This window comes from Oryctolagus cuniculus, chromosome 11, assembly GCF_051225735.1.
Source record: "Oryctolagus cuniculus isolate XC-2025 breed Fujian yellow rabbit chromosome 11, ASM5122573v1, whole genome shotgun sequence".
Lineage (NCBI taxonomy): Eukaryota > Metazoa > Chordata > Mammalia > Lagomorpha > Leporidae > Oryctolagus > Oryctolagus cuniculus.
Genome location: NC_142877.1, coordinates 114,104,463 through 114,235,708, shown reverse-complemented (window position 1 = coordinate 114,235,708; position 131,246 = coordinate 114,104,463). Strand labels below are relative to the sequence as shown.

Here is a 131,246-nt window from a genome sequence, read left to right as displayed (position 1 = left end):
GCTCATTAGCAGGGAGCTAGATTGGAAGTAGCGCGCCTGGGACTTGAACCCATGCTCATTCAGGAGGCTGGAGACACAGGCGGCAGCTTAACCGGCTGCACCGCCATGCCGGCCCCCGGGGCAGCATCCCTTTAGTCTCCTTTGACCTGTCCCTTTAGTCTCTGCGGTTCGCTTGTGAAGGGCGTGGGGGCTCATTTGTAGAATGACCCTCGCCGGGGGCCTCCTGTCTCCTCTTCCCTGCAGTCATCGCATGCGCATTTGGCAGAGCGTGCACGGAGGGGAGGCCGCGTTCTCCGTGCGTCCTATCAGGAGGTCCCTGAGCGTTTCCCCATTGCTGCTCAGGGCAGCCGTGATCAGCTTGTGGAGGTGGCGTCTGCCAGGCTTCTTAGCCACGCAACTCTCCTTTCATCTCAAGTCAAATGGTGTCTCGTGGGGGGATACACGGAGAGACCATGCTAACACTGCTTCTCGTCAAAGAGCTCATCATCAATTTTAGTGTTCATTGATTACTTCTGCCTGGAATAATTACCACGAGAATTGCTGCATTGTCTTTCTAGTTCTGCATTCCTTGTACGTTTATTTGGTGGCATCTTATCAAAGAGAATTTCCCTCTGCATTCATTTAACATGGCCTGTTGACATCTGTGGCTATTTATCCTGATGCTGGAATCAGCTAGAATCTGATCAACGGGAGCCCTTCCAACTGGCTTCTGAATCCTTTTGCAAAAGTAGGTTCTTTTCTAAAGAATCTATTTTTAAATTTGCTTTGACAGGTCTGGAGACAGAGGGAAAGAAATACAGGCAGAGAGCTCCCACTCGCTGGTTTGCTCCCCAAATTCCTGCAGCAGCTGGGGCTGGGCCAGGCCAAGGCTGGGAGCCAAGACCTCCACCTGAGTTTTGCACGTGGGTGGAAGGAATCCAACTGCTTGAGCCATCACCTGCTGCGTCCCAGGGTGCACAGTGGCAGGAAGCTGGAATAGGAGAAGAGCTGGGACTGGAACCCAGGCCCTTGGATGTAGGATGTGGGCATCCCAAGCAGTGCCCTAACCACTGTGCCTAAACCCGCACCTCACAATAGGTTCTTAGAGACACTTTGTAAAAGCCGTAACATTACTATGTTCCATGTTACAATGTGACATTACTTGTTACAGTGTTGCCATGTAACATGTTGCCATTGTAGCCATTTGTTAATGCTGCCTTTTGAACAGTTCAGCTGTGCTGAGGACATTCACGCTGCTGTGGTCTGGTCATCACTCATCCGCGGGGCTTTTTCTGTCTCGGGAAAACAGAACTCCGCACCTGAAAACAGGAGCTCCGCCTCCACATCCCAGCAGGTGTCCCGGGTCATGGCCCCACAGTCTTTGAGCATTTCCTGACTTTCTCATCACGGCCGAACGCTCGGGGCTCCTACTCTACTGTCCCTGCCCCCGCAGAGGCCGAAAGCAAGACCCCGAATCTAGGAATGCTCATGGCAGAGCCAGGATTGCCCCCCACCCACACTGGGGATCAGTCTCACTTTCTGGTCTACTCCTGGGTGTTTCTTTTTGCAGGAATTAATAAATCCATGTAGGTTTTCCTAATCATCCCTTTCTTCGTACACAAATGCATAGTCTGACCACTCTGGCATTTTGCTTTTTTCCACTTAACATCTTGAAGTCACCCCTCCCGTCATCGCACAGAGCTCGCCCCACCTTTTTCACAGCTGCATAATACTCCACAGTACAGCTTATCCTGCCATTTCACACTTACACACACACACACACACACACACACACTGTTTCCAATATTTTAGGATTTCATGTAATGCTGTAACAACTTATTCAACCATGCCCCAGTGTTTTCGTGTCGTTGAGGTGGGCCCTTGGGGCAGGTGTAGAGAAGCAGGTGGCTGGGTCAGAGGCGAGCACTTGCGCTGCTCACCAGCTGGCGCCAAGCCTCCTTCCCAAGGCCTGAGCCGGCTTCCCCGGCAGGAAGCAGCAGGTACCTGTTTCCCCAAAGCCTCGCCATCCCGACAGCGAGCAGACGGCATCTCTCGGGAGCCTCTCTGTGCTGTTCTCTGGCTCCGAGGGAGCTGGGCATGTGTTCCAACACTCAGGGGCCATTTCAACAATCTCTGTGTGCATGTGGAAGTGCGGATTGTCCGTTCATGAGTAAGAGAAGCCGTGTTTCCATCAGATTGCTGGTGTCTTGCTACCTAAGTTTTTTTTTTTTTTTTTTTTTTTTTGACAGGCAGAGTGGACAGTGAGAGAGAGAGAGACAGAGAGAAAGGTCTTCCATTGCCATTGGTTCACCCTCCAATGGCCGCCGTGGCCGGCGCACTGCGCTGATCCAATGTCAGGAGCCAGGAGCCAGGTGCTTCCTCCTGGTCTCCCATGCCAATGCAGGGCTCAAGCACTTGGGCCATCCTCCACTGCACTCCCGGGCCACAGCAGAGAGCTGGACTGGAAGAGGGGCAACCGGGACAGAACCCCGACCGGGACTAGAACCCGGTGTGCTGGCGCCACAAGGTGGAGGATTAGCCTATTGAGCCACGGCGCCGGCCACTACCTAAGTTTTTGAAGGCTGTTCTTGTATGAGGGATATTATTCCTGTCTGCGAGATCTGTGGCAAATATTTTCTCCAGATGTTTGGTTTGCTTTGACTTTGTAATTTCTGCTTCCTGCTGTTTGTTATGCAGTGGATGACCCAGCACTTGCTGGATGGGGTTTGGATCTGAGTGAGGGAGAAGCCGTTTCTGCACACCCGGGGTACAGAGGCGCCCACCCACGCTCCCCGGCAGTACTTGGGCATGCGCTTTTTCACAGGATCCGTTCAGGGATTTTTCCTGTGCTCCGGATGCAATGTGGGTCCAGAATTATCATCTCCGGATGCTCCCATGCTAGCAAGCCCCTCTCTGTCCCAGCGGCGTGAGATGCCACCTTTATCGGACACCAAGTTTCCCTGTGCACTGGGGCTATTTCTGGAGCCACTTCTTCTTTGAAAGATTTGTTTAGTTATTTGAAAGGCAGAGTTACAGGGAGAGAGGGAGAGACACACACGCAGAGGTCTTCCATCTGCTGGTTCACTCCCCAAATGGCCACAACATCTGGGACTGGGCCAAGCCTAAGCCAGGAGCCAGGAGCTTCATCTGGGTCTCCCACATGGTTTTTGCAGGAGCCCAAGGACTTGTGCCATCCTCTGCTGCTTTCCCAGGTGCATTGGTGGCAACTTAACCCGTCTCACCACACGCCGGCCCCTGGAATCTCTTCTATTCTGCCAGTCTGTCTACTCACGCCCACGTCCCCCATTAAACAAAGAGAAGTACCCCCCCAACACACATACGTGTGCACAGGCACATACACATATGCACACACACACACACGCAAAAGTTACTTTATCCTATGCACACGTCATCTGTGCACGGAACACAGGGCACTTAACAGGGACTGCTGGGGGAAGAGAACTGGCTGCCCAGCTGGCTTTGGGTCGGGGACTCCCCACCAATCCGTTGAGAGCTTTCCAAGTGTATTCAGGGTCCGGGTGTTTCCTCAAACAGTAGCTCAACTCTTCAAAAGCTAATTGTTTGCAGGGGGGGATTTGGCCTGGCAGTTAAGCTACCAGCTAGGATGCTCACATCCGTGTGTGGAGGGCCCAGGTCCAAGTCCCAGCGAGTGCACACCCTGGGAGGCAGCGGTGATGGCTCATGGAGCTGTGCCCTTGACACTCATGGGGGGCCTGGATGGAGCTCTCTGGCTTCTGGCGTTGGCCTGCTCCAGCCACAGCTACTGTGGGCATTTGGGGAGTGAACCAGCAGAGGGGCGATCTCTCTCCAAATAAAAACTTTTTAAAAGAGAACGTCTTTAGCTGGTTATAGTGAATCCACAAGTTCCTTCGGTTGCCTATTGTGCTGTTGTGTTTTGGAGTCTCTCATAAGTATTTCTTAGGGCAGCAGAATGAGCTAGTGGGGTAAGGGAGGGGTTGTGATGACCTGAGACCCAGATCCTGCAGCTACGGTTTGCACACTGCTGCCCTCTACTGGCAATCAGGTGACTTGCTGGGAGGACTAGGTCTCACCCAGTTGCCATCAGTGGCAGCTTACCAGACACCACCCCCACCCCCAGCCCCTGGCACCCATGGCCAGACCAGCTGAGCCACAGCCCTGCGCGTGCCCCCTGCTCCCCCGGCTCTTGGCTGCCCCCCACCTCATCCCTGCTCTCAGCTTCTGTCTGCCCCATTCTCCTCCAGACCTGAGTTTGGAAGGCTGCAGGGCCCACACCTGCTCTTTCTGCTCCAGTTCCCCTTAGGCTGACAATCCTGCCTGACCTCCCACCATGCCTGGTGCGGCTCCCAGCTGACCACTGAGCATGCGCTGGTCAAGCCTCCACGGGGGGGGGTGTCTCTGGGGTCCTCCCTGCCCAGTCATACCTGCTGTTGTCTCTCACCCCTGGTCCCTCTCCCCACCCCCCTGCTGCAGCCAGGCTCCTGCCAGGGCCCATGGTCCAGGAAAGGAGGCCAAGGACAGACTGCGAGGGCCTGGTTGGCTGCAGAGAAGTGTGGAGCCATGACACGGGCCTTCAGGGGCACGCAGCCCTGCCCAGGTGGGCGGGGCCAGCAGGTGTGCACCAGGACCCTGGTGTGGGGAGCAATCCAGACTGGACTAAGTTACTGAAATTAAGACTTATTCTATGCATCTGCTCTCCCACAATATGGCGCTGGGAGAGAAGTAAACAGCTTCCACACAGCTGCCTCCAGTTCAGCTAATAAACAGTAGGACTTGCTCCTGATTGGAGAGCAGCGTACTTGGCGTGTGGGCAGCCGAGTTAGGATTGGCGGAGGAGGACTATAAAGGAGGAGAGAGACGGCATGCACCAGGAACATCTATGGGGAACATCTAGCTGAGGGAACACCTGTGCAGCCCCCGAGAAGAGCCGGCCGACGGTGTGCCGCTCCCCTGCGGAAGTGGGGAATGCGGCCAGGGGGAACTGCCCTTCCACGGAGGTGGAAGGGATAGTAGCCAACCCGGGAAGAACCAGCAGCAAACCCGGAGAGGGCCGAGCAGACGAAAGAACAGCGCAGGGTCCTGTGTCGTTCCTCCACGAAGAGGGGGAGCGACATAATGGTGCCGTGACTCGGATATGAAGCCTAGGCAGGGCTTAGTGTTGCTCCTCCACGAAGAGGGGGAGCGACACCTGGGAATGAAAAACACACACTTCACACTTCCACTTAGAGCCCGCCGAGCCGGCGTCCGCTCTGGGTGGTAATCACAGCAATGCAATCCCAAAGCAGCCCTACAACACAGATTGCCCCCATGTCACAGATGGGCATGTGGAGGCCCTGCCCACCTCACAGTCAGGGAGCAGGAGGCTGGGGCCCTGCAGAGGCTGCACCGTGCACCCCCCAGCTCCTGCCGCAGCTCTCCTTGGAGCGAGGGGCAGAGCCATTCGGATCCACAACCGCCCCTCCCCTTCTGTTTCAGAATTTCAGATGGGGTCTGTTTGTGCCCACCCCTCCCTGCTAGGCAGTGCCTCTCTCAGGCTCTGTCTTCAACCTCTGCGCCCCAGCTGCTGGTGTAGAGCCTGTCCCCGAGGACGCGTCCTGGGCATGGGGAATGTGGGGGCCTCGCCCAAGGTGGCAGGGCAGAGGCAGGAAGCCACAGGCCTCGGAGCCGACTGCACAGGGGTAAGGGAAGCAGAGTCTCCCGTAAGCACCAGGTCTGGGCGCAGGGGACCCAGGGCGGTGGCCACGCCCACTGAGACAGGGGTCACAGGTCGAGGTGGGCAGGGCTGGGGGCCAAGCAAGCAGTGGGTGCACGGGTGTGAGTTCCGCAGACAGCAAGTTGCAGAGGGCAGAGTGGAGCCACTGCCCAGAGCCACGGGTTATGCACCGGCTGGAGTTGCAACTCCGGGTGCGGGCCCACCCCGAGGCAGGTCAGCACTCGAGGGACAGCCAAGAGGAGGGGCAGTCAGCGAGGGCGTTCCAGTAAGGAGGACCTGAGGCTGACGGGTCCTGACAGCTGGGGACATTTCCGTGTAGTGACGAGAGCCCCGAGGCCATCACCAGGCAATAAGGGAGACACGAGGCTTCCGGAGCTCAGCACCTTCCGTCTTCTCTTTGGTTATTTGGTTTGAAGTTTGGAACTGGGGCCCGCGCTGTGGCGCAGCGGTAAAGCCGCTGCGCACGACGCCAGCATCCCACGCAGGTGCCTGTTCGAGTCCCGGCTGCACTGCTTCCAGGACTGCTGCTTGCTGATGGCCTGGGCAAAGCAGCAGAGGACGGCCCGAGTGCTTGGGCCCCTGCACCCATGTGGGAGACCCGGATGAAGCTCCTGGCTCCTGGCTTTGGCCTAGCTGTTGTGGCCATTTGGGGAGTGAACCAGTGGAGGAAGACCTCTCTCTCTCCCTCTCTCTGCAACTCTTTCAAATAAATAAATAAATAAATCTTAAAAAAAAATTTGGTATTGACCCAGCTACCAGTTCACCTGAAAATGTCTTCTTCCCCCACAAGACTTCTCTGTGAGCTGAGACCGCCCCCATGCTAACAGCATGGAGCGCGTGCCGCCGGGGCCGTCGCGGTGGGAGGGACCCCCGCCACCGCTCCCGTATGAGTTTTAGCTTAGCTGACCTCACACCCACCCGGGGTGGGGCAGGACTGAGCTGCACCCACTTCTCAGAAGAGGAAACTGAGGCAGAAAGGCCCTGGAAGGCAGGTGCGAAGCTGATTCCACAGCGCTAGGACCGAATGACCGCGCCGATCAGTACGCAGTGCACTGTGTAGAGTGGGGCTTGGGACTGCGCCCCCTCCTGGCCACGGTCCAGACCGAGGAACTGTCCCAGAGCAGCTGGTCAGACAGATTGGGCAGCGCACTTCCACCCGCCGCGGCGCACAGGGGCTGCTCGGCAAATATTTGCCAGGTGGACAGAAATTCCGTTGTCCCCGTTGTCTTGTGTTGCAAGGTGCTGCCCGGAATACCCGGGGTGGGGGTGGGGCGGGCGCCCGCAGAAGCAGGGACCTCGTGGTGTGTTGTTATTCTGGGAGCTGAGGCTGGCGGGAGGCGGTGCCCTGGGTCACTCGTGAGGGTCACAACACAGCCCGAGGCTCCAGGCGTCCCCGGAAAGCACAGCCACGCCCATTCCCCCAGCACCGGGCAGGTCTACATGTACGCGCAGACCCACTGGGAACCTTCTGGGGAAAAGCCCAGTGTGGATCGGCCTTGGTTCTCGCTGGAACCTGGACAGGGCAAGGGGAAGGGGCCGGTCCCACAGGCCTTGCTCAAGACCGCTGCGGAGCTGCAGAGACACGGCCCATCTTCCATGGGCTCCTGTCACGTGTTTCTGTCCTTGCCCCTTTGATCCTGAACCTGCAAAGCCTTGCAGGCAAGATCCACGGGACAGGCTCCTGTCAGACTAGCTGTGTGTCCTGGGGCACATCACACAACCTCTCTGAGCCTTCCATTTGATTGGTAAAATCAGTCTGTTTTAAAATAGCTCAGCACAGGGCCGGCACTGTGGTGTAGTGGGTAAAGCCGCCGCCTGCAGTGCCGGCATCCCATATGGGTGCCTGTTTGAGTCCCGGCTGCTCCACTTCAGATCCAGCTCTCCCTGCTGATGGCCTGGGAAAGCAGTGGAAGGTGGGCCAAGTCCTTGGGCCCCTGCACCTGTGCAGGAGACCTGGAAGAAGCTCCAGGCTCCTGGCTTCGGATCAGCCCAGCTCTGGCCAGTGCGGCCATTTGGGGAGTGAACCAGCAGATGGAAGACCTCTCTCTCTGTCTCTCCCTCTCTCTGTCTGTGACTATGCCTCTCAAGTAAATAAATAAATTTAAAAAGATAAAAGAAAAAGAAACTGGAGCTACAGAGGGCACCCTTGTCTGGAGGAACTGGGACAGAAAGCCAGATCCGAACTCCCAGGCATTTGCACACAAACCCATCTCCTGGAAGAGGCAGGGAGAGAGAACCAGGCTTGTCTGAGACCGGACGACAGGCGGTGTCTAAACTGCTGAGTTCAGCCTCAGGGACTGAGGATGGAGAGTGGGGCTCCCTTTCCAGGTGGGGGTTCCCTGCCTGCACCGTGGTCAGCTCTCATTTCCCTGGGAGCAGGGGCTCACCACTGCAGGAGGTTGGACATTGGACTCTCGTGGAGAGAGGCCAGACACACATCCCGCAGTGCGCTTAGGCAGCCCCGCCCCGGGGAGCCCCCCAGTCCACATGTCGGCAGTGCTGAGGTGGGGGACCCCGGCTGGGACACAGGGGCCTTTGCAATGGGCTCCTGACTGAGTTCCCCTTCTTCCCAAGTACTTGCCATTCCCATTTCACGGATGTGGAAGCTGAGGCTCAGAGAGCTTGGGACTTGTCCGTGGACTTGGGAAGTGACCGGGCATCAGGAAGGTCGATGGGGCGTAGGCTGAGGTGCAGAAAGAGTGAAGCAGAGTCAGGAGAGCCAGACCTGGCCCTGGCCCAGTTGCTGTGAACTTGGTGAGGCCCTGGCCCTCTCTGTTTCTAGAGGGGCCAGACCAGGTGGCGTCGAGGGCTCTCCCCAGTGACCAACAAGGAACTGGCGCTGCCTGGAGAGGCGGGGAGGGTGACCCAGCCCAGCGAGGCATCTGGAGCCCTCTCAGCCAGCCACGTGCAGCCTCCCCCGGACAATTACAGTGCGGGGGCGGGGGGGAGGGTGGAGCCTTCAGCAGGTGGTGCGGGGGGGGGGCAGGGAGGGATCGGTGCCCTGGGCCCACTCAGCCCTGCTACGTGCAGAGACCCAGCCTCCTGGTGTGAGCTCCCAGAGCCCAGACCCAGGTTCTCCAAGTCAGGCATAAACTCAGCCGTGCCCTGGCGCCCCCAGCTGGGCCAGCCTCCTCTTGAGCTGCGGACCAGGGTTGTCCTGCAAGAAGACGCACCTGCCTACCTGTGAGGCTGTGGGGACCCTGCAGGCGTCACAGCAAAACTGGTCTCAAGCAGCCCACAGCCAGAGGGAGGCCCCCGGGGTTAGGGGTGCTGGGGGTGCTCGGATTGTGGGAACAGAGCTCCCCAGGCCGCGGCACTGCTCAGAAGCCAGGGACCGGTTCCCCAAGACCTTGAGGCACCCCAAGCACCCTCGGCTGCGTGCTCAGGAAACCGGGGTGGCCCCACGGGTGCACGGATTTGGCACTTGGCTGTTTTATTTCCTCAACAGGGAAACAAGGCAGGCGGGGCGCCCCCTCAGCACCATGTGGGGCAGCCCAGGTGTGGACCTGGGTCCCCTGCCCCCCGCTGTCTTCTCCCCAGCCTCTGCGGGGAGCCCGAGAGTCAGTGGAAGTTCTGGGCCTGGGATGTGGCCTCAGTGGACACTGGAGCCGGATGGAGATGTGCTGTCAGTGCAGTCAGCGTAGCCGGGCTGGGCACGGCTGGTGGCCGGGCATCGCCGGAGCCGGCCTGCGTCCTGCCCGGCCTCAGTGCGTCTTCCCCCGGCCCTCCGAGATGATGTCCTCGGGTCGGGCACGCATGAACCACTCCACCCAGGAGCCGTCATAGATGGGCACATCGGGCTTGCCACATAGGTAGGCCCCCAGGGCCACGTGGCAGGCGGTGACGCCCGAGCCACAGGTGGCCACGAGCGGCCGGGACAGGTCCACCTTCTTCTCCTGGAACAGGTGCTGGATCTCCTCCGGGCTCTTCTCCAGGCCCTCTGGGGTCATGAACTCTGTAAAGGGGATGTTCACGGTGCCGGGGATGTGGCCGGGTTCGATGCCTGCAGCAGGGGAGCAGGAAAGAAGAGAGAGAGGCGTGGCATGAGCGGCGGCCCATGACTGTGGCACCTGCCACACAGAGAGCCCCCCTCCCCCAGACAGGCAGAGTGCCAGTCCTGCCACAGGCACCCCCACATTCTGTCCTCCCCAGCACAAAGCTCGGGCACTACTGAGACATGTTCCCATTCCACAGACGGTGATGCTGAGGCTGTGGACGAGCTCAGGAGAGAGCACCTAGCACACGACTGGCTGGAGTTGGAACCCAGAACCCAACCCCACTAGAACCACTCTTGGCCCCACAGAACAGTCAACAGGAGCCCTGCCGGGCGGGGTCTGTGGCCCTGGCAGGCATGGAGCTGGGATCCCACAGGGTTCAGGTAATCACTGGACAATTACAAGTTCATGGCTGTTACCAATGGCCCTACTGGGTGCCATGAGGGCCTGTCGTAGGCCATGAGCAGTCATCACCCACGGAACCCTGCAGTGCGTGCCGTGCGCTGGGCACTGCTGGACCTCCCCCCGGCCCCTCGGGGTGCCTTCTCCATGAGAAGAAAGGACCACCCTCCCTTGTGTACAGACAGCAGCCTGAGAGGCACTGATTTGCTCCAGCTAGGAGTGGGGAGAGGGACTCAAACCCAGGCCATCCTGGAGCCGCCGGCTGCAATGCCACGCTGCCTGAGGGGTGAGCAGGAGTCAGCCAGGTGCAGGGGCTGGGGCTACGGGGGCTGCAGTGTCTACTCTCAGAGCACAGCACAGAGGGGCCACTCCTCCCCGCATGTGCAGACACTGGGATGGTGCAGGCAGAACCTGGGCTGGGTCACAGGCGACCCACAGAGCCCCGCCCAGAGCAGAAGAGCAGCTGCCCCTCCAGGTGGAGACTACGAAGACAGGGCTGCTCCTCCCCCCTCCAGAGAAGCAGGCCTCCCCTCCCTGCGGGACTGCTGTGACCGAATACAGGTGCACTCAGCCTCTGGGGTGGGCAGATGACGGCAGCAAGGGCTGGGAGTGCTCCCCACCGCCTGAGATGGCACCGACCCCCAGGCCGTTGCACCTGCCAGCTTCGTCCACCCTGGCACCACCTGCTGGGCGTGTGTCATCACCATCCATTTTCCAGGTGAGTGAGCATGATTGAGGCAAGCGTTCAGAACCCCCCAAGAGCCAGAGAGCCACACACGAGTGACATCACGTCCGCATCCCCCTGCGCAGCATCCCCACGTGTGCACACGCGGAGCCGGGTGCTCTACACGCTCCCTCTCATCCTCTGTGCCCCGTGTGCCAGCTCCCATTTCACACCTGAGGAGCTGAGGCTCAGAGGCCAGGCGAGCTCCCTGGTCACACAGGCAGTGCAGCCTGGGGCGCAGCTCTGAGCCCAGGTCTGGCACCAGCCAGCTCCCCGTGTTGCTCCATCCCCTGGAGCTCAGCTGGGGGAGCCAACAAGATCAAGGTGGTGCCTGGATTAGGCTGGGCGTGGCTGAATCACCACCCATGCGGCCTCACCGTGGGCTGGCTCTTAGCTATTTATCACCATTGCACTGCCAGTCTAGGGCCCGAAGCCAGCACACAGTGCTTGCCCTTAAGCCATCCAAGGCAGTGTGGGGATAGCCTGAGCCCAAGGGGCTTGGGAAACACGGAACAGGAACTCTAGCCCTGGGGACAAGGGACATCACCCAGGGAGAGCTTCCCCAGAGGCAGTGGCCCCGGGCTCTTGCAGCCTTGCGCTGGGGATCACTGGCTGCTCTCTGCAGTTTAACGTGTGGGCTCCTTGCTGAGCAGGGCAAGGCGGGCTGCTGCTCTTTCCCTCTCTGCACAGGGACAGCGCAGTGGCCCCGCGGTGCGGATGAGCGGCCGGTTCCAGGACCAAGTCCCTTAGACAAAAACGGCGGCGTCTGTACCCATTCTCAAGCAGACTCTAGACGTCTCCTGGTTACTTACAGAACCTCATGCCAGGTAAACGCTGAGTGCTAGTGCTAGTGTCGCACGGTGTTGTCTGGGGGCTAGTAAGGGACACGTACAGGTACATGTCCCGTGCAATTCTTTTTTTTTTCAAGCATTTCCCATCTGAAGTCGGGTGAGTCCCCCAGACAGGGAGGCTGTGGTTTAGGGTGGACTGACGGCGCCTGCCTCCTGGGGATTTTGGAAAACTCCCACCCAAGGGGTCTTTGAGGCCCCTGCCTGAGGGGTCCCCTTCCATACAAGGCTTTCCCCTACACCCGGGAAGCCCCGCCCCCAGGCAGAAGGCCCTGCCCCCTCCCCAGGGAGCAGTCACCCTGGGCTCACTGCTCCCAAGATCCTGGCTTCCCTCTGCACCCAGCGCCTCCTCCTGCAGCCGGCATCCCCTGAGCCCCTGGGTCCACCAGATCCGGGCCTGTCACAGGGATTGTCCCAAACTGCGCCCCACCCGCCACCATTCTGCAGAGAGCCACACACCCGTGGAGCCGGGACGAGAGCTGCCTGGGTTCTCACACTGAGATAGGCGCCGACTCCGGGCAGTCGCTGTGCAAAACGCGGTGGGCCGGGATGCGGTGGCAAGATCCACCTTGTAGGCACGGAACACAGGTCCGGCTTCTCATCCCTGGCAGTGGCCTTTACAGGTGAGAGCAAGGCCAGCGCAGTGCCCCCCACCCCCCCACCCCCAGCGCTGTTACCGTCTCGGGGCTCAGGCTCCGTGCCCTGGAAGCGGCCAGCGGCGCGGGCGTCCACCACTTGGAAGCGCCGGGCTTCCAGGTTCTCCTTGATGTCCTCGTAGGTCTTGACGAAGGTGGGGTCGAGCTGCGCGTGGAACTCAGCGGGCGCGGGGTGGCTCTTGCCTGAGCCGAGCGGGAGGCCTTGGCGCAGCCAGTGGCGCAGGCCGCCGTCGAGCAGCGACACGGTGCGGTGGCCGAAGGCGCGGAACATCCACCAGACCCGCGGCGCCGCGTACAGGCCTTGCTCGCTGGCGTCGTAGACCACGACGTGCGTGGCCGCGCCCACGCCCAGGCGGCCCGCGTACTCCGCGAACTGCTCGGCGCCGGGCAGCATGTGGTCGTAGGGCGACGTGCGGTCGCTGCACTGGTCGATGTCGAAGAAGGCGGCGCCCGGGATGTGGCGCTCCTCGAACTCGCGGCGCGCGTCGCGGCCCAGCTTGGGCAGGTACCAGGAGGCGTCGAGTAGCTGCAGCGGCTGCCCGGCGCGCGGGGCCCGCAGCGCCTCGGCCACCCACTGCGCCGACACGAGTGCGCGGAAGAGCTGCGGGGCGGCCATGGTGTCACTCGGGCTGCAGGCCTGCACGACAGGGAGGCTGTCAGTTGGGCCCTGGGCCGGCGCCCTGGGACTGGGGCAGGGGTGAGGGCTGGAGAGGCAGGTGGAGCCCGCCTAGGGCAGAGTCCAGGGATGGAGAAATCACTTTGAGGGGACTTTGGTCCCTGGGGGCCTCGGCTGCCAGGCCTTGGAGCTACAGAGCTCCAAGTGACCACACGTGATGAGTCCCAGGAGAGGGACCTGCGGGAGGGGGAGGGGGGCCTCACTGCTATTAAGAACAGGTGCAGAGCAGGTGCGGTCTGGCCCCTCCCTGAAATTCAACTCAGGTTCATTCACAGCTAACCAGGTCCCCCAGTGCGTGTATTTATACACAGCCTGGGTGGCTGGGATTTGCAGAGTCCTAGCTGTGTGCCATTCTCTCATACCTCACTGCACCTTGCAAATAGCGCCTGGCACAGCAGTCAGTTATTTGTTGAACAAACAGTCTTGAGAGGTTTGGTCTGTCGGGACCATTTTGCAGAGGGGAACACTGAGGCTCACACACACTGACTCCCCTGGGGCATCCCACTGGGCAGTCTGACTGCAGACACCAGGCTCCTCAGCCACAGGGGCTGCTGTGCTGGCCCTGGGGGTCCAGCCTGAGCTGTCACCGGGTCCTTCTGTAAGCAGCAGCAACAGGGACTCGGCTCCTCACACCTCCTCCCTCCACTGCTGCCGTGGTGGACAGGGCACCAGCGCACAGCCCGCTGTCCCTAGCCAGCCCGTGACCGTGGGTTCTGGTGCCGGGTGCCCACAGTGCACAGCTGCCCTTGTGCAGGTTAGAGGAACAAGTCCTTTCTGTTAAGCAGGGGCAGAGGCCCTGCCAGGGCCTCTGGCTGGGCACCCTGTGGAGTGCACAGGCTCACATTCGCGCCAGCAGCTCTGCCGGCCACGTGGAGGGGTGGGCAGAGAGCAGGGTCAATGGAGCGTCGTGGGGAGCAGGTGCCAAGCCCCGCAGCTTTATGAATGAGGCAGTGGCACTGGCAGTGCCTTGTGCTCAGCCACAGAGCTGTTCAGTGGGGGCACACTGGGGTCCCCGAGCAGGTTCTGTTTCTGATAACGGTGCTCCCAGCCCCCATCTCTAATAGAGAAGATTAAGAAATGAACATAGGAGCCAGTGCTGTGGCATAGCGGGTAAAGCCGCCACCTGCAGTGCCAGCATCCCACATGGGCACTGATTCGAGTCCTGGCTGCTCCACTTCAGATCCAGCTCTCTGCTATGGCCTGGGAAAGCAGTGGAAAATGGCCCAAGTCCTTGGGCCCCTGCTCCCATGTGAAAGACCTGGAAGAAGTTGCTTGCTCCTAGCCTCAGATCGGTGCAGCTCTGGCTGTTGCGGCCAACTGGGGAGTGAACCAGTGGATGGAAGACCTCTCTCTCTCTCTCTCTGCCTCTCTTTCTCTCTCTGTGTAACTCTCACTTTCAAATTAATTAAAATAAAAAAAGAAATGAACACAGAGGGGCCACCATACGGCTGGTTCCATTAGTAATCACCTTGAAAGGTTTAGTGAAACCCCGTGATTTCTTCCATAACTCTCGCGGATGACCCTGGAACCTACAGCAGTAAATTTAGAACCTGAGAATTTCAGGACTGGGTGTGACCCGGCCCAGCCCTCTCAGCTGAACTGCTGGCCATGGAGGCGGCTCTGAGAGGGCAAGTTCATGTGGCTGAAGGCAAGGGCGGAGAGGAGAAGAGGCATCAGGTCCTGGTGGGTGGGTGGGGGGGTGAGGCACCCTGGGACATACAGGACAGCCCCTGGCCCATATTGGGGAGGGGGATGTCCACAGGGGCGATCAGGGCTGGGCCGACTGCTGCAGGGTGTCCCCTACCCATCTGGTTCCTCCTGGCACCTGCTCTCTGCCCCTGCCCGGACCCCCCCCCCCCCCCCCCGACCTCAGAAGACTCCCTAGGTAAATACTAGTCCAAGGATGAAATGCAGCAATTTGCCGTGCGAAGCATTTCCGGGCAAAACCAACTTTTCTGACAAGGAGCCGAGAACAGCATGGGAGGCAGGAGCCTGCGGGGAACTGTCAGGAATTCTGCGCTCTGACGCCGCGGCCAGCGAGGCTCAGGGGAGCAGGTAAACAAAGGCAGAGCTGCCGCGTGGACCTCTGCGCAGGGGTTCGGCCGGCCTCCGCCGCACCTGCTCCGAGCTCCCCCTCCCTCCCTCTCTCGCGTCTCTAAATAAAGTGTCGGGCCTGGCCTGCCCCGTGAGGCTGGCGCGAGCAGCGCGACACCGTGGGAGAGCTCGCGAGGTGCGCGCACGCAGGCGCGGGCGCCTGTTGGTTTCACTTCACCAAGTTCTCTGCCAGCTCCTCCCCGCCGGGGGCTCTGCTCCGCGGGACCTCCTTTCTCGGCCTCTCGCCCTCCCCTCTACCCTCGCCGGAGGCACCAGGCCACCCCGCCCCCACCCGCTGCTCCCCACCCGCCACTCATCCCGCCCCACCCTGCGGGCCGCCCCCAGCGGCCCGGGACTGTCCCCCTTCTTAGGGAGGACCGAGGGGCGCCCTGGACGTCCTTCCCGCCTAAACGGCGCCCTCTCCTCCCCTCGGGCCGGGCGAAGGAGCTCCGCGGGGCAGCCTTCGCCGCGCACCCCAAGGAGCGGCCTCCCCCTAGGACAGGCGGGGGCGACGCCGCAGCAGTTACCCGGATCTCGGGCTCCAGGCCTCCCGGCTCCGCCATGGCGCCCCCTCCCCGCGCCCACAGCCCTCTCCCCCCTCCCGCCACCAACCTGCGGCCGGCCAAAGGGAGGAGACTCGGGCACAGCCCACCGCCGCGGCCACTCCGAGCCGCCGCCACCAGCGCCTTCCACTGGCCTGGCGGGTGGGGGGGGGACGCCCGCGCCTCCGCGCCGCCCCGTGCCGCGCTCCCGCAGCCCGGCGCCCCCCGGCAGCTGCCCGCGGGTCTGTGCGGCGCCGAGCGCAGAGGGGCGGCCGGAGTGCTGCGCGGCGGCGCGGGGTCCGCGCGGAGCCGGCCGCGGCGGGCGGGCAGGATCCCCCTCTGGGGCGGCGCGCGATGGTGCGCGCCGCCGGGGCAGCTGCGGGCTCCGGGTTTGAACCGCCCAACTTCTGCGGAGGGCAGGGGCGAGCGCCAGGCGGCGAAGAGGGCGAGTGAGTGCGGCGGCCACCCCGGGTCCGGCCGCTGGCCGGGCTGCCTGCGGCTCGGGGGAGGGTCCCGGTGGCGAGCGCGGGGCGGGGCGCCCCGGGATCCCCGGCCCAGTTGGGGACAGTAGGCACCGAGCTGGGGCCGGACTCGGGCATTCTGGAGGCGAGCGAGTCTTTCGGGGGAGGGCTGCGAAGGCGTGCGCGGGGCTCCTGCGGAACGCTCCCCGGGCGTCCATCCCCTGCCCTCCCGGGGAGGGCCGTTCCGATCCTGAGTGTGCCCTGGCCCCTCACCCACCCCACTACGCTGGGCATGTCTCCCCGGCCCTTCTAGGCAGGATCCCGAGAGCCAGTGCCGTAGCTTTCTCGCCGGATCCCCCCAGGGGAGGTCCGCCTCGGGCAGCAGCTCGGGCCCCACCCCTTCTGCGCTGAGCAGGGCAAGAGGCGGGGCGGGCCCTCCCCTCCCGGGCGGGCCCTCCCCTCCCGCGGGACTCTGCGCTCCCCTGGCCCGCCGGGGTGCTGTTGGCTCCAGTCGTCAGGGAGCGCAGCGGGAAAAACAGCGCCTCCGCCCAGCCCCACCCCAGTGCGCACCCAGGCCCCTCACACGCGTCTCTTTCCCGGTTCCCCTTGGCGCCAGGTGACTCGCGGAGCCGAAGCCATGGTTCAGCAGGTGCTCTACCGGGCGCTGGTCTCCACCAAGTGGCTGGCGGAGTCGGTCCGGGCCGGCAAGGTGGGGCCTGGCCTGCGAGTACTGGACGCGTCTTGGTACTCCCCGGGCACCCGCCAGGCCCGCCAGGAGTACCAGGAGCGGCATGTGCCCGGTGCCTCCTTCTTTGACATCGAGGAGTGCCGGGACACGGCGTCGCCCTACGAGATGATGCTGCCCAGTGAGGCGGGCTTTGCTGACTACGTGGGCCGGCTGGGCATCAGCAACGACACCCACGTGGTGGTCTACGATGGCGACCACCTGGGCAGCTTCTACGCCCCGCGGGTCTGGTGGATGTTCCGCGTGTTCGGCCACCGCATGGTGTCAGTGCTCAATGGTGGCTTCCGGAACTGGCTGAAGGAGGGCCACCCGGTGACCTCAGAGCCCTCCCGGCCTGAGCCGGCTGTTTTCAAAGCCACCCTGGACCGCTCCCTGCTCAAGACGTATGAGCAGGTGCTGGAGAACCTGCAGTCTAAGAGGTTCCAGCTGGTGGATTCCCGGGCCCAGGGGCGGTACCTGGGCACCGAACCGGAGCCGGATGCAGTAGGTGGGTGTCCGCGGGCTGGGGTGGTCCCTGGGGATGGCCCATTGGAAATGGGGGAGGGGCAATAAGGGTGGCTGGGACCCTCTCCAAGCTTAGCCCTCAGTTCCCCCAGGGAGGCGTCAGTCTGTGTTTGTAAAAGTAGAGGGTGCAAACTGGAAGGGCTTTGCAGGGTGTGCGTGTGCCCATGGCCGTGTACTAACCAGCAACCTGGCATCGGCAGGACTGACTGGGGCACGTCCACCAGCTCCCTCACATGGACCAAAGGGCATTGTGCCCACGCTCCAGCATTGGCATCATGGTGCAGAAGCCACCCAGGGACCTCCCCCCCCCCAGCTTCCCAGGGCCTCACTGGCTGCCCAGAAACCCCCATAGACAAACAGTGCCCTTCCCCCGGTGCCCCCTTGTCTGCCCGCTCCCCAGGGTTCCCCTGACTGGTGTTTGCAGAAGGCACCAGGCCTGCCGGCTGTTGAGCTGGGACAGCGCGGCCATTGCACACCAGACCCTTGCCTTGGGTTGTACTCTCCCGCCCATCAAGGTTTAAGATCCCCGTACTCCCAATTTAGGGTGGGGGGCCTGTTATTTGTTCAGTTCAGTAGCAGAGTCAGGATCTGAACCCAGCACCACCTTATTCAAATCGGTGCTCTCAACCAGGATCCTCCCCGTTAGGGACCACTCCCATTCCCCAGGGCTGGGGGGACCCCCTCTGCGAGGTGACCCAGGGAGATGGCTCCCCTGTCTTCTTTCCTGGGGGTTCTGTGTGGGTTGAAGGGTGGGGGGCTGAGTTCCAGAAGCTCCCAACCAGAGAGCAGCTGGCACATCTCGCCTTTCCCAGGCACAGGGCTTCGGTCTTGCTGCCATGGCCCCAGCCTCCCTTGTCTCCTGGTCTCCAAGGCCCAGGCTGGCCTGAGCCCTCAGGGTGGCCAGCCTCTCCTTGGAGGTTCTTTCTTGGCCGCAGCCCCTCCTTCAGGCTCCTACTCGTGTGCAACATTTTGTCTAACTTGTTGACAAATGTATCCTTTCTGAGGCCGGATTGGGAGAGAACACCAAGAAAGCCTGTTTGCAAGGTCACCACAGCACACAGGGGAGACTGAGGCACCCCGGGCAGAGGCAGGTGGCGACGGCCCCACAGCTGGCGAGGGCAGGGTCAGGGAGTGGCCCCAGCGGGGCTTTTCCCAGGGTCCCTGTTTTTCTTGCCTGGCTGGTTCTCTGAGGTCTGCAGTTGAAGATTCAAGTTCATTTGGCACCTTGCAGCGACTCCTGGCACGGAACGCCTGCAGGCCCCTCCCGGCCTTGGTTCATGGCACCGCCTCCTCTTGGGACTTCAGCTGCCACTGGGGGAGGGCAGGTGCAGTGGGTTCTCTGGCTGCTTCCCAGCCTGCCCTGCAGCACACTGGGAAATAAGAGAAAGCCGGCGCTTGGAGGTGTGCCTGGCCCCGTCTCCTCACTCCCATTTTATCTTATTTTATTTTACTTTTAAGATGTATTTATCTATTTAAAAGTCAGAGTTACACAGAGAGAGGAGAGGCAGAGAGAGAGAGAGGTCTTCCATCCACTGGTTCACTCCCCAGTTGGCCACAACAGCCAGAGCTGCACCGATCTGACGCTAGGAGCAAGCAACTTCTTCCAGGTCTTTCACATGGGTGCAGGGGCCCAAGGACTTGGACCATCTTCCACTGCTTTCCCAGGCTATAGCAGAGAGCTGGATCGGAAGTGGAGCAGCCGAGTCTCGAACCGGCACCCATGTGGGATGCTGGCACTGCAGGCGGTAGCTTTACCTGCTACGCCACAGCGCCGGCCCCACCCCCATTTTACAGATGAAGGAACTGAGGCTCTGAGGGGGACTCAGCCTGCTGCTACTGGGCAGTGCCTTCTGGAAGCTGTGACTTCTAAAGCCCCTTCGCCCTTCTGCCCGAGCCCAGCCCACACCCCTCCAGGTCTCCCCCGGAGTACCCGGGGGCACGGATTCGCATTGAGCTCGGCTGCTCCTTCCTACTGTGATCCCAGGCAGGGCCTGCAGGGGAGGGGGGAGGTGAGGCTCAGTCCCACCTTGCGGGGGTTGGGGGGAGGTACCGGAGGAGAAGCCTCTGTCACAGGCGGAGTGGCCACGATTTGACCCCTGTCGGCGTCAAAGTCAGGCCACTTCCCAAGGCCACTCTCATGGGTGGGGTGAGCTGAAAGCAAACATGTGGGCTAGGGGGAAGGTCACGGCACCAGCTGGGGTTTGGTGGTGGCGCCGTGGGACCCGGAGCCCCTGTGCCTGTGTCTCTTCCTCCCAGGGTTGGGGTGAGGTGGAGAGGGAAGCCAGAAAACCCTGGCAGTGAGCATCCACATCTGTCCTTGACCTGGGGATGTTGTCTCGCCCACCCGGCCCAAACCAGGCTACAAAATCTCAGATCTCGGAGCTGTTAAAGAACAGGAGTGGTCGCCTCTTCCTTTCCCCACTCTCGGCTTCCTTTCCCAGGGAGGCTCAGGGTGGCCAAAGAACCCTGACTTCGCTTTCTGTGGGCTGTGTGCCCTGGAGCAGGTTCCCTCCCCCCTCTGAACCTGGGCAGATGGGTGGCGAGCTGCGAGCCAGCCCTGACGCTGGACTGGGCAGACGGTGCCTTTGCTCCACTTGGCTGCTGTCCAGAGCTCTCTGGTCAGGCTCTTCCTGCACACGGGCAGGCAGTCCCTGCTGGTTTAGATCCCCCAGGCCAGCAGATAGGAGGAGGAGCCCCCCGGGCTGGCCTCCCACAAGCAGGGAGGGTACTCTTTGTTGATGATGCAGGAGAACACAGCAAAGCGCTTTCCTCGGGGCTGGGATTGGAACAGCCTGCTCAGGTCTGCAGTCCCAGCCCCACTGCATGAGGGCTGGGGCACACAAGCCCCTGGGAGTGGCAGATCTGCTGGTCCTGGCTGGCGGGGCTGGCGGGGCTGGCAGGGCGGGCACACAGCTGCTCGCGGAACCAAGTTTCCAGATAAAAAGGTGAACTCATATCAGGAAGGAATGGCTGTCCCCTGGAAGTGGGGACTTCTTCGCTGGCAAGAGCTCCTGGCTCGTGCTAGTGAGTTTGGGGACCTTCTTGGCCTTGGGGCGAGGGGACCAGGACCTGTTGCCATGAGTATGTGCCTGCTGTATTCTCAGGGCCGCGAGGGGTTGTTACCTAAGGCACCTGAACTTTTACATGTGCTTGTAAAGCAGGTGGGTTATCTCCCATTCCACAGAAGGGAAAATTGAGACCCAGTTGCACACGGCCCTGGTAGTCTGGTCCCTCCCCTCCCACTCCTACCACTCCAATCCCATGCTGCTCTGAGCTCCAGGTGTAATGGGGTGGTGGAGACTTTTGGAGGTAGGGGAGCCCAAAGAGATGGCGACAAGCCGGCACTGGGCCCCAGTCAACTCCCAGTCCCTGGAGTCTGCACACAGCATTGGTGTGTATTTGTCTCATTGGCTCTTAACATCCCTGTGAGCTAGAGATGGACAGGTGAGCCCATTATATGGGTGAGAAAACTGAGGGTCAGAGAAGAGAAGGGATTGTGGTGACGGAGCCGAGACGCAGGCGCTTGTCCTCTCCAGCTGGTGCGATGTTGGACATCGCCACTCTAAGACAGGTTTTGGGGGAGGGGTTGGGGATAAATCCTGCTCCAGGAAGGTCAAAGGTGGGCTCTGGTGGCAGTGGCTCCTCTCACCTGTGCCCCTGCCCCCTCCGCAGGCCTGGGCTCGGGCCACATCCGCGGCTCACTCAACATGCCCTTCATGGACTTCCTGACGCCTGAAGGCTTCGAGAAGAGCCCGGAAGAGCTGCGCGCCATGTTCCAGGCCAAGCAGGTGGACCTCTCGCAGCCCCTCATCGCCACCTGCCGCAAGGGGGTCACTGCCTGCCACATCGCCCTGGCCGCCTACCTCTGCGGCAAGCCCGATGTGGCCGTCTATGATGGCTCCTGGTCCGAGTGGTTCCGCCGGGCGCCCCCAGACACCCGGGTGTCTCAGGGCGAGGGTGGGAAGGCCTGAGCCAAGGCCTTGGCTCTGCTCTGCTCAGCGGCACTCGGCCGGCGCAGTGAGCCCGGCCCCAGCCGCCGCTGGCTCAGACCCTGTAGGCAAAGGAGATCGGCACCTTCTTAGCATTGCTATGCGTAGCTCCCCCTCCCCACACCAGCACTGGAATAAACGTGGTCTTTTCCGAGTCACTTGTCTGCCCACTGCTCCCTGGCCCCTGTGCGTTTCCCCCTCCTGCGGGCTCCTTAGGACGCCAAGGACAGAAGCCACCATCGCGGCCTCCCACTGGGAGAGCCCCCTGAACGCAGCACCTCACTACTCAGTTTGGGCAAAGGGAAGTGGGCTCTGCCCCGGGCACGCTGGCGTCTACCCAGAAGAAGGAGGCCAAAGAGGTGTTATCAGGAGCTACCCTGGGGGGGGGGCAGGGCCCTTCAGAGGGGTCCCCGAGGAAGAGTCACACAGGCAGATCCCCTTGCGGGGAGGTCTGAGGGCCCAGCAGTGAGAATCAGGAGGCTGCAGCAGGTGCGAGCAACCTGCAGACATCTGAGCTCCTCTTTGGGATGGCAAGGGGGAGCCCAGGCCGCACCTGTTGGCAAATCCCTGCCACCTGGTCTCTCCCTGGGTTAGGACAGGGTCCTGGAGGGCAGGAGGCCACATCTGCCCGCGGAGCATCCTGGCCCCAGCCCTGCTCTGGGGGGAGTAGGTGCCCACCGAATATGGAGGAGACAGGCTCAGGGCCTGAATGCTGAGACCTGGGGTGGGCACCGAAGGCAGTCTGGACAGCTGGCTCGTCTTCTTATTTTGTTTATTTGTTTGAAAGGCAGGTGAGAGAGAGAGAGAGAGGGAGAGAATCTTCCATCCTTTGCTGGTTCACTCAACAAAAGATGGCAACAGCCAGGGCTGGGCCAGGAGCCTAGAACTCCAGCCTGGTCTCCAGCCTGGTGGGTGGCAAGGGCTTTTCCAGGCACATCAGCAGGAAACTGAATCAGAAGTGGAGCAGCCAGGACTCGAACCAGCGCTCTGAGATGCCACTGCTGCACACGGCGGCTTCACCTGCTGCACCACAGTGCTGGCCCCTCGCCCTTGCCTGGTCCTTCTCACGCCAGCTCTAGGTCCCCTACGGAGCCTTACTGGGCAGGGGAGCAGCTGCCGGGACAGTCGTTCAGTCCATGCATGCACGGAGCACCTGCTGGGCGTCAGGCATGGCCCGGGTGCCGGGGGCCCTGAAGGGAATGGACAGTCCGTTTCCCACCACCTGAGTGGGCTGCAGCACACTTGGGAGTGGGGGAAGAAGCAAGGAACACACACCACATGCAGGCGGTGCTAAGGTGCAGAGGAAGAAAAGGGCTTAGGGAGCAGGGCTGGGCTGGGGAGGTGAGCAGAGTCCTGATGGAGGTGAGAAGTGAGTCCTGTGGACCCCTGGGGGCAGGAAGCTGCAGCAGAGGGAGCTGCCAGTGCAAAGGCCCTGAGGCAGGACTGTTCAGGAAACCTTGTGTAGGAGTGTGGGAGGAGCCAAGGTCAGAGGGCAAGACACAGTTCTGGTAGAGCCTTCCAGCTAAATGAAAGGACCTTCCACTTTTATTTTTATTTATTTATTTATTTTTTTATTTTTTGACAGGCAGAGTGGACTGTGAGAGAGAGAGACAGAGAGAAAGGTCTTCCTTTGCCGTTAGTTCACCCTCCAATGGCCGCCGTGGCCAGTGCACTGCTGCCAGCGCACCGCGCTGATCCGATGGCAGGAGCCCAGGGTACTTATTCTGGTCTCCCATGGGGTGCAGGGCCCAAGCACTTGGGCCATCCTCCACTGCACTCCCTGGCCACAGCAGAGAGCTGGCCTGGAAGAGGGGCAACCGGGACAGAATCCGGTGCCCCGACCAGGACTAGAACCCAGTGTGCCAGCGCTGCAAGGTGGAGGATTAGCCTAGTATGCTGCGGCGCCGGCCTAGGACCTTCCACTTTTATAAGATGAGATGCTAGGAGAAGAGTTCTTACATTATTTATTAGTTTGAATGACAGGTGGGGGAGAGAGAGAGGGAGAGAGCTCCTGCATCTGCTGGCTCACTCTTCAAATGCCTGCATCTGCCGGGGCTGGGGCAGGCCAACACGGGAAGCCAGGAACGCAGCTCCTTCAGCCATCACCTGCTGCCCCCTGTCAACAGGCAGCTGGAAGTGGGGGGCAGAGCCAGGATTCGAACCCAGGCACTCGGATGCGGGTCTGAACTGCTGCCCCAAACGCCCGCCCTCGGGGAGCTTTTGGATGAGAGAGGTGAGAGGACCCGAGCGAGGTCCACCCAGCATCCTGGGAGTGGAGGTGAGACAATGCTGTGGGGTCTCGGCAGGGGCTGTGTCATTGTCTCCCTCTGAGGGTGGTGGGACCCGTGGCGGCAGGCCCCTTCCAGGGTTGCAATGTCAGAGACTGGTGTGACATCTTGCAAGGAGGCCGTTTCCTGGACGGGCTGTGGTGGGGTGAGGGGCTTGCTGAGGAGCCCACGTGGCAAGGAACTGAGGGTGGCCTCTGGCCAGGAGCCAGCCAGCCACAAAGGTGCTCAGTTCAATGGACCCCAGCACCCACGGGAGCTTGGCCGCAGATCCTGCCCCAGAAGAGCCTTAGGGACCACAGCCCTGGCCAATACCTTGACTGTAGCCCCCCCAAGAACCCCAAACAGAGAGCCCGGCTGAGCCATGCCAGCCCAAGACACAGAGATGGTGATTAACACATGGTTGTTAAACTGCCACAGACCGAAGCCATAAGCCTTGAGTACAGGGACCAAGAGCAAGCACAGGGCCGTAGGAGGTGACGGTGAGCTAACCCCGGGCAAGTGGTGGTGGCGGTGTTGGCCGGGGGTGTGGAGAGGCTGAGACGGGCGATGGCCTTGGGGGTGGATGCCCTGGGCCCGGCATGGTTGGCTGTGTGTGTGCTGCGGGGCGATGTGCTGGGCATTTCACAAAGGTGACTTCGTGCCCCCCCCCCCCTTAGAGTGGGTCGGGTCTGCTTTCCACAGAGCAGGGGTGGGGGCCGTCCCGCCGGCAATACCATTCAGTCTGGCAAGGCAACTGCACGTGGGAGTTGAAACTCAATAAATCTGTGTAGCTGGCTAAGTTTTTTAAAGATTTATTTTTATTTTATTTGAAAGGTAGAGTTACAGAAGAGGGAGAGACAGAGATCTTCTGTCCGCTGGTTCACTCCCCAACTGGCTGCATTAGGGCTGGACCAGGCAGAAGCTGGGAGCCAGAGCTTCTTCCAGGTCTCCCATGCAGGTGCGGGGACCCAAGCCCTTGGACCATCTTCTGCTGCTTTCCCAGGCCATAGCAAAGAGCTGGATGGGAAGAGGAGCAGACGGGACTCAAACCGGCGCCCATATGGGATGCCAGCACTGCAGGCGATGGCTTTATCCACTATGCCACAGCACTGGCCCCTGGCAGGCTCTTTTAAGCTCACATTTTGCATGGCCAGAGAATGAGGTGGTTCTGGGCAGAAGAAATCCCCCAGCCCTGACCCAAAGGGGAGTTCAGCTACAGAACTTAGCCGGAGGCCGGCGCCAAGGCTCACTTGGCTAATCCTCCGCCTGCAGTGCCGGCACCCCTGGTTCTAGTCCATTCGGGGCGCCGGATTCTGTCCCAGTTGCTCCTCTTCCAGGCCAGCTCTCTGCTGTGGCCCGGGAGTGCAGTGGAGGATGGCCCAAGTGCTTGGGCTCTGCACCCCATGGGAGACCAGGATAAGCACCTGGCTCCCGGCTCCTGGCTTTGGATCGGCGCAGCATGCCGGCCATAGCGGCCATTTGTGGGGGTGAACCAACGGAAAAGGAGGACCTTTATCTCTGTCTCTCTCTCTCACTGTCTAACTCTGCTTTTCAAAAAAAAAAAAAAAAAAAAGAACTTGACCTGAATCGCTCCTCTAGTAAGTGATGGGCTCACACTCTGGGGCCCCAAATTAACCATGATGCCCTCTGCCTTCTAGGGAGCTCCTGAAAGACTGTGTGTGTGCAGGGGGTGGCATCCCCTATACCCTCCCTCTTTCCCCCTCCCCCCGTGCTGAGTGACAGCTAGACCAGACAGAGCCGGCGCTGGCACCCCCAGCCTCTCTCTCCTCTTCCCATCATAGAGACGAGGTCACATAAGGTTGTTGACCTCTGTCTGCCGCCCTGTGGTTGGAGGGGAGGGGAGAGGCCCCTCTCTGCTTTATTTTTTCTCCCTGATCCCTGGGCATGCGACTCAGACAGCCCCAGGCCTGTCTCTCCCTCCCCCACACACATGCTTTTAAACACAGCTGTGCCTTAAATCAGCTGGCTCCTTAGAAACTGTTGCACTCCTATGCATGCGTCAACACCCCACTTCTGTGAGCTCCCTGCCCCTTCCCTAGACAGACTGAGCTCCTCTCTGCTTATTCCTGCATTCTCCTTGGCGCTTGGTGGCTTCTGGGGCCTCTCTGTCGGGCACACAACCAGGCGCGTGGGGGACACTCAGTGTGGACGGGACAGTGGAGTACACAGGAAGTGCCCCTCCTGGCCCCATCACCCTCTGAAGCAACAGTGGTCGCCATGGCAACCCCGCTGCTCCCGGCAACCCCTCGCTGGGCTTCCTCTGTGGTTCTGCGGCCGGCTCTGCACTCCCAGGCTCCGGCACGCACTGAGAGCTTCTAGAGCTTTCTGACGCAATGAGAGACGTTGGGGAGGTAAGGGTGGGAGAGGCGCACGCGCAGAGGGCTGGGGCTCTGCCAGACCACGGGATCGAATCTTCCTTCTGCCCATTCAGAGTTGCTTGTGAGTGAGGACACCCCAGGCTGCACCAGACCCACCTTCCCACCTTGGCCGACTTCTCCTGGGAGCTTTCTCTGCAGGTCAGACACCGGCAGTGGGGCCATGCTTCTGATGAAGCCAGGCCAGGCTGCCCTGGAGTGGGCATCGGGGGCAGGAGCGGAGACCAACTGCAGCTTCCGCTGACTTGAAGATGTGTGGCTTAGTTTTATTTTCTTTTACTCTAAATTTTAAAAGAAGATGAATTTATTTATTTGAAAGGTAAAGTTACAGAGAGAGGTAGAGACAAAGAGAGAGAGGTCTTCCATCCGCAGGTTTACTTCCCAGATGGCTGCGATGGCTGGAGCTGTGCCGATCCAAAGCCAGGAGCCAGAAGCTTCTTCTGGGTCTCCCATGCAGGTGCAGGGGCCCAAGGACTTTGGCCATCCTCCACTGTCCCCCGGGCCAGCAGAGAGCTGGATAGGAAGTGGAGCAGCCGGGACTAGAACCAGTGCCCATAAGGGATTCTGGGCCGCAGCAGAGGCTTAGCCCACTATGCCATAGCACCGGCCCCACAGCTTAGTTTGAGCTCTACCTGGCCAAGATGCTGTGTCTTTTTGGTTCCTCGGTCTCCCCATCTGTGAGAGGGTTAGGGAATCATCACCCTGCACTCCCCATGGGGTCCTACACAAGGAGACTGACCTACGAGATGGGCACAGGGCTCGTAGCAATGGCAACATTTCCGCTGCGGAACAAATCACCCCAAAATGCCGTGGCTTCAGAACAAATCGCCCTAGAATGCCGTGGCTTCAGACCCCAGCTCAGGGCCTCTCCCGGCGGCTGTGGAGCTGCTGCCTGGATCTTCTGACCACAGAAGGCTCCTTCTCCAATGCCCTCCCAGCCGGATTCAGGTCTGCTTCAAACTGTTGGGCGGAGCCCACCCTCCCACTCCTTGTCACGCGGGCCTCCCCACAGGACAGCTTGCGATGGGAAGTGGGCTTGTGTCAGAGCCAGCCAGGGAGTGAGTGCGAACAAGGCACATATCGCTGTCTCTGGCAATCGTGAGGGGCACACCCCTCTCTTCAGCTGTGCTCTGTTGGTCAGAAGCAAGTCAGCAGCTTCAAGGGGAGGGGATTGTACCAAGTGACAGGGGTCCCTGGCTGCTGTCCCAGTGCCCTCTACTGGCCTTTGAGCATGTACACCCCGTGCGAGACACACTGGTCCCCTCTGCAGAGCTCCCACAGTCTTGCTTGACTCCGGCCCAGTTTGCGGAGCAGAATCTGGACAGACGCCAGGCCCTGGCGCTGTGCCCTGGCTCTGTCGCTTGGTGGGCCAGTGAAACAAAGCACTGTTCCCTGAGCTCGCGTAGCCTCAGTGCTGGGACAGGCGCAGCCTCAGAGCTGCATGGGCAAGGGGGCACTGGACGCTCGGAGGACTCAACGGGCCACAGCAGTCCTGCAGCCCAGCCGGCCAGGTGCTGGGGGGCTCCTTCACCAGACCCCCGCCCCGCTCTCACCTCCGCCCTGCCCACTCTTGCTCCCACCCTCTGGGTCTTCCTTGGTTGTCAAACACTTTTTGTGCCGTGTTCTCTTTTAGCTTTGTGCTGTCTCCATCCCCTTCACCCCCAGCCGGCGATACTGCTCCTGCAGTAGCTTTCTCAGAAATGGTGAGAGAGGTTCACAGTGGGGTTCAGTCCCTGGGCTGCAAGCCAGAGCCTTGTTTCTCTGGAGTCGCTCCAGGGAAACACAGTTGTAAGCTCCCCAGAGGTCCCCGGGCCTCCGTGAGGAGTATACATGGGGCATCGCCTGTGTCTCCTTAAAGGGACCCTCGTGCGACTGAAAATGATGCTGGTCCCTTGGCCTGGGGTTCCGGCAGCAGGCTGTGCAGGAGACACCTTCAGCGCCGAGTGTGGAAGTCTCCTTCGCTACCTCGCGGAGTTTGTCCGTCCCCTGTTCTGTCTGCAGACGACAGAGTCACGGAACGCCTGCTGTTACGTAACGGAGGTTTCGCTTCCCGGAAGTCTGGAGAACACGCTCCTCACTTTCTGTGCCGCCCAGGCAGCATCCTCCAAGTCCACATTTCTGCCAACACAGAGGCCATCTGGACTTGTCCATCCAGATCCCCCAGGCCCTTTCCACTGCTTGACTCCAAAGCCGCGGTCACACGCTTAGGTGTTTGTCCCGGCAACACGCCTCTCTCGGCACCGAGACCTGAATTAGCTCGGCACGGCCGGGCGATAAATGCCCGCAAGGCTTAGCAGTGGAGACGATAAATACCCACAAGGCTTAGCAGTGGAGACCGTATGCTTAAAGAGGCTCCCGGTTAGGATCTTGCACGCTCTGTGGGCCGCTCCCCTGCCGGTGGCTTGGCTGGGCCGCCTGGCTCAGGGTCTCCCACAGGAGACCTTCAGGGATCGTCTTCCACTCCCACGCTCCTTCAGGTGGCAAAGCTCGCTTACATTTCCCAAGGACTGGTGGGCCAGGGGCCTCACCACTTATAGCTCAGGGGCTGCCCCCCACCCCTCGCCACTGAGGCCTGTCCACGGCACCACACAAAGCATGACAGCTGATGATTATATCTCCTTCTTCCTGGCCCCTGATGCTTCCTGGGAAGGAGGTGGCTTAGACGGATAGGTAAAGAGATAACTTTACATCGCGGGACTGCAAGGATTCCAGCTCCCCTAGGCCTGACTAGCTGCCTGCCTACTCACACATCACTGACATTAGCCAGCAAACCAAGGAGAGCTGGGGAAAAGGGCGGGAACAAGACAGGAGTCACTCCTCTCCCCTGGAAGGCACTGCTGTCTCCGCGGCCAGCCACAGGGTCCTCCGAGGAGGTGGGGACTGGGCTTGCACAGGGCCATTGGAGGTTGTATCAGAAGTGACCCAGTCATCAATTGTTATTCCACATCCAATCCAACAGCGGGCTCTGCTGGGCCAGCTTTCACGAGAAATGGGTCGATCTGGTTTCTACCTGTTCCTGTGTGAGTTTAGTCGGGTCACCGCCCCTCTCTGGGCCTCAGCCCCCAAAGGCCCCTCCAGCTCTGCCCCCTCGCTCCTGCTCCTCCCTCGTCACTCACCTTTGGAGCCAGGTGTGCCATGCCATTTGAGGGAGCCTGGGGGGAACCCAGCTGCAGTAGCTCAGAGAATGGGGATAAGGGCAAGACCCCCTTCCAGGGAGAAGGAACAGGAGCATGAAAGCCGGGGCCGGGGGAGCTGTCCCCCCCCCCCCCCACGGGGCACCGAGGCCGTGACCTGGGCTGCAGCGTGGGTCTCACTCCCAGCTCTTCCCCTGTCTTCTCAGCTGCTCCTCTTCCCTGACCGTGAGCCACCAGCCACTCAGACGGGTACCATCCCTCAACGTGGGCACGGGGGCAGCGCAGCCTGCGGCCAGGGGTCTGCTGGGGCCCCTAGTTGGGGGGGCGAGTGGGGGGAGGCACGAGGAGGGGGAAGAGATGACGCCGGCACTGGAGGAACGCAGAGTCCCCAGGCTGGCTGAGGAGGTCCTGGTAATGCAGCGGCCAGGTGGAGAGGGCCACGTCCCAGTGCACCAGGGCGCCTCCGTGCAGGGCTGGGCAGCTGGCCACAGGCCCCCTCCCCCACCGTGAGTGCCGGGCTCATCTTCACGCACGCGGCCTCTGCGTGTCATCTGAGACGGTGAAACGCACCGCTTTGTCCACAGGACTGAGCTGGAAGCGCCTGTCCGGGGCAAGAGTCCATGGAGCTGGGCCACCGAACAGGTAGGGGCGGACCAGGGGCTGCGAATGCCCGGCCGGGCCCTCTGGAGGGAGCCCACCCCGGGACAGCAGGGAGCTGGCCGCTCTCCTGACCCCTGCGGCCATTACTTCCTGGGGTGGGGTGGGAGGAGGGGGAGGGGGTGCTCTTGGAAGACCAAGCAGGTCTTAGGGACAGGGGCTGTACTGAGAACAGGGAGGATTTTGGTGCAGGGGGTGGGGTGGGCTGCAGCGGGTTCCGGCGCCGAGTGGAAGGTGGCTGTGGCTGGCGGGTGGGACAGGGAGACGTAGCCCAGTGGGGCTGGGGCACACTCCTGCTGGAAGCTCCCATGGGTACCCTGAAGGCCCTGGGGCCCGGGTGAAAGCTCAGACAGGAGGCCCAGGAATCTGCATTATTAATGAGCACCCTGGTGATTCTGATGCGCAAACCCTGCTGCCCGGGGGCCTCGTGGGCTCACCGTAGCAAGTGAGGCCAAGCTGCAGTGACTTCTCCCTTTGTCTCCTTATTTCTCCCCCTGCCTCTGTGTCTGCTTCCTGCCCACACCCTCCTTCCTTCATCTGCCCATCTGCAGGAACCGCCAACCTGACCAGCGCCCCTCCGCAGGACGCGGAGCCCTGGAGAACCTCCTGCAGCTCCTTGGACGTCTCCAGGTTCAAGCACCAGGCCCCGGGCAGTGCAGGCAGCACCCTGGGGCAGGGCCACCTGGAGGAGATCCGGCCCCCGCCCCCGACCCCCGTCAGCAGGGGTTCTCCGGGGAAGAAGGGGGGTTTCAGACCCTCCTCGAGAGAGAGCGAGGGCTCCTTGCGAGAAGAGGCGCGGTGGCAGGAAGACCCCAGCGCCAAGTCCCAGGACCAGAGCAGCCCACCCGCACCCCCGCAGGGCAGCGTCATTCCTGACAACATTCGCCACAAGTTCGGGAGCACGGTGGTGCAGGAGCTGGTCTCCGAGGAGCAGGTGGCAAGGCCGGGCCGCAGGGGGCGGGGCGGCTGAAGGATTCCATGTGAGCCTCCTTAGAGGAGGACACGGAAGACGCCTGCGCGGAGTGCAGTCCTCTTAGTAACAGCATCAGGAAGCGGTGCTAACTGAGCACCTGCTATGTGCCGGGCCCTGTGCCCTGCTGACACTCACTTAATCCCCACCACCACCAGGGGGCGCTGTCTTCATCCCCATGTAGTGGATAAGGAACCCAAAGCTTAGAGGGGTTACGGAAGTTCACCCAATTCGGCCAGTTGCTGGGACGAGGGTCCCCACCAGGCTGGCGGATCTCGAAGCCCTACAAGTAGGGAAACCGAGGCCCAGGAGTAGACCCTTGCCAGTGTCAGCAGCTGGCAAATGGCACAGCTGGGGCTCAAACACAGGTTTCCTGCCTCCAGGGCCAGGACTCAGCTTCTCTGAGCCTCAGTTTCCCCCTTGGCCTCAGGGAAAGCTGAGGGCCCACCTGGAGCTGGCTGGTGTGAGGGCCCCGCTGCAGGGGGCCAGCCAGGGCCTGGGGCTCCTCAGCTGTGTGACCTGAGGGACTCTGACCACCCGAGACCCAGTTTCTCACCTGTAAAACGGCACGAGTAGTGTCGCCCTCTATAGACCGCTCCTGGCGCTGCACTTAGTAGGTGCTCAATGCTGAGAGGAGGCTTTTGACAGTGAACATCCTGGAAGCCCGGGGTGGAGGCGGAGGGTGGGGGCAGGGGCCCCGGGGTGGGGGTGTTGGTCGAGGGCTTTCAGGCTGAGCTTGGGTGGGGTCTGCGGGAGGAGGGCTGGAGGGTGGGGTGCGGGTGGCTTGCCCCTGCTTTCCGTCCTATGCCTGCTCCCTGCCTCCCCACGCAGGCTCAGAGGGCCATCGGCGAAGTCGCGGAGGGCCAGAGGAGGGTGAGCTCATGGCCCAGCAGGACCCAGAGCCCCGTGGAAATCTCCTCCATCTTCTCGGACTACTACGATCTGGGCTACAACATGCGCTCCAACCTGTTCCAAGGTCAGGCCAAGGGCAAGGCTGAGGGCTGTGGGCACCCACGGTCCCCAAGGCCTAGGGTGCGTCCACCCCGCCTGGGGGTCTCGGGCCCTCATTTCACACCCCTGCGCCGAGCAGGTGTGGAAGCGTCTGTCCTTGCTGTCAGTCACTCCCCGCCTGGCATGAGCCCCTCAGGCTCCTGGCACCTCTGGGCTCTTCTCTACCAGTGGGAGGCCCGGGTACCTCTGGCCTGGGCACCTTTGGTCTCAGTGACCATGCCAGGTTTCTAGGGTTGAAAGTTCAGCCCAGCTACTCCCCAGCCGGGTGCGGCCCATGGCAGGCTCCTGAGCTCTCTGCGCCTCAGCGGCCTCCGGGGCACTGCGGGATGCCTCCCACGTCTCCTCCTCCTGGCTCAGGTCCCTGTCGCCTGAGGAACCAGACGCCCACTGGAAGCCTGTCTGGGTTTTTCCTTTGAGCTCAGAACAGGGGTGGTGCCCTGTGCAAGCCAGGACATGGCCCAGGCTGTCGCCTCTCGGGGCCCCAGAAATCCTACCTTCCAATTCTCACCTCGTGCTTCTGACACAGAATCTTAGAATGTCCACATACACATACAAACAATCCTTTAAAATCAGCACAGCCCGCTGGAACTGTGCCAAGGGCGTACTGGCTACAGCTCACAAGAGTCCATTGTTAAATTTTCCTGAACCGATTGGCACAGAACTGCTGGGTTAAAATTGGCCCCGGCGTCAGTGTTTCTACTCTGGAGATTGACAGGTGCTCTGAGCCAGGGCTGCACCCTGCAGTGTGTCCCCTGCACCTGTCCCTCGGACTCACCCGCCCTGGGACCAGCCTTTGCACTAGCTGTGGAGGGAATGGCAGAACTCAGAAGCAGCCCAGGTGGGAGGCCACCGTAGGTCTTTCCTCTGAGGGGCAAAGCCAACCCAGAGCCACAAGCAGAAGAATGACGCTGTTTGGCTTTGGTGAGTGGGTTGCTCCTGTTGCTGTGTTGAGAATAGGTGCAGGGGCGCTGGGGCAGAGACAGGAAGACCAGTGCAGAAAACCCAGGTGGGCAGATGGCGGAGGCTCGGTGTCGGGAGCTGGGCTGGTGCACTGTGCCATTTTGCAGGGCGCCGTCATACAATATGGGAGCAGGCGGCCTGACAGGATAGGAGTCAGCGCGGTGCGGCGCCAGCCGCATATGCTCGTGATGGATCTGGCGTGTCCGGGGGGTGGGGAATGAAGGTTGATTTCCGGGTGTTTGACCTGAAGAACAGGAAGGGCGGCCTTGCTGTTCACTTGGTCCGAGAGCAGGTTCCAGGAGGGACGGGTTGAAGAAATCCTCTCCCGTGCTGAGTCACGGAGATAAGCTTTTAGGTGGCGTCTGGAAAACACTGGGCTTTGCTTTTCACATGGAAATCTTTAATCCCCGTGGAGTCGGGTCCATTTTCCGTGTGAAGTAGACCTTCGTCTGCAACCCGATCGTCTCAGGACCTGGTGTTCCGCCTTCCCCAGCCGCCGGCTGCACGGCTTTGCTGTCCATCAAGCGCCTGCTTGTGCACGCATCGGTTTCCGCCCACTACTGCACTTTAATTGCCGAGGTGTTATAAGTAGTCTGGGGCCTGATCGGAGGACACACACCTCCTCCCTCTACAAGTTGATGCTTGGTCTTTCAGATTCTTCCTCTCTCTGTGTCAGCTTCAGAGCAGCTTGTCAATTTCCACGAACCCCCTGGTGGGTTTGACTAGAGATACATTCACTCTCCAGCGTGCTGTAGGGCAGGCGTCGGCTTCGGGAGCCCGGATTCTCCAATCCATAAATGCGCTAAGTAGCCACACTCATTCCAATCTCTCTTCAGTCTCTGTCAAGAATGTTTTGCTTTGTTTTGGGAAAACTGCTGAGCTTTCGGACTGCTGCTTATTGCTAGTGCTGTCTTCTTCAAGACGCCATTTCCGGCTTTGCTGCCGGTGCGCACGGATGCTTGGGACTGGGCTTGTTCTGTGTCCATTTTCTCCCGTTCGCCCAGTAATTCCAACAATCTTACAGTCTTTGGGGCCTCTTCTTCTTTTAAGATTTATTTATTTATTTGAAAGGCAGAGTTACAGAGAGGCAGAGAGAGAGAGAGAGAGAGAGAGGTCTTCCATCTGCTGGTTCACTCTCCAGATGGCTGCAACATCTGGAGCTGCACCAAACCAAAGCCAGGAGCCAGGAGCTTCTTCCTGGTCTCCCATGTGGGTGCAGGGGCCCAAGGACTTGGGCCATCTTCTACTCTTTCCCAGGCCACAGCAGAGAGCTGGACGGGAAGTGGAGCAGCCGGGACTAGAACCGGTGCCTATACGGGATGCTGGCACTGCAGACCAGAGCTTTAACCTGCTATGCCACAGCACCGGCCCCTAGGGCTTCTTTTGAAAAATGATAGTGGCCACACTTAGATAACATGAACAATTTAAAAAAAAAGAGAGAGATTTACTTACTTGAAAGGTAGAGTTACAGAGAGAATGAGAGAGAGAGAGAGAGAGGATCTCCCATCTACTGGTTTACTCCCCAAATGGCTGCAATGGCTTGTAGGGCTGGTCCAAGCTGAAGCCAGGAGCCAGGAGATCTATCCAGGTCTCCCACGTGGTTACAGGGGCCATCTTCTGCTGCTTTCCCAGGCACATTTGCAGGGAGCTGGATCAGAAGTGGAGCAGCCAGCTCTGCTGTGGCCCGGGAGTGCAGTGGAGGATGGCCCAAGTACTTGGGCCTTGCTCCCCATGGGAGACCAGGAGAAGCACCTGGCTCCTGCCATCAGATCAGCGCGGTGCGCCGGCCGCAGCGCGCCACCCGCGGCGGCCATTGGAGGGTGAACCAACGACAAAGGAAGACCTTTCTCTCTGTCTCTCTCTCTCTCTCACTGTCCACTCTGCCTGTCAAAAAAAAAAAAAAAAAAAAAGAAGTGGAAAAAAAGAAGTGGAGCAGCCGGGACTCCAAGCAAACCAGCACTGGTATGGGTTGCCGGTGCCGCAGCTGGTGGGTTAGCCAGTGCACCACAGTGCTAGCCCTCTATTTTTTGGACACACCTCGGCTTTCCTTCTTCCCAACCTAAATTGTCCCTACCACTACTACCCTGCCTGTGCTTTTAGTGGTTCCTCTTGACATTGTCACCCTGGAGTCGGGAGACCAACGTTAACGAAGGTGTTCAAGTGTTCCTCTAACTCTAAGCGTCTTAGAAGGCTTGGGCTGCGAGTCCTCTCCCACACCCTCCTGGGCCTGCGCGCTGCCTCCACAGATTTTTAGCTGCGCAGAAGCTGAGCGGTGTTCTCGCGGAGCCTGGAGCTGCGGTGTCTGGGTCGGAGCCCCGGGCCTTTCACCACCAGCTGTGCAGCTTTGGACAAGTTGCTCAGTGTCTCTGTGCCCCATTGGCCTCCCCGTAATAACGACATCTACTCTTGGGGTGACAGAAGTGCGGCGTGCGGCTCGCGGGAAGCGCCCAGAAGTGTGCTAGGTGGATCCCCACCATCTCAGCTCCCCGCGGCCGGCGGTGTTGGGGCCCCTTCCTCGGTACGGATGGTGCTGTTTAGTGGGTGCGTACTTAGGAGAACCCCCATCCCTTTCCTTCTCACGTCCGGGTCTTCCTCCTGGGCTCACTTCCGGAAGTTAGGTGTAGTGGGGGCCGTTGGTGGGGGTGGGCTCTGCCAGCACGGTCTGCCTGGCGGCGGTGCTGGGAACATGGCTGCTCGGCTGTTTTCCATCAGCACTCGGGTCTGGCCCCGGTTCCTCTGTCTCCGGGGGCTCACCCCCGCAGTTAGGCCGGCCGGTCTCTGGCTCCCTCCTCCCTGCACCACGTGTAAAGCCCCCGGGTCCCTGCTGCTCTCAAGCTGCCTCGGCTGTGCCTACGGAAGGAATTCCCTTTCCTCATCCTCGCTGGGGGATTACGGTTCTGGGCTCTAAGAACCGGCATCGCGCATCCGTTCTGGGGAGATGTCAGCCGGGGACGTCCCACCGACCGGACCGCCTCTGCCCACTTCCTCCTCGCGCAGCCTGCGCCTGGGCAGCGCCTTCGCGCTCGCTTCTCCCACCGCTTCCCGCCCTGCGCTGCGGCTCTGCAGCTGTAGCTCCCGGGTCCCCACGTCCTCTCCGCTGTGACTGATCTGCCGCGTTCGCTGTCCACTGAGTCTCCTTTTCGGCTTTGATGACAGCAGTTTTCAAACCTCGGGGGGAGCCAAGCGCATGGCTTAATCAACAGGCTTTGCACACGACACCAGCCTCCACATGACCGGAGCACAGCCGAGCCTGGGTCTTTGTTTTTAAAGATTTATTTATTTATTTGAAAGGCAGGGTTACAGAGAGGCAGAGAGAGAGAGAGAGAGAGAGAGAGAGAGAGAGATCTTCTATCTGCTGGTTCACTCCTCAATTGGTTGCAACAGCCAGAGCTGCGCCAATCCAAAGCCAGGAGCCAGGAGCTTCTCCCGGGTCTCCCATGTGGGTGCAGGGGCCGAAGGATTTGGGCCATCTTCCACTGCTTTCCCAGGCCAAAGCAGAGAGCTGGATCAGAAGAGGAGCAGCCAGGACTCGAACTAGCACCCATATGGGATGCCGGCGCCGCAGGCGGCTTTACCCACTACACCACAGCGCCAGACCCCGATCTTGTTTCGGCTTTCCTCCCATCACCCACCTGTCCACCTCCACTGCAGAGGATTTCAAAGCAAATCCCAGGCATCTTATCACCCTGTACAAGGCTTACCTTCCCACCTTCCCAGGTTGCCTGTCTGATATAGCACTGGCTTGTTTTTACTAACCCGCTTGCTTTTCTGTTTTGTTTCTTTCTGGATAGCCCCTTATTCTTTGCTTATAGGTCCATTCTTTCACGGCCTCAAACCTTAAATGCACTTACTTTACATTCTGGTCATTCAAACGCTTGCCGTCTGTTTAGGATTTGGCCTTCAGCTTGGGGTCCCGACCATGGCGAGCGCTCCCTCGTGCGTTTTCATGGTGTCGCTAGGATACATTTTCAGAAAGCGCAGCCAGCACTTGCCACGTGCCCGCCGCCCCAGGGAACGTCCGAAACTTGATCACCTCTCTGACCTGGCGAGAAAACCGGCTCCCTTTCTGTAGAGGAAGAAACGGAAGCGTAGGGGAGGCTGGGGCTTGTCTGGGCCCCACACCCGACAGAGCAGCGCTTCGGACCCAGACCTGCTTGTCTCGGAGGCCTCCCCCCTTCCAGCCCCCTGCACCACCCACAGCCACGGGAGGCTACGCCAGGTTCAACCGTGGGCTCCCTGGCCCCGGCCTCCTCTAACTTGGGGATTTCTCCGCGGCATTTGTAGGGGCCCCCCAGGAGACTAAGAGCCTCATGAAGGCTTCCTACACGCCGGAGGTGATCGAGAGATCAGTGAGGGACTTGGAACACTGGCACGGCCGGAAGACGGATGACCTGGGTAGGTGGGGAGCGGGGGAGGGGGGGAGGCCGGAGGTGGCTGCGTGGGCCCTGGGGTCCAGTGGGAGGGCTCGGAAGGGGTGCAGGTCACTGCCCGGCCTGGGCACGTGGCAGGCTGCTGGGTGACCCGTGCTGGCTCCTCCCCGGCTCTGCAGGGCGGTGGCACCAGAAGAACGCGATGAACATGCACTTGCAGAAGGCACTGGAAGCGAAGTACGGAGAAAAGAGCAAGTCCAAGGGCGCCAAGTACTAGGTGCGCCGCGGCAGAGGCTGCCCGGCGGGCAGGAGACAGCGCAATAAAGAGAGGCACGTGTCCGAGGTCCCCCGCTGCCTGCTGCTCGCTCTCCACGCGGCCGGGACCCAGGGGCGGGGGTGGGAGAGCAGCTGAGGCAGACAGGAGCCCTGGGGGCTCGGCCCCTCTCCCAGACCTCCCGCTGTGCCCTACACACATGCACACACACACTCATGCACACTCACACATGCTCGCACACATGTTCACACATGCTCACACACAGCCCGTACTAACGCATACACTTGTACACACACATACATACACCCCAACACACACTTACACATACACCTGCACATTCAAACACACAGCTCCCACACACATGCTCTGTCTCACACACACACACACACACACACACACACACACCCCTTCCCCCACAGCAGCAGCAAAGGACAGGATGGCGGAGTGGGGCTCTGCGCCTGGCCCAGTGGGCGTGGCTTCTCCCTGAGGCCCAGTGTGGAGGGGCCCCAGGGTGCACACTGCTGGGTCTCCCCCCGCATGCCTGGCCTGGACACCCATTCCTCCCCCGCAGGCCAGTGGCCTTCAAAGAGTTGACTGCACAAGCCCCTCCCACTCAGGGGTTTGGTCTCATGAATTTCGCACTCCTCCTCCTCCGCCCCACATGCAAAGTGATTGGTTCAGGAATGGGCGTGCGACTGGATTTGGGTCAATGAGATGCAAGGCAAGGCATGAGGGGGTGGAGCTTTCTGGGAGAGCTCTCTGGGCTGGGGGTATTGAGGGCGCCTCCCCCTCTAGGGTACTGAAAAGGGGACCCGTGCAGCCAGCGCAGCGCCCCTGGGAGTCCCGTGAACTTGCTGAGGGGCTCTGTCAACTTGGCCAGAGGCTGCCCACTCTGGACTTATGTAACACGAGGCTGAGAGTCTTCACATTGGTTAAATGGCCGGAAGCGCCCTTAGCCAAGGAGGATCCTGGGAACAGCAAGGGGAGGGGTGGTCTGGGAGGAGGACCCTGGTCGGGCAGCTCTGTCAGTGGGACCCGCAGTGTCCTCCTACCGGGTCTCTAAGTCAGCAGCACAGCCCACGGGTTCCAGGAAGCAGCCTTCCGAGGGGACAAGATTCCCTGTGCACAAATCCTGGCCGGGTCCTGCCCTTGTGGCTGAGGGGTCATAGTGGGAAGCCCAGTCTTTACAGAGGAAAACACACAGGCAGATAACAGCGGGAGCGGCTCACGGGGGACCGTCAGAATCAGTCTCCCACGAGAAGTGTGGGGCTGGGGAAAAACCAAGAGCAAAAGGAAGAATGAAAATCTCCGCTAGGAGTTGGGGAGCCGTGTCCCCACTCTTCCCCGGCCCCTCCTCCCAGAGAACGGGATGGCTTCTTGTTGTGGTTTTTAAGATGTATTTTAAAGGCAAAGTGGAGAGAGAGAGAGAGAGAGAGAGAGCGCTTCCATTTGCAGAGTCACTCCCCAGATGGCTTCCAGTGGCCGTGAATGAAGCCAGGAGCCTGCAGCTCTATCCGGGTCTCCCACGTGGGTGCTGGGGCCCAAGCACTTGGGCCACTTCTGCTCCCTCCCAGGATCTGCGTGAGCAGGAAGCTGGCCTCCAGCGTGGGGAGGGGGCCGGAAGCCAGTCGCTCTGATATGGGACTTGGGCATCCCAAGCGGCTGCCTAACCGCTGGACCAAATGCCCACTCTGCAGATGGCTCCCTCGGGCGGGGCTGAGTCAGGACAGGCGGCCACAGGGAACGAATTTCGCTTCACTCCATATTCGAGCACCGCAGGGCAAGTCCAGCTCAGCCCCTTCTATGGGGGCTCACGGCCGTAAGCACAGCTCCTGGAGCTGCGGAAGATTCTGTCATTGTCACCACTGTTCTGACATTCGCCCGTAGCTTTCTCATCACACATAAGAATCACAGGATTTTTTAAAAATAAAGATTTATTTATTTATTCAAGAGGCAGAGTTACAGAGAGAGGGAGAACAGAGAGAGAGGTCTCCCATCCACTGGATCACTCCGCAAAGACAGCAATGGCTGGAGCTGGGCCGATCCGAAGCCGAGAGCCAGGAGCTTCTTCCGGGTCTCCCATATGGATACAGGGGCCCAAGCACTTGGGCCATCTTCTACTGCTTTTCTAGGCTATAGCAGAGAGCAGGATCGGAAGTGGAGCAGGGGCCGGTGCTGTGTCATAATGTGTAAAGCTGCCGCCTGCAGTGCTGGCATCCCATATTGGTGCTGGTTCGAGACCCAGCTGCTCCACTTCTGAACCAGCTCTCTGCTATGGCCTGGGAAAGTAGTGGAAGAGGGACCATTTTAAAAAAGACTTTATTTATTTGAGAGGCAGAGTTACAGACAGAGAGAGAGGTCTTCCATCCACTGATTCACTCCCCAAATGGCCCCAACGGCTTGGCTGATCCGAAGCCAGGAGCTTCTTCCAGGAATCCACGTGGGTGCAGGGTCTGAAAGACTTGGGCCATCTTCTACTGTTTTCCCAGGCCATAGCAGAGAGCTGGATCAGAAGAGGAGCAGCTGGGACTCTAACCGGCGCCCATGTGGGATGCCGGCGCTGCAGGTGGAGGCTTAGGCCAATATGCCGCAGCGCTGGCTGCAGGGACCAGGTTTTACGTAGCATTAACTCCTGGAGTGGAAGACTCATTCAAGCTGTGCCTTGCTTTCCCCCAGTGATTCAGATCCTTCTTCATACCGTCTCTCACTCCCCAGTGTCACTGAAGAGACTTGAATAACCGCATAGGATGCTGTAACGGAGACACAGGGGAGCGGCCCCGACGGCTGGAATCCCAGTCCAGCTCGCCCCCTAGTGGCAATACCTCCACATTGCAGGCCGGGAACTTAGACATAAAATATCCCCAGGGTGCGGTCTGAGGAGGAGACCTAGAGACGCTTGAACGGCATCTTTGTAACCACGCCTTTCCTGGCCCCCACTCACAGATCCACTTTCTAGATGAGGAAACTGAGGCCCACTGGAACGAATTGATGTTGAATCTGGACGTGAGCATGTTGTCCGGGCGCCTGCTTTGCGGCTCTGATCCTGTTCACTCTCCCAGAAGTGGAGACTCCTGTAGTGAACGGGAACTCGCAGCGGCTGCAGAAAACCTGGAGGGGATCCCCGTGCAGTACGGGGAGGGAGGAGGCTCCGATCCCTGTGGAAACCTCCTCGCTGGGGGGCCTGGCTCTCGTCTCCAGACAGGGAGGGGGCAATTCCGTCCCGTTTGGAGAGGCGTCACCTGGGGGAGTGCATGCAGTAGGTGCTCATTCTCGTCCCTCCTCCAGGCCTGAGGTTTCCCAAGCACGCTTCTAAGAGCACCGCCACACGTGAATGGAGTCCTGCGGGAAACTGTCCCATTGCCATTTGGATTTGAATTGCGCAGGCTCAAACAGCACCATACGGGTAGACGTCTTTGGTGTGATACTCCTCCGAGCCTTGGTTATGTTGAAGGTCATGGTGGCAAATTACGGAGAGTGAACTCTCACTGCTCCCCCGGCACGGGCAGAGCCCCATCGCTGGCTGTGGCTGCAGCTGAGTGGCAGGTCAAGAGGCCTGGGAGGACAGCCCTGGGCTGAGGGGTGGGTTAGGCGGCCACACGTGCAAACCACGATGCCGTAATTGGACGGGCTGGCCACTTTCTCCTCTGGCTGATGACGTCGGCTCTCCCTGTCCGTAGAGCTTCACCTCACTGGGTTTGACACCTGCCAATCAGAGATGTCTGGGAGAAGCCTTGGGTCTGCACCGCACACGTGTGGACTTTCTGGGCTTGTGGCTCCTCCCCAGACCACGCAGCACCTACTTCCATAGCATTTGCATTTTATTAGCTGCTGTAAACGATCTGGAGACGATTTAAAGTATGCGAATGGGAGGGTGCGCTCAGTTCCTATGCAAATCCAGGATTCTGATATCCAAGGGGGGTCCTGGCACCAGATTGCCTGGGATAGGAAAAGAAATCTGCGCTCTGGGCAGGAGGCGAGGCTGGCACTGCTCGGGGCAGGTGTGTGAGGGCTTCCCAGCCTCCCTGAGCCGGCTTCTCTGGGTTGCAACAAGCAAGCTGGGTTGGGTGCTCTGTCCGGGGCAGAGGCAGGGGCCGAGCCTGGTCCACTCTCAGTCCAGGCTCCCTATTTGCCGAGTGCCTGCTACCACAAGTGTTGGCCACCGTAGCTGAGGCGGGAATGAGTAGTCCTGGCTCCAGGGTGTGACAGCAAGGGACCCAGGTGAGGCTAAGACCAGGGAGCGAGGGGGACAGGAGAGGAGGGGGCAGGCTGGAGGCTGGAAGTCCAACTCCTGGGGCGTTCTGGGTGGGAGCACTCCAGCCCACAGGTGACTGGGGTCAATTTGCAGAGTAGAACCTTCCAGACCTCCTGGAGGAAGGGACTCGGTGACCACGGGCCCTGTAAGGTCGGAGGAGTCCATGCCTGGACCCCTGCTCCCCGCCATTGCCCGCAGTGCGTCCCGTCTGGCTGTCTCAAGCCTGGGGCCCACCACACCCTGGTGACCAAGGCCCTTCCCTGCGTTCCTCTCAGCCTGCAACCTCTGCAGGCTGCTCCCTTGGTTTGGTTTTGTTTCTGGATGGGTCTGTTGACCCCATGGCCACAGGCGTAGCCCCCCGCTTCCCCAGCCTCCTTGCCACGGTTACCATGGAGAAGTCGAGTCACCAAGGCTTTGGCTGCCATCCGGAACCCGGCCACAAGGTGAGCCCTGGAGAACAGCAGCCGGCCCTGAGAATGCCCTTCACAGGCGCTATCTCACTCCATCATCTCCGCCCACTGTACAGGTGCAGAGGTGGAGGCCCAGAGAGGCTGGGTGAGTTGCTCAAGGCCACACAGCGAGTGCCGGAGCTTGGACTTGAATATAGGTGCTGTGAGCCTGCAGTGCGTGGGGGACATGGACCACGGCAGGGGGAGTGGCGCCACGGGAGGAAGTCCACGGGGAGCTCCCCCTCCCTGCGGCTCTGTAAACTCCTCCTGCGATGAAGTGCTGGGGAGCTTTGAAAGCCGGGGAGGGAGGAGAGGAACTGCCGATGCCGTTGCTGAGATCCGGGCCACAGCCGGGCCAGCTTTGCGAGGCCACACCGCCGGAGGCTCCCTCCCAGGCAGCTGTCTCTGACCGTGAACCTGAAGCCGTTTGACCCTTGTGTTCCCGCCCCAAAGATGAGCATGAGGGCAAAGGCTGGAACGTCTTCGGCGATCCTCTCCTTTACACGTTGCACACTCTGATTAAACAAGCAGGGAAACCGAGGCACACATGGAGAGTGCGGTGACTCGCCAATGCCCCAAGGCGAGTGGCAGGAAGACCTGGACTGAACGCAGGTCTCTCGGCTTCCCACACGGGGCCGCGTCTGAGCTCGCTGCCCTTGCTAAGTCCGTCCAGGATCCTCCCTCCAAGGCAGGCTCCGCACCCCGCCAGCCCCGGGCTGCTCATCTGTACAGTGGGGCCAGTCAGGACGCTGGGGAGAGCGCACTGACCGCGGGAGGGCCTGGCACGGAGCAGGCACTGGCTTAACGCCGCGCAGTGTCGGTACGTCCCACTCAGCCTGCTGCCCAGAGCATTGCCAAGAACAAACGGAGGCAGGAAAGAGGCAGACACACTTCCGCTCCGAAGCCGCAGAGGTGAGGGGGGATGCAGGCCGCACGCCGGCTCCGGGCGGGGGCTGGGCAGGGCTCTGCCTGCAGGAGACGGATAAGCAGGCTGCCCTGCCCAGTGCCCTTGACCTCTGCCCGCTGGGTCAGTAGAGAGAAAGCAACGAGCAAGCAAACCTAAACCTTCCAATCCACTCTGGAATAGCCCCTGGGGACAGAGCCCTGCGGGCTGGGGTGAGCCGAGGCGGGGGTCCCTGCAAGCAGTCCCCAGGGACAGGGGTCCCTGTGCAAGCAAGGGTTCCTGGCACAGCGAGAGACAGGCAGAAGGAGCCAGCACAGTGCACATAATGCATCAAATTGCCACTCAGTCCCCAGACAGCTCTGGGGAGCCACGTGGACTCCATTCCTGCGTGCTCGCCCCACCGAAGGGCGCTGGGGGAGAGCTGCTCAGGGTGGGGGCACCACCGTCCAGGCTCTGCAGCCTGGGGCAAGCTCGGGTCCCTGGCCGAGGGAGCCGGGTCGGGTGCTGGCGGCAGGTGTCCGGTGGAGTGGCTGGATTGGCGAGGGCGGCAGGGCTCGCGGGGTCCCGAGTTTCGGTTCTCGCACCCTGCTCCTCTCTGCCCGATAGGAGAGCGTGAGTTTTCTGACTCAGAGCCAGGCCGGCAGGTAGGCGGAGAAGGGCTAGGAAGAGCAGCAGAAGCAGATGGGACACCCTGGAGCTACTTTTCCCGAGAGGCTGGGGCGGGGCGGCAGGCAGTGGGGCGATGGCTGCTGGGTTCCCATCGGTGACCCCACGGGAAGTGCAGCTGCCATCTGTGTCTTCCGAGTTTGGGGACTGCCGGGTAAGCAGCACGGTGACAGGAGTCTGAGCACGATTTGCAAACTGGTCTACTGGGGCTCAGCCTGAAGCAGTGGCCTCCTGTCCTCGTTAGGCATCCGACCGACCAGCAGGGGGCAGAAGCGAGCCCTTTCTGATAGAGGTGACCAGGCACAAGGACAAAACTACAGCGGGCGATCAGTGTCAAAGAGACCGGGCCCCCTGTGTCTGCCCCCGGTCATCGTCTAAGTTGGGGTTCTGTCCCCCCAAAGAAGCCCTGTCCTGCTGAGCTCAGTTCAGGTCCTCGAGCCGGGACGCCTGGCTTGTAGCAGACTCTAGGGGGCAGCGCAAGGATGGGGAGTGTGCGTCTGTCACGGAGACCTGGCTGAGAGAGGGCGTGGGGGGCTGAGGGGAGGTGAGGCCGGGCCGGGCTTTCCCGGCGGGCGTATCGGCGGGAGGCTGGGCTGTGCTCGCTGAAGCCGACTGGTACTTGGTCGCCGCCCAGCAGAGACCAGAGGCTCTCACCACCCCGGACACAGACACCTGCTCTCTCCCGCGCTCAGTGGGGGAATTCCGGAAGTTACTGCAGAAGGAAGTAAAGCAAACTTATTTTGGTGCAAAAGATTTTGAAACATGTGCGTGGCTTTTTTCTGAATATGCATGTCCCACAAACTTTTTTTTTTTAAAGGATTTATTTATTTGAAAGGCAGAGTGAGAGAGAGAGATGGTCCATCCACCGGTTGACTCCCCAATTGGCTGCGATGGCCAGGGCTCAGCCAGGCTGAAGCCAGGAGCCAATCAGGTCTCCCACGTGGTGCAGGGACCCACGTGCTTGACCACGCCGGCTGCTGCCTCCCAGGGTGTACGCACACCAGCAGGCAGCTGGGATGGCCAGCAGACCTGGACTTGAACCCAGGATGGGCCATGGGCGTCCCAGGTGGCTTCGTGAACACTGCACCAGTGCCTACCCCCTCTTGATTCCATGCTGCACTGACATTGGGAAGTGAGCTGGCACACATGGACACACACGCGGGAACCTGTGCCTGGTCACCAGTGCAAATGTGTAGACACAGGTGCACACTCACTTGCACAAACAGGCGTACAGGACATGGCACATCCACACCAATACCCTGTGTGCACAAGCGGCACACTCAGAAGCACCCACGCTTGGTTTACGTCTCTACAGTTAGGTTCTGAAACCCTTCATGGCTTCTGAACCAGGGCTTCCAACGTCCGCTTTGCACACTAAGGGGCGCTGGCAGGAAGTCTCGAGTAATGTCTACGTCAGACCGCTAGGTGGCAGCACAGTGCAGAGCCCAGCCTCCGCAGAGGCCAGGGAGGAGGAGGGGGTTTTGGGGAGGAAGCTGCCTTGCGGGTGACATCAATCCTTTTCCAGAAGGCACGGAGGCCTCCCAGAGCAGCGGCTCCCAGGGGCCGCTCATCTCGTCCATTCCTCTGTCAGTTCCCTTTGAATAGTTTTCTTGGTAAAAATGAAGGTGGCGTTGTGTAGTGGGTTAAGCCACAGCCTGCAGCGCCAGCATCCCGTATCCGAAGGCCGGTTCGAGTCCTGGCCACTCTGCTTCTGACCCAGCTCCCTGCTAATGCGCCTGGGAAGGCAGGAGATGATGGACCAAGTCCTTGGGCCCCTGCCAGTCACAATGCAGACCAGGAGAGAGTTCCAGGCTCCTGGTCAGCCTGGCCCTGCCCTAGGCATTGTGGCCATTTGAGTAGTGAACCAGTGAACCAGTGCATCTCTCTCTCTCCCTCCCTCCTCCTGCTGCCGACTGTCTGGAGTAGCCACTTCTCCCACCCAGCGGGGGCTTCTGTCGCCTCCCATCTTGGAGCTCTCTCGGGCTCTAGAAGTGGCTTTCAGGGATCGCATATCTGAACAAGGACTCTGGAGCTGTTTCTTTCATCTTTTAGCCAGCAGCGCACTGGACACGAGCACTTCACAGCCTGCGCTGGCAGCTTGGTCGCCTGGGTTAGCGACCGCCGTGGCTCAGAGTCAGGTGCCCGGGGAGGCGAGCTCGGGCTGTGATGCCCTCTGGCAGCCTGGGCTGGGTTCCCCTGACGGCGCTGGGGGCCTTGGTGGTGGCAGGCGGTGGACAAAGTTAGGGATTTAAATTCTCAGCTTAGATCACGCTGAAAAATAAAATTCCTTATTTCTTCATAGGGCCAAGACTGCCGGAAGCCAAACCCAAAGTCTGATGTCATCGAAGTCTAAGGTACAAGCGAGTGGAATCCGGGATCTTGTTGGATGTCTGATGTCAAAGGTGAGGGGGTCACTGGGAAGGAGAGAGACTCCGAGCACTGGAATGGTGGCATTGGGCGGCTTCTGACCCTCGCACACCTCGCGCCCCCGCCACTGCCTCTCTGTCACCGCCGCATCTCTCTGTCCCCATCAGAGCCGGTTCCCTTTGTCAGCCGTGGACTTCGGGGAACTCGGCGCTGGCCACCGCCAGGGGGCAGCACTGCCTCCCCTCGCCGGCCCCTTCCCTGCTCACTGCTCACAGACTTCAGGGCCTCTCGCGCCCTTGAGTACGAGGCTCACCTGGGAGGAGGAGCCAAAGCAATGACAAGAATCTTGGCCAATGGGATGCGTCACACTCTGGGGACATGCTGAGGGCGTGGCTATCCGGACTTTTGGTCAGGTGGACTTCACCGGGGTCAGGCACCTGCAGAGCTGGTGGGTTCAACCCACCGGATGCAGCAGCGGGCGCGGCTCTCACGTTTGCTTAGCGCCGCTGCCTGGCCCCTGCCCCCCAGTCCGTGCAGTGAGGTCAGGGGGCTGCCATCTTCCTTGGGATTTTGTTGGGCGTGGGGGCTCCAAAGCCTTACAGGGACCGGAATATGGACGTGCGTTTATTCTGCGCCACCTGTTCAGCCACCCCCAGCACGGGACAGAGGGCTCTGCCTCCTCCAAGCCTTTTAGAACGAGTTTGCGTCATCTTGAGGACCACCGAGGGTGGAGAAGCCTGGTCCCTTGCAGTCACTGGGAATAGGGAGCCACGCTGGACGGCAGATGTGCAGCGGCTCAGGGACAAAACTGTTAGGGAGTGAGCAGGCAGAGGGCCGCCCGGCTCCGAGTCGTGCTGACACCTGCTAGTGGCCCGGACTAGCCGCTGCTGCCACGGGTGCGTTCCCTGTCCCCTGCCATCCCTGCAAGGACCCCGAGGGGAGGTGCAGGAGAAGCAGCGCATTGATAAGGGACCACCGCCCCTTTCTCTCTTCAAAAAAAGTTTTTAAAAAGATTTATTCCTTTATTTATTTATTTGAAAGGCAGAATTAAGGAGAGGCAGAGGCAGAGAGCGAGAGAGAGGGAGGTCTTCCATCCGCCAGTTCACTCCCCAATTGGCTGCAATGGCCAGAGCTGCGTCGATCTGAAGCCAGGAGCCAGGAGCTTCTTCCGGGTCTCCCACGTGGGTGCAGGGGCCCAAGGACTTGGACCATCTTCCACTGCTTTCCCAGGCCACAGCAGAGAGCTGGATGGAAAGTGGAGCAGCCGGGACTAGAACCGGCGCCCATGTGGGATGCCGGCCCTGCAGGCAGCGTTTTAATCCACTACGCCACAGCGCAGCCCCCTCCCCCCTGCCTTTTCTCTTGAATCTGCGCCCTGTGTAGAGGCCCTGGGGGTTGTGTCAGTACTGGCCGCTGGAGCAGCACCAGCCAAGAGGCCCCGCGGTGCTTTTGCTCTGCAAACCAGCGGCCACACTGCGAGAGGGTGTCTTTGAAATGGGCCCCTGAATTCAGGGGCCTCGTGGGACCCAGAAGACGTGCTTCGGGTGGGCGTGGCCGCTGCTCGGGGGATGCCGCAGCCACAGTGTGGCGTGAGCGCAGTCCCAAGGCCTCCGGATCTCTACAAAGTTTCCTGCTCGTGGTGTACCTGGGATGGAGTTAGCTTATCCAGGTCTTCGTGGACGGGGAGCTCCAAGTGCAGTGGACAGGGGTGGGCGCTGGGTCACCACCGCGGGGAGCTACGTGCCCTTGTCCAGTTTCCATGCAGAGCCATCCCGGGACCTGAGGGCCTGCAGGGCCGGGCAGGGCAGGTGCCCTGCCAGCTACGTATGTGGATGGTGTTTCTTCCAGCATTCCCCAAGGGATGGAGAGAAGGGACCACGCAGCCTCTGGGAAGAACAAGGGTCAGGAAGGAGGGAAATTGACGGTCTTCCTCCCCCTGACACAAAAGGCAGGCCGGCGAGAGCAGAGCCAAGCCCAGGAACCTGTGCACACCCAGCACGCGGCGGATCAGGAACTCAGACGACAGTGGCCAGGGGGGCGGCCGCCAGCAGCGGTTCAACAGAGAATGAGGCGTGTTGGAGAAGTGCGGAGACCAAGGGAAAGCATCTGGGGCCTCAGAGGTGCGGGAGCTGGGGGAGGGGTGCAAATTCCCAGGAAGCAATCTGCTCACAGTCAGAGCCAGTGGAGAATTTCCGTGGGAACACAGTGGGAGGAGGCTGGCGCCGAGGTCTTTGGCCTCTGACTCTCCCAGCTGCTTGGGGCCAACAGAGAAGGCAGAGAGCGACGCTGCGCTTTGCTTTCTGCTCAGTTGCCCTCCTCCCCGCCCCGCCTTGGGGGAGGACGCTCTTGGTTCCCTAGCAAATGTTCGCCCTTGTGTCTGCAGCCATAGGCTCTTTGGTTGAGCCATCTTGGTCCCCAGGGGCTCACAGGGGCAAGCCCGAGGCTCCTCCCGGACCCCCGGCATCAGCAGGCAAGAAGGGAGGTGCTGGGTGGGCAGGAAACCATGGGTGGATGGGTGTGTTCCAGCTGGGAGCATACGAGTGGATTTAGAATTTGGGAGGGAGGGTGGTTGGGTCGCCCTTCAATCTCCCATGTTTGGGAGGAAAAATTCCTAAAAAAAAACCCATAGCAACAAGACAGGTGCAGCCCTCTGGGGCCACTCGGTGGCTGAAGATGCTGAGTGCGGAGGAGGCGCGGGCTGCAGGGCCGGGAAAGACAGAATGGGGCGGGAGAGGGAGTCGCGGGGCCCGCGGTGCCGGCACAGCCTGCACAGAAGTGAGTGCTGGGGCCGTCACACCAATTCTGTCACCTTTTTACACCCCGAAGCTTCGTCTGATTATGTGTTCAAGTCCCAAGGCCAGGACTCCGAAGCCTCGCGTGCAGAGTCAAGTCAGAGTCCTCGCTGCTCCGATGCCATCGCCGGTCTTTGAAGGTGGCCTCCAGACGGCCGCGGTGTGGAACACGCTGGTCAGCGGGCAGCTGCTCACAGAAACCCTGCCGCCACATCGGCCTCGTGTTTCAGCTTAAAAGAAAAATCTGTCACCTTTTCCCATTCCTGTCCAGTGCAAGGTCTGCTTGACTCGACGTGTGTGTTCGTCAGTGCGGTTGCGACGGAGCGAGGGAAGTGAAGGAGATAAACGGGAGGGCGAGAGACAGAGGAGGATATTCCAGGAAGTTTGTGGGAAAAGATAAGCTTACATTGGTGCAACATTTTTAAAATGCACGCATTGGTTTCTGTAAATGAATTTTCACAAACTTATTTATGATTTTTTAAATTTGAAGGCAGAGAGCGAGCGCACGCGCAAGAGAGAGAGGGAGAAAGAGAGATCTTTCTCTGATTCACTCCTCAGATGACTGCAACAGCTGGGGCTGGGCCAGACCAAAGCAGGAGCCGGGAATTCCACCCACCAGCAGGGACCCCCTGAGCCGTCACCTGCTGCCTTCCAGGGTGCTAATCAGCCGAGAGCTGGAGTTGGAAGCCGAGCCAAATCTTGATTCTGTGCCTTGTGCTAGCACGGGGGCGCTCTTGGGCCCCGGCCAGTCCTGCTGGGGTTGCCACCATCGAGGGACGAGTGGTCAGCCAGACATATCCTCTGGTCCAAGGAAGGGTGGCCCTCCCACCGCCATCCTGGGCACAGACCTGGACGCCTCCTGCCTGGGACCGGGCTGGTCTGAGCCTTCTGTGGTGGTGGTTGGGGGAGGCAGGGCAGAGGAGGCTCAGACGGGAGGACCCAGCACACCACTGAGGACGAGAGAGGCCTGGACACCAGGGCTGGCAGGCCGAGGTGGAGGTGGAGCAGCCTGGAGCAGAGACGGCAGGCTGGGCAGAGGGCTGCACAGCCATGGGGAGCCTCTGGCATGGCCCTAGAGGGGAGCAGGAAGGCTGGGAGGGAGCCTGAGGCTGACATGGGCTCCTTCCCCACCCTGGGAATCCTCTCAATCCCCAGTGTTGTCCAGGAGCTGCCCAGGCCCTGGCAGTGCCCACCTCTGCACCCCAAGCCCCCCGTTCTGCACGCATGGCCTTGGGGGCCAGGGTGAGAACCTGCTCTCCGGGACAGAGCCTAGTCCAGAGCTTTCCCAGCGACCTCTCCGTGGAGACCTCGGTCCTTGTGAGTTGGTGATTTTGAAGGAGACGGGGGAGGTGGTGGCAGCTGGGAGAGCTGAGGATGGGGGTTGCCCAGACACGGGCTGACTCACACCAGGCCAACCCCGACACAAAGGTCGGGTCTGGAGAGCATGCACATGGACTGGGGGAGTCGTGCAGACCCCAAATTCAGGGGCCGTCAGCCCCCAGGAACCCTGCTCTCAGGAGAGCCCAGCCTGATGGGAGAGTCTTTGTCACCGACCCTCCCAGGGCCCTCTCAAGGCTCAGAGCCTGGGATGGGAAGGGCTCTGGGTTGGGTGCTGTGTTGCACCTGCGGCAGGGTTAAAAGCCAGATCCAAAGCACTTCCATGGGCTCACATCTCACCCGCAATCACTTTTCCTGCATCTGGTCTACCCAGCAAATCGTAAAAGAAGACAATATCCCGCAGGTATAGAACGAATGAGGGGTGTTGTACCCAGTTCCAGAGGCCCCTACAGCAAGCAAAGTTGAGGGCTGTGTGGGGGCGGAGCTGCCCCTCCAGGGAACAGACTCGATTTGCATATCTGCAGACCAGGATTATTTTGATTGCTGTGGGTCATGTACAAGCTCCAAGATAGTAAAGTCTGGAAGCAAATCCTCTCCCCATCACCACGGTGGGCTCGCAGCAAAGTGTAATTTTCCACGGGAGACACCCAGTAATCTTTTTTCTTATTGCAAATTTCCTTAAGACACCAAGAGGAATATTTTTTTTCTCTTGGTATCTGGTGAAAATGGATGAGTTTGCAGCAAGCCTGGGGCAAGAAGTGAAGTTGTGATCGCCTGGTTATTCATGAGCAGATGTGTCTGGGTTCCCGAAGTTTGTCTTCATCTTTTACTTTAGTGATTACAAAAATCCTCGCCTAAGGGTTTTCGGAGGCTTTCTGGCCATCGCTGTGGCCCCAGAGCTTACCTTGTAAGCTCTGTCAGTAGGGGTGGTCGGCTCCCTCCTCTCTATCCCCCGCTCAGGGTGAAGGGGACTTGGAGAGGTGCACCTGCCTCCTAGGTGGAGCGCCCCGAGCTCCCTAGGGCTAACGGCTGTCCAGGGTGTTAGAGCGAGGTAGGGAGCTGCCTTGGAAGCCGAACTGTCTCTGATGCTTCCAGCTGCGGGAGGATTGTGCACGGCTCTCGTGAGAGCAAGCTGAGCCCCTAGGGCACGGGCAGGCCCTCCCTGGGAGAGCTCTTGAGAATGTCCCCACTTAGCCCAGCTCGCGGTCACCCTCAGATGGTCACCCTGCTCCGGTCCATCTGCCCAGCTCCCTCCGTGATGCACCTTCAAGAAGGGGCCTTGGGACAGGTGTTTGGCACAGTGGTTAAGATGCCCCATGGGATACCCATATCCGATATCAGGGGGCCTGGGTCAAGTCCCGGCTCTGCTTTCAACCTCAGCCTCCTGCTAAGGCCCATCCTGGGAGGCAGCAGGTGATGGCTAAAGTGGTCAGGTCTCTGCCACCTCTGGATGGAGTTCAGGGCTCCTGGCTTCAGCCTTGCCAAGCTGTGGCTGTTGCAAGCATTCGGGGATCGGACCAGGGGATGGAGGAGGTTTCACTGTTTTTTTGCCTTTCGAGTAAATAAAAATAAACAAGCAAATAAATCAAAGTAAAAAAGATGATCTAGAACAGGGGCCTCCTCCCGCGATGTCTGCAGGTACAAAGGCGTTTCTCCTCTGCTCCCAGGCCCCAGGATCCCCACTCCTGCAAAGAAGTTTAGGAGAGAGTCTGTCCTGGCCCCCTGTAGTCCTCAGGATATCCTTCCAGGGTTCAGAAACTTCCAGTGTTGATCTCATTTTATGAATGAGGACGCCGAGTCTCAGCAGGTGAAGCGCCTTGCTCGGGGACACCCAGGACAGCGGCAGAGCAGGCTCTGTCCCCTGGCCTGCCTGCCATGCCAGCACCACCTCCCCGCTCTGGGCTGCAAAGCTAGTCGGGAGTTTCTGACTGTGAGTTCTCACAGGGGGGTTTCTCACACGCAGCCCCCGGCCCTGGGAAGGGCCGGCTTTCCGCTTCTCAGCCTGGAGCCAGTCTCTCGTCCGTCTTTGCACAGGACAGATGCTGGGAGGCCCCCCTCTGCCCCTGGCCTGCCTGGAGAAAGGCAGGAAGTACGGGGAAGGGTGGTGGCCCCTCTGCAGCTCCCCACTTCTGCCCCTGGTGACCATGACCATGGCCTTAGCAGAACCAGTGGCCCCAGGGAGGACCACTCACAAGAGGAGGAGTGGCGGGGTAGGGGTGGGGACTAGGGGAAGGCCGAGGGTCACTTCCGGTGTGTAGGATTTGAGGCATCTTGTTTCCAGAACGTCTTAGGGAAGGGGTCTTACAGGTCATTAGATTCACTCTCAGGTTTGGGGGAAAAACATTCTTAAAGAATCATTTGGGGAGGAGCTGGATAGAACCATGACCTTGAAGGCAGAGCGTGGGAACAGGGGCGCAAAAGCCCCAGGGACACTGGCGCCTAGGGGACAGCTGAGGGCCCCAGGTTTGGGAGGGAAGAGAGGAGGGGCAGAGAGGGAGGAGGAGCTGAAAGCATGGTGAGAGGCGTACAAGGTGGGGGTGTATGTTTGAAGTGCTAGGAATGGTGGTGGCATTGGGCGCTGTGGCTGAGAAAGGGAGGTGGAGGTGACTGGGGGCTCCTTGGTGGTGCTGGCCAGAGACACTTCTGGGTGTGGGGTACAGAGCCCAGATGGTGGCAAGGACAAAGAGGAGTGAATGGGGGGGTCAACAGCCCCTTGGAGGAGCTTGGCTGGAAGCTTAGGGTGGACACTTGTTCAGGGCAAGGGGTAGGGCATTGCTTTCATAGCTAAAGAGAGCTGGTTATGCCTTTGGGTCCAAGGAGACATCCCAGGGGTTGATGTACAGTGAGAGAGGCGGTTGCCAGATGGGGTGAGGGATTTTGGAGGGATGGACTCCAGCTCACCTTGGTGCAGGGCAGGGAAGTTGGGAGACAGCGTCAGGGAAACAGGGCTGTTCTGAGGTTGGGCCATGGAGAGGCCAAATGTCTGCCTTGGGACATTGCTGATCTTGGTCATGGGTGATCCATCAAGTGATCCCAGAGCTTACATGCCCTCCAGCCACGGAAAGTCTGTTGTCATAGCAACAAACAATCTATTGCTGCCCAACAGATCACCTTCCAGCCCTGACCGCAAACCACTTGCTCTCAGTCTCCATTCTGGTGGCTGGCGGGGCTCAGCCAGGAGGCTCTTCCGCTGGGCGTGGCTGCTGGCTATTGGGAGCCTGGCTGGGCAGCAACCTGGGAGATGGGTGCCCTGGCTGTCAGGTGAGGCCTCCCGCCCTCCAGGAGGTCTCTCTCCACATGGGCTTGGCAGCAGGAGAGGCCGACTTGACACAATGGCTGGTTCTGAGAGAGCAGAAGAACATGCAAGGTGTCTCAGGTGCCAGAAATCAACAGTTTCACTGCCTCTGTGTTCTGCTGGCCACAGCAAGTCTCAGGGGGCTGGGACTCCAGGACAGAGGACTTGGCAGCTGGCCTTGATGTGGAGGGCTACAAAGTGAGTGTGGGAGGGCACAGGCAGAGGGGATGGGGAAGGGGGAGGGGGAGGGGGAAGGAAGCCCCAGACCCCAGCACATCTCTAGGGCAGGTGTTCTGTCTGAATACTCGCTTTCAGATTCAGGCAAACATTTTGCTATAATCTGCAATGAAAATACAAGGGTGCTTTAAAACCTTCATGGAAAATGCATAATTTCTTTTTTTTCAAAGATTATTTATTTGAAAGGCAGAGTTATAGAGAGGCAAAGAGAGGGAGAGAGCAAGAGAGCGAGAGTGAGAATGAGAGAGAGAGAGAGAGAGAGAGAGAGATCTTCCATCCACTGGTTCACTCTCCAAGTGGCCACAACAGCCAGAGCTGAGCCAATCCGAAGCCAGGAGCCAGGAGCTTCTTCTGGTTCTCCCATGCACGGGCAGGGCCCCAAGGACTTGGGCCATCCTCTACTGCTTTCCCAGGCCACAGCAGAGAGCTGGATCAGAAGTGGAGTAGCCAGCACTCGAACCGGCGCCCATATGGGATGCCAGCACCGCAGGTGGCGGTTTTACCCGCTACACCACAGCTCTGAGTAATTTCTTTAAATTCCCATTTTCCATAAGCTTTTCAAAGTGCACTTGCATCTTACACTTTTTAAAAAGCTCAGTGAATGTGAATTAAATGTAAAAAATCATTTTAAAGGAATGAATTATCATGTTCTTTTATTATATAAATGTGCACTCACTGATAAGTTTGCAAAATGACAGTTTATGGAGAGGGAAAGTGGATCCGCCTACAGTTCTACTCCCTCACGAATCTGCACAGTCAGGGTGGGGGCCACCTGCAGACTCTGGGACCTGCAGGCTGGAAGCCGACCTGGGAGCTTCAGAACCAGTGTCCCTTTTCTGAGTTCTTGAAAGATGCAGGTGGCGCCCAGGGAATGATCCCCGAAACTCACGGAGCGCACCTTGGGCTGGCGCGGGAACTCTAGAGGGTGTTTGGCTCACACCTCATTTCCTGGATGTCTGTTCTGCTAGGCTTTGAGGGTTCAAACATGGACGAGAGTCCCCTGACCCCTGCTCTCGAGCTGTTTAGGATAGAATGGGAGATACCTGGGTGGGAAGGGGATTCCAGTTCCTCACAGAGGGGCCTGCGGGAGAGGGTGCATGGGGCACCCCAGGATACTTGGAGCGGGAAGGGCTAAGTGTTTCCTGTATACACACACACACATGTACACACCTGCACACACACACAGGTACACAGATGCACGTGCACACACACATGTGTACACACATGTGCACACACACACACACACACGGAGGGTTGAAACATGGTCAGGGTTACACCAGGGCAAGAGGGAAAAGGGACAGATGTGAACAGACCCAAGCTGCAAGCTGATGAGAAAGGAATTCATAAAGCAGTGTCCTGATGCTAGCTGTGCCTCAGGCGTTTGGCTGATTTTCAGATGGGAATTTTATCCTTTTAAAAAACCTGGTTTATGGTTAAAACAAGTACCCCAAACTGCACTTGGACCATCTTCTGCTGCTTTCCCAGGTGCATCAGCAGGGAGCTGGGTCGGAAGTGGAGCAGCCGGGCCTTGAACTGGTGCCCATATAGGATGCCGGTGTCGCAAATGGAAGCGCGTTTTTCTGCCCAAGTCCATTTCATGCTCAAGTTGAATCACTCCCTTGCATTTATTATTTCAAGAATAAAAGGCTTCAATAATTAATGATGGTGAAAGCTATTAATTTTATGATGACAAACAATAATTAAGAACTTTAAATAGCTGAGTAGGGAAATAGATGGATCGTTAATGCAAATATTAAGACAGAATGGATCTGCTGGATAATCTTAGGACAATATTATAGACTCACGAGCTTATAAAATTTAAATAACAATAGAAGGCAGAATAATAGAGATCCAATTATCCTATAAATATGATCTTTGTAGAAGTTTTAAAGAAGTAGCATTCCTTCCAGAAAATAAAATCCCTGGAGTCTGGAGTTGTGACACAGCAGGTTAAGCTGCTGCCTGCTACGCCAGCATTAATATGAGCGTCGGTTCGAGTCCCGGCTGCTCCACTTCCAGTCCAGCTCTCTGCTAATGACCTGGAAAAGCAGTAGAAGATGGTTTAAGTGCTTGGGCCCCTGCACCCATGTGGGAGACCCAGATGGAGCTCCAGGCTACTGGCCTCAGCTTCGCCCAGACCCAGCATTGCAACCATTTGGGAAGTGAACGAGCGGATGGAAGATGTCTCTCTCCCTCTCTCCCCCTCCCCCCTTCCCCTCTCCCCGTCCTTCTCCCCCTCCCCTCCCCCTCCCCCTCCTCTGTAACTCTGCCTTTCAGGTAAGTGTAATAACGGGAATAAGTAACGGGAAAACACCCAAATCCCTTTAAGAGCTCTTGCTCACAGCTTACAGGTTACGTCCATTTAGACCATGAGTGCTTCCAGCACAAGTCCTCTCTGAGAACGCCTCTCTGTCCAAGGCAAAGAGGGAAAAGCCCACCGTCAAGTGTGACATGCACGGTGCAGCCGCCAGAGCCACCTGGGCTGGAGATGGAGAGCGTGGTGAAGAGAAGCCGGCGCACCGGCGCGCCGACGCGACGTAGCTCAGAACCACAGAGAGGGCCACGGCGCTTTAGGAGGGCAAGTCCTCACCCTCGGGCTGTTGAGTCCCTGGAGGCTCAAATGTAGGCAGATGCACACAGGAACAGGTGCTGTGGACGGCTGCCCAGCGCCAGGAGTGGACGTTTCTAGAAGCGCAGTAGCAGAAACTTTTATCTGAATAATGTTTAATGTGCACAGACAGATCAAGTCCATTATCCAACAGGCTGGCTGGCTGCACACACACACACACACACACAGAGAGAGAGAGAGAGAGAGAGAGAGAGAGAGAATCTGCCATTGGCTAGTTCATTCCCCAAATGCCTACAACATCCAGGGCTGGACCAGGACAAAGGCAGGTGCCAGGCAGTCAATCTAGGTCTCTCACGGGTGGGAGGGGCCCCAAGGATTTGAGCTGTCACCCTGCCTCCCAGGGTGCTCATCAGCAGGAAGCTGGATAGAAGCTGAGGAGCCAGGACTCGAACCAGGCCCCCCAATACGGGAAGTGGACACCCCCAGTGGTGACCTCCCTGCAGCCCCCAGCACCTGCCCCTGAGCAGGGGTCTTGTGAAGCCTGGTGGGAGCGCAGCAGAGAAGCCCCCGGGTGACCTGGCACAGACAGTGCTGGGGGGTTGGCATTCTTGCTCAGAAATCTGTCGGCATTTTAAACTGGGTGCTGGGGCCGGCGCTGTGGCACAGTGGGCTAAGCCTCCACCTGCGGTGCCAGCACCCCGTATGGGCGCCAGTTCAAGTCCTGGCTGCTCCATTTCTGATGAGGCTCCCTGCTAACGTACCTGGGAAAGCAGTGGAGGATGGCCCAAGGGCTTGGGTCCTGCACCCATGTGGGAGACCAAGATGAAGCTCCTGGCTTTGGCCTGGCCCAGTCCTGGGAACTGGAGGATGGAAAATTCTCCCTCTCTCTCCCTCTCTCCCTCTCTCCCTCTCTCTGTCTGTCTTGCTTCCTCTCTCTGTGACTCTGCCTTTCAAATAAAATAAAGAATAAACTTTTCAAAAAACACTGGATGCTAACATCTGTGATGATAAAATCATAGCAGTGTTTCCTTTCTGGATGATAACATTTTAGATTTATTCCTGGATCTCAGAAGTCTGTTCTGTGATGGCGAGGGCTGCCCTGGGCTGTGCTTGTGGGGGTATCCGCAGAGCAGTGAGGGCTGGGGGGACACTGACACTGTGGGGGCCTGGCTTGGGCCCCTGGGACTGAGATTGAAGGCTCCCCCAAACCCATGTTCTTGCACATAACATACGCTCATTCCATCTGCTGACATCCCAAAGTTTAGCTCAGCCCAATGTGACTGTAAAAGCCCGGAATCCACAGCCTTGTCTGAGGCTCAAAGCAAACGCCCTTGGCTGTGAACCTGCAGATCAGAAGCAAGTTACCAACTTGAAGATGCGACAATGAAGCAGGCAAAGGGTGTGCATGTCTATGCTAAACAGGGAGGACAGGCTGGCGCCGCGGCTCACTAGGCTAATCCTCCGCCTTGCGGCGCCGGCACACCGGGTTCTAGTCCCGGTCGGGGCGCCGGATTCTGTCCCGGTTGCCCCTCTTCCAGGCCAGCTCTCTGCTGTGGCCAGGGAGTGCAGTGGAGGATGGCCCAGGTGCTTGGGCCCTGCACCCCATGGGAGACCACGAGAAGCACCTGGCTCCTGGCTTCAGATCAGCACAGTGCGCTGGCCGCAGCAGCCATTGGAGGGTGAACCAACGGCAAAGGAAGACCTTTCTCTCTGTCTCTCTCTCTCACTGTCCACTCTGCCTGTCAAACAAACAAACAAACAAACAGGGAGGACAAGGATTAATCAGGCCAAGAGAGAACTGAAACCCTGCCAGGCAAATATGAAGTCCAGCATCCGGGACACTCCGTGCAGGGGCTGGGCTCCCAATGGAGTGAGCAGCTCCGCCCCTCCATCTCTGCAGCTCGCAGCCCAGCCTTGTATGTGAGAAGTCCGAGCCTCTCTGCAAGACATTGCCCTGGTGGAAGCTCCTTGTGGTGACTTCTCCCTGTGCAGGCCCCTCGTGGAGCAGAAACAGGCTGTGCGGTCTGGGAGGGGCCTCCGTGCCTCCACGGATGGCCCTGCCCCTCTCTGTCCAGGCAGCTGCGCCCTGAGCCTGCGCACCACTGTTGGCAACCTTCCCCACTGGCCTGCGGCGCTGCTTACGGCTTCCTCAGTGGTCAGCACCACGTGGATGACCTAGATCTGCTGCCGGCAGGAGCCTGGCCTGGAGCTCCTTCGTGAAGGGATTCTGCCCTGGAAGTTCTCTGGAATGTATTTCTCCTCCTTCTCCTCCTCCTCCTTCTTCTTTAATACTTATTTATTTAAAGGCAGATTTATAGAGAAGCAGAGGCAGAGAGAGAGAGAGAGAGAGAGAGATGTCTTCCATCTGCTGGTTCACTCTCTAAATGGCCTCAATGGCCAGGGCTGGGCCAGGCCGAAGCCAAGAGCCAGGAGCTTCTTCCAGGTCTCCAATGCAGGTGCAGGGGCCCAAGGACTTGGGCCATCTTCTACTGCTTTCTCAGGCCATAGCTGAGAGCTGGAACAGGAAGTGGAGCAGCCAGGACTCGAACCCGCACCCTTATGGGATGCTGGCACTGCAGGTGGTGACTTTCCCTGCTAAGCCACAGAGTCAGCCCCTGAATTTGCATTATGCTAGTTGAGGCTCATGCCGAGGGTGGAGAAAGAATTCACTAGAGCAGGTAGAGTGAGCCGAGATAGATTTCTCCAACACATAACAAGGAAGCAGTGGGCAACAGGTCAGGCAGGGGCTGACCACTGCTGCATTTGGGACTGTGATCTAAGGGTGCACCTGTACCTGGAGTCCCTTCCTGGTTAGAGTGACGGCTACCAAGCAGAGGGCACACGATCCAAGAAGCATCCTTGTAACTGCAGTATTTTCCCAAGTGGGGTGAGTTTCCCAGGCAGGTGATTTGCATCTCTGGACCGAGCTGGGAAGCTTGTATTACCTTTAGCTTAGGGTCTCCACCAGATGCCCTGTGGCCACCTTCCACTCGTGTCTCAGGCTGCCCCTCCCTTCATGGGCACCTGAGGCACAGAAGTTTGCTGGCAACTTATCCTCACAGCTTGGGGTGGTTTTTTTTTTTTTTTTTTTTTTTTTTGAAAAATTCTATATTATACTTTTGTTTCTGGCAAACATTTTCACTGGATATAAAATCCTGAATTAGAAGATTCCTCTCCCTTCCCTGTTTAACAGTTTCACTGTTCCATCCCATTCCATACTGTCTTGCATACTTTGTAACGAGAAGTCGGCTGTCATTTGTTGGGAGTCTGTAAGTGAAACGTAAAACTCAGCCAGATGCTCACATTGTCTGTCATTAGGAAAACGCAAAAACAGACAAAGGAGATCTACGAATCTGTTAGAATCGCCGAGTCTAGAACTCTGACGAGACTGCATGCTGGTGAGGGTGTAGAGCAGCAGGAACTCTCTTTTTTCCTGACTAGAATGAAAAATGGTACAACCAGCTTGGAAGACAGTTTTACAGTTTCTTTTAAAAAATATTTATTTATGTATTTGAAAGGCTGAATTATGGGGCGGGGGAGAGATCAATCTTCCATCCACTGGTTCACTCCCTAAATGGCTGCAATGGTCAGGGTGGCTAAGGCCAAAGCCAGGAGCCTGAAACTCCATCCAGGTCCCCCATGTGGGCGGCAGGGGCCTATACCCTTGGGACATCTGTCGCTCCCCCTCTTCGTGGAGGAACGACACAGGACCCTGCGCTGTTCTTTCATCTGCTCGGCCCTCCCCGGGTTTGCTGCTGGTTCTTCCCGGGTTGGCTACCATCCCTTCCACCTCCATGGAAGGGCGGTTCCCCCTGCCACATTCCCCACTTCCGCGGGGGAGCGGCACACCGCCGGCCGGCTCTCTCGGGGGCTGCACAGGTGTTCCTTCAGATAGATGTTCCTGGTGCATGTTGTCTCTCTCCTCCTTTATAGTCCTCTTCCACCAATCCCAACTCTGCTACCCACACGCCAAGTACACTGCTCTCCTCCAATCAGGAGCAGGATCAGCTCCTGAAGGTCATCACTCAAGTTGGCAAGAGGCAGCTGCGTAGAAGCTGTTTCCTCCTCTCCCAGCGCCATATTGTGGGAGAGCAGATGCATAGAATAAGTCTTAATTCCAGTAACTTAGTCTAGTCCGAGTTGCTCCCCACAGTCCTCTGCTGCTGCTTTCCTAGGTGCAGTAGCAGGGAGCTGGATCAGAAGTGGAACAGCCGGGACCCAAACTGGTGCTCGTACGGGAGGCCAGCATTGCAGGCGCTGGTGTAACCTGCTGTGCTACCACAGTACCAGCCCCTATAGGTTTTTTTTTTTTTTTCCAAAAAAAATTTTATTTGAGACAAAGGGGCTGGGAGGAGAAGAAAGGGGGGAGGAAAGAGAGAGAGAGAGAGAGAGAGAGAGAGAGAGTCTCATATTCTGGATCACTTCCCAAACACAATTTCTTACAAAAGTAAACACTTAGCATAGGATCCAGTAGTTGTTCCCTGTGGTATTTGCTCAATTATGTTGGAATTTACATGCACACAAGCACCTACACACAAATGCTTATGTTGCAGCCTTCGTTGCCAAAACATGGAAGCAAACAACAAGATGTGCTTCAGCAGGTGATGGATAAATAGACTGAACCCCAAACCGAGAGACACCATTAAAAAAAAAGAGCTACTGAGCCATGAAAAGACCCGGAGGAAACTTCAGCGACTTAACTGCTTCTTACTTAGACAAAGAGGCTGACCCGGGGAAAGCTGCACACTACGATCCCAGCCCTACGGCGTTCGGGAAAGGGCAAGACCATGGAGACGGTGGGAAGAGAAGCGGCTGCCGTGGGTTAGGGAGAGGGAGGGATGAGTAGAGAGGGCTTTGGGGACAATAAAACCCCTCTCCGTGTGCTCCATGTCCTTGGCGTCATGCAGAACGCAGGATGCCAGGGTGAACCCTGACTGTGGCAACGTGCTGAGCACAGCCTTCCCAAATCCACCTACTGAAACCCTGCCCCAGGGTGATGGCAGGTCAGGCCTCTGGGGGTGGTGATCATGAGGGCTCCACTGCGTGGGATGAGTGCCCTGATGAGGGAGACCCCCAGAGGGTCCTTGTCCCTGTGTCACGTGGAGGTTCAGCAAGGAGACTGCCTACGGGCAAGCGCACCCACACCAGACCCTGAGTGGACAGCATCTTGGTTTTGCCTTTCCCAGCCTCCAAAAGCCCGGAAAATCAGTTCCTGTTGTTTATAAACTCCTTTGTCTGTGGTATTTTTGTTCCAGACCCCCAAATAGACTTGAAGGACCCTAGGAAAGAGGGATACATTTGTGGGGGCAAGAGACACAACAACACACATACAGACTTGGTTGCGAGCAAATAATGCAAATAACATCAATTTAATGCCACGGATTTTTTTTTTCTTTTGTGAACCAGAAAGGCGGAGATTTGAAAGAAACATAATAATGCCCACAGCGGGTCCCCATGTAGACTCACAGCCCCGGGACCCGGATGTTCTTTCTGGACAGGTGCATGGCCCGGCCCACCAGGCTCCAAGTCTTAATGCACACGTGCGTGCGGGTCCTCTGATTACAGCCCGGTGCTGCTTGGTCCAGCAGGTCTCCCCGACCCGTGTGCAGCCGGCATGGGTTCCAGACTGTTCTCTGCTTTTGGTTGTCTCCTGGGGAACCGGCTGCCCACCCAAGTCTCAAAACTGCCTCCTTCCCAGCCCTGGCTCAGTTCCAGCCCCAACCTCACTCTAATGCAAAATTGTCGGAGAGGGGAAAAAGGGAGGACTCTGGCAAGGAAAGCTGCTAACCAAAATAAGGCGAGGGAGGCGGGCAGAGGACCTGTGGCGAACCGGAATAACTCAGAGCCTAAAAATAAATTACCTTGGAAGACAAATGCCTGGGCAGGACCAGGGCTAGGGGCGAAGAGATATTGGGGAGGGGATTGGGTGGGTCAGCACACCTGCCTGGACCTGCCCACCTCCCAGGGGGGCAGTGACATGTAGTCTTGCTGCTTCAGGGCCTTGAAGAGCTGAATGACCGGCACCTGCGGCACGGGCGGGCACAGGGGCTTCTTGTCCCCCAACACCTGCTCGGGGTCCCCAGTCTCAGGACAGAGTCCCGGGGAAGAGGGTTTACTCCGCAGTGAGGGAGGCCCGGGTCCCAGGTCAGGGAAGAAGCAGTAGTCACCCACCTGCTGGAGGACAAGGAGCCCCTTGGAGTGGGGGGATGCTGGGGCCACATCCCCCCAGGGCTCCGTGGGGCTCAGGACATGGCTGCTGGCTTGAGGGGACTTGGGGTGCAGGCCTGTGGTGGGAGGGAGCTCCACATAGCCCTCAAACTCTGGCTTCCCAGGGGCTGAGGCTCCAGGGGGCTCTTCGGCCAGCCCAGGGCAGAGGCTGGGGTGCTGGTCTGAGGGAGGAGGCAGCGAGAGCGCCAGGGCTGCTGTGGGCAGGGTGAGCGCCAGGTCGGTGGTGGAGATGTAACCGGAGCCCATGTGCAGAGCCCCTGGGTTGTCCTTGGGGTCCTGGCCACCTTCGCCCTGGGCCCGTGTCGGGGGGACAGGACCTCCACCAGGCTCCAGGGAGGGGCTCCCTGGGGCCCCCTGGCTGGGCCTCTGCTGCTCGGCCTTGGCCCGGCCCTGCCCCGTCACCTGGGCCAGCGGGACCAGCTGCACCTGCCCGCCCGGAGGCAGACACAGGTATTCCAGCGAGCCCGGCAGGGACGCCTCCTGCCCCGCATCCGTCTGTGGCTTCGCCAGCTGGCCCCGGACGTCAGGCAGGGAGCGGCTTTGGGGGGACCCCAGGTAGGGGCCGTTGAAGTCGAAGCTGGAAGCCTGGCTAACGGGGCTGCCTACGGTGGCCGCGGAGCCCAGCGGGGGCGTGGAGGGCGGTGTCGCGGGCAGACTCGGGTCGGCGGGCATCGCTGCAGGCCCCGGCTGTGCCTCTAGGACCTCTGTGGGGTCCTCTATGCTCAGCGGGGACACTTCGCTGTCCCTGTGGAGGGAGAGAGCAGGGGAGAGATGCTGGGAGCGCCCTGGGCAGCTGGTTCCGCAGGGGCTGGGTGCAGGGGTAGGCGCTCTGGAAGGCCTGACCCAGCCGGGGATCCAGGTGAGCACAGAGCAGGGCAGGGCTGGGTGGAGCCAAGGCTGCAGGACACACCTCCCGCCGTCAGGGGCCTCGTCCTCAGCCCCGCCCACCCGCGGGGCCTGCGCAGTGCGCCCTGCTCGCCATCCAGGCTCCGCGGATGAGCACTGAGCACCTGCACGGCCCCCAGGCCCGGCCAGTGACTGCGCTCTGCTCCCAGGGGGCTGCGGGGGCTGCGGGGAGGCCACGTGCTGCTGGTCAAGTCCTTGTCTGCCCTCCCTAACCTACCAATCACGCTGTCCCTTCTTCAGGGCAAGCGTCCACCTGCTGTCTCCCAGGGAGCTGCGGGCGCGGAGAGGGTCCTCACGCAAAGGGGTGGCTCCACTCCCCCCCCCCCTACAGAGCCCAGCACTCACCCCACTGGCTCAGGACCACGGCTGCCCCCGGATCCCTGGTGCAGGGTGCCCTTGCTAGGGAAAGCCCACGTGCTGTCTGGGAGCCGCAGCCCTGCGCCGCCATCCTGGAAGAGGAAGGACATGGGTGCCTGTGGGTGTGCGGGGTCTCCGGGAAGTTGGGGGGGAGGGGATCCGGGGAGTCCCGGCTGCGGGAAGACCCCACCCCGCTCCCCACATCGTCAGGAGGGTGAGGCTCCCTCCAGGGTCAGCGACATCTGAGCACGTGGCCCCTGTTCTCCCAGGCCTACAGAGTGGGCTATGGCTGTGTCCATGCCCCCCCCCCCCCTTCCTCCTCCACGCTGGCCGCCATCCTCCTCCATGCCACCGCGGCCCTGAACGCCCCACCAGATGCCCACACATGGGCAGCCACGCCACCGTCACCTCCCGAGACTTCCCTGGCCTCAGGTCCCCGCCTCTCCACTCCACCTGAGGGACGCCCTGCCCACCCTAGATCTGTGCTCAGCCTGCAGCCCTCGTCCAACCTGGAGCCGCCTGGCTCCTTGGGGCTCCACAGCACCTCCGGGTGCGCACCCTGAGCCCGCAGGCTCCAGGCGGCAGGGTCCTACCTGGAACAGGTGGCTCTTGCCGGGGCTGGGGATGTTCTCCTGCCACTTCTGGTTCAGCCTGGAAGACACCAGGAGGGGACAACGGCCAGAGACCTCAGGGCACAGAGGGGAAACTGAGGCAGAGGAGGGCCTGCAGGAAGCTGAGCTCTGTGGTCCCTGCTGGCCCCGGGGTCCTGAGCACCCTCCCCCACAGGTGCCCTGGGGCCCTTACCTGTACCCATAGGTGCCGCAGAAGCGCAGACCCAGGATCAAGGCCAAGGTGAGGAAGACCAGACTGAGCGCCAGCACCCACACAGGCAGCACTGGGGGCGGCAGGGAGGAAAGGGGCATCAGCCTTGGGGCCGGCCCAGTGTCCCCGCGGACCCTGCCTTGTGCAGGCCCAGGTCGCTGGGTGTTCACTGCGGGGGGGAGGTGCCAGGGCGGGGAGGGGGCCACACAGGGAGAGCAGAGTTCTGAGGTCCCCCTAGGGTTCAAAGTGTTGGGAGGGCACAGGAGGCTTAGATCCTTGTCAGTACCAGGAGGCGCCTTGGGGCGGGCATTGATGTAGGTAGCCCATGACAGTCACAGAGGACTTCCTGAAAGAGGCAGCATCTAAGGTGCCACCAAGTCCCAAGAACATTAGCAAGGTGGAAATGGGGAAGCCGTGCCAGTGGAGCCACCAGTGGGGGCAAAGCCCCCTCAGGAGCCCCCGGCTCCTCCTGTTGTGCAGCTCTGGGCCCCATTCTGCCCGGTGCGGCTCCCTGACGCTCACACCCCAGCTGGACCGGTGACACCTCCTGTACTCTCTTGGAAGCCCCAGGACCTTGGACCTTGTGGCCAGCGTGGGAAAAGCTGAAGGGGGTGATGGACACAGCAGGTGCAGGGACTGGGAAGGGGGGGAGCCCAGAAAATCAGCCCCGTGCCTTCCCGCCCTGGCCTCAGGGTCAGCGCCTGATGCCTTTGATGCCGTGGGGACAGGAAACTCAGGCCCAGCAGGCACGGAGGGGCGACCGGCACTGTGGGGAGTGCGTCATGGCCACATCCAGAGGCCTCAGGCCGGGGGGGTGGGAGGTGCACTGTGGGACCAGCTTTTCCTGCCGCCTGGGTGCACACGGTGCCACTTGGAGGGACCAGAGACACAGAGGAGGGGCAGGCCCTGGGGAGGCGGGGTCTGGCGCCCATCTCTGTGCCCACCTTGCCCTAGGATGGCCCCCTAGGACGACCCCCCGAGAGGGGGGTGGAGGCGGGGGGACGTACCCCGCTCTGTGGTCCAGGAGCGCTCCTCACTCCACTCGCTCCAGATCCCGTTGTAGACGCCTGACTTGGGCCGGACCCGCACCCTGGCCCGGTACTTGGTGGAGGGCTCCAGAGATGGCAGGGCCATGCTGTGGGCATTGTCCAGGGTCTCTGACCTGCTGTCCTGTGGGGTCCCGTGGTGAGCAGGTGCACCATGGCTGGGGCCCTTAGCCACTGGGCACAGCTGCACACCCCTCCCCCAGGTCCCCAGCCCCTCCTGCTCCCCCCAGTCCTGCAGTTGCCACTGTATGGCCACTCCCATAGATAACGCTCCCCCCTGCCCCCGGGATCATGCCCACAATGCTGCAAACTGGACCAGACCGGACCAGACCAGGACTTCCTGTCTGCATGCAGCCCTCTGACACCAAAGCTGCTTCCTCCTTGGCCTCCCTGCTTTCCCCGTGGGCAGGCTGGACCCAAATGGAAGCCTTTCCAGGCGCGCAGTGCTGGGGCCTGGCTCTGGGTTCCTGGACCGGAGCCCGGTCCGCCCCTTGCTCCACACTGACTCACCCCTCTCCCACTGCCACATCTCCATTTGCAGCCTGGAGAGCTGGGTCAGCTCGGCGCTTTCTGCCCTGAGCTCTGTGCACCCCTGGGGTGGGCTCCCCCGCCCCACCCCGACTCCCCAGGAGTAGCACTGCTCCGGTGGCTGTACACTTGGTCTGGGGGAGGTGCCTCTGAAGAAATGTCCCCACATCCTTCTGACTGGTGACAAGTGTGGTGAGCGTTTCTCGGCCCCCTGGGGACGAGCGTGGCCCTCACCTCCCAGGCGACCGTGTCCTCCCTGTACTGGACCTGGAAGGTGTGGTCGATGTGTCTGTAGTACATCTTCCCCGCCTCCCAGCGCAGGCTGTAGCTGTCTCCATCCTTGGTGACGTTGAGGCTGGGGCGGGCCATCTGGACTGCAGGAGGGAGGCTTTTAGGGGTGACAGTGACATCCACCCTCCCCTGGGACATTGCCTGTGGTTCGTGCTGCCTCTCCTGCTCGTCGCGGGGCCTTCGTGCCTCCCCCACCCCACCAGAGCATCCGCGGGGGCCGCTCAGCCCTTGCTTGAGTGATGCTGAGATGCAGGGGCGGGCCCAAAGCTTCCGGTCTTCCTAGCACGTGAAGTAAAGCCACGCGGTCACCACCGATCGGTTCTCTTCCGGAATACTGATGCGGTTCTAGCCGCTGCCACATCTGCCCATGCGATGTGACTATTTCACTCCGCTCCAGCAACGGCATCTCTTAACCTCATCTCTGGCACAAGGGGAAATGGGGCCACCAGAGGATGCAGGAACCTGCCCAAGGACAGCTGTGCGAGAGGCAAAGGCGGCCTCCTCAGGAGGGGTCACCACGGTCCTCGCCTGTGTCTCCTTCCTGCTGCACCAGAGCCCCCCCAAGACCAGGTGCATTCTGGGACATGCTCGCTCAACACCCCCCGAAGGATGGGCAGATGGCCGAGGGCCAGGGCGTCTCTCGGGGCCTCTCCCCTGGAAGCCTCCAGGGCACTGGCTGTTGCAGGCCTTCAGCAGTCACTGGGCTGTGGCCAAAGCGGAAGGGGAGGGCCCTGCCACCTGCTGCCGGCCCGGCTGGCAGACCCACTTGCTGGACGAGGCAAAGGGGACCCTGGGGTCAGCAGGGGGTCTGTCCCCCCAGGTTCGCATGCTGGAGCCTTGATCTTCAGAGTGGCAGGGGAAAGGTGGTGGACTTTAAGAGGTGGGGCCCCGGGGCTGGCACTATAGAGCATTGGTTAAGACCCTGTCTGCAGATTCGAGTCCCAGATGCTCCACTTCCCATCCAGCTCCCTGCTAACGACTAGGGAAAGCAGCAGAGATGATCCAAGTGCCTGCGGCCCTGCACCCGCACGGGAGTCCCAGACGAAGCTCCTGATTCCTGGCTTCCATCTGGCCCAGCCCTGCCTATTTGGAGAGTGAACCAGCAGATGGAATATTCTCTCTCCCTCCCTCTTTCTCTCCCTCCCTCCCGCCCGCCCGCCCGCCCTCTCTGTAACTCTGACTTTCAAATAAATAAATCTTTAAAAAAAAAAAAAAAAAAGTGAGGCCCTGTGCGAGGTCCCCTCTCAGAAGGGGTTAAGGTGGTTTTCATGGAGCCCCGAGTTTTTCAAGGAAGCAGCTGGTCACTCCTGGCTCCTTGGCTTCCTATCTGGGGTGTGATCTCCCCATCACATGCACGCCCACCGCTGCATCCATACTGGCGTCATGCCCTTGAACCTCCACCCTGAGCAAAGTAAGCCTCTCTCTATCAAGCTACCTGGCCTCAGCTAGCTCATGATAATGGCAAAAAATGGATCAAAATAGCAGAGAAAGCAGAGACTGGGCGTGGACCCACCCACGATGGGCCCCGTCTTCACTGTGCACCTCCCAGTTAGCCAGGCAACCACGGTGAGCCTCAGTCTACCCACCCGGAAAAAGGGAGGAGTGTGCTCATACCTTGACAACTCTGCAGGGATTTTAGAAAGAGAACGCCTGTCATCTGTCCCCGTGTCCTACACACCAGCGTCACACTGCACATGCCCCGTGCCCGTGAGCCACGAGAATCCTTCCTCCCCATGAAGACCCCTCCCAAAGGAGCAAGACCCCCAAGGAACCCCAGGTGACTGAGACAGACTGGCCGCTGCCATGGCATTCCCTGAAGACTGCATGGAAGAGCCTGGTCACCGTGAGATTTTGCCATATCGGAGTCTTGGCTACGTAGCAGGAATGGACCACATGGACCTACAGGAACTACAATCTTTTGGCACACACCCCAGCTCGCACTTGAAAAGTGAATCACTGATGACTTATTTTGAAAATGGAGACTATCGGCCAGAGAAGGACTTTGGAAATCAGAAAGAGAAAATCCAACAGCAGAAGGCAAGAGGAGTGTGGTGGGAGCAGCAGGTGCACAGTGGGGGAGGAAGACAGGACAGAGAAGGAGGGGCCTGGCCCCGGGGGACAGCAGGTGCACAGTGGGGGAGCAGACAGGACAGAGAAGGAGGGGCAGGACAGAGAAGGAGGGGCCTGGCCCGGGGGGGGGGGCAGCAGGTGCACAGCGGGGGAGGAGACAGGACAGAGAAGGAGGGGCCTGGCTTGGGGAGGGGGCAGCAGGTGCACAGTGGGGGAGGAGACAGGACAGAGAAGGAGGGGCCTGGCCCTGGGGGGCAGCAGGTGCACAGTGGGGGAGGAGACAGGACAGAGAAGGAGGGGCAGGACAGAGAAGGAGGGGCCTGGCCTGGGGAGGGGGCAGCAGGTGCACAGTGGGGGAGGAGATAGGACAGAGAAAGAGGGGCCTGGCCCCGGGGGGGGCAGCAGGTGCACAGTGGGGGAGGAGACAGGACAGAGAAGGAGGGGCCTGGCTCCGGGTGTGGGGAGGCAGCAGGTGCATCCTTGCTCTTGTTGTCACTGTCCCATTGCCTCTTGAGGACACCCAGAAGAGATCAGAATGGCTTCTGCTCACTTTTGGTCCCCAGAACTGTGTTTCTTTGACAGCAGCAAACCAGCAGCCGGGGCTGGGAGGAGCCCTGGGGGTGCTGCTCCGAGATCACCCACCCCGAAGGCTGGGGCAAACTCACTGTTGTCTGAGCTCTTTATAAATTTCTCTTCCCTCCTCGGCCGAACAGAGAGGGTGTACTGGCCGTGGGTGCGGGGGTCGGGCACGGGGACGCGGCAGCGGTGCCGGGTGTAGCGGCCGCGCAGCTCCTCCTTCAGCACTGGGGAACATTCTTCCTCCCTGTGGGTCACAGCCGAGCTGAGGGCAGGCGGGAGCCAGGGCCCTCGGCAGCACTGAGCCGGGGCTCCCAGACAGGAGGAGCCCAGCAGGGGGCGAGGCCGAGAGGCGCGAGGATGGGGAAGGAGGCACTGACCTCGCGTCCGGGCCGGACTTGTAGAAGAGGCCGAAGGACACGGAGCTGGTCACCTGGGACTTCACCTCCCAGGAGCAGCTGAGCGCGTGGGCCCCATTGAAGAAGCACTGCAGGTGCTGGGGCTGGGCCTTGTCCCCTGGGCGGCGGGGGGGTGGGGGGGCGGAGATCACTCATTCCCTCCTCATTCATCCCTAGCTCTCTCAGGGTGGGGTGTTAGGCTGTAGATGGCAGTGCGGGTGCCCCCCCCAAGGGCCTGTGCAGTCGGGGGCTCGTCCCCAAAGTCTCATGCTAAAGGTTAGTGGTTAAGGGTGGAGACTTGACCACATCTGGGAGGTGGGCCCAGTGGGAGGTCCTTAGCTCACCGTGGGCGTGTCCTAGTGGGCTACTGAAGCTGAGCACGCCCTGGCTGCCCACGTGGCCCACCGCCCGCCACCCTGCAGCCCCACCAGGGGTTCAACCAGCCTGGGCCCCTGCACAGCCACAAGCTGCGGTAAACCTTGCCTCCTGAGTAACAAAAGGATGCTGAATTCAGGAGAAGACACCACGTGAGCCAGGCCAGAGGGGACCAGGGTTCAAGTCCGGCCTGAAGCACCCAAGCCGTGCCCTCAGCTCAGAGGGGACAAACGGGGACAGTGTGTGGTCTTGGAGACTGGGGACGGAACGCTGGGACAGTGTGGACTTCAGACCGCCCCCACCCCATCTGCAGAGCCCCTAAGGAGCCCACCGGCCCCCAGAGAGGCCATGCCCTCCCCCCCCTTACCTGACTGTGAGTCCCACTGGATCTCCGAGCTCCACTCGCTGGGCCGCCCCGAGAAAGCCACCCCTGGGGCCAGCCGGGTCCGCACCCGAGCCACGTAGGGGCTGTTGGGAGTGAGGTGCTCTGGGCCCAGGATGGCCTGGGAGGAGTTGGACAGGAGGGAGGTGGCTTCCTGTCGGGAGAGAGGGGCGCTGCAGGGTGCCGCGGGGACCCCTCGGGCCGGCCGCACGGGCTGTGGGGCCTACCTCCCAGGAGTCGTGCAGCCGCCTGAAGAGCACCTCGAACTCCAGGTCCTCCCGGGACAGCCAGGGCCTCTGGGACTCGCCAAGGTCCACGCTCCAGCTCAGCAGGAAGCCGTCCCCCCTGCTGCTGATCTGCAGGTCCGTGGGTGGGGGCGGCTGGACTGCAGGGGACAGGGAGCAAAGGGTACGTGAGGCCGGCCTGACCCTCTGTGTGGACGCCCTTGGGTTCCAGGCTCAGCGCTGCCCCCATCAGGAGTGACCTGAATGAGCCCCTTCCCTGTGGGTCTCAGGCTGTGCACCTGTAACCGGATCTCCTTGTACTGGGCTGGGACTCAACCCTCTGGGAGCCTGACATTCCCCCACTGCCCAGCAGAGGGCGCTGTGATTCGTGGCACTTTCTCCTGCTGTCCATGTCACTTCCACCTGCCCAGGGTCTCACGCCACTGCCACTGCCCAGGGCAAGTGTCTACTCCTCTAGGGACCTTCTTGGGGGCCTGCTCCCCAGGCAGAATCCCTGGTGCCTTTCGTGTCCCACCACAGCCCATCACAAGTCTTCCACCCCACGCAGATTCGTGTCTCTGCCTCTGCCTCCCCAAGCAGACAAGGGGCGTGGGGAAGGCAGGGGTTGGGTCTGGACCTCCTCCTCTATCTCCAAGCTGGAAATGTAGCTGCCTGGTGACTTCTGGGAGCAAGGCCGATGAATGAATGCATGTATCTTCAGAACCTCCTCATTCCGTCATTGCTTGGGTTGGTCAAGAAGATACATTAGTAGAGGGCGTGGCCCCTGGCCCCCTGGAGTTTCTGTGACTTCTTGCTGAGGTTAAGGGTTTGAGGCTGGAGTCAGAAATGCAGGGTGGCAGATACACAGCACGGAAGCCACCTGCTGCCCACCCCCAGCCAGGACAGGCATTACTAATCCATCCCTGCACGCCCAGCCCTGAGTCTGCCATGGAGTGGGAGCCCTCAGCTGCTCCCCATGGCACAGGCCTGGAACCCAACAAGAGCCTGTGCATCCCACCCGAGAGGTTTTCTTCCACCTGCCCATTTCACCAGTGGAGAAACCGAGAGAGGAAGTGGAATGTCCAATGCCACCGAACGCGTGGGAGCCTCGGCGAGATCAGACACAACTGTGTCTCGTGCCCCTTGTCTGCGGCCTCCCCAGTCCATTTGCCAGCCTGCTGCCAGCTGGACATGGCCTCCCACTGGACACAAGCTCCTGGGACTAGTGCCCACTCCCCTACACTGCCACGCTTTCCCTCTGCCTCCAAGGCCGCCCCTGTGTCAGGCCACAGCGCCATGGGGCAGGGGCCCTGCCTGCTTGTTCGCTGCTTTCCTGGCAGTGGTGGGGCTCAGGAGCGGCGGGGGTGAATGAATGGTGTAGATCCTGTCATTCATTGCATCTCCCCGGCGAACCAGTCCTGGCATGGCCCGCTCACCTCCGCATTGCTTCTCTGTGGTACGAGGGCCGTGGGTCACGTTCCGGGCCCCACCCTCCCTGCGCTCCTGCCGCTCCAGCCCACGGCGCTCCCCGCCCACTGGCCTCCTCGCACCCAGGTCTGATCAGCTCGCGCCCCCTCGGTGCTTCCCTGTGGCCTCCAGCATGGCCCCGAGACTCCAGGAGGCCGGGCAGCCCAGGCAGCCTCTTCCTCCCGCCGGGCGCCCTCTCCAGGCTGCTGCACGGCCAGGAGGGGCTTCCCAGCAGGTGCACCGCCGGCTTTGCACTCAGGTCGCCTCTGCCAGGAAGGCCCCTCCCTTGAGAGCTCAGCTGCAGAACTCCTTCCTCTGGGAAGCCTGTCCTGACGCCCCCGGGGACCCTGGCCCTCCGCCCCCCTGCACGGGACCCCCCACCGCGCCGGCGTCTGAAATGAGCACAGGGACTGCATCCTGCTTCCTGCTCCCTCCAGCCGGCAGGTGTTCCTGAACTTGACTTCCTGGTGGCCCAACCCCCCTGCCTGTGTTGGGCCTGCAGTGCTGTCATCCCACATGGGCTCCAGTTCGAGTCCTGACTGCTCCACTTCTGATCCAGCTCTCTGCTATGGCCTGGGAAAGCAGTGGAAGATGCCCCAAGCCCTTGGGCCCCTGCACCCACGTGGGAGACCTGGAGGAAGCTCCTGGCTCCTGGCCTGGGTCTGGCCCAGCCCTGACCGTTGCAGCCATTTAGGGAGTGAACCAGCAGCTGGAAGAGCTCTCTTTCTGTCTGTCTCTCCCTCTCTCTGTACGTCTGCCTTTCCAATAAATAAAAATAAATCTGAAAAATAAAAGTGGGTGGAGAGGGAAAGGCAGGAAGCCCGGGCCAGAGCCCCACCCTCAGCATCTAGAGGGAGCTGCAGGTGGCCCTGAGCTCTGCCGCCAGCAGCGAGAGGCCTAGGCTAAGCCCCTCCCTGCCTGCCATGGGGCATCCACAGCCAAAGGCAGCGACCAGACCCGGGGCTGGGCTGGCCCGGCGAGAGCCTCCCACTGGCCTGCCCCTTCGCGTTCCTAAGCCACTGCCCTCCCTGCCTGGCCTCTGTCTAAACCACGCGGTCTCGGATGCCCAGAGGCTGGTGTGCTGGCTGCTTTTCTTCCTGACCCAGAGGCAGACGAAGCATCACGCTGCCCAGTGATCGTCCACACGCACCCAACACCGCCGCGGACCTGCGCACACCCTGGGGGCCCTCCGTGAAGGCAGCGGGCAGGCGAGCGCCAGCTCTGACGGGCAGGAGGCCCACAGGAAGCTGGGCAGGTTACTGTCATCGCTGCTTGTTGGGGGGGCATTGGGAAATCACCTGCCCTCTCTGGGCCTTGAGGGCCTCATCTGTAAAATGGGCAGTTTCCGTGTGAACCCTGGGCAGGGCTCTTCTTGGAGGGGAGCCTGCCGAGCAGGGAGCCAGTGGCTGGGCAGGTGGGAGGCGTGGCCGGGGCTTGAGGCACCTCCCTCTGCACCTGCTACAATGCCTCCAGGGCAAGGAGACCACGCCCTCTCCCCTCCTCTCCCTCCTCAGCCCACCCTGCAGCCTCACCGTGCTGGGCCAGAGTGACCGTGAGCTGGGCGCCCAGAGGCCTGTCTGGTTGGAATGAGAAGGTGTCGTTGTCGGCGAGGACGAAGTTCTGGTAGGGGATGACGCATCTCCGGGGCACGCAGCGGGCAGAGGGGCACTGTGACCAGGGCATGTCATCAGTGAGCTCGCAGGACACCGGCTGCTGGGGGGCCCTGTCAGGGGAGGCCATGCATGAGCCCAGAGGGAAGAAGTCACTCATTCAACACCTCAGCCGGGATGAGCCTGGGAAGGTTGGACTGGGGAGAACTGCTGAGCTGGTGGCCTCGGGGTGGGGGGGCTCCCTCTCCCTCTCTCTGGCCAGGCCCAGGGAGGTGGGCCCTGGGACGCCCCTCCCCCGCCCTCCCACAGAAGCCCCCCATGCCACTCACGGGGCCACGCGGCGGTGGAGGGTCACGTTGATCAGCCGGCCCGCCTCCTCGGTGTCTGCCCAGCTGCAGACCACGTGGCTGGTGTAGTCATTGTAGCAGCGCAGGGTCTGCAGTGGGACGGTCTCTGCCGGGGTCAGGGGTCGGGGGTCAGGGGTCAGGCAGGAGGGGTCACGCACGCTCTCCCTCCGGGGCCCCTTGACACTGTCCCTCCCAGCTCCTCTGGGGGCACCCAGCCCTGGGGAGGAGTCTCCCAGAATCCCACAGAGGCACCTGCAGGCAGGCAGAGGGGGCCCTGGGGACCCTAAGTGGGACAGGGGCTCTGCGGGAATGGGGGTCCTGGTGGCGGCCCCTCCTGTCCTGACGGAAACAGGAGACCATCCCAGTTGATGGCGGCATGCTGCCTGGGCCCCAGCCACGCGCTGCTCCTGGAGAAAAGCCCCAACCCCCAAGGTGGATCAGGCGTCTGGCCTGGCCTGTGGCTCTGGTCTGGGCAAAGGGACTGTGGTCCCCACGGCTAACACAGGAGCCACGCTCTCTGGGAGCGCTTGGGGAGGGGGTCTTTAAGTGCCCCCGGCACGAGGAGGTGGCTGGGGTGAGGCAGGAGCATGGTTGGGGCAAGGCTGCAGCAGCAGCCTGGAGCTGAGGCCTCCAATGCCCCCTGGAACATGGACACAAACTCGGCTGGACTCTGCGGGGCACCCAGGGGGAGAGGGAAGAGTGAGGAGGCCTGGGGAAGCGGAGGGAGGGAGGGCCAGCACGGCAGGGGGGTCTGGGGGATTCAGCGGGGACCCTGAGCCCCACCCCAGACTGCTCAGTGAGGATGGGGCCCCCAGGGGAAGGAGCGGTCCGACTCACCTGCCCTTGCGATACCGGGGCCCCAGCGAAGAGCCAGCAGGGTCACGAGGAGCAGACCTGGAGTCAGCGCCATCTGCCGGCCAGCTCTGGACAAGCAGGTGCCCGGTGCAGGTGGGTTCTGGTGTCGGGGTCCTCACTGCCCAGGGAGCTTGTGTTCCCGCCCAGGTGGGGGCCAGGCCAGCCCCATGTCCCCAGCTCTCGTGATTCTTCCCTCGGGCCACTGCCTCCGTGGGGCCTGCAGAACGAGATGTCACCTGGGGGCTGGGACACAGCAGATGGGGGGGGGAATGCAGGGCGGTGGCTGTGATGCGTGGCGCCCTGGGACAATCCCTCCTGGTGAGCCCCAGCATCTGGGGGCGTGGCCGTGAGGGAGGTGGGCTTTGCCAGCCTCTGAGGCTGTGGGTCCCCTCGGGGGCTGTGGGTCCCGCACCCTTGCAGGTGGGGTTCCCCGAGAGGCACGTGTGGCATTCAGCTCCTGGAAGGCTGTCGCTGCACATGCCGGGGCGGGGGTGCTGGGTGCTGTTGGCTGGCATGGGGTCGTCCCCTGAGAGTGATCTCTCCCCCTCCCCTCTCTCTTTCTTGCTCACATACTCCCACACTCGGAGCCTGGTGCTGTCCCCACCCCAGCTCCACCTACCGCCCTGCTCCCCACAGCACCGCCCTGGGCCTGTTCCCCTTTCTCTGCAGAGCCTGGGGGTTTCCTCAGGTTTCATTTCTTGCAGCCTGGGAAGTACCTGGAGCTGAGGATCCAGGCTGCTTATCCTCTGTGAGGTGGTTTGAAATCTCACCCCATACATGTGCATGCGTGTGCACACACAGACACACACATGCACACAGACACACAGTGCACACACTGCACACACACGTGCACAGATACAGACACACACACACAGACACACACGTGCACACACTGCACACACACGTGCACAGATACAGACACACACACACAGACACACACGTGCACACACTGCGTACACACGTGCACAGATACAGACACACTCATGCACACACACATGCACACACAGACACATACGTGCACATACTGCATACACACGTGCACAGATACAGACACACGCATGCACACACAGACACACACGTGCACACAGACACATACGTGCACATACTGCATACACACATGCACAGATACAGACACACACATGCACACACAGACACACACGTGCACACACATACGTGCACACACTGCATACACACATGCACAGATACAGACACACACGTGCACACACTGCATACACATGTACACACAGACACAAGCACACACACACAAGTACACGTGTACACGCACGCGCAGGCAAACACGCATGCACACACAGAGTGTATCAGTGGACACACGGTCCGGAAACACACTCTGTCTTCTCCAGGAATGTTCTGGAGCATGGAGTGGGAAGCAGTGTGAAGTGACGGGTGGAAGACTCGTGGAAAAGCTAAGATTACGGAAGAACGGCTCAGAGAGTGCCAGTCTGAATCCCATCCACGCGTGGCCCGGACCTCGGGTCAGTTAGAAGCCTGAATGTGGAAAGTCCAACCGTGTGGAACTTGCGCTATCGAAGGGACCCTTCTGCGCGATTGAAGCTCCCAAGCAGGAGAGGAAATCAGAGAGATGACGCGGGACAGAAGCACAGGCGACATCTTCCGGATCTCATCCGACTAACTGGACCCGCAGCGAGGGAGAAGGCCCAGAGGACAGTGTGCACCGGCGTCGTGGCTGTCCCAATGCCACCGGCCAGGAGGCTCAGAAACTGGGCAAGTTCGCTTCTCACAGTTCTGGGAGCCGCAAGGCCAAGGCCAAGGAGCCCAGGGCTGCTTCCTCGCCGCCTTCCCCCTGTAATCTCCCATGGAGGGAGGGGTCAGGAGCTCTCCCCGAATTCTGTTTGCAGGGCACTGATGCCACTCATGAGTCACCTCCCCAGGGCCACACCTCCAAATACCCTGGCACACGGGGTTAGGTTTCGGCACAGGAGCTGCGGATCCAGCCACCAAGTGGAGAGCAAGTCATTACTGGAGGCTGACGCGAATGGGCGTCACCCACAGCACCAGCCAGAGCTCCGCAAGGCCGGGGATCGGCTGTGGGGTGAGGGGGCCCCAAGGTTCCAGTGCTGGCAGCCAGGAGCCCCGTGTGGCCGTGCCAGGAACTGGAGGGAGCCTGCTGCCCCGGGGAGGGATTCCCACGGGCTCCACACACGCACGTGGGTGGTTACAAAGCAAGCCCCGCCCCCACCCCTGCACACAGGGCCAGTGGTGGTCGTGGACGTTTGTCAGCATGGGGAAGCCCCCACCCACGCGTGAATGCTTGTTACTCTCTCGCTCGTCAATCCATCCTGACTTTGTACGCCCATGGGTCTCTGTTTAACATTCTTAGCTGTGCAGGGGGCAAGAACCCCAGTGAGAAATTAGGGCACCCAGGCCCATACACTCCCGGCCACCAGGTCCATAAATCAAATACACCTCTGGATATTCAAAAGGACCCAGCCTCAGGAGCTTTGTTAGAGCCACAGAAACCGGCCACATGTGCGCACACACACGCATGCACACGCATGCATGTGCACACACAGCATTGGCGACGGAGGGGATGGGATCCTAGTGCTTACCCTGAGCCAGCCGCCTGGCCCAGGGCTCTGCAGGTGTTTCTGCAACTGCACACGCGGCCACCTTAGGGACAAGGAGACAGGTGTAAGGGGTCACAGCCAGAGAGGAAAGCCCACGCTGGGTCTACACTGTGCCTCCTTAACCAAGGTAAGGAGGCTTGTCCTTCCCGGTCGGCCACGTTCACGCATCTGCTCCGACGGGGGGCGCTGACCCACAGACGCGCATGGGGGCGGGGCCAAGCCACCTAAATCAGCTTCCTTGGGGGCGTCAGAGGAGCCACAGCCACCGAGAGGCACAGCCTGGGCGCACATTAAAGGCAGACGCTTCTTGGAGTTTGAGGAGTTGCGAGAAGAGACAGCCCCCCCCACCAATAGTGCACACCCCAGCGGGGGTCACAAAGCAGGCGCTGAGGACGGGCACACGGGCAGGGAGACAGAAAGTCCCAGAAAAGTCGAGACCAGGAGCCCCGGGAGTCCAGAAAGAGGTGAGGGCGGGGGGCACGGGCCGGGCAGCGGCCCCACTGACCGCGCGGATGCTGGCCAATGGTTGAGACACAGGCAACGCTGCCTGTGTCCTGTATGGGAGGGTGTAGGTTTGATTCCTGGCTCCAGGTCCAGACTCCAGCTTCCCGCTACTGCACACCGGCGGGGTCTGTAGCTGGGTTCCTGCCACCCATGGAAGAGCCCTGGGGTAAGCTCCTGGCCTCTGGCCTCGGCTCAGCCCCGCCCCAGCCATTTGAGGTGTGAACCAGCACACCTGTCTTCTGTGTGTCCGTCTCCGCATGCCTCAAATAAATGAACATTTTTTTAAAGGAGAATCGACTCAGGCAGAAGGGCTCCATTTCCGCCCTCCTGGAAAGGTGATGGCTGGAGCTCCAGCAGTCCTTCTGAACCATGAGGTTGCCTTGAGGTTGGAAGCCATATATGAGGATGATGAAACAAAGAGGAAACTGGATTCCTCTGTTCACTCTGGATCAACCACACCAGCCCAAGGTTACGTTCTCTGCTCGTCTCCTTGGTGAAGGGAAAATTAATTTCTAAGTTGTTGCGGCTCCATTGTCCAATAACTTTTCGGGCGCAGCCAGGTACAATTGGAAAAGGAAGAGAACGTCACAGGGTTTTACGGAGCGGCCGTCTAGAAGGGGAGGGACGAGGGCCCTTTGGGTCGCAGGTACTGCTTTTTCTAGGACGTCAGGAGGACGTCATTCAAGGAGCGTGCTGGGTCAGCCACCAGCCACGGGGAGCGACCAGGCCCAGCTCCCAAGGTCGCCTTTCTCATGCCACACCCACTCGCCCGCTGGTGACCTTTTGTCTTCCGAGAACAAAAGGGAGACCATAGAGAAACTTCCAGAAGAAAAACAAACAAACGGATGAGATGCCATGGAGCAAGGGCGGAGCGGCAGGAGCTGCCGCCCACGTGACCACGGTCTCAGGAGCACTGAGGGGCGGCGTGTTCCACCCAGAACCCCCAAATGCCACGTTCGCCGTGACGTCCAGGGAAAGAACAACTTCTTGGATCAACAAAAACCGAGCAACAAGGCTTTTCAGGTCCCCCAGAGAAATGGCTCCAGGATCTGTTTCGGGAAAAACAGATCCCACGGCAGGAAGCCAGCCCATGCGTCGGGAGGCGAAGACGCCGGGGAGACTCGGGGTCCAGTCAGGGAGAACTGGCGCCCCGGAAGTAACCAGCACTGAGTGCAGGCAGCGGGACTGGGCTGCGGCGTGGCGTGGGCGGCGGCTGTGAGTCAGGCCGGGACGGGCAGGGGAACTGAGAGCCCGCCGAGGGTCTGGCTCGCTGTGGGAGAGCCCGGCTGTGTCTGTGCTGATGAGCCGAGGGCTGGGGGAAGCACACCTTAAGCGCAGTGCATAAGGGTTAAAAGGCGCCAGGAGGGTCGGGCGCTTGGAGCAGAGGTTCGGAGCGGCTTGGGCTCCCTGCACCCCAGATCCGAGGGCCTGGGTGCGAGTCTCAGCCCTGCTTCCGACTCCAGCGTCCTGCTAATGGGCGTCCTGGGAGCAACGGGTGCTGGCCACGTGCGGGGGTCTCGGCCACTCACGGGGGCACTCGGGTGGAGGTTTGGGCGCCTGACTTTGGCCTGGCACAACCCACGCTGCCGTGAGCACTGGGGGAGTGAACCAGCAAAATGGAAGGTGTGTGTGTGCGTGTGTGCGCATGTGAGTGTGTGTGCATGTGCGCGCATGTGTGTTTGTGTATGTGCGCACGTGTGTGCACGCGTGTGTGTGTGCGCCCATGCGCCTGTCTCTGTCTCTCTGCCTCTCAAACACGTGAAAATGAAGTTGAAGAGGTCAGGCCGGGCGAGGGTAGCATTTCAGCAGGGAGGAAGCAGGGCGACAGCATCTTCTCGCTCGCCCTAAACACAGACGTCAAAACCCCCAAGCGTGTAAAGAAAGCGAACGGTCAGAACAAAAACTGGAAAAAAAAAAAAAAAAGAAGCAAAACCCAGACTCACTCCCGACAGAGACAATGGCAGAGGTCAGCCTGCGGCGGTGTCTAGAGAGGAGCGCGTCCTGGCCAGGACGAAGGTTCCAGAAGGAAGCAGGGCCGCCCGAGGTGTCGTCGCGGTGACCGGAAACAGGAGCCGGCAGAAAGGATTCAAGGGTGAGCTCCTCCTGACAGGTGCCCCTGTGTAACGGGTCACACGGACAACCGTCAGGCCTGGAGGGGCCCGACACGGGATGTCACGTGTGTCATAATTGCAGGCATCGCCCGGACAGCGGAGGCCGGCGGCCAGCGGTGCCCCCCACCCCGTGGAAGTGCCACCTTGTGCTTTACCCCCGAGACTCGGCCTTCCTTGAAAACCCCGGAGGGCTTCGCAGGGCCTTGGCGAATTAGTTCTAGACTCCAAGGAACCAAAAACGAGAGACGCACTCTACCGGCCCAGAGACTCAGCAGGGGTGTAGCCGGTGACAGAAGAGCAAAGGGGGACAAGGAGCAGATACAAATGAGTGACCAACACAGGCAATGAATGAGCCACTCAGAACGTTCAGACGTAGGAGACAAACGGACCGGGCACGTGCGTCCCTGTTCATCGTAAGCGAAATCCAAGTGGCCGGGAGCTGCGACCTCCCCCGGAGCAAGGGGGGGAAACCGAGGGACCAAGGACGAGAGATGACTTCCGTCTGCTGCACCGGATGAAATGAGATGGACGATATCCCTGAGGCTGCGCCGGCCACCCCGGCAGAAACCGAGCGAGCCACCCGGGGTCTACCAGGTGCCTGGGGGGTGGGTAGGTGAACGGGGTGCACTTACACTAACCCTCGCTGGCTACTCCCCGGGGTTAAGGAATGAGTTAAATCTGCGTGTTTTGTGGTGGGAAATTGCCCCAAACAGGAGCGATCTTAAGTGAACAGTTAGGACCTAGAACATTATGTGTGTTATAATCCCATGGCAATACACTCTATGCGTGGGTCATGGGTAGAGAACATTCTGGAAGGACTCCTGCAGTGAGGGGGGAGGAGTGGAATAGGGCTTCGTCCGTTAGGCTCCGTATTTCTGGGTCGCTCTCAGGTTTGACACGGGAGGTGTTCGTGTGCTTACTTTCCCAGCATTCAATGCTTTCCCTGCCAGCCCCCGTCACAGCAGGATGTCCCTGTGTCACACACTCTAAGGAAAGCTGGTGGATGGGGGGGGGGTGGCGACGAGCTACCTGCGAAGGTTTGCTGCCTCTGAAACCATGACCAAGTGGGAGAACCGACAGGAGAAATTAGAACAAGGCAATGGAAAAGCGTCACGTGGAGGGCTGAGGATGGCACCCCTTGTGGTTGGAGCCTGCGCCACGAGGCCCGGCCTTCTCATTCCCCACCGCCGGGAGCAGACCATCCACACTGTCACCCGCGGGGAAGGGGCAGGGCACACACCTGCCCGCTTCCACCCACACCTGCCCCTGAAGACGACTCTCCAAGACGCCGCACACCAGGCCAGCACAGCCGGAGCCGGAATACACACCGCTGGGCAAAACCCAACGAAGTGAAAAACATCAGTAAGGGGCCGGCGTTTGCCACAATGTGTCCCGGATCCACGCGCCCGACTCCGGTCCTGACTCCGCTCCCAACTCCAGTTTCCTGCTCGTGCACACCCTGGGAGGCAGCAGGGGATGGCCCCAGGACCTGGGCCCCTGCCCCCCACCCTGGAGACCCACAGTGAGCTCCCAGCTCCCGGCTTAGCCTGGCCCAGCCCCAATGTCATGGGCATTTGGGGAGTGAACCAGTGGGTGATTCTGTCTCTCTCTTTTCTCTGTGTCTCTCCACTTTTCAAATAAGTAAGTAAATGTAAAAATAAGCCACGAGTAACAGAGACACAGGCTGCTGGAGAGGGCCCTGGGCGTGTGGGGGTCGGGACCCTTCTCAAGTCCAAGGTGAGCGTTGCAAGCCACACCCAGCTCCGTGCCGCAGCACTGCACGGCTCCCTGACTGCACCCTCACAACACAGTGCACGCTGTTCCTAAGTCGGGGTTCTGCCTTTTCCCCACTCCTCAGATCGGAAGCCAGACGGCCAGGACGGGGCGGCGGGGGCGGGGGGGGTTGCCGCCACTGCTGCCCGCGCCGTAGTGACGAGGTGGAGTGGGAAAGGACGCGAGTGCGTGACGCTCTGGCTTGAGCCCCCTCCACGCACCAGCAGTTCCCCTGCCGGGACAGCCAGAGCCCGCCAGGGAGGCCCGAGGGCCCTGAGCCCCCGTGTGAGCCCCGGGCAGGTGCACCTGCTGGCCGCTCACTCGCTCGCTGCCCGGGCGGCTCAGTTTCGCCAGAGGCCAAGCCCTGACCTCCCCTGGTCCCCCGAGCCCGGCTGCCCACAGACACCCCCAGCTGTCCCGGTCCTTTCTCCTCCTGGCCTCCCCGCCCCCACCCGCTGCCACCCCACCGGCAGCCGTGCCCCTGAAGACGGGCCATACCTGTGAGTGAGGGCCAGAGCAGCCTTCCCCGGGGGCCGGCCGGGAGCCTGGCAGGCTTCCTATTTATCGCCGCTGACGTCGCGAGGCAGCGGGAAGCAGAAAGAGGAAGAGTGATTCCGGCTTCTGCACAAATGCCCTTTCGCAAGCACCGCCCAGCTTCTCGGACCCTCGGGCCGGCACCGCTCTGCTAGCGCACACGGCTGCCAGGGGGACTCCTAGCCCACTCTGTGCGCTCCTGAAATGTCCTACGCTTCTTTCCACATTCAGCTCATGGGGAGCCTCCTCCAGGCAGCCTTCCCTGACTGCCCCATGGGGAGGTGTCTGCCATAATGATACAGGTGTGAGCTCCGAGTCAGACGGTCCTGGGTTCGACTCCCAAGTCCACTGCTTCTCAGAGTGAAGTAGCTTCTCCAAGCCTCAGGACCCCAATCTGTGAATTTCACAGGGCATCCCCACACCTGGAAGGGCTGCTGAGGGGACCGAAGCTGGGCTGCCCCCGTGCAGAGAGGTGCACACGAACCCCCAATAAGGGTGCCCCCTTCACCCCTTCCCCGGTGTCTTGGGTCAGGCACTGCATGGCTGCTTCAGGGCCGGCTCGGGTCTGGCCCCCATTTCTGTGAGTGCGTGGCACCGGTGTGGAATGAATAAATGAAGACTCCCCCAGCACAGCCGTGCTGGTGGGGGGGGGTTAAGGCAGGGTGCGTGAGGCGCTCCCTTGGGTGCCACACTGAAAGGGAGCACCACACAGCACGGCGATCAGCACACCAACAATTGCAACACAGGGTAACCAAACAATCAAAATGAACACCAAAAATTCCCCACGCTGGACAAAGCCTCGACACGGTAAAGCAAGACAGGCAGGGTCACGGGCCCTGCTCAGCCGTCTTGGGTCCCAGCAGCCCCGACTCTGCTGTGCGGAGGTTGGGGAGGGGACAAGGGCCAGGGGCGGGGAAAGCCGGAATGGAGGCTGCAGGGCCGGTGTTCCCCCGGGCACCCCTGCCCCGCGGGACGTCCCTCCCCGGCTGCAGGGGTTTCCCCGGGGCCAGAGGGGACCCCAGTGGCTACGTGGTGCTCATTCCGGAGCTCAGAGCCCAGCCGGGAGCGGCGTCTCCTGTGCGTCTCCCCGGCGCAAGGCCGGCCCACAGCTCTGGGTCTAGAGCTGCCGACCTGGGCGCAGGTGTCTGTGGGGCTGCCCCAGGGAGCCTGGGACGCATCCTCTCTTCACGTCCAGGCAGGGCCTGAGCCCCACTGCCCACCAAGAGAGGCTAAGAAACCCCGCGGGCGATGAGGCCGGGCCCTGGCTGGACACCGTAGGGGTCAGCAGGAAGCTGGATCGGAAGCGGAGGCCGAGGCGGGACTCCATCACGGGGCCGAGTCCCTGCCTCCCACAGGGACACTTCCTGGCTTCAGCCTGGCCCAGCCCTGACGGTTGGGGGCATCTGGACTGTGCGCACGCGGGTGCGCTCACTCTGCCTTTCCAATAAAATTGAAATGAATAAATAAACATTGTTAAAAGCCCCACGCGTGGTTCCCCAGTCCCGCCTGGTTTTCCAGGCCTGATGCGGGCGGGCGGTGCGGCCTTCTGTGGCCTCTTGAGGAAGGCAGCTGTCCCCACCCCGGCGCCCGGGGCTGGCGGCGCCAGGCCATGTCTCCAGGGACTTGTGGTCATGACCTTTCACATATTTACATCCCCAGCCCAGGGACCTCCACGCCCAGGTCTGTGTCTGGTGGTGTCCCTGGGGTGGGGGGACCCTGCCGACTCTCTCTCCTCACTGACAGCGCCCCCCCGCCTCTCCCCCGCCGTGTCCCCCCGCCCCCTGCCCCCATGCACTCCAGGGCCCGCATTGCAGCTGCAGCCCAGGAGGCGCCCGTTCTCGCTGTGGCCTCTTCCTTTGCCGCCGCTGTGGTCATCGCAGGCCCAGTCCTGCCCCTTGGGGCTGGGTGCTTTCCCTGGCAGCCCGGCGCTCTTCCCTGGCCTGACTGAGCTCCTACACCAACGGTGACACCCTTTCCTCAGGGGCTCAGAGGTGCGCCTCCCTGGGGGTCCCTGGGGGGAGGCTGACAGGGGACGTTGGGACAGGGCCTGCTCAGCCTTAAAAGACAGATTTCCCAGTGACATAAAAACAAGCGACACCAAGGAAAGCCCCCCAGGGGGCCTTGGCGGGAGAAGGGTCCAGGGGCGGCTGGGGCTGTGGTCCCTGGGGTGCTGGCTGTGACGCAGGGGTGGGGGACGTGGGGCCCCTGCCCCGCTCCTGGGAGCCTTGCCGTTCTCAGCTCCGGGCTCTGGGACGATTGCTTGGAAGTCCTCGGCCCCTCCCTGCCTGACTTGATTGTGGAAATTGCTCTTGTGTTAGCATTTAACATACGGGACCCAAGTGCACGGATCTCCCTGTGCCGTGCAGGGAGTGTTTATGCATCGAATTTACGCCTGCAGAGCCGGCGCCCGGTCACGCAAGGACATCCCAGGCCCCCGAAGGCCCCTCGTGTCTCCCCTAGCCCTGTCATTGTCTCTCAGAGATCACCTTCTCTCTCCATAAATCCGCTGTGCCTGCTTTTTAGACAGCCGTGGTAAAATCCAGAAAACACACAACTGGCCGTTATTAAGGTCCAGGCCCGTGGCCTCGGCCCATTCACACTTCCGCGGGGCCATTGCCTCCATTCCCCTGCAGAACCGCCCCATCATCCGGCCCTGAGTCCCCAGGCCCATGGTGTAGCCTAGCTGATGTCCCCTCCGCCAGCCCCTGGCGACCGCCACTCTGCTGTCTGCCTCCTCCCACCATCCTGCTCAGGCCCCTCATCCCACGGACGCCTACGGGGGCTGTCCCTGTGGGTCCTCCAGCTTATCTCACCGGGCACACTGTTCGTAGAGCCCCTGTGACTTGTAGCCAGGGTCGGAATCTCGTTTGTTTTTAATACTCAACGATTGTCCATGGCGGGGTTATACCACGTCTTGTCTGGCTCCCCGTTGGCTGAGGGACTCGTGAATGGCTCCCGCCTTTTGGCCGACGCTGCTCCCTATGGGCGCCATCCGCTTGGGCACCTGCTTCACTTCTTCCAGGTGTAGACCCAGACGTGGGATTGCGGACCGTGTAGGAAAGCTAGGCTTCCGTTCTTGAAGAACCACTATACTGGGTCGCACCTGTTCTTGAACTACACTTGTATGGAATACTTTTATATGTGGCTGTCTTTTTATTTATTTTCTTAGGTAATATATTTATGGGGCTAGCATTGTGGCAAAGCAGGTTAAGATGTCACCTTGCAGCACTGGCATCCCATATGGATGCTAGTTCCAGTCCCGGCTGCTCCGCTCCCAATCCAGCTCCCTGCTAATGCACCTGGGAAAGCAGTGGAAGACGGCCCAAGTGTTTGGGCCCCTGCACCCATGTGCGAGACCCAGAAGAAGCTCCTGGCTTTGGCCTGGCCCAGCCCTGGCTGTTGCAACCATTTGGGGAGTGAAGAAGTGGATAGATCAATTTCTCTCCCTCTCTCTCTCTCTCTCTTTCTCTCTCTCTCTCTGCCTTTCAAATAAATAAATGTTTTTTGAAAGACAAAAAGCAGATTTCCAGATTAAACAACAGAGCAAAGCGAAAATCCTAGACTCTGCTCCCCGCTCCAGTTGAAACTGACAACCACGACGGCCGCTCAGAGAATGCCACTCCCAGGAACAGCAGGCTGAGGCAACAGAGGGACCCAGCTGTGAACTTCACACTGAGAAGGTCGCTGGGGAGGCGGGGACCTCTGCCCCCGAGGCCAGAAGCAAATTGAGAAAGAAGGTGAGTCAACAGAATCTCGACCGAAATCCCCTTCCGGGCCGAGGGGAGCTGGGAGGGGCTACGCCGGCCCTCCTGCCCAAATCCGGGCAAGGCTGCTCGGTCCGTCCGCGCCACCCTCTCACCTGCGTGTGGGGGTCTGGCCTGCCCCAGCTTCAGCACAGGTGCCCTCCCCTGGGGGCAGGTGCCGGGAGCCAGCGGGAGGACAGTATGGCAGCAGCCACTTTGAGGTTCTCTGTTACTGTGCAACACCCAGATCCTGGGCCACGTCGTCCTTCCCGGTACTGCTGGACTGCACAGACATGGAGGCCCCGCCCCCACCACCCAGCGAAACCAGAGCACAGCCAACAGGAAGTGACACCAACGGCTGGCGGATGAGCAGTTCTGACCACCTGGAGCCCAAGCCTCGGGCTCCCACGCGCGTGGGGCCGCCCAACCCCATGTTCCTGCCGTACCCTCCGGGAGGGAGCTCTCTAGGAGGGTCTCCCACCGGGAACAAGTGGCGATTTCTCTGGATGCAGCCATTCTCAATTGCAGCTCACAGCTGAACTCACAAGGAAAAGAAGCCCAGTGGTGACAGTGAGCAGAAACCCCGAAAAGCAGCTGGAGACGCCCCTTCCCGGGGGCAAGGATCCCCGGTGGCCCTGGTGGCCCCGAGGGTCCTGCCGAAAAGAAAGACGTCGAGACCCTGGGCGGGTCCTTCCCTCGCTGGCCGGTCCTCTCCCAACCCAGAGTCGGAGAAACCCGGGAAGCCCTTGGCATGGGCGTAACCCGAGGCTGCTTCACGAAGCTGATTAAAAACGGAATGAAGAATGATGTCTTCGAAACCCATGGCGCGTGTTTCCATCACACGCATGTTCGTGAACATTGCGGAGACCCCGGGGAGGCCTGGTTTCAGAGGGTCTGCCGCCACGCCCCGCCCCCTGCACCCAGTGGGTGTGTCCCTCCGAGCCCCTTCCCTCGGGAACCCTCTGCCTGCCACGGCCTCTTGGAAGGCTGCCCGGTGGTCCTTGGGCAGAACCTCCCTCGATTTGGGGCTTCCAGGGGCATACATTTGGGGCCAGAATCCGGCAGAGGCAGTGCCATGTTCCTCTCGGTGGGTCCCGTCTGGTGGCGGTGTCATTTGTCCCGTGACAATGGATGCGCCGCCTGGAGCTCTTGGTTAGGTTGGTGTTGGCCAAGCGTCTCCATTGCAAAGTGGCTTCCTCCTCTGTCCGCAGTGAGTGAGTGTTTGGCAGGGAGAGGTGTGGAGACTTCCTCATCGCACCCCCACTGCTCCTTCTGGAAGGCGGCGACGGCTCTTAACTGCGCCAGCCCCTCTCCGGGGCATCGCCAAGCAGCGACTGTGCCGTCATCAGCAGACACTCCGTGGGAAGGAGAGCTGTTCTCCCTCCGCGCGCTCTCATTCGCTTTTTTAATCAGCGCATGCTCAGGCAGGTGCCCCTGTCTCGTTGAGTGGGGTCCACTCGGTTGCCGCCGTTGTTGGTGTGGGTGCTCCGTCCCCCATGGTTTGCCCACGAGCGCTCATCATGGCTCCCAGGAGTGGCTGTCGCTCCCCAGGCTCTCTGAAGACCATCCTGCCTTCCAGGCGCCACGGCCCGCCCTGGGCTCCTGTTGGACTCCGGCCATGGACTCCAGCATTTCTCCGGCTCCTCTTAGAGGAGAATGGTATTGAGAGCCAAGATGGCGGTGCGGGGTGTGCCTGCTGCCCACAGCTTTGTATATCTGTGTCTCTCATCCCGGCAGCCCGGAGTGCGCCCCGATGCTGTGCAGTCCCCCAACCTCACGGGATGCTTCGCAGGTGTCTCCGTCTGGACCTGCACCCTCCTCCTCACCGGGAGGCTGTGGGGCTGTCGGCTGCTGCTCCCTCTCCTCCCTCCTTGCCTTGGCTGCCGGGCAGCCCTGCGCTCGCACGTCTGGAATGGGCTGGGTTGTGTCCCCCACAAGTACGCGCTGAAGCCCTGCCCAATAGAGTCGTCTGTACGCAAAGGCTGTGTTCCTGGTAATTCTCTTCTTCCTGTAGACTAGCAGGCGAGACCCAAATAAGCCTGTTAGCAAGCCGATCTTACTCGTTCCATAGCAGGTGTTGGGACGCTACGCATTGCAGGCCAAAGATAGCCCCGTGCCGGTTTTTGTTTGGTGCATGAGCTAAAATGGTTGTTTAATTTTGAAATGATTAGGGAAAAAAATCAAAGGAAGAAGAGTATTTGGTCCCGTGGAAGTGACATGAAATGCAAATTTCATCTCCCGTAGGCGGTTTCAGCGGAGCGCAGCTACTCCTGAGCGCTTGTGTCCGTGCCGGCGACACCTCTTTCTGTGCTCCTCCGGTGGCAAAGCTGAGTGGTGGAGATAGAGACCGTGAGAGCCCTGGCGCCACGTCTGCTGTCCGGCTCTTTCCAGCCCTGGTCTAGCCTAGGCCCTCACACGGTGCCAACCTGGTGAGTGGGGAGGAGAGGGGCTGTCCCCCTCACAGGGCGCCTGGGAGGACCTCCCCGGGCAGGGCCGCTGCTGTGGGCCGAGAGGACGGCGCCGTTTGGCCCTCTGATTGGTGCATCCTGCAGGGGGCACGGCGCACCTGCTGCGGGCCAGGTCACGGGCACGGAGCTGCCACTCTGGGCTTTCGGGTCTCGAGAGGGGGATGCAGATGCACACACCTCTCCCCTGTGTCCCCAGAGACCTCACCCAGAGGGGACACTCATGGAGGCCAGAGACATCCCCCCGGGGGCCAGAGGGGCACCCACAGGGAAGGTGCCCCCTGGAGCTGGGGCTCGGGGTTGAGGAGTGTCTTGTGGGGCAGAGGAAGAGTAACATCCTGGCAGCCTCCCGGAGGTGGTGGCTTCTGCCTGCAGACTCGCTGTCCCCAGGATCTACTCGCTGGCCTCAGCAGGGCAGCAGCCAGTGCAGAGGACTAGGCCCAACGCCCTCCAAGGCCACAGCCACTGAGCGGCGGGGGTGGGGTCGTTGCTACCTCTTTCGGCCTCGGTAAGGGGTCTCAGGAGCAAATGTGGGTCCTAGGCCTTCTGTCCCCTTCCTCCTCATGTCCACTCCAGCTCCGGGGACTTCGGGGAGGTGAACGGAGGAGGCCCAGTGTGGCCTCCTGCCCGGAGGGAAGTTGGTAAGACTTGGCCTGGCCTCTGCCCGCCCGGGCCCTCTGCAGGACCTCCCGCACACGCCACGTCCTAGCAGAGCCGCCTGGCCTTCTGTCTCCCTCGCGAGGCTGGCAGCCGGTGGGGGGCAGGGAGCACGCACTTACTCCTCCTCCCCAGCCCTACGGGGCTGCAGGGGGCCTCGCGTGCGGCCGCTGACAGGAGGGGACGGGGGCTGCGTCGAGTGGGAACAGTGAAGGCATCAAAAGATGACCGTGGCGGCTGCTCCGCGCTGATCTCAAACCGCCCGATTTTCCTGACAGTCGTTTCGGCCAGGTACCGCGTTATCTGCAATCTGACTTATTTTTCTTCACTTTCCTGGTATCTAAGTGGACTTCCGCCGTCTCTCTTGAGCAACTGCAGCCAACAAAACCTCGCTTCGTTATCTGCCCGGCGTGGCTGCCCCGGCCTCGGTCTTTCCATAAACAACGGCCTTCCGGCCCCTGGCCCCTCTGCCAATTTCCGTTCACTCGGCTTCCACCGTTCCCCACCCGTGCCTCCGGCCAGGCCCCAGCCAGGCCCCAGCCAGGCCCTCGTCCGTGTCCAGAGCTTCCGCCCGGTGCCTCCGCCCCAGCTCCCTCAGCCCCCTTCCCTTGCTCTCAGGGCTGCCACGTTGCACAACTCTGGGGGGCGCCGTTCAGGATGGGGAGTGGCGTCTCCTGAGATGCCCATCTCCCTGAACCAGCCTTCGTCCCGAGCCCGCCCAGAGCTCGTCTTTCCCAGGCCATGCACCGTCAGCTCCCACTTGTCTGGCCTATGTGTTCAAACCCCAGCCAGTCTGCAGCTGCCTTTATTTACTTATTTTTTAAAAGATTTATTTATTTATTCAAAAGGTGGAGCTACAAAGAGGCAGAGGTAGAGACAGGGAGGGAGGTCTTCCACCTGCTGGTTCACTCCCCAAATGACCGCAACGTCTGGAGCCGAGCTGATCCAAAGCCAGGAGCCAGGAGCTTCTTCCTGGTCTCCCACGTGGGTGCAGGGGCCCAAGGCCTTGGGCCATCTTCTACTGCTTTCCCAGGCCACAGCAGAGAGCTGGATCAGAAGTGGAGCAGCCAGGATCCGAACCAGTGCCCAAATGGGATGCCGGCACAGCAGGCAGTGGCTTTACCTGCTGTGCCACAGCACCAGTCCCTACTTTTTTTTTTTTTTAAGATTTATTTTATTTATTTGAAAGGCAGAGTTACAGAGAGTAAGGGGGAAGAAAGAGAGAGAGAGAGAGAAAGAGAGAGATATCTTTCATTCACTGGTTCATTCCCCAGGCGACTGCGATGACTGGTGTTGGGCCAGCCAGAAACCAGGAGCCTGGAGCTCCATCTAGTTCTCCCACACGGGTGCTGGGGCCCAAACACTTGCGCCACCTTCTACTGCTTTCCCAGGTGTGTTAGCAGGGAGCTGGATGGGAAGTGGAGCAGCCGGGACTCAAACAGGCGCCCCTGTGGGTGCTGGTGTTGTAGATGGAGGCTTAACTACTACACCCAGCGCCAGCCCCGGCACCCAGTCTTGAAGTGCCGACAGGTTTCTGGGCAAGAATGCCAATCCCCCAGCACTGTCCGTGCCAGGTCACCCGGGGGCTCCTCTGCTGCGCTCCCACCAGGCTTCACAAGACCCCTGTTCAGGGGCAGGCACTGGGGGCCACAGGGAGGTCACCCTGGGGGCGTCCGCTTCCCACACTGGAGAGCCTAGTTGGTCAGTGTGAGTGCCCAGGACACACGTCCCCTTGCCAGGGACCGGCTCAGGAAGGCGTGGGGGGAGGGGGCAAGTGACGGTTTGGCCACTGAGACACGAAGGGACCCCTCCCTGCCAGGAAAGCTGTCACTTTGGCCTCTGCACAATTCCTGTGCGATGGGTGACCCCTGGAGCCACTGCCGATATTCTCACTGCACTCCGCGCTGCCAGAGTGGAAACAGGCAGGGCCCAGGCTCCCTACAGGGCCCTGCATGGAACGGCTCTGGCCAGTGCCAAGAGCCAAGGTCAAGGCTCGGGCCCTGTGCAGGCGGGCATGGACGTGAATCCGCCTTCTGATGCGATCCCTGGGTAAGGGCGAACCCGTTACGCCACCAGCAGCCCCGCTGAAACCACAGGCGGCCTCGCCTCGACCCGCTGTGTGTGTGAGTTTTCTCGGAAGAGGGTCGCTTCCCTGCACGGTGTGGGCGGCCTCGGCAGAGACCTTAGGCTCTGCAGGTGCTGGTCCTCAGGGTGTCCCAGGGTTAGGGCCTCATTTGGTCGTCTTTAACCACGCAGGGTCTGACCTCTGCACAGTCCCATGTGCCCACTTCACTTGAACTCCTCCTGAGACGCCTGAAATGAGCTTCTTAACTCCTCGAAGCTTTTCCTTCCTCTCGTGCCACAGGCCGCCCCCCCCCCAGGTGACCCCCGTTAGCTGTTTGCAATGTGGTACTCACATCGGAGCTTCGCTGTGGCCCCCAGGCCTCCAGCGGTTCTGCCCACCAGCAGCCGCGTGTGAAATGCTACTGTGTTTCCCTTGGGCTCCCCAAAAAGCCCATGAGCTGGGAACTTAATCCCCAAGGTCGAGGGTGAATGGTATTTGGAGGCTGGGTTTCTGCAAGGCAAATCCGCCCTGGTGAGGTCAGGAGGGTGAGGCCCCTACCGTGGCTTTAGCCAGAGGGCCTCCTCCGACAACAGCACCATGCACTTGGACTTGCCAGCCTCAGCACCGGGATCCAGGTGAACCTGCCTTCTTCACGGGGCTCCCAGTGCACGCTAAGTCGCTTAGCAACAGAAGGAGGACTGAGACCTGAGTTCCGTGGGCTGACCACTGGCCGGTGTCCACCCAAGGAACGGTTTCTTAAAAGTCCAATGTGTTTGGCACTTCCCCTGCAATTCTGTCCGTTCCGTTTCCCTAATCTTGAAGAGACTTGAGTATCCGAAGTTTTTCGTGCCTTTGGTTATCTCGTGTGCCGTCTCATCTGACCGGAAAGAAGCTGGGAAGTAGCAGCTCTGACCGTCATTCTCCTCCCAACGAAAGGCAGTGCGCTCTTCCCGTCCTGCGGGCAGCGCCAGCATTCTCAGGAGGAGCGCTCCGCTCCGGGGGAAGGGCCCCCTTTCCCCTGATCGGCTGGGCTGCAGCTGGGAGCCGGGTCGTACCCTGCCAGGTGGGTGCATCAAAGCCTTCCTGCCACTCGCTGTGATGTCAACCCAGACAACCATGCAAGAGTTTTTCTCCCCGGGGCCGGCGCTGTGGTGTAGTGGGTAAAGCCGCCACCTGTGAGGCTGGCATCCCATATGGGCACTAGTTTGAGTCCTGGCTGCTCCACTTCCGGTCCAGATCTCTGCTGATGCGCCTGGGAAAACAGTGGAAGATGGCCCAAGTGGGAGGCCTGGAAGACGCTCCTGGCTCCTGGCTTTGGCCTGGCTCAGCCCTGGTCGTTGTGACCATTTGGGGAGTGAACCAGCGGCTGGACGACCTCTCTCTCTGGCTCTCTCTAATTCTGCCTTTCAAATACATAAAATAAATCTTTTTTTTTTTTTTTAAGAAAAACTTCCTCCCCAAGGACAGAGCTACAACACCTGTTGTCTTTTGAGGGCGGAACCAAGGTGAAGGGGATCCTGGGAGCCGACCACGAGGTCTGAGTCCAGAGGGAAGTGGGAGGCTCTGAGCATCCGAGCAGCGCTGAGACAGACAGCTCTCCAGGGAGAAACTTCTGGAAAATTCTTTCTGAGCGATGGGCTGCTTCCCACGGTCCCTGGGCAGGAGGCGGGAGCTGAGGGACTTCAGGCAGTTGCAGGGCCACCCAGCTAACGCCAGTGCCCGGGAAAGCAGGGGCGGGTGGGGAGCCCAGGTGACAGGTAACGGAACAGCATGGAAGGGGACAGGGAGTCTGCAGTCTGGGGCCGGGGGACCGAGGTGTCCAAAGCCAGGCCTGTCCCAGGGAGGAGAACCAAAGCCCGAGGTGACCAGGGAGACGGCTGTGGTCCTGCAGACTCCCTGCTGTCGTAGGTCAGGGCTGAGGGTGGAGCAGAGCTGCCAGCTTGGGGAGGGGCCCGGGGGCTCAGCCACTGGGAGAGAAGGACCTGCCCTGAGAACGCTGCCCGGGGGTGACCCTGGGAGGCCAGAGAGCCCGCAAGTGTGGTAGTGGGGGGGGGGTGAGCACTGGGCCCAGAGAAGGCAGGCTGGGCTATAGCTCAGTCCTGGTGGGGGGCGCTGGCAGAGGAGAGGGGTGGCCGGGGCTCAAGGCCCCTGTGTCCCCATCCTGGGACTCCCCACTGCTCCCCGCAGCGGGTGGGGGGCGCGCCCGCGGTGCACGAGGCGCTGACTCTGTGCCGGGGGCCTCCAGGAGCGCTGCGTCTCCCCACACTGTGGTTTTGGCCGCATCGCTAGCGTGCGCTTGCTCACGCTCCCTCTTGCACAATTTGATTCCTTCGAACCGATAGCTGCTTGAGCACGTCAGAGGGAGTGGGGAGTTCATGGCGGCGGGTGACTGGTGGGGGTGTAGGTGGACAAACCAGCCAGAGGTCAGACGTCCGCAGGTGACAGGGCCCGGGGAGGCTGCAGAAGAGGGGTCCCTGCCCTGGGAACTTGACCTCCAGCCCTGCATCCTCCTGTCAACCCAGCATGCAGCTGCACCTCCTATGGGTTCTAGAAACTCCCGGAGCCACCTGCCTGTCGTCAAGGGGCCCCTGCTGCAGCCTTCACGGGGACAGGACGCTTCCCGGCACCCCTGGCGGCATTGTGCCTTCTTAGGGAGCTGTGAGCCCCCCGGACAAGGGGGCATCAGACAGGGCTGCTACCGGCAGGAGCTCACACAGACTCGGGTCCGTGTGCCCGGCCCTTGCCTTGCACAGAGCAATTGGGGTGCCCAGGGACGCCAACTCTGCTTCACGGCCTTGGAGGACACCTCCGGACCAACATTTCAGGGGGACGAACCCCACCCACCCCCAGTGCATCCAGGACTGGGGGCCCCTGGGGAGGACTTCACTCCCCACGTGGCATCAAACCATGACGAATGCAACGGAGCCCAGCTGGAACTGGTCACGCGCTCCCCAAGAGGCCATCGGTTCCTGGCCCTGTACACGGACCTCCCTGCTCACCACGGTGGCAGCTGGAAGCCTCCTGGGACATCGGTGGGGACCCAGGACTTCGCCCCAGAGCCCTCCGTCCCCACTCCCCGCCCCGCAGACCCCTGTCCGGCCCTTGGCCTTCCACGCCCTTCCTGCACCTCTGGGTGCTCATGGTCTAGCAAAGCCCCTCTCTGGTGTCAGCTCTGCCCTCCTGCCACGGGGCGCATTCTGCCCACCCCCCCCCAGGCCCCAGCTCCTGTGTTGCAGTCCCACCCTGCAGGTCCAGAGCTCGGGGCCTTGCTTGAGGACAGGTCTTTGCAGAGGAGTTGAGGGAATGTGAGGCCATGAGGTGGGCTGATGTCCTTACTGGGGGGAGAACCTTGGAGACACACACTCACACAGAGAGAGAGAGAGAGGGGAACTCTGTCAACATGGCCATGACCATCTACAGAGCCCTTGGGAGGAAGCACCCTGCTCACCCGGCCCTCTGTCTCTGTCTCTTTTTTCCACTTTGAAGCCACTTCTTTTGGGGCCAGCACTGTGATGTGGAAGGTTAAGCCTCTGCCTGCGGTGCCGGCTTCCCACGTGGGCTCCAGTCTGTGTCCCGGCTGCTCCTCTTCCGATCCAGCTCTCTGCTGCGGCCTGGGAAAGCAGAGGAAGATGGCCCAAGGCCTTGGGCCTCTGCACCCACGTGGGAGACCTGGCAAAAGCTCCTGGCTCCTGGTTTCAGATTGGCCCAACTCCGCCTGTTGTGGCCATTTGGGGAGTGAACCAGCAGATGGAAGACCTCTCTCTCTGTCTCTCCCTCTCTTTGTCTATAACTCTGCCTCTCAAATAAATAAATAAATTTTAAAAAGCCAGTCCTTTCCACCCCACCACCAGGCAGTGGGAGAAGCCCATGGCCTCTGGAGAGAGCTGCCTGGGGTTGATTTCTGGCCCAACCTCCTTGGCAAATCCTTGGGCAAATCTTTTTTTTTTTTTTTTTTTTTTTTTTTGACAGGCAGAGTTAGACAGTGAGAAAGAGAAGAGATAAAGGTCTTCCTTTTTCCGTTGGTTCACCCACCAAGTGGCCGCTATGGCCGGCACATTGTGGCCAGCGTTCTGTGCCGATCTGAAGCCAGGAGCCATGTGCTTCTCCTGTTCTCCCATGCGGGTGCAGGGCCCAAGGACTTGAGCCATCCTCCACTGCCTTCCCTGGCGACAGCAGAGAGCTGGACTAGAAGAGGAGCAAACAGGACAGAATCTGGCGCCCCAACCGGGACTAGAACCTGGGGTGCCGACGCCGCAGGTGGAGGATTAGCCTAGTGAGCCGTGGCGCTGGCCTGGGCAAATCTTTTAACTTCTCTGTGTGCTGATGTCTTTGACTATGAGATGAGTATAATACTAGCAGCCACCTCACGGGGTGTTCTGAGGACTAAATGTGTAGAAATACACAAGGAGATAGGCGGCACATAGTACACTCACGGTAGATGACTTTATCACTCTGCTGGGGATGAGAGTTGAACTTGGCATCTCGAGAAGACGGGAGCAGAGGGAGAGAGAGCAGGGTCCAGAGGCTTGTTCCCTTGAGGACCGAACATTCCAGGAGTAAAGTTCACCCTGGAAGACCCAGGGCTTCATCTCTGCCCATGACCACACAGTAGATAGAACTGATAATCATTGAGTGTGGCAGTGTGGGTGCACTCCACGGGCAGGAATCACAGTAGTTATTTGACCAGAGAGAACTTCACATACAGATTTGTTCACGGGGCCAGCGCTGTGGTTTAGTGGAAGATGGCCCAAGTCCCTGGGCCCCTGCACCCACGTGAGAGACCCGGAGGAAGCTCCTGGCTCCTGGCTTCGGATCAGCTCAGCTCTGGCCATTGCAGCCATCTGGGGAGTGAACCAGCAGGTGGAAGACCTTTCTGTCTGTCTCTCCCTCTCTGTTGGTAACTCTGCCTCTCAGTTAAATAAACAAATCTTTAATTGCAAGAAGCAGCCACCTCCCCCCTGGGCTGGGGGAACAAAGGGAAGAGGTTGGAATTGTAAGGCCTTAAGGGACCGAGACAGGGACCCCATAATGGTAAACCTGGCTCTCTGCAGTGGGGATGCCGTCCCGCTGGTGCTGGAATGTGGGGTGGTGGTCCTGGGGGTACTGTCAGCCTCGCTCGCCAGTGTTGGAGACGCTGCAATAGCCCAGCTGCTGCCACGGGGAAGAAACATCACTGCTGCGTGAAGCAGCCGGGCTGGGCCTGCCATGGCCACGGCCATGGTCACGGTCATGGTCATGACTACAGCCGCAGGCGGAGCCACAGCCATGGCTGCAGCCACAGCCACAGGCAGCTGGGAGCCGGTCCCTTCTACCTTGCAGCTTGCAGCTTGCTTCTAGCTCCCTTTGGGGGGCAGGGGTGGAGGGTGACCGGGAACCAGCTGGCCACTGTGGTTGGGGAGTCCCAGGCCCAGCCTCCTAAACGGGCGGGGTAGGGAGGAATGGGTTTGGAGCTGAGACACAGTCTCCCTGATAACGGGCGCAGGAAAGTTAGTTATGTGCAAAGAAGATAAGGAACTGGGCTGGTGAATCGGGAAGAGGCTGGGTTGTCCAGAAAAGGGCTGGATTTCTGTGGCCAAACTGACCAGGGGGTTCCCTGGGCTCCTTTGTCTGGAGCGTTCTGAGAGCCCCTGAGTGGCGCCCTTCCAGAATTCAGGAAGCAGATGGTCCCAAAGCCCCCGTGTGCCCACAGAGAGGGGAGAAACCACCTACCAAGGCAGAGAGAAAGCGGTGAACGGAGAGCAGAGGTGTGCAGGACGCGGGCTGCACCAGAGCTGGGTCCCTGCCTGACGGCAGCTGGAGAAAAAACAGAGGGAGAGCAGTTCAGAGGAGGAAACGCAGCAGGCCAAGAAATGTGCAAAAGTGTTTTTTTTTTAAAGTATGTATTTATCTAAAAGTCAGAATTACGGAAAGAGAGGGAGTGACACAGAGAGATCCAACTGCTGGTTCACTCCCCAAATGGCCACAATGGCCGGAGCAGGGCCAAGCTGAAGCCAGGAGCCAGGAGCTTCTTCCAAGTCTCCCACACAGGGGCGGGACTTGGGCCATCTTCTACTGCTTTCCCAGGCCATAGCTGGATCAGGAGCGGAGCAGCCGGGACTTGAACTCGTGTCCATATAGGATGCCGGCAATGCAGATGGCGGCTTAATCTACCGTGCCATAGTACCAGCCCTGCATAGAAGTGTTGGACTGCGTGAACAGGAAACGGCACTGTGGGGCAGTCTCGGGGTCCCTTTCTACGTCAGGTACGGGAAGGTTTGCTCTTCTGTGCTCGACTTTGACGCACTCAGCTCATGTTGCTTTGGTATCGGGTGCCCCACTCCCTCTTCTTGCACACACAGGCACACAGATGCACAAATACAAACACACAAACACACAAGCACACACACCAACACACCAACACACATACATGCAGTGACATGCACACACAACCATACATACACACGCATGCACATACATACACAAACACATAGGCACACAAGGCACTCACATGCACATGCACACACACCAACACACATACACACATGTGTGCACTGACACGCACATACAATCATACATGCACACACATACATGCACACAAGGCACTCACATGCACATGCACACACCAACACACCTGGACACATACGTGTGTGCACACAGGCACTCACATGCACACACATGCATGCACACAGGAACATGCGCGTGCTGTCACTAACGCTCATCTGCAGAGGTTCACGACTGGCTCCCAGGTGCCCAGTTCCTGAGTTGCCAGATGTGAGCACCTGCCACCCAAAAGGACTCCCAGGGAGCCCACGCTCCGAGCAGGAAGGTCACGGGCCCAGACCCAACCACCCGAGAGTCCCAGCTGCCCCTGGCTGGACATTCATTTCAGTGCCCACTGCTGAGCAAGCCCATCCTGCCCTGTGGGAAAGCTGCCGAGTTCTCGTAAGCAGCCTGCGAGGGGCCGCCCACAGCTTGCGAAAATCCGCTGCACAGTCATGACCACGGTGTCTGCAGTTCCCAGAAGGACCTGCGTCTGTGACCCCCTGCAGCCTCCGCCAGTGCCCACTGCACACCCCTGCCCTGCTGTGCCACCGCCGCCATTTCCAACAGCTCAGCGTTTCTTGTCAAAGCTTGGGGACTTCGTTAATCACCTCCTTTTGGCTAAATCTGCATTTACTGAGTGTGCAGCGTGCCAGGCAAGGCACAAAGTCTGTTTCCTTATTTCTTACAAAAACTCTGAGACAGCGACGCACTGTTATCCCCAGCGCCTTTCACAGAGGCAGAGACAGCGCCTCTTCCCCGGGTTATCGGCTAGGAAGTGGTGGAGACAGAACCCGGGCTGGCTCCTCTGCCTCCCTTCCCTTCAGAGCAGCACCCCCCTACCCCGGGGGCAGCCGCCTGCCCTTCCTTGGAGCAGGAGGCGCCCCCTCCCCCACTCCCCTGCCCAGCTGTGCCCTTAGGTCCTGTTCCTCATTGGCCCTAAGGACGAGCCTCCAAACCACAGATCTCGAAGCACCTGCTGCCCCTGTTCGCACAGCAATCACACGTTAACCAGAAGTGCCGAGGCGGAAAGTCCCGAAATTCTCAGCCTGGGCAGAGAGCTCCCTCCCGACAACAGCGCTGGCCTTGACCTTCTCCCTTGGCCTTTTTTCCCCAAGGAAGGTGCCCCAGGCCACAGCCTCCCCCTCCTGTGACTTTCAGGAAAAGCCTGTTTGCTTACGTGGGCCAGCAGAGCAGAAAAACAAATCGAGGTCATGTTCACCCATCCATTGCCTGTTGAAACCTTGGTTACTGCAAAACCCAGAGGTCACTCCCCTGGGGAATTCTCTGCATCCTCCAAGCCCCACCTCCCGCCTCCCCCGCCCCGACACTGAACCCAGCAAAGAGACCCTTAGCAGGAGAGAGTGGGACGCTCTCTTGGCATAATGGACCAAAATGATTACGTCAGGCCAGTGCTGTGGCATAGTGGGTTAAGCTGCTACCTGCAGTGCCGGCATCCTATATGGGAGCTGGTTTGAGTCCCAGCTGCTCCACTTCCGATCCAGCTCTCTGCTGTGGCCTGGGAAAGCAGTGGAAGATGGCCCAAGTCCTTGGGCCCCTTCACCTGCGTGGGAGACCTGGAAGAAGCTCCTGGTTCCTGGCTTCGGATTGGCACAGCTCCAGCTATTGCAGCCAATTGGGGAGTGAACCAGTGGATGGAAGCCCTTTCTCTCTGCCTCTGCTTCTCTGTAACTCTGCCTTTCAAATAGAAAAATAAATAAATAAATAAATTACATCACACATAAGGAGGCCAGTGTCCTGAGAACTGTAGGCTGGGAATCTTCCACTGAAACTGATGTTTAAACTTTTAATCTATCTGATGTCTTCCCTATCGTATTTTTTAAAAGATTATTTATTTATTTATTCGACAGATAGAATTAGACAGTGAGAGAAAGACAGAGAGAAAGGTCTTCCTTCTGTTGGTTCACCCCATAAATGGCTGCCACGGCCAGCGCTGTGCCGATTCGAAACCAAGAGTCAGGTGCTTCCTCCTGGTCTCCCATGCGGGTGCAGGGCCCAAGCGCCTGGGCCATCCTCCACTGCACTCCCGGGTCACAGCAGAGAGTTGGACTGGAAGAGGAGCAACCGGGACAGGACCGGCGCCCATATGGTATGCTGGCGCCGCAAGCGGAGGATTAACCAAGTGAGCCACGGTGCCACCCCCCCATTCTATTTGAGACCCACAAAAAGAATGTATGCAACGCGTGTGTGAGCCAGAGGGTGTTATCACCAAACAGCTGGGCCCCCCCCCCCCCGACTACTGGGTACGTGCAGCAGTCACTGACCACTCCTATGCACCTGCGTCTCCCTCCGTCTTGAAGTTTGAGTTTGCTGCTTTGGGTCCATAGCAGTTGGCTTTAGGAAAATGAACCGCATCTTCTGTAACTGGCTTTTTTTTTTTTTTCAATTGTCTCTAAGAACTGTCTGTGCACCACTGTGCACTGGGCCCCACATGACCGTGCTGTCCTGGGGACTGGCCTTTGGGTTGCTCACGTCCATTGGTGACCATTTTGCAGAGTGGCCATGAATGCTCTTGCCTGTGCCTCCAGATGGCACCCTGGAGGGCATTGCTGGGTTCTAAAGGATGCTAGCTCTGCACACCAGTCACAACCCATCTTGCAAATGTGCACACCAGTCACAACCCATCTTGCAAATGTGCACACCAATCACAACCCATCTTGCAAATGTGCACACCAATCACAAACGATCTTGCAAACAGGTGGAACTGAATCTGGGTTCCCCAGCGTTGTGTGTCTTTGGTGTCCATTTGCTTTCTCCTGTGTCATGGTTTTGCCCATCGTTTCTGTAGCTGCCTGGATTTTTCGGGCTGATTCGTGGTGATTCTTCATACATTCTGGATACTAATCTTTCCTCAGTCAGATGATGCTTTGCCAGTGTCTTCTAGCTCGGGGCCCACCCTTTGTCTTTTGATGAAACGCATGTCTTAAGCTTAACATAGTCAGATGGATCAGGTCTACTCATTTTTGTTCTATTAAAGGAATCCTCTACCTCGGGGTCGGGCAGGTGGCACCCTGTGCTCATCAGCCTCTCACAGTCTGCCTTTCCTTTGTGCAACTGAAGGTGTGCAGCACGGCTTTGTGCAATGGTTCGCGTCAAGAATCTCATCTCAGCTGATCTGTGCTCTGTGTGATCCAGCAGTTTGCCCGAGCGACAGTCTTGACTTCTCCTTTCTTGCACTGCCCTGCGCAGCCACCTGTGCCGTACATCTGACAGCACCGGGGGTGGGGGGGGTGCGGCGTATCCGGGCTCTCCACTCTGTCCCACTGCTCCCTTGCTGGGCCCTCAGCCAGTAGCACGCTGCTCTCCTCCAGTGCTTTGCCCATTCGTGAGCCTGGGTTGTCCTCCCTTTGGTTGCCAATGTTTACTAACCTGTCAGCTAAGATTTATGATTTTATACACACAGATCCTGCACGCCTTTAGTCAGAGTAATTCCCAAACACTTTAAAGATTTTGTTGATGCTGTCAATGACATTTTTTTCAATTTTTTTTTAATTTTTTTTATTTTTTGACAGGCAGAGTGGACAGTGAGAGAGAGAGACAGAGAGAAAGGTCTTCCTTTGCCATTGGTTCACCCTCCAATGGCCGCCGCGGCCGGCGCACCGCACTGATCCGATGGCAGGAGCCAGGAGCCAGGTGCTTTTCCTGGTCTCCCATGGGGTGCAGGACCCAAGCACTTGGGCCATCCTCCACTGCACTCCCTGGCCACAGCAGAGAGCTGGCCTGGAAGAGGGGCAACCGGGACAGAATCCGGCGCCCCGACCGGGACTAGAACCCGGTGTGCCGGCGCCGCTAGGCGGAGGATTAGCCTAGTGAGCCGCGGCGCCGGCCGACATTTTAAAAAAAATTCTCAAATCGCAAGCTGTGACCACACAGCAGGTCCATTGAGGGCAGGGCATTGGGCACAGAGCTGCTAGGAGTGCTCCCGGCCCGTATCCACGCAGGTTCACACCCCCGTCCCGAACCGCGTCAAGTGTGGGCGATGGCAGGTGCACACTGCCTTTGTGCCCCCCTCCCCGGAAGGCCATGCTGGGCTGACCACTCCACGGGGACCACATGAATGACATTGGCCACTCCTGCCTGCCTCCTGCCTGCAAAAGGGACCGGCACTGTAGGCTACACTTCCTACTAAAAATGACATTCACTGTGGTTTTTCCCCGCAACAGAGGTGATCGGATTCAAGATGTCTTCTATTCCTAGTGCGTGAAGAGGTGTGGAGTGTTTGTGTGTGTGTGTGTGATAGGAGAGAGAGAGAGAGAGAGAGAGAGAGAGAGAGAGAGAGAGAGGTGTACACGTGTGTGGTTTAAATTACAAATGGGTCCTGGATTGTATCAAGTGGTCCCCCCGCCATCTGCTGGGACAACCCCGTTTTTCTCCTATACCCTCTTATGCAGGTGCATACTAGTCACACACTGAAATGCTAAGCCTGCCTTGAGTGCCTGGCTAAACCTCACACAGGCCCTTGTGTTGTCTGTCTCTTTTTGTATGCTGCCCCACTTCATTTGCCAAAGTTTCTGTCCACCTGCGTGTGCGCAGTCAGCTTGTGCTCTCTGCTGCGTGAATTCCCATGTCTGGGCACTGGTGCAGTCTGAATGGAACCCGCGGCGGCGGCAGTGCCGGGAGGCAGGGCGTCCCAGGAGGCGGAGTGTCCGGGAGGCAGGGTATCCGGGAGGTGGGGTGTCTGGGAGGCGGCAGCGTTGGGAGTTGGGGTGTCCGGGAAGCAGGGTGTCCCAGGAGGCAGGGTGTCTGGGAGTTGGGGTATCTGGGAGGCTGCAGCGTTGGGAGTTGGGGTGTCTGGGAAGCAGGGTGTCCCAGGAGGCAGGGTGTCTGGGAGTTGGGGTGTCTGGGAAGTGGCAGTGTTGGGAGATGGGGTGACCGGGAGGTGGAGTGTCCGGGAGTCGGGGTGTCCAGGAGTCAGGGTGTCCGGGTGTCGCGAGCGCCTACTGTCATGCAGCTCAACAGTAGCAAGTGCGACGTACGACTTGTCAGTCACGGGGAAGAAAGGAACACCAGGACACAAGACTGTCTTTCCAATGAGAGATTTTTTTTTGGACAGGCAGAGTGGACAGTGAGAGAGAGACACAGAGAGAAAGGTCTTCCTTTGCCGTTGGTTCACCCTCCAATGGCTGCCGCGGCCGGCGCACCGCGCTGATCCGAATATTGCTTGCACACCAGGGGTTTTTATCACACTACTCATCAGCATGCTCACTGAGGTCAATACACTTACCAGTACCAATACACTTATCCATCTATACTACTGAATACACTTATAAATCTATACTACTGAATACACTTATCAATCTATACTATTGAATATACCTAGCAATAAAGTTACCACCACTACTTAATGTGACTTAACTACTTAACTTAGCTACTTAGCTTAATCACCTAACAACATAATTACTTTACACTTATCAATATCACTAATATCACTATCAATAATATCACTTATCATAACTTACAGCTAACTTAACACACTTATTGAATTACTTAGCTTAACATAACTACTTATCTTAATATATATACCTAATCTTAATAATATCACTTATTGGCCAGAAAATCAATATTCTTATACCATAAGTCACAACAAACACTATTAAAATAATCTTAAGTACTATCACAATGAACAGTACAAGGACAAAAAAGATTCAATGCACAACATTGGTTTGCTACGTATCTAGGCTCGCATCACGGTCACGAATGTGTTTCTCCTGCAGGGAGTGTCCAGAGTTCAATGTCCCAGCAGGGACGGAACTCGGATCAGTCACTCAGAGGCAGGAAGTCGTGGGAAGGCTGTCCCTCTGGGCAGTAGGCTCAAAGTTCCCAGGCGGACGGCCAGGCGAGAAGTTGGAGAGGTCCCCTGCTGAGAGGCCTGGTCCGGCTCTGCGGTCAGGTCTGGCAGTAAGCTGATAAGGGGTCCAGGCCAGGCGGAGAGGCGGCGTCTCGGCTGGAGTTTTGATCCTGTCGTTGCCTTGTGCCATGTAGCAAAAGCTAGCGGGCTGGCTCTTCGGCTCCAAGTGCAAGGAGATCCAGAGGTTCGCACACACAGGGCCCACACACACACACACAGAGACACACAGACACACAGACACACAGACAGTGGGGTTACAGCTCAGGGACAGCTCTGCAGGTCGGCTTGTGCCGCCATCTGCTCCGTGCAGAGTAGCGGCTGCCTCTTCAGCTCCGGATGTGTGGAGATCCAGAGGTTCACACACGCCGGGCCATGATCCCCGAGAGGATGGAGAGTGGAGCAAGGGCTCCCTTTTATCCTCATTTTCCGGCAGTTCTCCAGCTGCCATCCTCGACTTGTCCAATCAATGCTGGTTCCTCCTTGCTTACAGCTGAAAAGTCCAGTCAACACTGTCCCCGCCCTACTTATGCTTGAACGGTCCAGTCAGCGTGGGCAGGAGGGTACTGCCCGTGGTGCACTGTTATCGGACTGACCAGCGATGTCTCTTGGTGTGAGTAGGAGCGTCTCCCTCGCAGCCGTTAGGCATCGCCTCGGCTCCTGACTTAGAACTCCACTTGACTTTTCTTCTGTGGCGAGTGGGGACTTTCCAGTGTCTCACTGTGGAGCTACCACAGTTCACCTCCTTTCCAGGTAAGCGGTGATCCGTGGCTCTTTTAAGACTCCTGTGGGATTCTCCACACAGGGAGGCAGGGTGTCCCGGAGGCGGGATGTCTGGGAGGCGGCAGTGTTGGGAAGTGGGGTGTCCAGGAGTCGGGGTGTCCAGGAGGTGGGGTGTCCGGGAGGCAGGGTGTCCTGGGAGGTGGGGTGTCTGGGAGGCGGGTGTCCCAGAGGCGGGGTGTCCTGGGAGGCGGGGTGTCTGGGAGGCGGGGAGTCTGGGAGGCGGGGAGTCCGGGAGGCAGGGTGTCCTGGGAGGCGGGGTGTCCTGGGAGGCGGGGTGTCTGGGAGGTGGGGTGTCTGGGAGGCGGGTGTCCGGGAGGTGGGGTGTCCTGGGAGGTGGGGTGTCTGGGAGGCGGGTGTCCAGGAGGTGGGGTGTCTGGGAGGTGGGGTGTCTGGGAGGTGGGGTGTCTGGGAGGCGGGTGTCCAGGAGGTGGGGTGTCCTGGGAGGTGGGGTGTCTGGGAGGCGGGTGTCCGGGAGGTGGGGTGTCTGGGAGGTGGGGTGTCTGGGAGGCCGGGTGTCCTGGGAGGCGGGGTGCCCTGGGAGGCGGGGTGTCCGGGAGGCCGGGTGTCCTGGGAGGCGTGTAGCCCCTGATGGATTTAATGCTGTGGTCCAAAGTCTCTTGGGGAAGGACTCGCTGCCCTCTGTGCCCACCTCTCCATCCCGAGACCGTTCACGGCGCCAGCTTGGAAGCAGAGACGCTGAGTCCGGGCTCCGTGCTGGACTTCGGCCTCCAGAACTGGGGGCAGCAAATCTCCAATGCTTATCAACCGCCCAGGCTGTGTTTTTCTGTTCTTAAAGCACTGAACAGACTGACACAGGCTTCCAGGATGTTCTGTGTGGATGGAGGTACTTTACTGTCTTTTCTGGAAGGTGTCTATGTCATTAGCAGGATTTATTATTGAACGTTGGGTAGAATTTGCCATAAAACCGTCAGTGCCCAGTGAAAGAAGATTGTGTTTCGGTTGATTTGATAATTTAGGGGAAATTCAGGCTGTGAGTTTTTCTGATTTTCTTTTTAAATAAAATTATACTGTTCTCTTTGCTTAATCTAAATTTTAAAATGTAGTACACTAAGCTTTTGATGGCTGTTTCTTAAGCCAGCATCTTTTACATCTCTACTTTATCTGTAATTATGGTTTTTTCTCATTTCTAATCCTTTCCTTTTATCTTCCTCAATGTTGCTGGAGTCTTTCCAAAGAACCCATTTTGGGTTTTGTTGATTTTTTTTGGTTTGGTTAGATTTTTTTTCTTCTGTTTTTGTTGTTGTTGACACTGAGTTGTGTACTTTTCTTTTTTTTTTTTTCAAGATTTATTTATTTGAGAGGCAGAGTAACAGAGAGAGGGAGAGACAGAGAGAGAGAGAGGTCTTCCATCTGCTGGTTCACTCCGCAAATGGCCGCAATGGGTGGAGCTTGGCTGATCCGAAGCCAAGAGCCAGGAGCTTCTTCCGGGTCTCCCATGTGGGTGCAGGGGTCCAAGCACTCGGGCCATCCTCCACTGCCTTCCAAGGCCACAGCAGAGCAGGATCGGAAGAGGAGCAGCCGGGACACAAACTGGGGCCCGTGTGGGATGCGGCGCTGCAGGTGGAGGCTCAGCCCTTCGTGCGCATCTTCATGACTCCTTCTCTCCTTGTTCCTTTGTCTTCCTTTTGACTTCGCAGACTTAGCGCGTTCCCTTCCAGCTGTTTTTCCTTTTATGCACTATTGACTTTGTCACATCTGACAATTTGAGATGCTTTAAGAACACATTTCCAAAGGCTCAGAGGGGAAAATCATCCCTGAATTCGCAGAACGCTCACAACTGAATGGGACTCAGCTAAGCGGTGGCGCACAGCAGCGTGACTGTTTAAAAAGTCAGAGCCCTGGGGCCGGCACTATGGCGCAGTAGGTTAATCTCTGCCTGCGGTGCCGGCGTCCCATATGGGTGCTGGTTCGAGTCCCAAGCTGCCCCTCTTGCAACCCAGCTCTCTGCTATGGCCTGGGAAAGCAGTGCAAGATGGCCCAAGTCCTTGGGCCCCTGCACCCACATGGGAGACCCAGAAGAAGCTCCTGGCCCCTGGCTCCTGGCTCCAGATCAGCTTGGCTCCGGCCGTTGTGACCATTTGGGGAGTGAATCAATGGATGGAAGACCTCTCTCTCTCTCTTTCTCTCTCACTGTCTATAACTCTACCTCTCAAATAAATAAATAAAATCTTAAAAAAAAAAAAAAGGCAGAGCCCTGAGGAGCTTCGTGTGCCGTTGAACAGAGATGTGGGTGGCCATGTTGGCCGGGGGGGGGGGGGCAGGGGGCGGAGCACTCTCACCCAGCAGAGGGAACTGTGTGTGTACGGCCACGGTACAGCCACGGTGCCGCTGAGTGCACCTCACCTCACGGCCCTGTGAGCGAGATACTGTGGCGACCGGGTGCCAACAGAATTCACAAGACCTTAGATTTCGTAGGAACAATGTCTGAGGCCATCCCACCAAATGCCCCCCTTTAGAGCACAATGCCAGCAGAGAGGGAGGGCCCACGAAATGGACAGCGCGAGAGGCAGCGTCAGCCCTCTGTCCTGGACCTGCGATGAGCTGGGGATGCGGGGGCTGTGCCAGCGCCGTGCGCGTCTTTCAGTCCATCGCTGGCGCACTCTGTCCGGCACGTCGAGCCTGCATGGACGTGAGCCACGAGGACACTGCGGCTGACGGCAGTCCCCTCCTTCTTTGTCTCGGCACCGTGGAATCTGCCCTGGGATGAAGCACCGGCGTGGATGGCGCCAGATTCTATTTGCCCACCGCTCTCCCCCACCTGCTCTCTGCCTGCTGGATCAGGACAGCCCAACTTCGCATGACTTCCTGTTCAGCCTCGCAGTGGGGCGCCCCAGTCACGAGGGAGACGGGAAGGAGGGAGGGAGCGAGGAGGCGGGGCAGTTACCCCTCTGGTGCCCTCCCTGCGGGGTTACTTCCGCCGAGCGTGCCCACCCACTAAAGGTCACTGCCCCCACGACGCTCCCCTTCCAGGGTTCGTAGGCAGTGCCTCCTGGTGGCTCAGTGATTCTACCTCTGGGGTGTTGACCCATCCCGCACTTTTCCTGCGCGCTGCTGACAACTTTGCCAGTCGTCCCTTGAATTACCCCAACCCTGGGTGATGGAGGAGCCCTTCTTGGGTCATCCTAACCCGTGGAAGCCATATTTTCCCTCCTGGACATCTCATGCTGGGCCAGGAACAAGGCTCTCAAATGAAGAAAGCCGACACAAGCAATGGCCTTTCTTTTTTTTTTTTTTTTTAACATTTATTTATTTATTTATCTGAAAGTCAGAGTTACAGAGAGAGAGGAGAGGCAGAGAGAGAGAGAGAGAGAGAGGTCTTTCATCCACTGGTTCACTCCCCAATTGGCCGCAATGGCCGGAGCTGCACCAATTTGAAGCCAGGAGCCAGGAGCTTCCTCTGGATCTCCCACATGGGTGCAGGGGCCCAAGGACTTGGCAGGTGCGACGCATCCTCTACTGCTTTCCCAGGAACCAGTGGCCTTTCTAACGCCTTCCGCTCTGGGTCACAGCCCAGAGACTCGGATCTCTGCCTGAGAAAGCTCTTTTAATGGGGTGACTCCCCGTCACCTGCTACCCACCATGAACGCCAAGTTGCTAGAGGCCACTCATCACCCAATCCCAAACACACACCTCATCATCAGCCACATGTTTTCGACTGAGGACGCCACGTCACCATTAGGGTGGTGGCTGTGCATCGGCCCCTCTTACCCGTGTTTGCCAGCAGCTTGCCCACGGTGCTCAGCCACGGAGGAGCCCCAGTGAGCCACCTGCCTGCCGGGGCCCGCTCCGGTCCCTTGTTTGCATTTTCAGCTGATACATTTTTTGTTTTTTTGGAAAAACATGGTGTTTTATGTCATCATTTTGTGAGTCACCCCCCCCCCCACACACACACATACACACACATGCAAATCCTCTCCAGCCAACCAGGGCCGGCGTGTTTTCAGGCCCCATTCTGCAGCCTGTCGTTTGCAGCTGCGCAAATGACATTCTCCGCGCTGGCCTCTGGGGGGCGTCATGGAGTGCCGGCCTCTGCCACAGTAGCAAGCAAAGGGTCTGAAGAAGCACTCGCCCCGGCTGTAGACGTCTTGGAGCGCGGACTGTCACAGGCGCGTCCCACTGGGAGGAACAGAAACCGCAACTCGGCTTTGCCCTAAAAGCTCCGGCGACGAGCATGTTTACCGCGCCCCACCCAGGAGTGACCCAGAGGGGCTGCCCGGAATTGAGTCCCTTGGTATAAAGTGTTCACTAATCAGGCTGAAAGCATTTCTCCGGCTACCCAGGCCGTCTTGTTTGTGTGCTAACAGGCGGTAAGCCAGGATGCACCTGCCAATGACGGTGGGCGTCGGCTCTGTCCAGAGGCAACCCACGCGCCAGGAGCAGCTGGCACGCCAGATACGGGCAACTGGGTGCCGGCGGGGCCTCCGCGGTCCTCCCGCCGAGTATTTTGTCCCCACTGTCACGGGATCAGTGCCCGAGGCCTTGGTCAGCGGCAGCGCGGAGAGGCAATTTTCACTCCCACTTCCTTAGCGGCTCCGGTTTCGACATTTCCCCTCTTCAGTTTCATGGAAAATCAAACTCAGCCGGGAAAGAGCGTCAGGATGTCCGAGAACACGGGGCAGGTGCGGCTGCGCCAGCGCGGATTGCGAATCCTTTGGGCCAGCGGCGGCCGGGAACGTGGGCGCCTTTCTAGTCCATCGCCTTGACCAACTCGGCCACACGTGGGCACTTTTACTCCCGAGTTTCGGGGTCCTGGTATTTCCTGTGGGTCTTGGGTGTGAATCCCGCCGGCCGGTCTCTTGGGGGTGTAGCGACTGCAGAGCCGTTTATGGAGTTCGAACAGTCGGTCAGCTGCAGCTCGTTCGCACCAACTCACCTTATCCAGCCAACCTCCTTCCTTGCCGCTTGTTAAATCGATTTCCTTTTTTATCCATTTTGACCTCAGGACTACAAATTAGCACCGCAATGTAATGATCCCGCATAAACGACCTTCCTTTGCCGTCTGTCCTTAGCCTGTTTCTGGAGACCTCGTGTGGTTGATGTCGTGGAGTCTTTCCCGGCAAATGTTGTCTCGCAGGGAGTGGGGCCGCCAAGCCCCCCACACCCAGGCTGGAGATGGCAGCTGTGTAACTGCTGACGGGCTTGGGCAGCAGGAGCTGCAGCTCAGGGGAGACCACCCCCGCCTCTGCTTCCCCTGCTCCCCGTGGAATCCGAGCCCTGCCCCACCTCCACCCCACCCTCCCCTGCCTGCAGACAGCGGCAGCCAGGAGCAGTGCCAGACCCTCCCAGGCAGTGGAGGACTTGGCACTGGCACGCCTCCCCTCCCGAGCGCACCGGGAGTGCACAGCTTTGCAGAGGCCAGTGGCCAGTTTTGGGGAAAGGGGGCTGGGCAGTAGGGGAGGGGCCAAAGAGGAGGGCAGGAGGTGGCAGGGCCAGGGGTTTCTCCAAACCCATGGACGTGGCCAGGGAGTGGGCGGCTGCGTTCAAGACCCACACCCTGGCCACCTGCCAGGTATAAGTGGCCCCAGTGGCACCCGACTCCCTTTGCGAGGGAACGGTTTATTTAATGCAGAGAGAAGAACAGAAACGGAGCACAAGCCAAGCGCAGTGGGGGCTCCGGCCTCGGACCCGGGACGTCTGTGCCATCCCCTCGCCTTCCCTGGCCCTCAGCTCCCCTGAGGCCCCCAGGCGCCCGCCAGGGGCCCGGGGCCACCTGCTCAGGGCGCTGTGTTGTACACACTGTAGTTGTCTTTCTGGGTGACGTGCAGCTTCCAGGGGAAGAGGCGCTTCTGGGAGGGGAGGCCTCGCGCCTGCCTCACCATGAGCCCCACGTCCTCGTCGGAGAGCAGCCGGACCAGGTCCCCCTGCGCGTCCCGGTAGTTGAGGGCGATGTCCTCTCTCTGGAACTCCCGCCTGGGATGAGAAGGTCAGGGTTAATCCCGGGCCGCAGGAGACCAGCCGGGGGCCCTGCGCCTAACGGCCTGGAGCTCCGAATCAGAGATCAGAGGTCAGAGGTCGACACATATGCGGCTTGTCCAGCCAGGCCCACCTCCCATCATGCAAATGGGGAAACCGAGGCCCCAGTGGGAGAAGGGATTCGCGCAGGAAACCAGCGGCACAGCCCGAAACGGTTAAAATGCTGCTCAGGAGCTCCTGTTCCACGCTGCAGGGCCCGGGTTCAAGTCCCAGCTCCGCTCCTGAGTGCGGCTTCCTGCTCACATGCACCCTGGGAGGCAGCAGGTGATGGCTCAAGTACTTGGAGACCCTGCCACCCACAAGGGAGACCCAGATCTGGCTCCTTGCTCCTGGGGGAGTGAATCACTGCATGGGGGAGCGCTCGCTCTCTCTCTCTCTCTGCCTCCCAAATAAATTAATTAATTTTTCAAAACTTCCAACAACCATTGTAGTTCAGAAAAGTGGGCTTGGCTGGGTACGAGAAGCAGAATAAAGCCCCAGAGGGACACGTGTGCGAGGCGAGTGCGAGGCACCCGGTAAGCACGACTGCTGCTAGTGTGCGAGACGGGCATTCGTCTGCACACACACATCTGCACACAGCACCCACGACACGCACGCACACGGCATGCGCGTCAGATGACCAGAGACGCCCAAGCAGGAGATGACGTCATGGCTCGCACGGCTCCATCAACTGACGCTCTTCTTTCAATGATGAGTGGGTCTTGAGGCTCGAGTACCCCTCATCCGAAATGCCCGGGAGCAGAGGTACTCGGGTTTCGGGTTTTTTGTGGTTTGGGAATATCTGCGTATGCAGAACAAGCGATCTGGGGGCTGGGACCCATGTCTAAACTCGTTTATGTCTCCTACACACCCGCTCCACAGGGCTTCTGACGGGTTCCTGGAAAATGCAGACTATGGGAAAAAACTATGCACGGATTAAAAAACAAAAACAAAAACATCTGCACCAAAATGAACTGACCGCGGAAGCCCATGTCCCCAGGAGCTGTCTGCAGGACCCCCGGACATGCAGCCTGGACATTGCTGGACACACTGTTTTAGTGCATCTGCGTTTCCATGGCAACCCATCCCGGGAGGCCAGGTGGGGGCTTTTCCACGGGTGGGGTCAGGTCCTGAGGTCTGGGTTATAGATGCCCAAGCCGACTTTCATGGTCAGAAACACAGTGCCTATGCCACTGCTTTATAAAACGCCTTACAACCCAGACCTGGGCTCAGGAGGTGGGAAGCTCCCTGGTGGTGGCAGGTGCAAGTCCAAGGGTGACAGGCTACTTCTAACTGCAAGCTGTGTGACCTCAGCCAAGTCACTCTGCCCTGTGCCCCCACCCCTCTGGCTTGTCTCCAACATGGGGTGGTGACCATGAACCTCAGGGCTGGGCTGTGGATACAGTGACAGCAAACAGGTACAAAGCAGCCACCCTTAACATGCCTCCCCTCTGCCTCTCCCTCCTCCAGGTGCCTGGCACCCCTCCTGGCACCCCAGGCACCCCTCCTGGCAGACCCCGCCTCCTCATCCTCTCACCTCATGAGCTCCAGCAGGTCCTTGAACAGCGGAGTGCTGCTGAGGTCTTCCTCCACCGCGATGTCCCTGAGTGGGGACAGGCAGGGGTGAGGGGGCGTAAGGCTGGAAGTGGGGCAAAGGGCGGTGGGGCCTGGGGTTGAGGTTGAGCCCTGGCATCCTGAGACAGTGCCGTGGCCCAACTAGAAGGCATCGGGAGCCACTGCAGGCTCAGAGTGAGGGTGGACCAACGTGGGAGTGTGGCCTGGGGGCTGGGGGTGGTAGGGACGAGAAGGGCGGACAGGCCCCTTCCTCCTCCCCTGGCGGGCCACGCACTTGATGATGGTGCTGACTGTGTCTTCATAGTAGTAGCAGCGAAGCCAGTTGGTGGGGTCATCTTCCTCCGGGAAGTCCTTGATGATCTTCACGAAGGAGAAGGGGAAGATGCCCGTGGCTCCACGGACAGTGCCCTGAGGAGGAAGGAGGGGGCTGCCCAGCGCGCAGGAGCAGAGGGGGCAGGGCTGAGCTGGGCCCCAGAGCCCCCGCCCTTTTACAAGGGTGCAGGGGGAGGGGGATAGCGGGTGCAGATGGGGCACAGGCGCCCCCTGCAGAAAGCAAAAACCACAAGTCCACCCAAGACCCGTTTCTGTCTGGGACGGGTCAAGATCTGAATCTCCGGAAAGCTGCTTTCATTTCAATCATTCATTCACTCATTCACTCATTCATTCAACAAAGGCCTCTTGAACCCGACAGGCTCAGGACAGTCAGAAGAGAAAATCGCCCTTGTCCTCCCGCAACACTCATTGCGAGGAGGGTGGCAGGTGCAGCATGGGTGATCCGGAAACAGTACGGGGAGGGGAGGGGAGCAGGGGAGGGGTGCTGGTGATTTCCGTTCATCCTCAGGCAGCCCCCAGCCCGCACTCCAGGCCGCAGGGCCAGATGCCACCTCTGTCGGACCCCAGGCCGCCCTGGGCCTTGTGCACCTGCTCACTCTGTCTTCACTGGAGCTCAACAGAAGACTCTCGATGGGCCACTCCACAGGCGCATTCACCCAGGCGCCAAGCAGCCCTGCCCTGCTCCCCGCCCCTCCTTCAAGCCGAGGCCACCCCTACACATGGGCCTTTCCAGAAAACAGGGGCATCACCGCTTCTCGGACCTGGACAACGGCCCCGAGCTACCCCGCGGCGTCTGTGAGAGCAGCTGCCTTCCCAAGACTGTGCCAGGACAGGGGAGTCCGCGGATCTGTCCCAGCCGCCCCTCCAGCCTCTGCACCCCAGGGGCCCTTCCTGCCCTGCACACCTGCCGTCTCCGGAACCCTTCCAGGAAGCCCGCGCACGGGCTGGCTGCGCGTCTCCCTGAGAGACAGGGAGACGGTGGCACTGAGCAAGGTTCCGAGGGTGCATACAGCTGGGAGGAACGGGGCTGGCGGCAGACGCCAGAGCACAGGCTGCCCCTGAGGGCCATTCGCTGGCCCCGGAAGGTGAGCGATGTCGTCCCCTGTTAGACCAGCGGCTCCCACCCAGGGTGACTCGGTGGCCAGGAGCAGGTGTCTAGAGCCCCATGGGACCGCTGCAGCTGGGGGTGCTGTGGCATCGAGTGGGGAGCCAGGGACGTTGCCACACACTTTCCAATGCCCAGGGCAGCCCCACAACAAGGAATTGTGCAGCCCCAAACGGCAGTAACGCCGCTGTGCAGAAGCCTGGCTACAGACCGAGACATGAGCCGCAGTGGTTTAGCTCACCTCCCCGAAGCAACCCATTTTTTGAGGTCAGACCCAAAGGCAGGCTCTGGGATTCTGGAAAGTTCTGTGGCAGTTACACCTGTCTCCCCGGTGCCTGGGTTCCGTCAGGTTCCCCACTCCTGCCTGCAGCTCCAGGACTATCCTCACATGGCCTTCCCTGAGCCCGCAGTCTGCCTGCCCAGCACACATGCAGCAATCTCACCCAACTTGCCCCTCCTCATGTCCACCCTCACCTCCTAACTCACCCCAACATCACCTCCAGCCTCACCCCTCCTCATTTCCAAACTCACCCCAACATCACCTCCAGCCTCACCCCTGCTCACTTCCAAACTCACCTCCAAACTCACCTCCAACATCACCTCCAACCTCACCCCTCCTCATGTCCACCCTCACCTCCTAACTCACCCCAACATCACCTCCAACCTCACCTCTGCTCACTTCCAAACTCACCTCCAACATCACCTCCAACCTCACCCCTCCTCACTTCCAAACTCACCTCCAAACTCACCTCCAACATCATCCCTCCTCACCTCCAACATCAACCCATCCTCACCCCATCTTCACCCCATCCTCACCTCCACCCTCACCTCCATCCTCACCTCCATCCTCACCCCATCCTCACCTCCATCCTCACCCCGTCTCACCTCCAGCCAGTCCTTGTTGATCCGACTGAGCAGGAAGATGACATCTCCAGCCTTGAAAGTCAGCTCCAGTTTGCTGTTCCCAGTGAAGTCGAACAGGGCCTGGGGGAGGGTAGGGGAGGGGCGGAGTGGGGCGGGAGGGAGGAGGCGGCACTCGCGGAGGCCTACGTCCCTGCTGACTGCTTTCCTGTTCTCTGCTGTCCCGTTCTGCACAGGAGCGAACTGAGGCTCTCTGAGGCCTTGTCCGGGGCCGGCCCGTTTGTTAGTGCAGGAGCTGGGACTGGACTCCAGGTGTCCCTCCTTCCAGAACCAGCGGGAGGAGCACACGGGGCGAAGCGTCCCCAGGACTCCCAGACCCCCGGCGCTCTCCACCAGGGCGCTGCCCACCGCCTCGTCCCCCGCGTCCGTGAGCTCCCGGAGGACAGGGCCTGAGGCAGGCCTGGCCCAGAGGAAGCCACAGACTCTCTGGGCGAGCAGGTGGACAGACAGGTAGGTCACCCCCCAGCTGGGGCGGGGCTCCCTGGTGTCAGGGTGGGCGATGGGGTACCTCTGCTCGGGGAGCTTCCAGGCGGTCCACGCCGCCGCCTTGCGGGGACACGCTCTTGCTGCAGAGAGAGAGGGGGGGGAGGGGCCCGTGAGCTCCCTGCAGGGGCGGGAAAGGCTGGGACTGCGACGTGAAGATGCAGCCCAGGCCCCCCCCCCCATGACCTGGCTCCTCTCACAGAGCAGGGAGCAGAGGCTGGAGGTCGGGGCAGACGAGAGGGAGTCCGGGGCTCCGGGACACCTCTCCCCTGCTTGTCCTGGACTCGTAGCCACTTGACCTTGGCTTTGGCAGCCCTGTGCTATCTCAGTGGCTTGGATTTTGGGCGGTGATTTTGTGCTTGGGGGAGGGGGGCTGCACAGGACTGGGGGGCTCCTGGGAGGAAGGGGGCAGCAGGGGACCCAGTCGGAGCCCCAGTGGGGCCCCAGGAGCTAAAACAAACCAGGGGGCTCTCGGAGGGACACTCATCGGGGAGGCCCCTCTTCCTTCCTCGCCCCTCTCTTCCCAGGCACCCAGAGCTCCAGGCCGTCCCCTGTGGCTGCTGGGGCACCAGCCCTCCTGGGTGAAGGCCCGGTCTCCACCCTCAGCGTTCACTCTCTCACGCCCGGAGCCCCTGCTGCCTGTCTCTCAGGCCCTGGGCTTGGTTCCCAAAGCCATCTACTAAGACCAGGCACCTGGAGGGCCCAGGGATGGGGTGGGGGTGGGGTGGAACTCGCCCACCCTCCTGCTCTTCCTTCCAGGAAGTGGGGAGACGCCTGTGCAGCCGGAGCCCAGCCCCAGGCACTCACACTTTGCGGGTGCGTGGGCGGAGCCGGCGGAGCGCCTGTGGCACCTGCTCCGAGTCGTAGGCCGACTGGTAGAAGAAGATCCGGACGTCGGGGTCCATGAGCACCCAGACCGGCAGGCTGAGCAGGTGCTGCAGGGTGAGGGGGGTAGAGTGGGGCGGGGTGGTCAGTGGGAGGAGCTGGACATCCCCACCCTCCGAGGTTAGCCCTCCCCCTTCTACTAATGCAGCCCAGGCCTAGTAACAGAAGCAAGTTATTAGAAGAAAAGCCCCTGGGAGCCAGCACTGTGGCACAGCGGGTCAAGCTGCCACCTACAGTGCCGCCAGCATCCCATATGGGCACCGGTTTGAATCCCGGCTGCTCCACTTCCCATCCAGCTCCCTGCTAATGCACCCGGGAAAAGCAGCAGAGGACAGCTCAGTCCTTGGGCCCCTGCACCCATGTGGGAGACCTGGAGGAAGCTCCTGGCTGCTGGCTTCAGCCTGGTCCAGGCCAGGTCATTGTGGCTATTTGGGGAGTGACCCAATGGACGGATTTCCCTCTCGGTAATTCTGCCTTTCAAATAAATGAATAAATCTTTAAAAAAGAACAGGAAGCCACTCCGCAGGCTGAAGCTGACTGTCCAGATGCTCTGCTCCCGGCCCCAGGTCACCATCACCGGGGGAGCCGGCGGCCCGTGCGCCAGGCGGGCACCGAGTGCCACGTGGGTGACCTCACCTGACCTCAGTCACCTGCAAGTTAGGATCAGAGAGGCGGGGGCAGCTGCCCAAGGTGGCAGAGCTGGGGCACCCAGCGGCAGCAGGCTGGGGAGCGCCCGAGAAACCCTATCTCCGAAGATACCTCTGGGCTCGGAGGAGGGCGCTCCCAAGCCGCGGCTTGTATGCCCCCAGCGACGGGGTGCTCACCGCCTCGGGCCTTTCCTGGTGGCCCTGATGGGTGGCATTCCTCTCCTGAGCACCATGGCCTCGGCCTCTGCTCCTCCCCTCTGTCCCATCTCACAGGACGCACACAGGGCGGTGAAAACCCCACCTGTGCTCGGCTGAGGTGGCCGCCGGCCCAGAGGGGACCCTCCCTCCAGCTTGCACAGAGGCCCTGAGGGAGCGGGCGTGGCCTGGCCAGCTGTGCCCCTGGTTACGTAGGCACGGCTGTGCCTCTGTGTGCCTCTGTGTGAGCTCAGGGTGTCCCAGGCTGTGGGCAGGCACAGGATGGACTGACGCCCGGCGCAGTCTTGCGGCTACCATGTGGCTCCTGTCCCTGCCCCAACCTCCAGAGCCCCGAGACGCCAGGTCTGTTGCCCTTCCCAGGCCCAGCAACCAAGGCCGTGGGCATCCCAGGGGTGATGCGGAGCCCCGCCCCTGGCCTGGGCCTCCTGAGCCCCCGTACCTTCATGTAGGCGTTGAGGGCGGGGATCCGCATCTCCGCAATCTCCTGCTTCACACCCACGTAGACTTTGGCTGCGGAGCGGCAAAGGTTGTCAGAACCAGGCCCGCGCAGTGTGGGGCTGCGGCCTCCCAAAGGCACCGCATAGGCACCGTCCTGACCACCGGCCTGTGTCCGGGAAGGACGCCAGCATCAGCTGCTGTCTGTTCTACGCACACACAACACACGCACACGCACAGACACGAAGTCAGTTACACACATGCACACTCATGAACACACACATATACACACATGAGTGCATGCAACACTCACATACACAGACACGCAGGCACACGCGTGCACATTCATGAACACACATGTACACAGGAGTGCATGCACACATGTGCACACTCGTGAACACACATGTACACATTCACAAGTGCATGTACACATAAGTGCGTGCACTCACACATACACACATGAACACACATACACTTGCACTTCCAGGTGCATTCACTCATATACATGCTCACACATATACACGCATGCACACACACAAGTCTCACACACACTCATTCACATGCTCACTCACACATGTACACACACACTCACACTCAAACACACAGTCACACGTGATCACATACTCACATGCACACATACATGTTCAGTCACACTCATACACATGCACACTCACATGCAGTCACACACACATGCACACACACATGCTCACACACATGCACACACACATGCACGCTCACTCACACACTCACATGCAGTTTCACACACATGCTCACTCACATGCACGCTCACACTCACACGTACACACTCTGGATTCTGAGTTCCCACAGAACAGGACACGGACCCGGCTCACAGCCGTGTCCCCACCACCCAGCCCTGGCTGCACGTTCCGGTTACAAAGACTGTGCAGCACTCGCCCCAGATGGGTTACATCGGAATCTCCGGGGGCGGGGGTGGAAGGGTGTGAAGACCCCTTAAGACTGCCAGACACTTCCGCTAAGCCACCAAGGTCAGGAGCGGGGGACCAGAGACGCCCAGATAAGTGAAGACGCGGGGTAGATGAGTGGCTCCTTTCTCAAAAGCAAGGCAGGGGCTCTGGGCGAGGGAGACAGCGGCGGCCAGCAAGAGTCAGGTGTCCCGTCCGGGAGCCTCCTCCAGGGGCCAAGCCCTCAGAGAGCCCCACGGTGTCCAGTGGTGGTCGGGGTGGGGGGCAGCTAGGAAGCGCCCAGGCTGGAGCCTGGCTCTCGGGATTCTGTGGCAAGAAGGTGGCATTAAAGTCACAGGCACAGTGACAGCTCGCCTGGGTGAGAATGGGGAGCGAGAAGACACAGGACTGTGGCGGAGGGGACGCGGCACGCAGCAGGTGGCAGGAGGGAAGGAGGGGAGAAGGCAGCCCAGGGAAGCCAGAGCTGACAGCTCACAGCCCTCCGCAGCCAGCGGCCCCGCGGCAGAGCAGGGAGAGCCGAGCCCGGAGGGTGGTGGCTAACTTCTTGTCGCAGGAAGAAAAGAGCTCTCTGCGGGCTCTGGGCCCATGGAGGCCGGGGAGGCTGCTTGGAGCCTGGGCAGCGGCCAAGGAGAGGGGGCGGGCATGGACCAGAGCCCAGAGACGCCTCCTCCCCACAGCTCAGGGCCCCGGCCAGCGGAGCAGATGGGGAGGAAGAAGAGAGAAAGCAAGGGAGCTTGGAGAAAGGAGCTTGGTGGGGCCTCTGACGTGCAGGGACAGGTGCATAACATCCCCTGGGTCCCACCCTATAGGGCGAGGAGGGCGCCATGGGCACCGCAGCATAACCCACCCGTGGCAGGCCATGGGCGGGATCGGAGCTGTCCAAGGTGCACGTTAGGACACAGGCAGGAGGCAGGCATGGGTGAGGGAGGGAGGAGAGCCACAGGGGACTGGTGGGAGTCACAGAGCTACTTCCCTGGAAGGAGGTGGAGGGGAGGGGACAGTTGAAGAGGGACACCCCGCTGGCCCCATCCCTGCTGCCCCCTCCAAACTGTGGCCTCCTGGGTGGTGGGCGGTGGAGCGCCGTTCCCTAGGGGGTCTTTGGAGGTCAAGGCTACAAGGCCCGGGTGCTGCAGGTGGAGGGGGGCGTGTCCCAGGAGAGGTGGTAGGGGAGGGGCCGTGGGGTTGAAGACAGTGTGGGCGGAGCTGGAGGGAGAGGCCCGGCCGGGCGGGCGCCCACCTGGGAGCGTGGGCAGGCTGCAGGTGGGGGCGCCGCCCTTGCCGTCGGGCCCGAAGCGCTCCTCCAGCCTGCTCTGCAGGGCGTGGAACTGGCGGTAGCGGCGGTAGATGAGGTACTTGCAGCCCCCTTTCGTCTTCACCTCGATGACAAAAACCTGGGGACAGAGGTGGGAGGAGGGGCTCAGGAGCGTGGGGGCCGGGCTCAGAGGCCAGGGGCAGGTGCCGATCCTGTCTCAGCCACGGTGCCAGGTGGGGCCAGGTAATTCTATGCTGGGTGTGGACGGATGGGTCTGTCCCAGGCGCCATGGCATGGCAGGCGGTGGCCCTGGGCTGTGCCTCCTGGGTGACAGCGGCAGCCCTGCCCCCAGATGCAATCATTGAATCATCTCTGGGGGTCGCCAGGTAAGAGACGAGAGAGCTGGACATTCGGAGGAGGGAGGGTGAAGGTTCAGAGGTGAGAGTTCAGAGGTTAGAGGTGAAGGTTCCCAGGTCGCAGGGTCTCTTACAAAGTGGCTGGTGAAGCCCCTCTTCTCCTCGATGTCGGCGATGTTGGCAGAGACTGCGACGTCATCTGGAAGCTGTTCGAAGTCGCTGCGGGAGGCCCCGGGTGGAAGTCCCAGTCACTGCCTTGGCGTGTGCCGGGGACTGCTGGCTGCGCCCTTCCTCGCACCCCTGCTCGCGCCAGGCCCGCCCGCCAGCCCCGGGCATGTGGACACGAGAAGGCGCCCAGCGGACCTTGTAGGGAAGGGACCGGGGCATGGGGGCTGCACGTGACAACCGCGGCACCCGCACTGACTCTGCCAGGAGTCTCCCCCCGGCCAGGCCCTGGTCTGCAGCTGGGGACACGAGGTCAACCAAGTCCCCACCCGCCCTGCACCGAGGCCCGGGTGAGGCCCACGGAGAATGGACCGCCCAGGTCGGGGAAAAGCCCAGGAGGAGGGGACTTCCAGGCAAGTCTGGCAGGTGGCAGAGGAGCCAGCCTGGCAGGAAGGGGGGGCAGTGGGGCCGGTGTGTGTGGCATGGCAGGTGCGTGGCGTGTGTGGCATGTGTGTGGCATGTGTGGTGTGTACAGCGTGGCAGGTGCACAGCGAGCTCTGAGGCTGGGCGGGCAGGTGAGCCGGCCTGGGGAGGGGCTCGGTGCTGGGTAACGGGGCGCCAGCCAGGGCTGTGGGAGGCTGGACAAGGCCGACTCAGCAGCCGTGCGCAGAGGCGAGGCGGGCAGGGAACGTGCAGGCAGCATTGGGGGCCCCAAGGGGTCCAACCGAGAGCGATGAAGCCTTAGACGGGGACGAGAGGGGCGCCGACGGGACGAGGGGCAGACATGGGGGACGCCGCCCTTGCCCGACAGTGCTTTAGCATCTGCCCCATCCCCTGCTCCTTCCCGGCTCACCGAGTGCCAATTTGGTCCGTGATGGCCATGTGCCCGGCCCGCACTGCGAGGTCACGATGGGGCTGAGCCAGCCACACCAATTCTGTTTGCTGTTACCCAGCCTCCCTTGCAGCTTACAGAAGTCACGTGACTAGCTCTGGCCACTGAGACCTGGAGGCCATCTGGCACCAGGGCCTTCCCAGGGCAATGGACAAAGCTGGCATTGTCTCCTCCTTTGAAAGCAGGCGTGACATGTGGACCTGCAGCAGCCACGTTACATCCATGAGGCAAAAATGTAAGGTAGATCCATGGAGACTCTGGGGTGCTGGTCGTGACAGCACGGAGCCGAGGCAGCTTTGCCTGAGCCCCTGTGCGTGTCCAAGCCCCTCTCAGTCTGCTGGCCCTGCATCTCCAGCAAACACAGCACCGACCAATCAGCAAGCTGCTCCGAAGTGACCAGCAGCAGGGTGTGGGTGCTGCGTGCCTGCAGGGGGTGGGGGGGAGGGGCAGGGTCTCAGCTGGGCAGGCCTGAGCAAGGCAGGGCCACCTGCTCGTGGCTTATGGCTAAGAGCCCCGGGGCAGAGGGGGAGGTGCCGAGGGAGGAAGCGAAAACAGAGCTAAGGAGAGAGAGAGGCCAACCCGGGGGCCCCGAGTCTGACCACTTGTAGACAGAGGAGGGAACCACGACACTTCCAGTGCAGCCGCTGGGAAACCGGGCTGCCGAGCCCGCCGTGGCCCAGGCCTCTGCGCCCATGGGGACCTCGGGAGCCCCCACGGGACCCAGGGTGCCCAGGGTCGGAACTCAGGCGGCTGCTGCCGGGCTGGGGCCAGTGCGGGCCAGCAGTGGGTGGGCAGAGGGAACGGCGGCTGGCAGCTTCCCCCTCTCTGCACACGCATCCCCCCGCCGGGACCCTCCCCCCCCACCCCAGAGGCAAAGTCATGAGGTTGGCACAGGAAGGAGCCAGGGGGCCCAAGTGGCCCCGAGGGGGCAGGTTGAGAAATACCAACGCTGGCTGAGCCCGCCCCGGGCACACGCTGGGCGCCAAGTGTGCTTCCCGGCCATGCCCCTCTGACAGATGAGGACGCCCAGGGACGAGAGGGGCGCTGATGTACCCAGGTGAGCCGGGAGCCTCTTCCGGGCCTCGTGGCAGCTCTCTGTGTGCCCCATGCAGCCCCTCAGAGCTCTCAATGATCAGCAAAGCCCACGTGCACCGACTGCAGGCCACACACGCCAGGACCTGGCTCTGCCTCGTGGGATCTCCCGGCTCCACGGAGGAGTGAAGGAGCCGGACATCACGTCAATCATTCCTTAACACAAACAGCCACCTGTGCTCCAAAGGGAGAGCAGAATGGCGAGGCTGCGGGGACGGGGTCCGCACCGTCAGAGGGCAGCGGGACTTGCGCAGGCTGGGGTGGTCAGGGAGGGCTTCCTGGAAGAAGCAGTGCATCCTCTGAGAGGAGGTGGCCAGAAGTTGGAAAGACCTTGCAGGCAGGAAGTGCAAGAGGTGAGTTCAAGGAATCCCAGGAAGCAGAGCAGGGCCGTCTTGGTGCCTCATGGGGGCACCCTGACTTCTCCCTGGGCTGGTGGGGGCGGAGGCGGGGGCTAAACAGGCAGACAGAGCGAGAGGTCAATGGAGGCCACGGCCAGCAGGGACCTGGGGCAGATTCCTGTCTGTGCTCTGGCTGCTCCCGACCTGCTACAAGGACAGCAGAAGTGGCCTCGAGAGTTTTGGGGGGGGGTGTCCTGGGGGTCCCTCGGGAGTAAGCACAGCCCTGAAATCCCCCCGAGGCAGACAGCAGCTGAGCAGAACCAGGCGAGCAGTAGGCGCTCCCAGGGGGCCGTGAGCAAGTCCCCTGCAGGGCTCTGCGTGACAGTGGCCTGGCTGGCCATGCCCCCCCCAGTAGCCACACCCTCGTAGACCCCGCCCAGGCCCCCACGCGACCCCCGCTGCAGCCCTGGCCATCTTTGGACACCTGGCCCCGGGCTCGGGAGTCCACTGGATGAGCTGACCCGACCCCAGGCCAGCTCTCCGCCCAGGCACTGGAGGGCTGGGGGCCACGCGGCCCCAAGAGCTGGCTCCGAGCCCCCGACAGGGTCCCAGGCAGCTGAAGAGGGGCGGGAGACGCGGCGAGGGCGTGGGCCTTGCAGCTGGGGCTGGCGGCCTCGTGACCTCTGCGCCCCTAGAAGCAGGAAGCACCCCAGGCCCCCAGCAGCTGCTGCTTCCGGAAGCCTGGGTCAGCGCGGCAGGCCAGCTGGGGGGGGGGGGGTGGGGGCGGGCTGGAGCCTGGCAGGTGGCGCCGAGGGAGTCCTTTGTCCCCCGGGCCTGCATCTTCCCATCTGTGGGATGGCAGGGCTGGAGTAGAAGGCTCTAGAACATTCTGGAGCGAGCTCACAGACCCAACCGTCAGTTCACTCTGCAGCACTGTCGGGCATGTGGTGTGCGGTGGTGCTGTGCGTGCACTCTGGGTCAGCAGTGCTCAGAGCAGAAACTCAAAGGCGTGTGGAGGAGGAAGAGGAAGAGGAAGCGTGAATATACACTGACTGCTATGCCCGTGCTCAACGGAGACAGGGCAAGGGGTCAGACAGCAGTGGGCAGTCCTGGCAGGCTTCTTGGAGGAGGTGACATTTGAGCCAAGCTCTCAATCAAGATGGAGAACCAGCCGAGTTCTGCTTCTGTTTGATGGGACCGCAGTGTGGAACTAAAAGCCCAGCCCAGGAGCCAGGACACCCGCGTCCCCCCTCTGGATGCCGCCCACGCATCCTGTGACCCCCCCCCCCCAGGGACAGGTCACAGCCGCCCTGAGCCTGGGCGTTCGCCTTTGTGCCAGGGGAGGTGAGCCACAAGTGGAAGCTTCCGCAAAGCGGTTCCAAGAGCCTGCATTTCTGAGTATCGAGTCTGACTCAAGTCTGACCGCTCACAGCGGCTGTGCCGAGCTGGGCTCTGCTGTCCCCCAAGGCCTGGGGGCGGGGCACCCCGCACTCACCTCTCCGCCCGCAGCTGCTGCACCAGGGCCATGGCCGTCGCTGGTCAGGGGAGCCGGGGTGCACAGGCTCTCGCCCGCCCGGGCCTGGGCGGAGTTCACCTCTCACCTCCCCCAGTCACCTGCGCCCCGGGAGTCCCCAGGAGCCCCAGTGGGGAGGCCACGCCCCTGCCTCTCTGGACCTGCAGGAGGCTCCACCCCCAGGCCCACACTTCCTCTTGCTGCACCGCCCCGGGGCCCAGCGTCTGGGAGAAGTGCCCCACCTCCTGCTCGCGGGCTTCGGGGACTTTCTCTGCGCCTCTGCCCGGATCAGGAGGAAGACCCACCGCACCTGCTCCCGGGCAGGCCACGCCCCCTCCGGTCCCTTAAACCCAACCTAAGCTTTGCTCAAGCCATTCCCTGGGCCTGCAGTGCTGGCCTGCACCTCGCCTGTTGTCCCTGAGGCCCAGCCCAGAATGCCTCCTCTTCCAGGAAGCCTCCTCAGTTCCCCAGCCTCTTTCTTACTAGAGTGTGACGGTTAGCAAGTGCTCCGGACCCCTCACACCTGCGCCCCTGCACCTGTCAATCCTCTCCACGGGGCTGCCAACCCACAGGCCCTCATGCTACAAGCCTGGTCGCATGCCCCCTCCCACCTCCTTTCTTCCCCAGCCTCCTTTCTAGAATGTTCCAAGATGCTTGCCCCAGGCCCTTGATGTGCGCCTCCAGTTGTCTGCTGATTTCCTTGGAGAGCAGAGCTGGAGAAGCCAGAACAAGGGAGAGAGACCCAGTAAGGATGGCCCGCAACCCGCCACCCGCCACCCGCCACCCACCGCCTGCCACCCGCCACCCGCCGACAAGGGGCTGGATCAGGGGCAGGGTGGCAGGTGGCAGAGGAGACTGGCCCGTCCTATCCAGGTGTGAGTATGTCACCCGCAAAGGTCCCAGAGACGAGAGGGACGCGTGGCCGGCCGTTGCTAAGAGAGAGGCTGCCAGAGGGGCTGTGGCCAGCCCCAGCCCATGGGCAAATCCAAGAGTGATGGCGGCCGTCAGGGCACAGGGATCGGTTTGAGCGCCCCTGCGCAGCCGGCCGCCGCCGCCGGGAGCCGGTTGTGCAAGTTGTGTTTCTACTGTGGGAGCCGGGGGCGGGGGCGGCGGGAGGGGGCTTGCCCAGGCCTCGAGTGGGGCAGGGGACACGGGCGCCGGGCCAGCGCACAGGCCCGCATGGCGCCTTGCACACAGGCAGTGTGACCTGGGTGAGTCTGGGGGGCCGCCTCGTGAGCTCACGCACCAAACCCGCAGCCCGTGCGCCGCAGGCCGGCTCTGCAGACCCGGCGCCTGGAGCAGCTCCATCTCCCAGGTCCGGAGCCCCGCGCCAGCAGGTGGGAGCCGCGGGCGACAGTGGGAGCCGCAGGACAGGGCCCGGACAACTTCTTGTCCTTGGATTGGTGTCCTGGGTGGCTGACCGCAGACTACGACATCACTGGCCTCAAGTCCACCTTCGAGGGGCGAGGGGGCTCCGGGTCTCAAAGACCCCCCGTGGCCCTGACTCAGCCCCGCCCCACCCCGGCAGCCAGATCCGCAGGAGGGGCGGGATCGAGGGCGCCCCCCCCCCCCCCGCGCGCCCGCCCGCCAGCCCGCCGGGGGTTCTGCTGAATCCGGCTGTTTCTTTGGCTCCTCGCACACACCACACCGCTGCTAATTTTGTGCCCAAGCTCTGAGCCGGTGTAATTTGAGGCCAGACACTCGGTCAGCAGCGGGCTCCCGGCCTGCTTCAGCCTCTCCCCCGCCCCCACGGTGGGTCCCCTGCGGCCGGCGCTGGGGTGGTGGCGGGGCAGCGCTGAGAACCCAGCAGGAATGCGTGACGTCACCGCTCCCAGGCCCAGGTCCTAGTTCCGATCCCCACTCCACCCCCAACCTGTGCCGCGACCAAAGGCAGCCGCTGAGTGTCCAGTGCCGGCTCCTTAGGGAAGCAGCCGGCAAGCACCCACCGGGAGGATGAGGTGCCCCCCCCAATAGCCCAGAGAACGCCAGTCCAGGACTTCCGACTCGGACCATCTGTGCACCGGGCGCGCTGATGAAAGTGGGCGCACGGGCACGTTTGAGCCCCTCCCCCAGAGCCTGAACCGGGGCGCACGTGGCTTCTCACACCTTCCCTCTGCCCCCGCAGGTGCACAAGACGAGAGGCAGCACCCCCCAACTCGGGAGCCCGCAAGCCCCGTGTCCAGCGGCCGCACGACTTGGAGCGCGGAGCGGGCAGGGGCCGGGGAAGGAAGCGACCACCCCCACGCCCGCCGCTGGGCACTGCCAGATGCCCGCGGTCCCTGGAAGAGAAGACAAAGCCGCGATGAGGCGGAGCAACATTCCTGGGGATCCCTCGGCTCCCAGGGCCCTTGTCCTGACCCACATGTGTCTCCTTGATAATTTACGAGGGGAGCTTCGCTGGACCTCAGCCCTGAGCCGGAAATAGCCGGCCCTGGCAGGCCCCTGCGCAGGTGCAGAGGAGGCCGCTTGGACAGCAAGCTCCCTGAAGGCAGGGGCCGCCCTTCCCTGGGTGGCCGGGCCCCCGGCAGAGCCAGCTGGATCGCACCTGCCCCGGCTCCACCAGGCACTAGTGTGCGACCTCGCTGGCCATCGCTTAGCACAAGCGCAATATTTGCCTTAACGATCCTTGTGTGAGCACCTACTATGTCCCACCACCTACTGCATGCCAGCCGGGCCATGAGACGAAGTCATTGTTCTCGTTCAAGAAGGCAATGGGCGCCATGGGCTTGGTAGGAGGCCTGGCAACAGGAGGTGGTCCCCAAATTCTGTTCTTAGAAACGGGCTGCGTTCCTTAGTGTGTGCTGATCCCTCCTCTGCCTCCCATCCTGCACTGCCTGCACCTCTCCATCCTGCAGCTTCGCACATCCAACTCTAATTTCCCTGCCCGTATCTGTCCTGCGCTGACAATGGCCTTGATCGGTGGAAACAGGCTCTGCACTTACTCGTAGTGTTGGCGAGAACGGACCACCAGGGGGCGCCGCGACTCAGCAGCTGGGAGCCCTGCTGTAGCGCCATCTAGAGGAAGAATGTCATAAGCTGCGCTAGAATGACCAGTCCAGCCCCGGGGTCAAGTTCTGAGCTGGCAGAGAGAGCGCTCGCTGCCTGCTGCACCCGAGTACCCGCCCCGTCAGTCAGAGTCTGAGCAGCGTTCAGGAGAAGATGCTCCCGGGGCGAAGGATCCGGGCGTCTCTCTCCACTGACCATGAATATGACAGCCAAGATGCATTGCGTGTACTGTGTAGCTTCCAGGACAGGGCAAAATTCCAGGGCGGAGCAGAGAGTGAGTGTTTCCGGGGCCCTCAGAGCAGTGAGCGTGCGGTCCAGCTGAGGACGCACTGGCTCTGATCATGCTACTTCATTCTCCTGTCAACGCCCATAAAATGCACAGCACCTGCAGCCCTGTGTCCTGGCACCGAGCGAATCCAGGCTGTACCGGATTAGGAACCGGAACCCAAGTGCCTGACGCAGGCAGCAGTAGAGGGAGGTGGGACTTCAGCTTGGCTGACGCCACGACCCATGCACTGATCACTGTGCCACACTGGCCCTCGCTCTCCCACGATACTCATTCAGCTCTGGCTGTGCCCGGGGTAAGGATAAGGAGACCAATCTGGCACCATCATGCAATACGCACACGCGCACGACGCAGGCACGTGCGTGGGCAGGTCAAACGTTTGTGGAAATGGCGTGAGAAGATGAGTTAATTTTGGTGCAAGAAGTTTTAAAATTGTATGTAGAAGTGGTCTTTGGAAAACTCACGGAAATGTGTGTTATGAAAGAACTAGGCAAGGATTTCACTTTTTTTTTTGCACCAAAGTGAATGTTTCTCAATTCTGTTTTTTCCAAAACATTTTGAAGTTCCCTCCTGTGCAGCGCATGCCACATGTCCATGCATGTACACACTCAGCCACGCACACGTGTTTACAAGGCACACGTGCTCCCATGTGTCTGTGGAATCGAGTGTGATTCCAGGAGGAACCGGGAGATGCACGGCTGGTGTCCGGCTTCTCCGACTCCAGCGCCAGTGCTGTCTCCAGCACCGAGGGGACTTCAGGGACTTCAGATGGACCGGGCCCGGGAAGGTAAGGGGGTGCCCGGCTGTCCTAGGAGCTGCCCCTCAACACCGCCAACCTCCCGTGCCGAGCACGGCAAGGAGCCCGGGGATCCTCAACCTGAACCTGGCCTCCCGGGCTGCCGCGAAGCTGCTTTTGTCGAGGTAGGAGGATGGAGCTGGTTTTCTGGCAGCTGGCTGGCCTGATTTGTAAGTGGACATAGTCAGGGGCAGTGTACCGGGCCTGCTCGGGGCCCTACAAGCCTTGGGGTCAGCAAGCAGGGTGGATGGACTTGTAGGTCAGGCTGGTATTCTGGCCCGCGTTCAGAGGAGAGAGAAACCACCAGGCGCTTTCAACAAGGCGCGATGCCCCTGGGCTGCATTTTCCCTGCCTCCCCCCAGCCTGCTGCTGGCAGGACAAACGAAGGAGGTGCAGTTCCCGCACAGGTCCAGTGCGCTCAGCGCTCAGTCAGGCTCGGCGGGGTAAAACCTGTCGGAAGGCTCACCAGCTCGAAGCCTACAGTTGCACGGGCTTGGGCAGTTTGCACAACCTCCGCCGTCCCCACAATACAGAGCATTTCCTGAAAACCTCCTGTGCGTCTCGCAACCTCTGCCGCGCCCCGGGCCCAGCAGCCAGGTCAGCTTCCTCTCTGTCATCTCTGCCGTCTCACACAAACAGAAGCCTAGAATCTGTCATCGTCTGTGCTGGTTTTTCTTCTTAGTATGATGCTCTTGAAATTCATCCATGTTGACAGTGTGCATCGACAATGTATTCATTTTATCACCAAGTGCATCGACAATGTATTCATTTTATCACCAAGTGCTACTTTATTGTCCCTAGACCGCAGTCTGTTATCCTCGCATAGGTTATGGAGGTGGGCGTTGCTTCCACTTCGGGGCTGTTAAAAACAAAGCCACTACGAACATTTAAGCACAAATGTCTGGGCAGGCAGCTGCTTTAGTTGCTTTGGGATAAATATCTAAGAGTGGGCTGGATACAGATAGCGCTTTCTAAGAAAAAGATTTTCCAAAGCCGTTCAACCACACTGCATCCCCACCAGCCAACGGATCCAGAGACAGATGCTCCCAGGTACCAGGTCCACACTGGCTTAGAGCCAGGGGCTCCAGATCCACGCAGGCTGGGCTTCGAAATGCAGCCAGAGGCCGATGCCACACTCACTAGGCTAATCCTCCACCTGCCGCACCGGCACACCGGGTTCTGGTCCCGGTTGGGGCGCCGGATTCTGTCCGTTGCCCCTCTTCCAGGCCAGCTCTCTGCTGTGGCCAGAGAGTGCAGTGGAGGATGGCCCAAGTGCTTGGGCCCTGCACCCACATGGGAGACCAGGAGAGCACCTGGGTCCTGGCTTTGGATCAGCACGGTGCGCCGGCCATAGTGGCCATTTGGGGGGGGGGTGAGCCAATGGAAGGAAGACCTTTCTCTCTGTCTCTCTCTCTCACTGTCTATAACTCCACCTTTCAAGTAAATATAAAAGAAGAAGAAGAAGAAGGAGGAGGAGGAGGAGGAGGAGGAGGAGGAGGAGGAGGAGGAGGAGGAGGAGGAGGAGAAGGAGAAGGAGAAGGAGAAGGAGAAGGAGAAGGAGAAGGAGAAGGAGAAGGAGAAGGAGAAGGAGAAGGAGAAGGAGAAGGAGAAGGAGAAGGAGAAGGAGAAGGAGAAGGAGAAGGAGAAGGAGAAGGAGAAGGAGAAGGAGAAGGAGGAGAAGAAGAAGAAGAAGAGAAGGCACATCCTCCACTTCCGGGCTCCCTCCCCCCCACTCCTCCCTCTGGATGGAGGCCACTGAACAGAGGGGCGTGGCTCTCTGCGATGCTCCCATTCCGACTGCTCAGGGAACAAGGAAAGCTTCCTGCTGCGTGGAAGCTGCTGGGACCTGGAGCTGCGTGACAGCCGTGACCGAGCTGCCCGCTCCAGCAGAGCCGGGCTGCTAAACACTCGCTGGGAAGGGCCGGCGAGCAGACATTTGCGCTTGGCGGTGGTCGGCTCCCGGCGCACGACTGCTCAGAGCTGCTGTCCTAGCGGGAAGCAGTCACCCCCAGTAAACAGCTGAGTGCACATGGCTGCTTCTCAATAAAGCTTTATTTGCACAAGCAGGCTTTGACTTGCTGCTTGCCAGAGTGTCCCAGATCAACACTGTGACTGTGCACAGGCTCCATCACACGGCTAACCTGTCATCACTCATCCGGGCTGCTTCTTCCCCAGAGCTCTCTGGCTGACACCCCACATCCTTACCTGAGGGTTGTGGAGCCCCCTCCCCGCGACTTCCCGGGGATTTTCTCTTGTTCTCCTCGGCTGTGCCACTACTTCCTGCAGCCATAGCCGCTTTGTTGTCTTACACCCTCACGGTGCTGGAGACAGCCCCTTCTATCTTCCCAAAACTGTATGCGCGGGAGTCAGATGTTGAGTCTCTGCCTGTTTGAAGTCTTTCACTTTATTTTTATTTTTGGTCTTTTCTTTTATCCTCATGCTCCATTGAGTGTAGCCAATAAGATCATGTAGCCATGAAAATCATTTTATCTCAGAATGAAGGCAGTTTTTCATTGCTTTCCCATAGCCTGTGTTGATCTCGGGGAAAAGAGAAATGTTACTATCACACTTATTTTTGTTTCATTGTTTTCTTTTTTAAGAAAGATTTATTTATTTGAAAGTCAGAGTTACGCAGAGAGAGAAGAGAGAGAGAGAGAGAGAGAGAGAGAGAAAGGTCTTCCTTCCATTGGTTCACTCTCCAATTTGCCACAATGGCTGGAACTGGGCCGATCTGAAGCCAGGAGCCAGGAGCTTCTTCCAGGTCTCCCATGAGGGTGCAGGGGCCCAAGGACTTGGGCCATCTTCTACTGCTTTCCCAGGCCACAGCAGAGAGCTGGATTGGAAGTGGAGCAGCCGGGACTAGAACTGGCGCCCATATGGGATGCCCGTGCTGCAGGCTGTGGCTTCACTTGCTACGCCACAGCGCCGGCCCAGTTTCATTGTTTTCAACCTTGTCTTCCTCTTGAAAGCTTTCGAGAACTCCTCCTTTCTGGTCTTCTGCGTTTACGCGTGCTGAGTCTTGTGTGGGTGAGTTCTCGTGGGAAGACCTGCCCAGTTGGGAGTCTCACTGTCTTCAGTCTGGAGAAACTCTCTCAAGTTATTTCTTTAACATTTTTTCTGAAGGCCGGTGCTGTGGTGTAGCGGGTAAAGCCCCTGCACCCACGTGGGAGACCTGGAAGAAGCTCCTGGCTCCTGGCTTGGGATTGGCACAGCTCCAGCTGTTGCAGCCATCTGGGGAGTGAACCAGCGGATGGAAGACCTCTCTCTCTTTCTCTCTCTCTCTCTCTCTGCCTCTGCCTCTCTGAAAAAAAATATTTTTCCTTCCATTTCCTTTGTCCTTTCTTTTTCTTTTGTCTTAATTCTTCTAAGTCAAATGTTAGGCTCCTGGGTAGCTTTTGCGTCCCGTCCCCGCCCCTCCTCGTATTTTCCATTTCCTGTTCTTCCTGTTTCGCTCATGAAGACATTTCGGTGCCTCGTTTTCCAAATCTGCTGCAGAAAGCCTCGTGTGGGCTCTGTCGCCTTGATGTCCAAGCTCCCCCTCGGCTCTCTCATCGTCCCATCGCCACAGCCTCCTACTCGTCTCTCACAGACCACAGCAGTCAGCGGTAGCTGTGTAACAAACAGCCACAAAGTCTCCATCCACACGTGGCGAGCAAGCTGCTGTGGCCCCAGCAGAGCCGCCTGCCCCA

General features: G+C 60.1%; 5 protein-coding genes and 2 long non-coding RNA genes across 10 annotated transcripts; 4 read left to right on the top strand and 3 right to left on the bottom strand.

The window, feature by feature from the left end:
* Positions 1-9,108: 9,108 nt before the first annotated feature.
* MPST (mercaptopyruvate sulfurtransferase) lies at positions 9,109-15,855 on the bottom strand. Of its 3 annotated transcripts, XM_070052887.2 has the most exons (4): positions 15,615-15,692; positions 14,462-14,522; positions 12,339-12,954; positions 9,109-9,695 (listed from the first exon to the last, which is right to left on the bottom strand). In XM_070052887.2, exons 3-4 carry the CDS (start codon positions 12,931-12,933, stop codon positions 9,397-9,399), a joined length of 894 nt encoding a protein of 297 aa, XP_069908988.2. In that variant the 5' UTR covers positions 12,934-12,954; positions 14,462-14,522; positions 15,615-15,692; the 3' UTR covers positions 9,109-9,396. The 3 variants fall into 3 exon arrangements, with proteins under 3 accessions (XP_069908988.2, XP_008255291.4, XP_002711453.4); XM_008257069.5 differs by lacking the exons at positions 14,462-14,522; positions 15,615-15,692 and adding an exon at positions 15,700-15,855; XM_002711407.5 differs by lacking the exon at positions 14,462-14,522 and having other exon boundaries at positions 15,615-15,701.
* Positions 15,856-16,031: 176 nt separating this feature from the next.
* On the top strand, positions 16,032-21,482 carry TST (thiosulfate sulfurtransferase). Its single transcript, XM_002711408.6, has 3 exons — positions 16,032-16,078; positions 16,707-17,322; positions 21,012-21,482. The coding sequence occupies exons 2-3, from the start codon at positions 16,728-16,730 to the stop codon at positions 21,308-21,310; spliced, it is 894 nt and encodes a 297-aa protein (XP_002711454.3). The 5' UTR covers positions 16,032-16,078; positions 16,707-16,727; the 3' UTR covers positions 21,311-21,482.
* An 8,224-nt stretch (positions 21,483-29,706) lies between these two features.
* CIMIP4 (ciliary microtubule inner protein 4) lies at positions 29,707-37,439 on the top strand. Its single transcript, XM_002711431.6, has 5 exons — positions 29,707-29,767; positions 30,334-30,716; positions 31,584-31,728; positions 37,008-37,118; positions 37,273-37,439. The coding sequence occupies exons 1-5, from the start codon at positions 29,746-29,748 to the stop codon at positions 37,368-37,370; spliced, it is 759 nt and encodes a 252-aa protein (XP_002711477.4). The 5' UTR covers positions 29,707-29,745; the 3' UTR covers positions 37,371-37,439.
* An 8,496-nt stretch (positions 37,440-45,935) lies between these two features.
* Positions 45,936-49,261, top strand: LOC149123628 (uncharacterized). Its single transcript, XR_016216327.1, has 3 exons — positions 45,936-46,040; positions 47,954-48,125; positions 48,832-49,261. It is a non-coding gene; the product is annotated as an uncharacterized LOC149123628 (long non-coding RNA).
* Positions 49,262-61,571: 12,310 nt separating this feature from the next.
* On the bottom strand, positions 61,572-82,334 carry CSF2RB (colony stimulating factor 2 receptor subunit beta). Of its 2 annotated transcripts, XM_070052884.2 has the most exons (15): positions 82,211-82,306; positions 79,772-79,944; positions 74,701-74,935; positions 73,846-73,969; positions 73,439-73,629; positions 70,443-70,600; positions 70,201-70,369; positions 69,441-69,576; positions 69,150-69,307; positions 66,358-66,497; positions 65,557-65,719; positions 64,532-64,622; positions 64,321-64,378; positions 63,716-63,819; positions 61,572-63,209 (listed from the first exon to the last, which is right to left on the bottom strand). In XM_070052884.2, the coding sequence occupies exons 3-15, from the start codon at positions 74,771-74,773 to the stop codon at positions 62,168-62,170; spliced, it is 2,607 nt and encodes an 868-aa protein (XP_069908985.2). In that variant the 5' UTR covers positions 74,774-74,935; positions 79,772-79,944; positions 82,211-82,306; the 3' UTR covers positions 61,572-62,167. The 2 variants fall into 2 exon arrangements, with proteins under 2 accessions (XP_069908985.2, XP_051701866.3); XM_051845906.3 differs by lacking the exon at positions 79,772-79,944 and having other exon boundaries at positions 82,211-82,334.
* Positions 82,335-103,777: 21,443 nt separating this feature from the next.
* LOC138844434 (uncharacterized) lies at positions 103,778-105,386 on the top strand. The gene is made up of 2 exons (XR_011380277.2): positions 103,778-104,314; positions 104,958-105,386. It is a non-coding gene; the product is annotated as an uncharacterized LOC138844434 (long non-coding RNA).
* A 4,519-nt stretch (positions 105,387-109,905) lies between these two features.
* On the bottom strand, positions 109,906-123,551 carry NCF4 (neutrophil cytosolic factor 4). Its single transcript, NM_001082654.1, is given in 10 exon segments — positions 109,906-110,275; positions 111,855-111,920; positions 112,167-112,300; positions 114,216-114,314; positions 114,760-114,817; positions 115,542-115,669; positions 116,922-116,992; positions 119,099-119,252; positions 119,604-119,688; positions 123,452-123,551. Coding segments are annotated over 10 exon segments (1,023 nt in total). The 5' UTR covers positions 123,484-123,551; the 3' UTR covers positions 109,906-110,079.
* Positions 123,552-131,246: the final 7,695 nt, after the last annotated feature.

Excerpts from the sequence above, each read along its gene's own strand:
- MPST (XM_002711407.5), bottom strand. The coding sequence starts at position 15,650 with ATGGCGGAGCCGGGAGGCCTGGAGCCCGAGATCCGG. Across the intron at positions 12,955-15,614 it reads GCCTGGAGCCCGAGATCCGG|GCCTGCAGCCCGAGTGACAC; the intron begins GTAACTGCTGCG and ends CCTGTCGTGCAG. Across the intron at positions 9,696-12,338 it reads GGAGCCTGAGCCCCGAGACG|GCATCGAACCCGGCCACATC; the intron begins GTAACAGCGCTG and ends CCCCTGCTGCAG.
- TST (XM_002711408.6), top strand. The coding sequence starts at position 16,728 with ATGGTTCAGCAGGTGCTCTACCGGGCGCTGGTCTCCACCAAGTGGCTG. Across the intron at positions 17,323-21,011 it reads ACCGGAGCCGGATGCAGTAG|GCCTGGGCTCGGGCCACATC; the intron begins GTGGGTGTCCGC and ends CCCCCTCCGCAG.
- CIMIP4 (XM_002711431.6), top strand. The coding sequence starts at position 29,746 with ATGGAGCTGGGCCACCGAACAG. Across the intron at positions 29,768-30,333 it reads GGAGCTGGGCCACCGAACAG|GAACCGCCAACCTGACCAGC; the intron begins GTAGGGGCGGAC and ends GCCCATCTGCAG. Across the intron at positions 30,717-31,583 it reads AGCTGGTCTCCGAGGAGCAG|GCTCAGAGGGCCATCGGCGA; the intron begins GTGGCAAGGCCG and ends CTCCCCACGCAG.
- CSF2RB (XM_051845906.3), bottom strand. The coding sequence starts at position 74,773 with ATGGCGCTGACTCCAGGTCTGCTCCTCGTGACCCTGCTGGCTCTTCGC. Across the intron at positions 70,370-70,442 it reads GGCTGCACGACTCCTGGGAG|GAAGCCACCTCCCTCCTGTC; the intron begins GTAGGCCCCACA and ends CTCTCCCGACAG. Across the intron at positions 69,577-70,200 it reads CCAGTGGGACTCACAGTCAG|GGGACAAGGCCCAGCCCCAG; the intron begins GTAAGGGGGGGG and ends CCCGCCGCCCAG.